Genomic DNA, 144,179 nt, shown 5'->3' with positions numbered 1-144,179 from the left:
AAAACAGGAACGGAAGCTGTTAATAGTATGCGATTTGGAAAGCTCACGTAGCGCCAAAATGAAAGAGAAACTTAGATGGTGATGTGAGAAACAGGAGGGCTGTGGCTCCCAGCAACAAACCCAGCTCCGAGCAGCCAGCGAGCTCTCAATAAAAAAACGCGAATCGCCAGCAGGATGAAAGGACAAGCTGAGACTTTGCAAAGAATACTCCGTGACTGGGAGGGAGAGAGGAAGGAGGATAGGGTTAGAGGACTCCCGAGGACGCCAAATCGGCAGTTCAGGCTCTAGAGGGATGACCCAGCCTTAGGGCACGCCCCTCTTTTCTCAACCAGGCCTGCCCAACCCTTTCCCGGGTTTCAGTTCTGGTTCCTCCGCCCACTCCTTCCCCGCCCCGCGCCTCTAGAAGGAAACTGGTAAAACACGGAGAACTGGGTCTCACTTCAGGAGCCGTTCTGGGCATGCGTCAATCCCTGCCCCTGCGCAAGCGCAATAACTTCCGCTGTAACTGGTACAGCCCATTTTCACTTTGCGGGAGCGTTTGCTCCCGACAACTAAAGCTGCCCTAATTGACCACTTTCCCAGTTGGCCCCCGCCTTCTAGTTACGGTGGGGTGTGTGTGTGTAGAGGAGCTAGGGAGGGGGAAGTTTCGCGACATCGCCTTTGGCTGTCTCCGGCGGCGCCATCTTTGTGTCTGGCGAGCGACGGCGCCCGACGGAGTCCTGAAGCCGGCGGTTCGCTTGCCAAGCTCCAGCCGAGACCGGATCCAGGAAATACGAGGCGGGCCTCGGTGGGAGGGACGCACTGAGGGAGGAGGGAGAAAAGGAAAGGGGGCGGCGGCGGCGGCGGCAGCGGCGGCGGTGGCGGTGGCGGCGGCGGCGGCGGCGGCTCCTCCTCCTCCTCCTCCTCTCACCGGATCCGGTCCCCGTGCGGCGCGCACCCGAGGGGGGTCGGGCGGGGAAGCGGCGCCGGCCCGGACCCCCCCGCGGGAGCAAGCGGCGGGAGAGAAGGTGAGGCAGCGGCAGCGGCAGACCGGGAGCAGCGGCTGCCCGGTGAGTGTCTTTGAGGAGGGCCCGGCACCTGCCCGATTCTGGGCGTCGGGGGTGGCGCCGGGGTCGTCTCGGTGACCCAGAGCCAGGGCGGTGGGCGTGCGCGCTACTGCGGGGGTCCTGGGGGCTCGGCTCGGCCTGGGGTTGCGGCGGACACTAGGAACTGCGGGACTGCTGGAGGTCTGCGCAGGGCCTGGCGCGCCCGCCCCAGACGCCCCGGGAGGCCGAGTAGAGAGGGAGTGGCCGGGGGCCTCGGTTGGCCCTCTCCCCTAGAACGGGGGGGATGATGTCCTTCCTCGCCGCACCCTGGACATTGCGGAGAGTGAATCTCGGTGGAGGGCTTCAAGCCCCCAGCAAGGCGTTTGGGGATGAGGGCTAATCAGCATCAAGGTTCGGTCTGTTAATGGTGTTGAGATATGCGGGGGAAGGTTAGTAGTAATAGTAATTGTTCTATAAGGGGTTTGTAAATTGGGGGCAGGTGTGGAGTAAGGCGAAAACATTGTTTCCGTTCTTTAACAAAGATCACACAAGCAGTCATCTGAGGTCCAGTGACAGATTAGAGTTATTCCCAGTTGGAGTTGTGTAGTTTAGTACTGTGTGCCAGCTCGTTAAAGTGCATAAAAACAGGATTTGGGGGGATGAGAGAGGGGTACAAGGTGGGTTATATATAAAGTAGGGTGCATATAAAGTCAAAGTAAGGACAAAAGCATTTTTGTCCTTAGTGAAACGTAATTTATTTAAATTGCTTAAGGACACTTGTCACCTTTGGTCCAGACAGGGCATGTCAATTCCATGTGTTCTTAAGTGACATTTGTCAATCTGACAATAATTTCGGCATCTGATGTGTTTATTTTTGGTTTGTAAAAGAAAAAAAATGTGTGGGAAAGAAGACCAATTTGACAAACGTAGCTTCTTTTGCTCACTTTTTCATTTTGGAAGAGTGAAGGGATTTTTTTTCCTTTTCCTTGTAAATGTTTTCCAGTCGTATATCAGAACATTTGTAAGAAGGAAGAAATATTTCGATCAAAAGAAAAGGTTTTCGAGGTGAGAGTTTGGTTTTTTACCGTGTTTTAAAGGGCATCATCACTCATAGTAAATTTTGTGATGGTGTCAAGAGTGCGAGCAAATGCACATACATACTTTAAAGCCTTGTGTCCTATGAAGTTTTTCAACCTAACCTACCCCTCTCTTCATTCGCTTGTGACTGGTTTAATCAAAGGAAAGACTTTAGTGAAGATAAATATTAAATATATGAGTTTCATCTTTAAATTGAACAGAACCTGTGTTCTTTCACTCTGAATTTTATTCCATGTGTGGATTTGACACTGTCTTCTCAATTATATAGATTTTTCATTAGCAAATTCTGTACAGTTTGTGTTGGAGCGAAGGGAGCTAGCATTGAGTATGTTCAGTCACTGTTTTTGGTGGGTTATGTATGTTTGCATTTAATCCTCATAGTCCTTTAATTTAATCCCCATAATCCTTGTGCGGGTAATTTTATTCCTGCTGTACAGATAACCACACTAACCTCCTGTATTCTTAAGTAATTTTCCTGAGGAGTTTATATAGCTGGTATATTGCAGAGTTAGAACCCAAACTCATTTGTGTCTGATTTTAGGATATGTGCTTTTTCTACTATATTCTGCATAAGTGTGCATACTGATAAAAATTTCAGAAAATGAAAATCTTTGTTACAAAGAAACCTTTCAGTTCTTTTGGTAATCTTGAAAGAACGGTCGAAGATAATCTTAAGGTTTTTCTTTTCTTTCTCATGTGTTCATTTTCTAGCTAGAGGTAACATTTTAACAGAAGTCTGCTGATTAGTAAGGATTCTTAGCAGCCTGTAGTGACCTATGTGAAATTCAGATGTTTTCAGTAACTGCCTCCAGTTTCAGCATGCCCAGGGTAATTCAGAGATTAAATATTTTGTTTATTTTGGTCCTGAATAGTTTTCAAATTATATTACTAAAATAAAATAGCAGCTATTTCTGAGGGTCTGAATTTGCTTTATCATAGCTTGGAGGTATACACACATACCCACCCACCTACTCACCCACCCCCCACTTTCTCCAACAAGTGGAGTACTTGATAACAGATGCGGTTTTTCTTCTCTTTAATTTAGTACAGAGGTTTATGGATCCACTTTATTGTATGCAGAAAATACGGCAGCTATTCCGGGATCCAGCATAATCTGTGGGGCTTGGAGTAAAAGATCTTCCAGGTTCCCAGGCAGTGTGGGATATGTCAGTGAAAACAGCAGGAAAATCTTGCCAGAGCATGGCTGATATACACTGTTGTCCCTTAATGGTCTCTGCTCTTGCGTCTTTGATGTGTTGTTGAGCTTGCCTCCTGTCCATTATCTCTGCTGAGGAGAGAGTTGCACTGGAAGAGTAGTAGCTTAAATAATAGGGGAAAAAATGGATGCTAAGTGTCTGGCACTCATCCTCTAGCTGGATATTTGGTTAGGTTTACCTGTTGAATTAATTATCCCTGGCTGTGAGTTGTGGAAACGTTATTAGGGAATTTGGGATTTACTGCGCCATCTTTTAAGATGTAAATTGTTTGCGGGGGGGGGGGCCCTCGGTTAAGTAGCCATGTCTTATGGAAACCTGGGCCTTAGGGGCTGGAGGTAAAAGATGTCCCGTACTCCTCAGATGCATTTGTGTGTGTGTATGAGTTTGGAACTTTGCTTGAAATACTAACTTGGAGACCTGACAGGCAGTGTTTGGTCTCAGTGAGCAAGTTTTTCATTATAGTTATACTTCCAAGAAAGAGTTAAATATCGTTCCTTGTTTGTGAAGGTAATAACTCATGATATTTGGGCTATTGGGGTGAAAAAAATTGACAGATGATAATGTAACTGAGTGCTCACTCTGTAAATAAAAAAAGCCTTTCTGAAATGATTTATATTGCCACTGTATAAAGAAAAGGCAGCGGGAAATTATCTCACATGTATTTAGATGTATGTTTTCATATCTTCCACGTAATAAACCTCAATATATTGCCATGGCCACAAATACTCATTTGTTTAAAAGTGAAATGGACCTGAGGAAATACTGGTAACTGTCAAGATGAATTAATCCTAAATTAACTAACTTAAGAACAGTTATTATAGTTTAAATTGTTGGCAGTTCTATTAACTTATTTGTCTGGCCCTCCACCGTCCCACTTCCTGCTTCAAATTTCCTTAGGTTCCTTCCTCCCTTTCTCCCACGGGTTGTTCCTGCTCGTACCTGGAGCCCTTACTTCCCTTAGTTCGAATCGACTCCGAAGTCTTTAGCAGAGTGGATGCTGACTGGGAGGGGAGACAATACTCCTCTTAAGTCCGTTCCCATTCTCCTGTTCTCCGAGACCCTGTGCTCTAGGGGATCAAGAAACATCTGAACAAGACCGCTTCACCCACTTCTCTCTGTATTGAAAAGGAGAATGAGAGTAGCCAGAGGGAGAGAGACTGTATTAAGATCCTTGCCACGGTTTCTTTTTCTTTTCTCCCCTCTCCTAAGCATTCAGGAGGAAAGTTTGTAAAATCTATCTGCTCCAGGAGCAGGCCCTGCTCCCTTGTCCTTTTCTGCAGCCCACCCTGACCCCTACACTTTTCCGCAGCTCCTTTCAGCTGCCATCCCGCCTTTCATCCTTCTCTCCCAAGTAGGTCTTGCCTGCCTTATCCCAGGATCTTCTCCTGCTGCTGCTCTGCCTTTTTGTCCTAACTCTGAAGCCTCGTGCAGTACCAAATGCCTTCTTTCCTGCCGTTTCTCCTGCTCGGCCTCAGTCGTGGAATCCTAGGCCTGTGGCCCTAGGGGAGGGAACAGTTCTACTCCAGGGCTGAGTGGGGCAGGGGTACTTGGATTTATTCTAGGTTGATTGCTAGATGAGTTTTCCCATAGAAACATTGCCCATGCAGGTTTGGAATTTGTTATACTTCTGTAACCTTATGGGTGTTTTAGCTTTTGTGGACTCCTTTGGAAGCCTGCCACATAGACCTTTGTTTGCTGGGAAGGCAAGTTCTGAGCTTCAAATAGATGATTTAAAAAAAAAATCAGCCTGTGCTCCAGAAGTTGTTGGGAGTTGCATGCTTTTTGTTAATTACTCAGTGAGATGGTATGGAGCACACCTTTTAGCTGTCCAAAATTAGATATGTTATGTGGATCAGGTGGCTCTTTTGGGAGATAAACTGATAGCCTTTTTAGATTGTCAGGGAAGAATTTCTGAATTTAGGCACATGTTTTGAAATGTAGTTCTTCCGTCTGTCTCAGGTTAATATTTGTCCTTAAAGCACTTGTTACAGTGTTGTGGAAAGAACAGAGTTTTATTTTGTCATAAAAAGAATATCTTGTTCCCACTATTTCTTGTTACTGTTTTGAAACTTTTCAAGGGTATTTGAACTCTAGCAGTTACTTTATCCTAGTTTATTTAATGGTAAACAGCGACAATGTGTTTATGTTGAAGATTTTGAAAAAGTTTTATTAGTCTGTTGTTGAAGCTACATGCCTTTACTACTGTTAGTAGTGTTCAAACATGTTAAGTGAGGGATTTCAAGCAAAATACATTTAAAATTTATTCTCTGTAAATGTGCTCAGTCTTTACTTGGTGGAAAGATAGATTCTTAATAAAAGGCAAGAGGTCTCTCTCTCTTTTTTTTTTTTTGTCTCCAAATCACTCTTGTTTCAAAAGTAGAGTAAGCACCCTTTATTTATTTTAAGAGTTTGCCAAATTATTTAATAATACACAGAGTGCAGTGGTTAAAAATATTTCTCAGGGTAAAATGCTTAAATGTTCAAATCTTACATTTGACACTAGCTCTGTGATCTTGGGCAAGTTGCTTAATCACTGACCTGTTTCCTCATTTTTGAAATTGGGGTAGTGTTAATACTTAACACACAGGATTTTTGTTAGGATTAAGTGAGCCAGAAGATGTATAGTATATTTTTAGAACATAACTAGTAAATACTCAAGAAGAGTTAGTTTTTTAAATTTTATTATCTTGTCATCATTATTGTTGCTTCTGCTATTACTACATTCTCAGATGACACCCCTTCTGTTCTGGGTGTGTGTGTGTGTGTGAGAGAGAGAGAGAGAGAGAGAGACTGTCAGAGAAAGATAACATTTGTTTATTTCATAGTAATTTTTCATGTAAAGCTTATGGGGGGCCAGGGAGAGCAGTGTATTAACTGATGGATACATCCAAAATGGGTTGTAGTGCAGGAAATATATAAAATATTAAGATAATTTTTTTTCAGTAACACCATTCCTATTATAAGAAACTGTGCCACTTTGATATATGAGCAAAACTGGATTATGTGAGTAATTGCAGTGTCTTTTATTTAAATTTGTTTAGTTATCTTGGCGTCTATGAGGCCGAATTCTGTGTAGAGGGAGCCTTAATTTTTAAGGTCCATTTGTAAGACTTTCTTTTTTTTTTTTGAAGATTTTATTTATTTATTTGAGAGAGAGGATGAGAGAGAGAGAGCAGAAGAAGGGGGAGGGTCAGAGGGAGAAGCAGACTCCCCAGTGAGCAGGGAGCCCAATGAGGGACTCGATCCTGGGGTTTCAGGATCACGACCTGAGCTGAAGTCAGTTTTCAACCAACTGAGCCACCCAGGGGCCCTGTAAGACTTTCCTTTTGAAATTCACCACCATTTTCCCATAGAAATAATGTCACATATGGCCTTCAGATTCCCAGGCCAGTCCCACGTAACTGAATTTGAAGACTGATAGTGCTATATAAACTAACATGTATGTATAACAGTGTCTCAACAAGAATATGCACTGAGTGCCTCAGGTACTGCAAGATTATGAACACAGTCTTGACGATGGAATGGGGAGGCACATTCCTTCACAATCCTAGTAAGGACTCCCAGGTCTTGGGCAGAGAGCTTGTTCTCTAAGTGGATGCTGAGAACAGGATGAGTAGTGAGACCTGGTCTCTAGAAAGCAGACGTTTTTTCCTGGTGTGGCTCCTCAAAAGGCTGTTTAGTATGGTGGTTGTCCTCAGATCTCCGTTCCATCACTTACAGAACTTCTCATCTGTAAAATGCAGATATTAGTACTGTACTGCCTACCTTATAGGTTCTTGGGAGGGTTGAACGTGTTAATATATGTAAAGCACTTAAAACAGCAGCAAGCCCGTAGTTGAGTACGTAAGTAACATTATACACATATTTATTATTAAGTGTTACCATTAGGACAGCTAGAATACCCCCCTCTCCCTGGGGCTCATTCAATTAAGCCCTACAGCCCGGCAACAGGCTCCATGCTCCACGGGAAGTCTGGTTGCCCCTCTCCCTCTGCTTCTCATGACTGTTCATGTGCGCTCGCTCGCTCGCTCTCTTTCTCTCTCTCCCCCTCCCCCCCCAAATCAATAAAATCTTAAAAAAATGAGAGAGTCCTCTGATAGAATGATGTGGGGATGCAATGAAGAGTAAAGCATTTTTATATTGTAAAAATGTTTCACAGGATTAAATGGGTTGTTTTATGTACTGTATACTTTTGATGGAGTTAGCTTCAGAATGACAAGTCATTTTTCCTTTTAAAAGTGTTAAAGTTGGGGCACCTGGGTGGCTCAGTCTGTTAAGCGTCTGCCTTCAGCTCAAGTCATGATCACAGGGTCCTGGGACCGAGTCCCACGTGGGGCTCCTGAGCTGCCTCTGCCTCTGCCCCTCCTCCCCACTCATGCTTTCTCTCTCTCCTATAAATAAAACCTTAAAAAAGAAATAAAAATGTTAAAGTAACATAGAAAGCATACTTTCTTCATATTAGATGTAGAAGCTAACTGGAATGATTGGAGAAATTAATTTTTTTGAACCTACTGATTTAATAAGAAATTAATATTATGTTAGTACTATGATTTTATTGTCATTAATTGAGTTTTGTTTTTTTTTTTTACTATGTACTGATTTCAGGTTGTGATCATGATTTTTTTTTGGTCTTTTTCGGGGTTACCATATGCTATAGGTGCCATCGTCATTGTAAATTACCACACAGGCTTTAAGTTTGTTGTCAGAGTCATCATTTAGTGTAAACACAACGTGATCTGTTAGGTTGCTCATCATGAACTATACTTTTAGAAAGTCTTTATCTTTTCTGCTCCAGAAATAGCTTTTGGCTATTAGTCATGGTTGGCAAAGAAATTAATTTTGACTTGGTAACACTTGGATGAAAATGTTTCAATTGAATATAGCAAGTACTGAGAGTCACTGCCAGTAGACAGATTCTCTTGCTGGGTGGGAATCCTCTAGAACTTAAAGAAAATTGGAAAAGTGATGAATTTGACTAAATAATTTTGTTTCTATTTATGGAGAGCTGCTTATGACCTTGGACAAATCTGCCAATTCAGAAGACCTTGGATTCTTTACAAAATTAGGAGATTTGACTAGATATGTGAATCTATTAGTTCACTTCTTAGATTTGAAAGACCTTGTTATTTAATAAAAACATAAGATCAAGTGGCTTGTGTTAGAGTTTTATGAATCAATACAAGTCATTAGATCTAGATATAAATCAGTTTACCTTTTGGGGTTTGAATAGTTTCAGACCAATTTTATTGTAAGTTTGAGAGTTTCTAGTTGGTTTGGCACCTCTATGAATTTTTTCTTTTTTTTTTTTGTAGTTAGCATGTCGTCTAATACCTGCTTTTTAAGTTTTAGTTAGTTACTTGATTTCTGTGATTTAACCTGAACCAATCAAACTTTTTTTGCTCTCCTATTCCCTAACAAATTTTGAAAAATAATTACTCCTTCATACTTAAAAAAGAATTTATTAAAATTTTATTAAATATGCAGAAAGCATACGTCAGTAGTAAACAGCTCAGTGAATTTTCACAACTGAACACACTTTTGTGCCAGCACCCAGATCAAGAAAGTGAACATTACCGGCCACTTAGAAGCCCCTTTTTGTGCCTTTCTGATCATTTACTACCCTACCCATCCCCCCCATTTCCTTTTTTTTTTTTTTAAATAACTGCAAGTTTGTACCTCTTCATCTCCTTCACCATTTTCCTGACATTTAGCATCACATGGTTTTTCTACTTTTGTGTTTATGTAAATGGGATCCTCCTGTAGTCTTGGGTGACATTCTGAATATGAGATTTATTTATATATTGTATGTAATTGTAGGCTGTTTCTTCTCATTAGGGTATATTCCTTTGTGTGGCTATATCACTATTATTCTGTTATTGGTGGATATGTAGGTAGGTCTCAGTTTTTGGAGAATGTGTTTGTAACCTTGGAGTAGGCAAAGATTTCTTAAACAAGACTTTTCAATAAGTATTTCTTGAGGAGTTCCCACTGGAGAAAGAAGAGAGAAATGGACATCTGAAACATTTTTTTAAATGTTAATAAATAGTAAAATCATACTTTAAATCTCAGGGAATGTGTCACTATTTACAACTAAATTTTCTAGGTGACTGAAGTTTGTGTTTTTTAACTATTTTGGGCTGAATTCTTTCAAGAATGTGTCTTGTACTTCGTTGACTGTTTTGCTGATTTGTAGAAGTTCTTTATTATGTGCTAGAAATGAGCCCTTGCTGGTTTCATGAGCATGTTTTTTCATTTTTGGTGTGTCTTTTGATAAATCAAAATTCTTTAAAGTCTAATTTAGAAATAGTTTCCTTTGTATTTAAATTAGATACCAGGTTCAGTTTAAAAATATCTTTCCCTATCTTAAGGTCTTGAAGATATTCTCATTCATCTTCCAGAAGCTATATTACTTTGGCTTTGTACCTGAAATTGATTATTGTGCATTGTGTGAGAAAGGGGACAATATCGTTGTTTTCTTTTTTTAAAGATTTTATTTATTTATTTGACAGAGAAAGAGAGATCACAAGTAGGCAAAGAGAGAGGGGGAAGCAGGCTCCCCACTGAGCAGAGAGCCCAATGCGGGACTCGATCCCAGGGCCCTAAGATCATGACCTGAGCTGAAGGCAGAGGCTTAACCCACTGAGCCACCCTGGTGCCCCAATATCATTGTTTTCTACATGGCTAATTAATTGTCCCAGCACAGTGATTTTCCTACTTTTGTTGGAAATCAAATATCCATACGTTTGTGGTTCTGTTTCACAGCTGTCTATCCTGTACCATTGCTCACTGTACTGATACCACACTGGGTTCTTCACTAAAACTTTTTTCTAAGTCTTGATGATCATTAGAACAAGTTCTTCCACGTGCTTGTGTTTTCTGAGCATCTTGGGTATTCTTGGCCCTTTGCACATATATAATGTGTTTTAATATCATCATGTCACTTTCCACACATCACATGTATGCACACAAAAAAATCTGTTGTATTTGGAAATTGGATTTCTGTGAAATCTGTAGAGCAATTTAGAATTGACATCTTTATCTTTTTATTTTCTAATTCATGATCATGATCGGCTCTGTTTATTTAGGCCCTCTTTAATTTCTCTCAGTAATGTTTGTAATTTTCTTCAGAGAGATCTGTAAGATTTTTATTCCTATGCAAGTTGGTGCAGCCACTTTGGAGAACAGTGTGGAGATTCCTTAAGAAATTAAAAATAGAGCTTCCCTGTGACCCTGCAATTGCACTACTGGGTATTTACCCCAAAGATACAGATGTAGTGAAAAGAAGGGCCATCTGTACCCCAATGTTCATCACAGCAATGGCCACGGTCGCCAAACTGTGGAAAGAACCAAGATGCCCTTCAACGGACAAATGGATAAGGAAGATGTGGTCCATATACGCAATGGAGTATTATGCCTCCATCAGAAGGGATGAATACCCAACTTTTGTAGCAACATGGATGGGACTGGAAGAGATTATGCTGAGGGAAATAAGTCAAGCAGAGAAAGTCAATTATCATATGGTTTCACTTATTTGTGGAGCATTACAAATAACACAGAGGACATGGGGAGATGGAGAGGAGAAAGAAGGGAGTTGAGGGAAATTGGAGGGGGAGATGAACCGTGAGAGACTATGGACTCTGAAAAACAATATGAGGGTTTTGAAGGGGTGGGGGGGTGATAGGTTGGGGGAGCCAGGTGGTGGGTATTATGGAGGGCTTGTATTGCATGGAGCACTGGGTGTGGTGCATAAACAATGAATTCTGTTACGCTGAAAAGAAATTTTAAAAAAAGATTTTTATTCCTAGATATTTGATATTTTTTGATATAGTAGTTTTTAAAGATATCGTTTTGTTGCTTATCAAAATACAGTTGACTTTTATATCAACCTTATATGTAACAATTGTGCTAAACGCTTATTACTTTTACTAATTTATCTTCAGGTGTTTTGTTTCTTCCTTTCAAATTGCTCTACTTTTGTTTCTTAGTGCTGACTAGTACTAAGATTATATTATTGAATAGAAGTGGAAATACAGGGTACCATTGTCTTGTTCCTTTTTGCAAATGGGAAACTTTCAATATTTCTTCATTAAATATGTATTTGCTTTAATTTTTTCCCAGTTACCTTCAAATAAAGGAACTTTATTCTGTTCTTAGTTTGCTAAGGGCTTATCTCATGAGTGATACTGGATTTTTATCAAATATTTATTGTTAAAAAGGAATTATGATTTTGCTCCTTAAATCAGATTATATCTATTGATTTCCTAATGATAAATCAACTTTCCATGGAATAAACCCAGTTAGTTACAGTTAGCATCACATTTTCCTGAGGAATTTTGGGTCTTTGTTCTTGAGTGAAATTGGCATCTAATTTTGTTTCCTTGTACTGCCCTTGTCAGGTTTTGGTGGTCTTGTAAAATGAGTTAAGGAATATACCTGCTCTTTCTATTCTCTGGAAGAGAGTGTGTTAAGATTGGTTTTATTTCTTTCTTAAAGGTATGACAGAATTGAGCCCTGAAGCCATTTAGACCTAGAGTTTTCTTTGCAGGAAAGCTTTTATTTTTTTATTTTTAAAAAATATTTTATTTATTTATTTGACAGAGATCACAAGTAGGCAGAGAGGCAGGCGGGGGGTGGGGGGGGGAAGCAGGCTCCCGGGTGAGCAGAGAGCCCAATGTGGGGCTCAATCCCAGGACCCTGAGACCATGACCTGAGCTGAAGGCAGAGGCTTAACCCACTGAGCCACCCAGTTGCCCCAGGCAAGAAAGGTTTTAATTACAGATTCAAGTTTTAAAGTAAGAGTAGTAGTATACTTCAGGTTTGTTTCTTTTTTTATTTTTTATTTTTTTTTTTAAATTTTTTTTAAGATTTTATTTATTTATTTGACAGACAGAGATTACAAGTAGGCAGAGAGGCAGGCAGAGAGAGAGGAGGAAGCAGGCTCCCTGCTGAGCAGAGAGCCCGATGTGGGGCTCGATCCCAGGACTCTGAGATCATGACCTGAGCCGAAGGCAGAGGTTTTAACCCACTGAGCCACCCAGGCGCCCCAGGCAAGAAAGGTTTTAATTACAGATTCAAGTTTTAAAGTAAGAGTAGTAGTATACTTCAGGTTTGTTTCTTTTTTTAAATTGAAGTACAAACATGTAACATATAACATTGTATCAGCCCTACAACACAGTGATTCCATATTTGTATGTATTGCAAGATGATGACCACAATAGGTCTAGCTAACATCTTTCACCATACATAGTTACTACCCCAGTTTTTTTTCTTTTGATGAAGACTTTTAAGATTTACTGTCTTAGAAGCTTTCAAGTGTGCAATACTCTATTATTAACTATAGTCACCATGATGTACATTACATCCCCAGGACTTACTTTATAATTGGAAGTTTATCCTTTTTGACCTCCTTCATCCATTTTGCCCACCATTACTTGCTGCCTCTGGCAGCCACTAATCTAGTCTGTTCTCTGTATCTGTGAGCTTTTTTTTTGGGGGGGGGGGAGATTCTACGTATAAATGAGATCATACAGTATTTGTCTTTTTTATTATAAATAATGCTGCAGTGAATATGGGAGTTAGTGTTTTGGGGGTTGTTTTGGGTAAATACCCAGAAGTGGAATTGCTGGATCATATGGTAGTTCTGTTTTTAATCTGTTGAGAAACTTCCATACTGTTTTCCATGGAGGTGGCTCCATTTGCATTCCTACCAACAGTGGACAAGGGTTCCTTTTTCTCTACATCCTCACCAGCACTTGTTATTTTTTGTTTCTTGGTATTAACCATTCTGACAGGTGTGAGATAATAGCTCATTGTGGGGTGTTTTTTTTTTCACTTTTTTAAAAAAGTAAGCTCTATACCCAGTGTGCGGCTCAAATTCACAACCCTGACATTGAGAGTTGCATGCTCTACCAACTGAGCCAACCTGGAGCCTCTTGTTATACGTTTTTTTTTTTTTTTAAGATTTTATTTATTTGAGGGGTGCCTGGGTGGCTCATTCATTAAGCATCTGCCTTCGGCTCAGGCCATGATCCCAGGGTCCTGGAATTAAGCCCCATATCAGGCTCCCTGTTTAGCGGGGATCCTGCTTCCCCCTCTGCCTGCCACTCTCCCTGCTTGTGTTCCCTCTCTCGCTATCTCTCTCTGTCATAAATTTAAAAAATCTTTAAAAAAAGATTTATTTATTTGACAGAGTGCCTGTGTTAGTGCACATGCAGGGGGAGAGGCAGAGCGAGAGGGAGAAGCAGGCTCCCTGCTCTGATGTGGGGCTGGATCCCAGGACCGGGATCATGACCTGAGCCACACAGGTGCCTCCTTCTTGTGCTTTTGATTTGTATTTCCCTGATCATTAATGATGTTGAGCATCTTTTCATGCAGCTGTAGGCCTTCTGCATGCCTTGCTTAGAAAAGTGCCTATTCAGAACTTCTGCCCATTTATAAATTGGGTTGTTTGGGTTTGTGGGTTTTTGTTTGTTTGTTTGTTTGTTTTGGTTTGGTTTTTTTTTTTTTTTTTTTGCTATTGAGTTGTATGAGTTCTTTATATATTTTGATATTAACTACTTACCAGAGAGATGATTTGCAGATATTTTCTCCCATTCAGTAGGTTGCCTTTTCAAGTTTGTTGATGATTTCCTTTCCTGTGAAGAGCCTTTAGTTTGATGTAGTCCCACTTTGTTTGTTTTGCTTTTGTTGCCTTTGGTTTTGGAGTCAGATCGAGAAAAATCTTCACCAAGACCAATGTCAAGCTTATTATAGCCTGTGTTCTCTTATAGTTGTATGGTTTCATGTCTTAAATATTCAAGTGTTTAATCCATTTTGACTTAATTTTTGGGTATGGGGTAAGATCATGATCCAGTTTCATTCTTTTCCAAGTAGCTCTTCAGTTTTCCTGACAGACTTTATTGAAGAGACTCTACTCTCCTCACTGTATGTTTTTGGCTTCTTTGTCTTAAATTGATTGACTGTATATGCTTGCATGTATTTCTGGGCTGTCTGTCCTGTTCTCTTGGTCTATGTGTTTGTTTCTATGCCAATACCATACTCTTTTAATGGCTATGGATAGCTTTGTAAGATAGCTTGAAATCAGCGAGTATGATGCCTTCATCCCTGTTCTTTTTTCTTTTTTTTTTTTTTAAAGATTTTTATTTATTTATTTGACAGAGAGAGATCACAGGTAGGCAGAGAGGCAGGCAGAGAGAGAGGAAGGGCGGGGGGGAGGGGAGAAGCAGGCTCCCTGCTGAGCAGAGAGCCCGATGCGGGACTCGATCCCAGGACCCTGAGATCATGACCTGAGCCGAAGGCAGCGGCTTAACCCACTGAGCCACCCAGGCGCCCCCTGTTCTTTTTTCTTAAGATTGCTTTGGCCATTTTTTAGGGTCTTTTGGAGGTCAATCCTACACATTTTAGTATTGTTTATGTGAAATACCAAACCATCACTGGTATTTTGGTAGGGATTGTATTGACTCTGTGGATTGCTTTGGGTGGTTATGAATATTTTAACAGTATTAGTTCTTCCAATCCATGAGCATGGTATTTCTTACCATTTATTTATGTCTTCAATTTCTTTCATCACTGTCTTAATCCCATTACGTAATATCATGTCATTTGCAGATGGTAAGAGTTTTACTTTTCCCTTACCAATTTGAATGCCTACTTCTTTTTCTTGCCTAATTGGTCTGCTGAGATTTCCAGTACTATGTTGAATCAAAGTGGTGAGATTGTGGGCATCCTTGTGTTTGTTCCTGATCTTAGAGGAAACGCTTTCAGCTTTTTACTGTTGGAGTGTGCTGTTATGTGAGAGCTTGTTATAGATGGCCTTTATTATATTGAGTTATGTTGCCTCTATACCTAACTTTGTTCAGATGTTTTATCATAAAAAGATAACTGATTTTTTTTTGCATCTATTGAGATCATATGATTTTTATCCTTTATTTTGTTAATGTGGTCTGTAACATTGATTTGCATGCTTGTATCTCTGGAATAAATCTCGCTCGATTCTGGTGTATGATTCTTTTAATGTATTGTTGAACTTGGTTTGTTACTATTTTTTTGAGGATTTTGCATCTATGTTCATCAGTGATACTGGCCTATAATTTTCTTTGATTGTGGTGCCCTTGTTTAGTTTTGGTATCAGAGTAATGCTGGTCTTGTAAAATGAGTTTGTAAGTGTTCCCTTCTCTTCCATTTTTTTGGGAAGAATTTGAGAATGATTGATAATCTTGTTTGAATGTTTAATAGAATTCACTAGTGTCACTGCCTGTCCTGGTGTTTTGCTCATTGGAAGGTATTTGATTATTGATGCAATCTCCTTACTAGTAATAATTCTTTTTTTTTTTTTTAAGATCCTATTTATTTCTTTGGGGCGCCTGGGTGGCTCAGTGGGTTAAAGCCTCTGCCTTTGGCTCAGGTCATGATCCCAGGGTCCTGGGATTGAGCCCCACATCCGGCTCTCTGCTCAGCAGGGAGCCTGCTTCCTCCTCTCTCTCTCTGCCTGCCTCTCTGCCTGCTTGTGATCTCTCTCTGGCAAATAAATAAAATATTTAAAAAAAAAGATTTTATTTATTTCTTTGTTCAAGAGGGAGAGAGTGCACGTGCATGCACAAGCAGGGGAAGCTGCAAGCAGAGGGAGAAGCGGGCTCCCTATTGAGCAAGGAGGCAGATGTAGGACTTGATCCCAGGACCCTGGGATCATGACTGGAGCCAAAGGCAGCCACTTAACCAGCTGAGCCACCAGGTGTTACACTAGTGATTGTTCTATTCACGTACTCTATTCTGCAATAATTTAGTCTTGAAAGGTTATATGTTTCTAGGAATTAATTCATTTCTTCCAGGTTTTTCAGTTTACATATAATTGTTTATTGTGATCTCTTATGATCCTTTGTATTATTTATTTATTTGACAGACAGAGATCACAAGTAGGCAGAGAGGCAGGCAGAGAGAGAGGCGGAAGCAGGCTCCCCCGCCAAGCAGAGAGCTGCATGTGGGCTTGATCCCAGGACGCTGGGATCATGACCTGAGCTGAAGGCAGAGGCTTTAATCCACTGAGCCACCCAGTCACCCCCCCCCACACTGATCCTTTGTATTTATGTGGGATCTCTTGCATCCTCTTTGATTCTGTTTTTATGTATTTGAGCCCTCTTTTTTTCTTGTTGTCTAGCTAAAAGTTCTCAATTTTGTTATCTTTTCAGATAACTAGCTCTTCATTTTATTGATCTTTTCTGTTGTCTTTTTCATCTTTATTTCATTTATTTCTATTCCGTTCTTTGTCATTTCCTTCAGTTTACAAACTAGGCTTCCTCCCCTATCCCAGTTCCTTGGGGTGTAATGTTAAGTCGTTTGAGATCTTTCTTGTCTTTTTATATAGGCATTTGTTGCTTTGAACTTTTCTGTTAGAACTGCTTTTTCTGAATTGCATAAATCTTGGCATATTTACATTTTCATTTGACTCAAGGTATTTCTTTTATTTCTTTTTAAAATTTTTTAAAAATTTTTAAAGATTTTATTTATTTGACAGAGAGAGAGATCACAAGTAGGCAAAGAGGTAGGCAGAGAGAGAGGGGGAAGCAAGCTCCCTGCTGAGCAGAGAGCCTGATGCAGGGATTGATCCTAGGACCCTGAGATCATGACCTGAGCTGAAGGCAGAGGCTTAACCCACTGAGCCACCCAGGCACCCCTCAAGGTATTTCTTTAAAGTTTTTATTTAAGGGGTGCCTGGGTGGCTCAGTTAAGTGTCTGCCTTTGGCTCAGGTCATGATCCCAGGGTCCTGGGATCGAGCTCTGTGTCAGGTTGCAATCAAGTCCCCTGTCAGGCTCCCTGCTCAGTGGGGAGGCTGCTTCTCGTTCTCCTGCTCTCCCTGCTTGTGTTCCCTCTCACATTGTCTCTCTCTCTCTGTCAAATAAATAAATAAATAAAATCTTTAAAAAATAGTTTTTATTTAAATTCCAGTTAATTAACTTACAATGTAATAGTAGTTTCAGGTGTACAGTACAGTGATGCAGCACTTGCATCCATCACTTGGTGCTCATCATAGGTGCACTTCTCAATCCCCTTCACCTGTTTCACCCCCCACCCCTCCCCTCTGGTAACCATCAGTTTGTTCTTTGTAGTTAAGATTCTGTTTCTTGGTTTGCCTCTCTTTTTTTCCCTTTGCTCATTTGTTTTGTTTCTTAAATTCCACTTGAATGAAATTATATCATTTATCTTTCTCTGACTTTTTTTGCTTAACATAATATTCTCTAGGTTCATTCACATCATTGCAAATGGCAGTATTTCATTCTTTTTTATGGCTGAGTAGTATTTCATTATATATTCCAGGAACCTCTATACTGGTTTCCAGAGTGGCTGTACCAGTTTGCATTCCCACCAATGGTGTAAGACTGTTCCCCCCCTCTTTTTATTAAAGATTTTATTTATCTGACAGAGAGAGACACAGCAAGAGAGGGAACACAAGCAGGGGGAATGGGAGAGGGAGAAGCAGACTCCCTGCTGAGCAGGGAGCCCGACTCAGAGCTCGATCCCAGGACCCTGGGATCATGACCAAAGCTGAAGGCAGACGCTCAACGACTGAGCCACTCAGGCATCTTGACAGTTTCCCTTTTTTTTTTTTTAACAGCCTCACCAGCACCTGCTGTTTTCCTGTGTTGATTTCAGCCATTCTGACAGGTGTGCAATGATCGCTCATTGCAGTTTTGAATTGCATTTCCCTGATGATGAGTGATGTAGAGCATCTTTTCATGTGTCTGTTGGCTGTCTGGACGTCTTCTTCGGAGAACTGTCTATTCATGTCTTCTGCCCGTTTTTTAACTGGATTATTCAATTTTGGGGGGTTGACTTTGATAAGTTCTTTATATATTTTGGATACTAACTTCATCAGATGTTATTTGCAAAATCTTCTCCCATTCCATAGGTCACCTTTTTGTTTTATTGTTTCCTTCACTGTGCACAAGCTTTTTATTTATTTATTTTTATTTATTTATTACTGGTATTTTGGGATTACTTCCAAGCTTTTATTTTGATGTAGTCCCAGTAGTTTATTTTTGCTTTTATTTCTCTTGCCTCTGGTGACATAACTAGAAAGAAGTTGCTATAGCTGATGTCAAAGAAGTTACTGCCTGTGTTCTCTTCTAGGATTTTTATGGTTTCAAGTGTTACATTGAGGTCTTTCATCCATTTTGAGTTTATCTGTGTGTATGGTGTAAGAAAGTTATCCACTTTCCTTCTTTTGTATGTCGCCATCCAGTTTTCCCAAGACCATTTGTTGAAGAGACTGTCTTTCCCATTCGATATTCTTTCTTGATTTGTTGAAGGTTAATTGACCATATAATTGGGAGTTCATCTCTGGGTTTTCCATTCTGTGGCATGGATCTATGGGTCTGTTTTTGTGTCAGTACCATACTGTTTTGATTACTGTACCTTTGTAATATAACTTGAAGTCTGGAATTGTGATGTCTCCAACCTTGCTTTTCTTTTTCAAGATTGTTTTGGCTATTGGAGGTCCTTCGTGGTTCTATACAAATTTTAGGATTGTTCTAGTCTGTGGAAAAAAACCCTGTTGGTATTTTGGTAGGGATTGCATGAAATGTGTAGATTCCTGTCTTAATGTACTTCTTGATTTCTCTTTTTGATTTCTTTGTTGACCCATTTGATGTTTGGTAGCATCTTGCTTAATCTCCACATATTTGTGAATTTTCTGTTTTTCTTCTTTTAATTGATTTCAGTTTCATATGGGAGAAGATGCTAAATATGTGTCTTTATTTTTTCTCATGACCATTTGGTAAAGCATATATTTGTAAAACTTTGTTTCGTCTGAAGTTTCAAATGTATTGGCATTACAGTTACACTTTTTTGTCATTTAATGTGTACAGATTTCTTAGTGATAGTCCTCCCTTCTGTTCCTTTTTTAAATAGCTGTGAGTGTACAACTTAATTTTTTTTTAATTTGACAGAAAGAGAGAGAGAGCACAAGCAGGAGGAACAAGGCTCCGGCTGAGCAGAGAGCCCAACAAGGGGCTCCATCCCAGGACCCTGGGATCATGATGTGAGCTGAAGGCAGATGCTTAGCTGACTGAGCCACCCAGGTGCCACTCAATTTAGTGGTTTTTAATACATTCATAGAGTTGTCCACCATCATCATAATCGATTTTAGAACATTTTCATCACCCCAGAAAGAAATCCTGCTCCCATTAGCAGTCACTCCCCATTTTTCTCCCAAACTCTCTTCCCTCTTCATCAGCCTTAGGTAATCACAAGTCCTTTTTCCCCTTACAGAGTTGTTTATTCTGCAATTTTCATATAAATGGAATCATATGATATTTGGTCTTTTGTGAATGGCTTCTTTCACTTTTCATAATGTTAAGGTTTACTTGTAGTGTAACATTTATCAGTTTTATATTTTATTGCCAGAAAATACTACATTTTATGGATATATCATTTTGTTTATTCATTTATCAATTGACGGACATTTGGGTGATTTTTATTTTCTGGCTACCGTGGATAAAGCTACCTTAATCATTCATGTACAAGTTTTCATGCGGATGTCTATTTTTATTTCTCTTGGGCCTTTTTCATTTGTTACTGGATATATGTATCCCCCCCACCTTTTAAAAATAATTTCCGTGGCATTTGGGTGGCTCAGTTGGTTAAGCATCTGCTTTCAGCTCAGGTCATGATCTTTGGGTCTGGGATTAAGGCCTGTGCTCAGCAGGGGGTCTGCTTCTCCATCTGTCCCTCCCCCACATTCATGCTTCTGCGCTCTCTCTCTCTCTCTCTTTCAAAATAAATAAAATAAAATAATTTCTGTGGAGGTTTAGCAATTTGAGTAATTTTTAAAAAACAGTAACAACAACAAAACACCCATTTGGGGTGTTTTTCTGTCTTGTTATTATATGCTTTTATGTTCATTATTTCCTTTTACTTATTTAGAATTTACTTTGCTTTACTTTTTTTTTTTTTAAGATTTTATTTATTTATTTGACACAGAAAGAGATCACAAGTAGGCAGAGAGGCAGGCAGAGAGAGGAGGAAGCAGGCTCCCTGCTGAGCAGAGAGCCGGATGTGGAGCTTGATCCCAGAACCCTGGGATCATGACCTGAGCCGAAGGCAGAGGCTTTAACCCATTGAGCCACCCAGGCGCCCTACTTTGCTTTTCTTATTCTAACTTCTTAATAGGGGTAGTTAGGTATAAATTTGCAACCTTCTATCCTTCCTAACACATGGATTTAAAACTGTCATTTCAAGGGAGACAAACTGTAGGAGACTCTGGACTCCTGGAAACAGAGTGTTACAGAAAGGGGGTTTAGGGGGATGGGGTAACCGGGTGATGGGTATTAAGGAGCGCACGTGTTGTGGTGAGCACTGGGTGTTATATGCAACTAATGAATTTGTTGAACACTATCTCAAAAACTAATGATGTACTATATGGTGGCTAACTGAACATAATAAAAAAAACTTAAAACAAAAAATTATCATTTCACTTTCAAGTATTTACAAGAATCCCATAATTTTGGGGGGTAATATTTTCATTATTTCATATCATTTTCTGATTTCCATTGTTATGTCTTCTTTGATCTGTGGGTTTTTTAATAAAATTGTATTTCTTAAGTTCTAGTAATAAGAGAATTTTCTAAGTATGTGTATTTTGTAATTGGTTTCTGCCTTTATCACATTTTTCTTAAAGAACTTCCTTTGAGTGACTTTAAGATTCTTTAGATTTACTTTATGGTCAACCTGTGGTCATTTTCTGTAATGAAAGTGCTTGGCAAGTGTATGTTCTGTAGGTCTTGGATTCAGTGTTCTGTGTGTGCCCATTGATGAAGTTTGTTAACTGTGTTGTATCAGTATTATTACAGATTTTTCATCATCTTACTCTTTTAACTACCGAGAGAGATCTTTTTTTATATAAAGATTTTATTTATTTGTTAAAGACAAAGAGTACAAGCTGGGGGAGTGGCAGAGGGAGAGGGAGAAGCAGGCTCCCTACCCAGCAGAGAGCCCAAGGTGGGGCTTGATCCTAGGACCCTGGGATTCTTACCTGAGCTATAGGTAGATGCTTAACCAGCTGAGCCACCCAGGGACTGGGAGAGCAATTTTTAAAACTGCCACTGTGATACTGACCTGTGTCTGTTTCTCCTAGTAATTGTATCCACTTTACCTATGTATATAATTTGAGGCCATGTTACTAGTTGCATACAAATTTAGTTAGTTATATTGTTGTGGTGAATTAAACGTTTTATTGTTTTTGAAGTGACTCTTTTAAGTCTGGTGATGATTTTTCTTTGATGTCTGTTTTGTCTGAAACTAATTTAGGTATTGCATCTTTACTTTGGTTAATGTTTGCATGATTTTTTTTTATCCTTTTAATTGTTTTTTTTTAAAGAGATTTTATTTATCCATTTGACAGAGAAAGAGAGAGAGAGACAGTGAGCATGTGCACAAGCAGGGGGAGTGGCAGATGGAGAGGGAGAAGCAGGCTTCTTGCTGAGCAGGGAGCCGGATGCTGTGCTTGATCCCAGGACCCTGGGATCATGACCCGAGCCAAAGGCAGACTCTTAACCAACTGAGCCACCCAGGTGCCCCTACTTTTAATCTTTTTGTATTATGTTTTGGATGGGTCTCTTGAAAGCAACATCTATTTGTAGGGTTTTATTTTTTATTTTTTAATTTTTAAAGACTTTATTTATTTATGTGACAGAGAGGGATCACAAGTAGTCAGAGAGGCAGGCAGAGAGAGAGGGGGAAGCAGTCTCCCCTCTGAGCAGAGAGCCCGATGCGGGGCTCGATCCCAGGACCCTGAGATCATGACCCAAGCCAAAGGCAGAGGCTTAACCCACTGAGCCACCCAGGAGCCCCTCTAGGTTTTTTTTTTTTTTTAAATCCAATCTGATAATCTTTAATTTTTTGGAGAACATTTAATTGATTCACATTTAATATGATTACTGGTATTTTGGGATTACTTCCAGCATCACATTTCTGTTTCACCTGTTAGGTATTTTCTTTGTCTCTTCCTTTAGTTTGATTATCTTTTATATCACTTTTTCCATTATTGGTTCAGATATCACCTATTCACTTTAATTCTTTTTGTGATTACCCAGGGCTTACAGCATGTATATTTCACTTATTAAAGTTTAGTGTTAAGTGATACTTTTACTTTCCTCTTGGTTGAAGCAAGAATATTAAAACTCCTTAGTTCCATTTAACCACCTCCTGACATACATGCTTTTGTCCTGTAATTTCACTTTCTGTATATATTTTTTAATAAAAGGTATACATATTTAATATATATAACTTAGTTCAGAGATAAGTTTCTGCGTGTATCTTAAATTCCACAAGACAATATTTTATACAGTGTTTTGTTAGGTTTTAAACTGCTTACTTAAACTTTCATGGTTTTCATTCTTTTCTGTATCTCTGACCGTCCAATTTGGATCAGTTTTCTTTTGCTTTATGATTTTTTTGGGTTTGCTGGAAGTGAATTCTGTTTTTACTTGTCTGAAAATATATTTCATTTCCGTTCTCGATGGATACTTTCTCTGCGGTGAAATACTAGGTTGGCAGTTGTTTTTCTTTCTGCTCCTCAGAGATTGTTTTAGCTTCCATGTTTGTTGTTACAAATTAAGCTATCTGAAGTGTTGCTTCTTTGAAAGTAATCTCCTCCCCCCTCATGCATTTAAGTTTTTCTTTGTTGATTGTGAGCTTGGAATTCATTGAGAATTTTTTAGAAGGTCTTATTTATTTATTTGAGAGAGAGAGAGAGAAAAAGAGAGAGAGAGAGAGAGAGAGGAAGTGCAGGAGCAGGTGGAGGTACAGAGGGGGAGGGAGAAGCAGACTCCCTGCCTAACAGGGAGCCTGACATGGGGCTTGATCCAGAACCCCAGGATCATGATCTGAGCGGAACCCAGATGCTTACCTGACTGAAGCCCCCGGTGTTCCCATTGAGAATCTTTAGTTTGTGGTCTGACATCATCTATCATTTTTGGAAAATTTCAGCTATTCATGTATTGCTTTTGCCCCATACTGTTTTTTCTCCTGGGATTCCAATTAACTACATTGTATGGTAGACCTTCTACTATACTCTAAGCTTTTTTTCTTCCTAATCTGTCTTTTGATTTACTATCCCACCGGCTGTTAAACCTGTTTATTGAATTCTTAATTTTGGTTTTGCATTTTTCAGTATCACAATTACTTTTTCTTTCTTTTAAAAATCTTCTATGTCAATTTTTACGGTATTTTAGTTCATTGCTGGGTTCAAGTTGTAATTTAAAAATCTCTATTTGGTAATACCAATATTTGGAGTTCCTCTGAGTCACTTTTTGTTGTTTTGTTTGCTATTTCTATGGCATTTGATCTTTATCTCTTGTCTCCTCAAGTGTCTAGTTCTCAACTGTATGCTGGGCACTGGATTTGAAAGATCATTTTAGAAATTATTTGAGACCAAGGATGTCTTCCAGAAAGGATTTATTTTTGTGGCATCTGGTTTGTTTGTTTTTGGGGAGAGAGAGAGAGAAGGAGCAGAGGGAGAGAATCATAAGTAGGCTCTACACGTGCAGAGCCCCACAGAGGGCTGGATCTTAAAACCCTGAGATCATGACCTGAGCCAAAATCAAGAGTTAGATGCTTAACCACTTGAGCCACCCAGTTGCCCCATATTTTTGTGACATCTGCTTGAGAGAATCCAGGATTACTTAGTCTCATCTCAACTTTTAAGACTTTTTCTCGGCCAACCAGTTGACTCAGGGCCAAATTCCATTCGGTGTATGGACTGATTCCTTTCTTGTTCACCCTTATGATATGGTATTGCTCTTCAGTTTCCTGACCTGAAGGTGGGAGAAGAGGATTTTCCTTCTGTCCTTCTCAGCCTGTCAGGCTGTCAGATACAGTTTAACCTCAGTTTCCTCTGAGTTGTTGGGTAACTTCTTAGAATCTTCTGATCCTTTAATCAATCCAAAAGCACTATCCTGTTGGTTCAATCTTTTACAAAACTCATTCCTTTTTTTTTTAAGATTTTATGTATTTATTTGGGTGTGAGAGAAAGAGAACACATGAGAGGCAGGGAGAGGCAGTGGGAGAGGGAGAAGCAGACTCTCCGCTGAGGAGGGAGCCAGACGTGGGGCTCAATCCCAGGACCCTGGGATCATGACCTGGGCCAAACGCGGATGCCTAACTGACTGAGCTACCCAGGTGCCCCTGTAAGAGTCATTTCTTATATTTTGTGCAGTTCTGTTTACATGTCTTCAGCAGGAAGATTGGTTTAAATCACGTAATATGCCATAACCAAGAGAGGAGGTCCTTCTGTTGGCTCTTTATGGCAGAATATGATTTTGTTGTTTCTCTAAGAGTTCAGACTCAGCCCCTAGTTCTCTTTTAAGTTTTGTTTTATATAATTGTACTCACTTGGATAATTTTGTACATTTGTATTAAAAGGTTATGTTCTGTGTGTATATGTGTATAAATTATAAAGAAATTTTTACCAGAATACTCAGTGTTTTAAGTCTCTTCAATGTTGGGCAGTTTCTAGACCTTGACAACGGACACATTTGTTGTATTTAAGTTTCAGCTAAAAATAGTGTCTGGAATGAGTCTCAGAACGTGAATCCTTCTTAATTGCTCTTGAAAATGGGATGTGCAGTATCAACTATTTTTTTTTTTTTATGTCGTGGAAAAGAATGCTTTCCTAGCTACACTTTTACCATCATTACATCTTTCTTTTTTTTTTTTTAATTATTTTTTTTTTTAAGATTTTATTTATTTGACAGATAGAGATCACAAGTAGGCAGAAAGGCAGGCAGAGAGAGAGAGAGGAGGAAGCAGGCTCCCTGCCGAGCAGAGAGCCCGACATGGGGCTCGATCCCAGGACCCTGAGATCATGACCTGAGCCAAAGGCAGAGGCTTTAACCCACTGAGCCACCCAGGCGCCCCTCATTACATCTTTCTTAGTTTATCTCTTTGTAGTTATGATATATATCTGTCCTTTTGAAAATAGAAAGAAAGATGCCATTCTGCAGAGATGCCTTTTTGCTGTCCTGTGAGAGATCTCAAACAGCCTCATAAATTAATATAGTTATGCAAGTGTGGACCATTTTCCTTCTTTGTGTAGTTTTCATAATAGCCTGGTGAGGTGGTGATAGTTATGTGTATTACACAAAGGGTTAGGAAACAGGGCCTAAGAGAAATTAAGTGACTTGTCTGTTGCCTTATACCTGGTTAAGGGCGTATGTCCTTTGTCTGTGACCACTAGGGCATTTTTTTTCATCTCTTGTGACCCGTTAAAACTTGCCTATAGATACTCACTGATTGTCCAGTTTTGTCATTAATGCTTTTTTCTTTCTGTAAACTAAATGGTAGAATGACTAAATAATTCATGTCCTAAGGATTGAGACAATTGGGAGATTATGCCTTCATATCCGAGCCTCACTGACTCCCCCACCCCTGCCCCACCCCCTGCCATTTCTAGAACATGGTTCCACTAGCTCTGGAATTTGCCAACTCTTCTGCCCTGTTGGAAAGCTTGCTTTTGTTACTCGTCTTTTCTCATCCCCACGTGTATAGTCAGTCTTTTTCCTCTCTTTAGACATGCTTCTGTTTTTCCACTTCTGAGAGATACCTTTCTTTTTTTCTAACACATTTGCCATCCTTATTATTCTTTTTTTAAATAAAGATTTTATTTATTTGACAGAGAGAGATCACAAGTAGGCAGAGTGGCAGGCAGAGAGAGAGGAGGAAGCAGGCTCCCCGCTGAGCAGAGAGCCCCGATATGGGGCTCGATCCCAGGACCCTGGGACCATGACCTGAGCCGAAGGCAGAGGCTTTAACCCACTGAGCCATCCAGGCGCCCCGTCATCCTTATTATTCTTATGGTTAAAATCAAACTCTGTAACTCCCTTACTGGTTATCTTCTGTAAGGCTTTTTTTCTTGCTTCTCTAATCACTCTTGATTAAGATCCTAGTAAAAATCTTGTTTGCTCTGATCATATGAACCTTAGGGAGAACAAAAAGCTGTTCTCCCTTGGACCTTTTTTTTTTTTTTTTTTTTTTTTTTTTTTAAATTTTTTTTTTTTTTTTTTTTTTTTTTTAAAGATTTTATTTATTTATTTGACAGACAGAGATCACAAGTAGGCAGAGAGGAAGGCAGAGAGAGAGGAGGAAGCAGGCTCCCTGCTGAGCAGAGAGCCCGATGTAGGACTCGATCCCAGGACCCTGGGATCATGACCTGAGCTGAAGGCAGAGGCTTTAACCTGCTGAGCCACCCAGGCGCCCTTCCCTTGGACCTTTTTTGCAGCAATAGTGTCACTGCTTTACCAGAAGTATGGTGCTTCTGCATGGTGCTCACATCTCACTTTCAATGCTCTTGTTAGGGTAACCTTGAACAGTTATCTTTTATTAGGTCTGTGAATGTCAAATGTTCTTGTTTACTTGGAGTATATTCAGTTACATAGTGTTCATTTACTACATGTTTAAGGGTATGAGGATGTGGCCTCATTCAGTATTACTCCATTTTCTTTCAAGAACTATTTTTTTAGATCCCGGTCTAAGGATTCTTTACTTGAAAGTTCATTTATTAGTTTTGCCTCCTGTCCCACTGACAAATCTGTCATGCATTGAAATATTGATAGATCTGGGTGGCTCAGTTGGTTAGGCATTTGACTCTTGATTTCGGCTCAGGTCATCGTCTCAGGGTCCTGAGATTGAGTACCCGTGTGAGGCTCTGCACTCTCTGGGGAGTCTCCTCTTCTCCCTCACCCCCTGCCCCTCTATCCCTGTTCATTCACGTGAGCTCTCGGGAGCTCTCTCTCAGATCTTTAAAAACAAAACTAAAATTTTGATAGAACTGTGACTGGTGCCATCATCTTTTGGATATCCTCATCAGAACTTTTGCATTTTTCCCCTTCCTTTTTTTAAAAAATCTTGTATCTGTTTTGTTGTCTGCTTTATTTTTCTTCTGTTAACTTGCTTTACCTGAACCCATCTCTCCTTTCTCTGAACTCTGTTATTAGTGTATGGAGTATGTTCTTTTTCACCAGCTCAGGTGGAAGCTTTAAAACCAGGAACGGGCTTTCCAGTGTTGCTTTACCACTTACTGCAGAGCCTGCATATAGTAACTTTTCAATAAATACTTAAATTAATATGTGCAGTATAATCAGTTATAAATGATAATGTGATCATTATAATTAATAATATGGTTACTAACATTAGTATTAAATTGATAGTTAAAATAAATAGTGTTGGCTTTTTTAAAAAATTTTATTTATTTATTTGACAGATAGAAATCACAAGTAGGCAGAGAGACAGGCAGAGAGAGGAGGAAGCAGACTCCCCGCGGAGCAGAGAGCCTGATGCGGGGCTTGATCCCAGGACCCTGAGATCATGACCTGAGCTGAAGGCAGAGGCTTTAACCCGCTGAGCCACCCAGGCGCCCCAAATAGTGTTGGCTTTTTAAGGATTTTATCTTTGGACTGTGGACTGTCTTAAGAACTCTTGCAGTAGTTTTATATCTGTGGCTTTTTCCATTGTCTTTGTAAAAAGTAATGAAAGTGGTCTTTTAAATGTTAATTTGAATTAATTGTTGTTTTCTCCTTAGACTCTGCAGTGACTCTAGTTGATTGCTTTTATTTTAACCCTTTTTGTGAACATTTTGAAATGTACACAAAATTTAGTGAACCTCTGTGCTGTGGTCGTCAACATTTCACCATACTTGTTTCCTCATCCCCCACCCCACTATTTTGCTGAGGATTTATAGCATATCTAAGACATTATTTTATTCCTAAATAATATGTCTCTAAAGCAGCACATTATCTTGCATTACTGCAATTTATGATCATATACAACACACCTGATAATGATTTCTTTTTTTAAAAAGATTTTATTTATTTATTTGACAGACAGAGATCACAAGTAGGCAGAGAAAGAGGAGGAAGCAGGCTCCCTGCTGAGCAGAGAGCCTGATGGTGGGGCTCAATCCCAGGACCCTGGGATCATGACCTGAGCAGAAGGCAGAGGCTTTAACCCACTGAACCACCCAGGCGCCCCTGATAATGATTTCTTAATAGCTTATATGATATGTAGTCCATGTTCAAGTTTCCCGGTTCTTTAAAAAACTTTTCTATGTAGTTTGTTTGATTTGTTGCAGGTTCAGGTGATAACATCCTGATCCCCTCATGGAACCCCACGTTTTACCTCATTCTTTTATCATCCATTGGTTACCAGTGCATGGATTAGTTATTTAATTAAGTTAGGAAATTGAGGGGTGCCTGGCTGGCTGAGTTGGTAGAGCATGTGACTCTTGATCTTGGGGTTATGTGTTCAAGACCCACATTGGGGGTAGAGTTTACTAAATAAAGAAATACATAAATAAATAAATAAAACAAAGTAGTGATTTTTCTAATTTGGTCACTTCTGCCGTTATTAGCTGTACTCTTTCTCTGTAGAAGATTTTTCCTCATTTTAATAGGGCTACTTGGTTAACCTGAAATATCTAATCAGTTCTTGAGCTGTTATCGCCTCTTGGGGAACTAAACTAAACTAAACTAAAACTAAACTAAAGACTGCTTTCTTCTTTTTAAAATTGCTATATAAGTAGTGTACAATGTTATATTAGTTTCAGGTGTACAATACACTGATTCAACAATTCTGTGTATTACTCCGTGCTCACCATAAGTGTAGTCACCATGTGTCACCAAACAACATAATTACAATATAACTGACTATATTCCCTATGTTACTTTTCATTTCAGTGACTTATTTTATAACTAGAAGTTTGCACATCTTACTCCCTTTTGTTTCATCCATTCCCCACCCACCTCCCGTATGGCAACCATCAGCTTGTTCTCTGCATTTAAGAGTCTGTTTTACTGTGTTTTGCTTTTTAGATTCTACATGTAAGTGAAATCATATGGTATTTGTCTTTCTCTGACTTACTTCACTTAGCACAGTACCTTCTAGGTCCCCATCTATGTTGTCTCAAATGGCAAGATACAGGTTTTTATGGTTGAGTAATACTCCATTACATGCACACACATACATACATGCTACATCTTCAGTGGTTTGTTTATCTATGGATGGGCACTTGGGTTGTTTCCATATCTTGGCTATTGTAAATAATGCTGCAGTAAACATAAGGGTGCAGATATCAAATTAATGTTTTCATTTTCTTTGGGTAAATACCCAGTAGTGGAATTACTGTATTATATAATATTTCTATTTTTAATTTTTTGGGGAACCTCCATACTGTTTTCCACAGTGGCTATACTCATATTTCTACCAACAATGAGTGAAGATTCCCTTTTCTCTACATCCTTTCCAGCACTTGGTATTTCTTGTCTTTTTGATAATAGCTGTTCTGACAGGTTTAAGGTGGTATCTCATTGTGATTGGCATTTCCCTAATGACTGAACATCTTTTTTTTTTAAAAGATTTTATTTATTTATTTGACAGAGAGAGAGACAGAGAGAGCACAAGTAGGCAGAGCAGCAGCAGGCAGAGAGAGGGGGGGAAGCAGGCTCCCTGCTGAGCGGGGAGTCCGATGCGGGGCTTGACCCCAGGACCCTGAGACCATGACCCGGGCCAAAGGCAGAGGCTTAACCAACTGAGCCACCCAGGTGCCCTGAACATCTTTTTATGTGTCGTCCATTCGTATGTCTTCTTTGGAAAAATGTCCATTCAGGTCTTCTCATTTTTTAATTCAGATTACTTGAGGGGTTTTTTTGGCCTTGAGTTGCTAGATGTTCTTTTTATATTTTGGATATTAGCCCCTTATCAGTTAATATATTTGCAAGTATCTTTTTCCATTCTGTAGGTTGCCTTTTCATTTTGTTGATGCTTTTCTTTGTTGTGTAAAAGCCTTTTATTTTGGTGTAGTTCCAATAGTTTAATTTTGCTTTTGTTTCCCTTGCCTGGGGGACATATCTAGAAAAATGTTGCTAAGCCTGATGTCACCGAAATTGCTAGCTATGTTTTCTTCAAGGAGTTTTGTATTTTCAGGTTTTAGATTTATGTCTTCAATCCATTTTGAGTTTATTTTTGTGTATGGTGTAAGTAAGTGGTCCATTTTAGTTGTTTAGCATGTAGCTTGTTTGGTTTTCCCAGCATCATTTATTAAAGAGACTCCTTTCCCCTTTGTATACTCTTACCTCCTTTGTCATAGATTAATTGACTAAGTGTGGGTTTATTTCTGTGCCTTCTATTTTGTTTCTTTGATCTATGTGTCTGTTTTTGTGCCAGTAGCATAGTGTTAATTATTACAGCTTTATAGTATGTCCTGATATCTGGGATTGTAGTACCTCCAGGTTTGTTCTTTCTCAAGATTGCTTTGGCTTGTCAAAGTGTTTTGTGGTTCCATATAGATTTTAGTATTATTTGTTCTAGTTCTGTGAAAAACGCTCTTGGTGTTTCAATAGGGATTACAGTGAATGTATAGATTTCTTTGGGTATTATGGATATTTAAAAATATTAATTATTCTAATCCATGAGCATGAAGTATCCTTCCATTTGTGTCTCTTCAGTTTCTTTCATTGGTGTTTTATAGTTTTCAGAATACAGGTCTTTCACATTCTTGGTTAAGTTTATTTGTAGGAATTTTTATCCTCTTTGGTGATATTGTAAATGGAATTGTTTTAATTTCTGTTCCTACTATTTCATTATTAATGTGTAGAAATGCAACATATTTCTGTATATAATTTTATATCCTGCAACTTACTGAGTTCATTGATCAGTTCTAATAATTTTTTGGTGGAGGCTTTAGGGTTTTTTCTATATAGTATCACATCAACTGCAAATAGGTTTACTTATTCTCTACAACTTTCTGCCCTTTTTTTTTTTCTTTTTCTTGTCTGATTACTCTGACTAGGACTTCCAGATCTATGTTGAGCAAAAGCGATGAGTGTGGACATCCTTGTCTTCTTCCTGATCTTAGAGGAAAAGTTCTCACTTTTTCATCATTGAGTATGCTGTTAGCTGTGGGTTTTTATATGTGGGTTTTATTGTGTTATGGTATGTTCTCTCTCATCCTACTTCGTTGGGAGTTGTTATCGTGAGTGGTTGTGGTACTGTCAAGTGCTTTTTCTGCAACTGTTGAGATTATCATAAGGTTTTTTATCCTTTCTCTTGATTATTTGATGTCTCATTGATTTGTGAGTATTGTACCACCTTTGCATCCCTGGAATAAATCCTACTTGATCACAGTGAATGATTCTTTTAATGTAATAATGAATTGGTGTGCTCATATTTTGTTGAAGATTTTTCATTTCTTTTCATCAGGGATATTTCTCTGTAATTTTCTTTTATTCTAATATCTTTGTCTGGTTTTGGTATCAGTGTAGTGCTGGTCTCATAGAATGATTAGGGAATTTTTCCTTCCTATTTTTTGGAATTCTTTGTTCAGGATAGGTATTAACTCTTTAAATAATTGGTAGAATTCACCTGTGAAGCTATGTGGACCTAGACTTTTGCTTTTTGTAAGTTTCTTGATTACTGATTCAGTTTTATCTATTATAGTAATCATTCTGTTCGAATATTCTATTTCTTCTTGATTCAGTTTTAGAAAATTGTATGTTTCTAGGAATTTAGCCATCTCTTCTGGGTTGTCCGTTTTCATGCTGCATAGTTTTTGGTAGTAGTCTCTCTCTCTCTTTTTTTTTAAGATTTTATTTATTTATTTGACAGAGAGAAATCACAAGTAGGCAGAGAGGCAGGCAGAGAGAGAGAGGAAGCAGGCTCCCCGCTGAGCAGAGAGCCCGATGTGAGGCTCGATCTCAGGAACTTGGGATCATGATCTGGGCTGAAGGCAGAGGTTTTAACCCACTGAGTCACCCAGGCGCCATTTGGTAGTAGTCTGTTACAGTCTTTGTGTTTTTGTGGTGTCAGTTTGTTACTTCTCTTTCATTTCTGATTTATTTGAGCTCTCTTTTTTTCTTGATGAATCTGGCTAATGATTTATCAATTTTATCTTTTTTAAGAACCAGCTCCTCATTTTATTGATCATTTTTTTATTGTATTTGTAGTCTCTATGTCATTTCTTTTTCCTGTAGTCTTTACTATTTCCTTCTTTCTACTAGTTTTGGGCCTTGTTTTTTCTGGCTTCCTTAGGAGTAAGGTTAGATAGTTTATCTGACATTTTTCTCATTTCTTGAGGAAGGCCTGTATTGCTATAAATTTCCCTCGTAGAAGTGTTTTTGCTGCATCCCAAAGATTTTGGATCAGCATATTTTCATTTTCATATGTCTCTATGTATTTTTTGATTTCCCATTTGATTTCTTGGTTGACCCATTTTTTTAGTACCATGTTGTTTTAGCCTATATGTATTTGTGTTTTTCCGGAATTTTTTCTTGTAATTGATTTGTAGTTTCATATTGTTTTGGTTGGAAAAGATGGTTGATGTGTTTTCAGTTTTCATTGAGACTTGTTTTGTGGCCTTACATGATCTATTCTGGAGAATGTTCCATGTGCACTTGAAGAGAATGTGTATTCTGTTTTGGGATGGAATGTTCTGTGTATATCTGTTAGGTCCATCTGGTCTAATGTGCTGCCTAAAGCCATTCTTTCCTTTTCATTTTCTGTCTGAATGATCTATCTGTTGATGTAAGTGGGGTGTTAAAGTTCACTACTATTATTACTTTCTGTTTCTCCCTTTCTGTCTGTTAGTAATTGCTTTACGAATTTTGGTTCTTCTATGCTGGGTGCATAGATATGTACAACTTTTATATCCTCTTACTGCATTGTTTCCTTTATAATTATGTAGGGCTTTTCTTTGTTTCTTGCTACAGTTTTCATTTTATTTTATTTTATTTTATTTATTTATTTTTTTAATAAACATATATTTATTTTTTCCCCAGGGGTACAGGTCTGTGAATCTCCAGGTTTACACACTTCACAGCACTCACCATAGCACATACCCTCCTCAATGTCCATAACCCCACCCCTCCTCTCCCAACTCCCCTCCCCCCAGCAACCCTCAGTTTGTTTTGTGAGATTAAGAGTCACTTATGGTTTGTCTCCCTCCCAATCCCAACTTGTTTCATTTACTCTACAGTTTTCATTTTAAAGTCTATTTTGTCTGCTACAGGTATTGCTACCCTGGCTCTTGTACATAGTAAGTTTTTGTTTGTTTGTATTGTTTTGTTTTGTTTTGTTTTTAAATAGGCTCCACACCCAGTGTGGAGCACAACACAGGGCCTGAAACCATGGCCTGAGATCAAGACCTGAGCTGAAATGAGAAGGTCAGAGCCTTAACTGACTGAGCCACTCAAGTCCCCCATACCCTGGCTTTTTTTGTTTGTTTTCTCACTTGATTTGTATGATAAATGCTTTTCCATCCCTTCACTTTCAGTCCACATGTGTCTTTAGTTCTGAAGTGAGTGTCTTGTAGACTGCATATAGGTGGATCCTGTTTTTTTAATTCATTGACCTGGTATCTGTTTTTTTTTTTAATTAAGTAGGCCCCACACCTAACATGAGGTTTGAACTCATGACCCTGAGATCAGGAGTTGCATGCTGTGCAGACTGAGCCATCCAGGTGCCCCTTAGCTTGTATCTTTTTATTGGCCCTTTAGTCCATTTGCATTTAAAGTAATTATTGATAGGTATGTACTTATTTCTGCTTTCTTCTTTATGTATATTTATATATATTCACTGGCATTTATGATCAGGTATTTTTCTTTTTTTGTATTTTTGAGTGATAGGTGATTGACTTTGTGAGTTGGGTTATGGGGAGGGCTTCCCAGTCTTTAGTGAGCAGTTGTAATTCTTTCTTTTTCTTTTTTTAATTTTCTTTTTTAATTTTTTTTTAAGATTTTATTTACCTGACAAAGATCACAAGTAGGCAGAGAGGCAGGCAGAGATAGAGGGGGAAGCAGGCTCCCCACTGAACAGAGAGCCCGATGCGGGGCTCGATCCCAGAACCCTGAGACCTGAGCTGAAGGCAGAGACTTAACCCACTGAGCCACCCAGGGGGCACCTCTTTTTTTTTTTAAGATTTTATTTATTTATTTGACAGGGATAGCAAGTAGGCAGAGAGGCAGGCAGAGAGAGAGAGAAGGAGAAGCAGGCTCCCTGCCGAGCAGAGAACCAGATGTGGGGCTCGATCCCAGGACCCTGAGATCATGACCTGAGCTGAAGGCAGAGGCCCAGCCCACTGAGTCACCCCGGCACCCTGAGCAGTTGTAATTCTATTGAGAAGGTATATCAGGTGACAAAGAACCATATACCCTCTTTGCTGTTGGGCTTTGCCGTAAGGGTGTGGTGCTCTTTTGGGGTGTGGAAATCTAAAAAATCCCTTTACCAGAGAATAACTTAGACATGGTATGGAGTCATTTAAATTTTAAGACCTCTATGGTTCTTAAGGAACCTGAAACCCATTAAATTTTAATGGCTAGTATAAATGGGAAGCTACCGGGACCCCTGATGGTTTGCCAGGGCTGCAATTAAAGTTCTTCTTGCTAGCTTTCTGGGAAGACAAAACCTCAGAAAATCTTTGCCCTAACCCTAACCCTCTGCTGTTGATAGATCTCCCTTAGGTACTAAAAGCGACTTAGTGGGAAGGGGAGCAAGGTGACTGATTTACTCAGGTGAACTTCCTGTTAGTGTTGATGGAACATCAACCTTATTTACTGAAATTTCAGGTAGTAAAGGTGTACAAACAAATGCTTTCTGTTTCATGACCTTGTATTTATTTGCTGTATAACTTGCTTATGCTCTTTTCTTTAAACCTTTCATAGTTGAAATCTTACCTGTTTGGTCTTTCATTTTTTTTTTTTTTTTAGGATAGTGTCTGCAGCCTTTTCTCAAGTTTTTCACCGTGAACTGTTGTGTGTCAAACTGGACAAGTTATCTTAGTTGAAGCTTCATCATTTTGAAAAATTGTGGAGGTAAGGAGTGTATATCTATATATATATATATATGTCTTTATTTCTGTAGTTATTAGAGCAAAAACCTTTTTTTGAAATCTAATCTGTATTGCTCTTAGCATCGTTGTTTATCTTACCCCTCACTCCCATCCTTTTTGTTCATTGAAGAGCAAGGATGAAAAAATAAAAGATGTCTAGGTAACCTCAGGTGTCCAGGCCCTAATTCAGGACCTTGAGGAGGTGTATGTACATTTCATCCTTTTTTTTTTTTTTATTAGAAACCTCACCAGCCGACGGAAAGGGTAACTTAGAATTTGATTTTGAATTAAAGGGGCAAATCCCACCCAGGTTCCAGACACCCAGTGATTGTGGCTGGAGCTGGGAAAGCTTTGAAGCCCTGCCCTCAGGAGTAACTGAGTGTGGTGTGTGTGTATGCTGACCTTCCAATTCTTTAGTTTTTATTGTAATTTTTCTTAGAGGTCCATGTTCAGTAACTGAGTTATATAGATGATAAATCTAGTATTAAAACAAATATGGGTATAATTTTTTAAATGGTATTGTAGTATCCTTTTTGCTTTGAGCCATTGATAGATCTGTTTTAAGACTGTATAATAATATCACCTTTGATTTCTATCTAGTTTGTTTTTCCACCTTACACAAACTTCCCACCCTTTTTTTAAAAAAAGGTTTTATTTATTTATTTATTTGACAGACGGAGATCACAAGTAGGCAGAGAGGCAGGCAGAGAGAGAGAGGAGGAAGCAGGCTCCCTGCTGAGCAGAGAGCCTGATTCAGGACTCGATCCCAGGACCCTGGGATCATGACCTGAGCCAAGGCAGAGGCTTTAACCCACTCAGCCACCCAGGTGCCCCACATTCCCACTCTTTTAAAACATCTGTTTCCTGGGACACCTGGGTGGCTCAGTCACTAAGCGTCTGCCTTCTGTGCAGGTCATGATCCCAGAGTTCTGGGATCGAGCCCTATATCGGGCTCCCTGCTGGGTGAGAAGCCTGCTTCTCCCTCTTCTACTCCCCCTGCTTGTGTTCCCTCTCTCACTGTCTTCCTCTGTCAAATAAATAATTAACACCTTTAAAAAATGAATAAAACATCTGTTTCCTAGTATAATAACATGTGGGTGTGTGTTGTGAATTGAACACTAGACAAGATTTATGAGGCCTGTTTTATAAACTTAGCTTTTTTAGCAAATTTTAAAATCCCTGCGGCCTTTAGTTACCTCCTTGTGTAAAACAAGGGGATTGTACTGAGTTGGATTCAGAGTTTCTCAACCTTGGCACTATTGATATTTGGGACCAGATAATTCTTTATTGTCCGGGCCTGTCCTGTGCCTGTAGCATGTTGAGCAGTGTCTTTGGCCTCTGTCTACCAAATGCCAGTAGCATCCCTCTCCAGTATGACGACTAAAATTGTCTCCAAACATTTCCAAATGTGCCTTTTTGGGCAAAATCATCCCCATTTGGGAGCCACTTGGTTACATGATGTGTAGAGTTCCTTCTAATGTTCTATTTCTGTTGTTCTTATTTCAAAGAACCCTATTCTTTGCAACCTAGCTTAAATGTCATCTCTTCAATGAAGCTTTCATTCATACTCTTTTTCCTTGTCTTACTTTAATTGTTTCTGTATCTGACAGCTTATTATAGGACTTAATCCCACTCTACTATAACTGCCAGTGTGTTTCTTTGAGGGGGCATGGGTCTTGTCTACGTCTAAGCTGTGTGCTCAGATTTTGTTGAATGAACAATGGGTTTGGGAGGATTGTCAGATTTGTCATTGTTAAATAAATGATTATAAGTGGGACTTTGTTCATCTTTCATACCTTTCAAGTAGGAAATACCCATGGTTTGTGATCTTGAATTTCTGGGTTTAGGACACTGATTACTTAAAAAAAAACTTGTTAGAAGGTAGGAACCTATGGTAATATGTGAGGGAGCCACACAAAACACATTGAGGATGCATTTGAGAAAGATACAGTCACAGAAAAATTCATAACATAAAGAGTTTTTTAGGCTTTTATGTCCAGATGTTCCTCAACTCCATTTGGTTAATTAGAAAGCTACCCATCTATTAAGAAGAAAGTAAAATGGAAAGGTAGTAAATATTCTTTATTACGTAACCTATAATACCTCATTCTAAGTCAGTATTTCTTATAACAACCCACAGTAAAAAAAAACAAAATAAAACAAACCCCAAAAAACACATTTAAATCATGATTTAATACATATCTATACCTCAAATAAATTTTTTGAGTAACTGTTTATCATTACTACGTATAAAGCACTCTGATGCTTTCTAGGATACTTCTTTTCTTTTTCTAAAATGTTTGTCATCACCCAATAAATTTATTATACAATTCACTAATAGGCCACAACTTAACATTTGAAAAACACTGTTCTAAGTAATCTCTTTAATAAAATGTAGAGATGATCTGCCTTTAGCATGTGTTACCCATCAATTGTCATGTCTTTCTTTTTAAATAATGCCATTTAAGAATTGAGCTAATAAAGGCCTTGGAGTGGGGAGGGACAGCAGGCCAAGAGAGCGGCACCCGGGTCCTGTGCTGAACGTGAGCCTGCCGGACGGGAGGCAGCCCAACCACAGCCTCGACCTTAGACCTACCAGCATGGCTGGCTGGACCATGTGGACAGAGACCCAGAGCTGGGATAAGGATGACATCAAGAAAGTGATGGCAAGCATCAGGAATGTCTGGAGATGGGAGAAGTCCTGAGAGACTGTGGGCGACATTTCCCTTCATATCTTCAAGTGGGTGCTAGTAGTGGACTCCAAGGAGGAAGAGTGACAGAGGGCAGGTGGGGGTGAAGAGGAATCCTAAGGCCTAGGGTGGCAAGGTGGGGGCACCATTCCCCAGGGGCGGGGTTGCCCTTTCATCCTGTTGGATTTCTGTGAGAACCATAATCAGTTTCCATTTGGAAGGCTCCCTGCAAAAGGGCACTGATCCCAGCCCTGGGGGCATCTGCCAGCCCAGCTGCCCTTTGTCACCTCCCGGACTATCAGAAGGGGTCCCAGAGGGTGCTCGGCCCCCATGGCTGGTCTAAAGAGAGCCATCCCGGGAGCATTACTGCAGGCAGCACTGACAAACCCCAGTGCTGACCAAGGAGGATTCTGTTTCAGAACTGCTGGAGGCTGAGGCCTTTGGAGTTAACCCTACCTTTGAGCTAGTGCCGTCTGTCCCCAAGGCAGCCCAGGGCAACACAGAGCACTCAGGGTACCCTCTCCCCCTATTCAAGCACCACTGCCCAAATGCCCCTGACCCCTGAGAAGCCGGCCTGCCTGTCCCATCACCTGAGGAGCTCTTCTGGCCTTTTACAAATAAAGACCCTTTTGTTGGGGGGAAGAAAAAAACGACCTTGAAACACCTTGATTTCCAATTAATGTAAAATCCTGTATGTTGTCATTTTTACTAAGTATTTAGTGTGCACAAGGTACTGTTGGTTTTTGTTCTCAAGATTTACAATGATAATACCTAGAGGACAATAAAAAGTTAAAAAACATTATTTCAGGTGCTCATAGTGGTAATATACAACTTTTTGGACATTTAGGAGGGGGAAAAAGCTGTGGTGATTTAGGTCACTGGAAGAAAGTTGACATGAATGTGGGGTGGATTTTGCATTGTCATATCAGAGATTTGAAAAAGCTATTACATATGGTAGAAAACAGCATTCGTGTAGGTGCCCAGGACTTTTGCTCATTTTTGGGGTAATGTTAAAGATAAAATAATTAAGAAATTAAAAAATTTGGTAAAAATATGGTAAAGTGTGTGTGTGTGTGTGTGTGTGTGTGTGTACACACAGTATAAAGTGTATATGAATATATACAGCATAAACAGGGTGTGTTAACTCTCCTGTGGTTATAAAATGAGGTTCAGTCAGGAGACTTGTATCTCTCTGGTCCCTCTGATCTAAGACATTATTTGCCCCCAAATGATAAAGTTAACATTGTAGTATAGGATTACTGGGATGAAGATATGGCAACCCCCCCCACTTTATCCACAGGGAATTACGTTTGAAGACACCCAGTGGATCCCCTAAACTGCAGATAGTACCAAACCCTATATATACTATGGTTTTTTTTTCCCAAAAGATTTTATATATTTATTTGACAGAGACAGTGATAGAGGGAACACAAGCAGTGGGGAGCTGGAGAGGGAGAAGCAGGCTTCCCACTGAGCAGGGAGCTAGCTCTACAGGAGGCTTGATCCCACCACGGCTGGGATCATGACCTGAGCTGAAGGCAGCCACTTAATGACTGAGCCACCCAGCTGCCCCTACTGTGTTTTTTTTTTTTCTGTATGTATATAGATACCTGTGGTAAAGTTTGTATATTAGGGACAGAAAAAGATTAATAATAATAAAATAGAACATTTATGACCGTATACCATAATGAAATTATGTGAATGTGGTGTCTCTCTTAAAATAGATTTTTTTTTTGTACTCACCCTTCTTATGAGATGATAAAATGCCTACGTGATGCACAGTGAGATGAATGGCATACGCACTGTGACGTAGTGTTAGGCCAGTCTTGACCTTCTGCTGATTCGTTGGCAGGTGGGTCATCTGCTGCTGGACTGCAGTTGAGCATGGGCAACTGAAGTTGTAGGAGGCAAAACGACATGTAAGAGGTGACTCATGTAGTTTCTGAGTCATGGTAAGAGAATGCTCATTTGTCAAAATAAGCCAGTAAGGGCACTGGTCCTTATATAAATTGCTCTTAATGGAACAGAAAGGGGTTATATTATAGTCAGCATTTTAAAAAAAGGCATTTATTCTTTTGGCCATGCAGTTTAAAGTTTTGTACATGCTTGTGGGGCCTGCACTTCATCCTTTCTTCTATAAATAGCTGAGGCCTCGGGATGTTATGTCACAACCACGTGTGCTGCAAAAGCCTTAAGAAAACAAATGATTATGTATTTTCCTCTTTGGACTGCCTTTGCCGTATCCCATAGGCTTTGGACCGATGTATTTTCGTTCTCATTGGTTTTTCATTGGTTTCCATGAATTGTTGTTCTTTGGTTTCGTGGTTGACCCAAACATTCTTGGGCAGGATGGTCTTTAGCTTCCAAGTGTATGAATTTCTTCCAGACTTTTTCTTGTGGTTGAGTTCCAGTTTCAAAGCATTGTGGTCTGAGAATATGCAGGGAATAATCTTAACCTTTTGTTACCTGTTGAGCCCTGATTTTGTGACCCAAATGCCCATGGAGAAAGTTCCATGTGCGCTCGAGAACAGTGAGTATTCTGGTTTTTAGGGTGGAATGTTCTGTGTATATCTATGAGGTCCATCTGGTCCAGTGTGTCATTCAAAGCCCTTGTTTCTTTGTTGGTCTTCTGCTTAGATGATCTGTCTATTGCTGAGAGTGAAGTCTATAGATACAATGGAATCTTACTCAGCCATCAGAAAGGATGAATATACCCAGGTTTTGTATCAACACGGACAGGACTAGAGGAGATTATGCTGAGTGAAATAAGTCAAGCAGAGAAAGTCAATTATATGGTTTCACTTATTTGTGGAACATAAGGAATAGCATGGAGGACATTAGGAGAAGGAAGGGAAAAAGGAAGAGGGGGAAATTGGAGGGGGAGACAAACCATGAGAGACTATGGACTCTGGGAAACAAACTGAGGGTTTCAGAGGGGAGGGAGTACGGGGATGGGTTAGCCTGGTGGTGGGTATTAAGGAGGGCACGGATTGCATGGAGCACTGGGTGTTAAACACAGCAAGTGAATCATGGAACACTGCATCAAAAACTAATGATGTACTATGGTGAATAACATAACAGTAATACAAAAAAATAAATTTCCTGAATGAATGACGATCTAATCTGGCTCAGAAAAAAAAAAAGTTGCTTAAAAGTAAAATCTGCTTATTATACTTAAAAAAAAAACCAGTGGGTTATTTTTTAGTTTTTCTTTGCTGCTGCTCTCTCCTTGGGATAATGTAGAATTTAATTACTGTAGAAAATATTTGTGACCTAAAAGAAAGGAAGATGATTCAGCTTGTGATGCTACTTGGGAAAGAGCCACCTGCCCTAAAAGTGTGGTCTAGCATTCTGTGTGCTATTACTTAAAAGCACCAGAAGTCTGAGTTTTTGTCAGGTTTCCATACTGAGTTAGGAAAACTCAGCAAAAAGATAAAAAAAAAGATAATTAACTCCTCATTTTGTCACATTTCTAGACTACTGAAAAGAAGGTGCTTTTAGAGCCGAAGATGTGAATAAGACTCCTGTGCTGGAGATTCTAGATCATCTTGAGGTAATTTTTTTTTAATTAGATCAATTGTTTTGTACAGTTTTAATTTTATAGAAAAATTGAGAGGATGATACAGAGTTCCCATATGCCCAGCACTCAATTTTTTTTATTATTAATAGATGACCTTGATATGGTATATTTGTTACAGTTAATTAACCAATATTGAAACACTGTTATTAACTAAAGTCCATAGTTCACTCACTTTTCCTTACTTTTTAACTAATGTACTTTTTCTCTTTCAGGATCCCACTGGGATAATGTTTAGTTGTCATGTCTTCTTAGGCTCCTCTTGCTGTGACAATTTCTTGGATTTTCATTTGTTTGATGACACTGTCGGCTGTGAGGAGAACTGATCAGGTATTTTGTAGAATGTCCCTCAACTGGGATTTGTCCCATGTTTTTTCACTGTTAGACTTGTGTTCTGCGTTTTGTGGAGGAAGACCACAGAGGTAAAGTGCCATTCCTATAGTCTTGTCACGAGTATGTACTGTCAACATGATTTATCACTGTTAATGTTGGTTTGGTCACCTGGCTGAGGTTTATGTCCACTTTCTCCCTTCTCCACTCAAATGTTAGTTTTTAAAAAATTTTCTTTTGTAGTGTGTTGTTTTGGAATAAAGGCATTGTATACTTGCCACTTAAGTAGTGGGAAGTTATACTCCATCTCCTTTAGGGTGTTCTACCTAAATTATTGGGAATTCTTCTGAATGGAAGATTGTCTCTTCTCCCCCATTTGCTTATTTATGTAGTCATTTCTTTTTATTATTATGGGCTCATGGATAATTATTTTATACTTTAGGTCATAATCCATTACTGCTTTATTGTGTTCCTTAAATTTTTCTAGCCTTGGCCATTGATGAGCTCTTTTGGTTAGCCTGTGTGTTACTTTAACATGCCCCCATTGTTGTGGGGTGGGGTTCCTTTTGAGCACTTCCTTACTTTTGAGCATTGTAAGATACTCCAGACTTGTCCTGTGTATCCCCTGTTTTAGTTCTAGAATCAGCCATTTCTTCTCCACAAAGCCCTGGTTCCTTTCATTAGAGAATGCTAATGATATTAGAAATCAAGATCCGAGTGCTAGGTAGGGTCATTGCTACTTTGGGGTGGTGGTGTTTCTAGGCTCTGTTAGCTGAAATCCCAGGTATACACTATTTGAGTATTTATGCATGTTTATAAATGTTTCTCTGTATCTATTTTTATATACCTATATCAATATTAAGCTAAACATGAGTTTTTACTGATGTCTCCAATGTAATCCATTAAGGCATGGATCATTCTAGCCTCCTCCGCTTGCTTATCTGTAACCTCTCCCAATAATGAAAAACCTGGCTGTCACCGTTCACCATCCATGTACTTAATTGTTCACTCCTACTTCCATGGGAAACACTTTATCAACTAGAGTACAGTGCTTATGTATATTTCCTTTTGCCTTTACTTTAGTCTTACAGATGCCATTCATTTCCAAAATTATGTAGGTCAACAACTCCCCCCTTCCACCAACCCTCTGGGATGACATTGTTTCATACGTTTGTAATACAGTTAGATTATATTGTATGGTGTCTATTCCTTCCTGGGATCCCCTGACCTACTAAATGGCCTTAAATTTGCATACTTTAAGGTTCACTCTTGGGGCGCTGGGGTGGCTCAGTTGGTTAAGCATCTGACTCTTGATTTCGGTTCAGGTCATGATCTCAGGGTGGTGAAATTGAGCCCTGCATCAGACTCTGGGCTGGGTGGGGAGCCTTCTTAAGAGTCTCTCTCTCCCTCTCCCTTGCTCCTCCCTTCCTCAAAAAGAAAAAGGGTTCACTCTTTGTGTTAAAAGTTCTATGGGTTTTGACAAGTACATGATGTCATGTATTTACTATTAGAGTATTATACAGAATAATATCACCACCCTTAAAATTGCCGATGCTCCATCTGTGAACCTGCCCCACAAACCCCTGGCAACCACTTATCTTTTTATTGTCTCTCTAATTTTGCTTTTTCCAGAATGTTCTTGAGATATTTTTAAAGTCACTTTATAAAGGAAACCTTTGATTTTTCTAACCTAGATACTATTTTTTCCTGCCACCAACTCAGTATTCCTAAATGAACAAAATATTTCTAATAAGAATCAATGCTTTCCCATTTTTTTCTTCATATGCCACTCTGTAAGGTTGTTTTACTTTATTTTTTAATATCCTACTTCTTTGGAGCATCTGGGTGGTTCATTCAATGGAGGATGTGGCTCCTGATCTTGGGGTCATGAGTTTGAGCCCCCTGTTGGGCGTAGAGCTGAATTAAAAACTAATAATTGGGCCACTTGGGTGGCTCAGTTGGTTGGGCATCCTGCTCTTGGTTTCGGCTCAGGTTGTGATCTCCTAGTTCATAGGATCGAGCCCCAGGTCAGGCCCACTGGGCTAGGAGTCTGCTTCAGGATTCTCTCTGTCTGCCCCTCCCCCTGCTGGCTTGAGCTCCCACCCTCCCCCCTTTCTTTCTCTCTAATAAATAATTTTTTAAAAAATAAGTAAAAAAAACGAATAATAATATCCTGCTTTTTTTGTTACCATACTCAGGATGGGAGACGATCCCAAGTACCTTTATTTTTATTTTTTGTTGGGGGAGGTCAGTGGGGGGCGACAGGAGTGGCACATATGATGGGTTCTGTAGAGGTGGCAGTATGCAAGCAGATACTCACTTGGGAGTGGGAGAATGGGTGCTCATTTTTTTAAAATTTCTTTAAAAAGATTTTATGTATTTATTTATTTGACAGGCAGAGATCACAAGTAGGCAGAGAGGCAGGCAGAGAGTGAGAGAGAGAGAGAGGAGGAAGCAGGCTCCCTGCTGAGCAGAGAGCCCAATACGGGGCTCCATCCCAGGACCCTGGGATCATGACCTGAGCCGAAGGCAGAGGCCTCAACCCGCTGAGCCACCCAGGCACCCCTTAAATTTAAACTGAATATGGGGGTACCTGGGTGGGTCAGTCTGCCTTAGGCTCAGGTTGTGATCCTGGAGTCCTGGGTTCGAACCCCTCATTGGGCTCTCTGCTCAGCAGGGAGCCTGCTTCTCTCTCTGCCCCTTCCCCCTGCTCATGGTCTTTCTCTCTTTTTCTCTGAAATAAATGAATAAAATCTTTTTTTTTTTAAAGATTTTATTTATTTGACAGAGAGAGACACAGTGAGAGAGGGAATACAAGCAGAGGGAGAAGGAGAAGGGAGAAGGGAGAGGGAGAAGCAGGCTTCCTGCTGAGCAGGGAGCCAGATGCGGGGCTCCATCCCAGGACACTGGGATCATGATCTGAGCCGAAGGCATACACTTAATGACTGAGCCACGCAGGCATCCCAAATGAATAAAATCTTAAAAAAAAATAAAGTGAATATGCTTCTATTTGTTTCTGGGGGACTATAATTAACATGAAAATGCTTTTTTGAGTCTTTTTAGAAAGTTTTTTAAAAAAATTTTTATTTTTATTTATTTGACAGAGAGAGAGAGAGAGAGATCACAAGTAGGCAGAGAGGCAGGCAGAGAGAGAGGAGGAAGCAGGCTCCCTGCTGAGCAGAGAGCCCCATGTGGGGCTTGATCCCAGGACCCTGAGATCATGACCTGAGCCAAAGGCAGAGGCTTAACCCACTGAGCCACCCAGGCGCCCCGCTTTTTGAGTCTTTTAATATAAGTATTATATTGATCTGTAGTATATCTCTAAAATCCTGTGGGATGATTATCTTAGAAATCATTTGGAAGGCTCATTTAGGGGAAATAACAAGTATTGAATTCTTATCCCTTCCTTGTTATTTAGTTGCACCTTTACATATATGCATGGAAAGTCTTGAAATTAGAACCCTTACCTGTACCACTAATAAAAGGTCATTTGTTATGCTCCACTACTGCCCACTTCTTATTGTTGTTTACCTCAAAGAATTTACTATCCAGTACAAAAACCCCTTCTGTTTTATAATCAGGTTTTGATTGAAACTGTCTTTAAGAGTTTTGACATCATCAGAGCCTTACCATGTAGCCAGATAAGTTTGTTTCCTAGATTTGCTGCTTGTTGACTGTGTGACTACAGGCAAATTATTTACCCTCTCTGAGCCTCACATTTCCTCATTGGTAAAATGTGGATGATATTATTGCCTCTTCTGTGGGATAAGGGGGATTAAATGAGATAAAGCACTTAGCCTGGTGTCTGGTACATACATATGGCTCAGTAAATATCATTGAAAACCAAAACTGCCAAAGCAACAAGAAAATGGGTGAAAATTCCAAAGGTTTATATGAGTATACATGTTTCTGTTCAACAGTTATTGGCTGGGCCAGATTAATCAGAAAAATGAATGATTCCTTTACTTAAAAGTCCTCTCAAGACAAGTCTTACTTTTCTTCAAACTTCAGCAGTTTTCACCTCACCAAACTTAAGGTGCTAGCCATGGCTGTCAGCCTGAGATGCTCTTGACTTTCTAGGGGCCTCCTGGGGGTGCCTTTGGTGTTTTACAGAAGGGGCCAGGATGCTAACCGCCTTGTGATACATGGGCCAAGCATGCATGATGAAGAATTATTGTACGCCAAATTACTGTATCCGTAGCCTGTTGTGGAGACACACTAGACCCGACTTAAAGCACTGGCTTTAAACCTTTGATGGAACATAGTGCAGGTGGCGCAGACCCCTCGGTAGGCCAGTGAGTGAAGTGACCTCAGGCTTCTGTGTCTGGGATGCCCTAGGAAGTGTGGAAAGTAGGCAAGCTGGAAAGTATGTGACCCTTTGAAAGGGTGCAGCTGTGCCTCCGCTATAACCAGTCGCCTGCTGTTGCTCTAGCTTCTGATTTTTTTCAGAGAAAAGTTGGGTATCCAGATTGTTATGTAAAATTTCTCTATTTTAAAGTGTGGCTCAGGGCACCTGGCTGGCTCAGTCAGTGGAACATGCGACTCTTGATCTCCAGGTTGTGTGATTTCGAGCCTCACTTTGGGTATAGACATGACTTAAAGAAGTAAAGAATCTTCCAAAAAAAATAATGTGGCTCAGCTTTTTTCTTTAACATTATTGAGGTCAAAGCAAAAAGATCAGGGGGCTGGATTTGTCCTACAGACCATTGGTTTGTAATCTCTGCTATAATTATTTTAGGAAGTGAGCTAAAATGTGATAGAAGGGAACACTCAGGCACATAACTGCACTACCCTGCATATATTTGCTGATTTCTGAGAATGCTGTGGAAATAAAGCACCGGGTGTGAGCTCATTTTCTAGAGTGTGGAGAATGGCATCATCACAGCAGAGCTTTGGGGGAAATTTGTCTGTTTGGGAGGAGGAATTCTATTGGGAGAAATCCTAGTAGCTGCTTTTTGAGCCCACTGCACCTCGTGGTGCTGGCTCTCCTGAGTGGGAGTGAGGGCAGCTGCACCACCAGAAGAAGCCTCAGAGTGATTCCACTGCTAAGCGTAGCGTCTGGGCCCCCTGACTCTCCATCCTGCCCTCAGAGATTGGAAGTTGCCCACAAAGCTGACAAACAACAAAGTTCCACCCTGTAGAATGTCTTGGTTTATGTGGCTTTAGAACCCTACACAGCTCCACAGTCCACAGCTGTGGCCATCTGTGCTTTAGTGGGGGTGTTTCAAGGGTGTCCCAGGAGTTAGGCCACAGCCTCACCTAGCCAGTATAGTTCAGATACTGCTTGAGTTCTCTGGTTGGTTTCACATCGTCACTCATCACTTTAAAATTGTCTAAAAAGAAGCAGCCTGTTAAAATGTGAAGAAACAAAGTCTGTATCTCTTTTGCATAGTTGTTGCATACATTGATAATATCTGGGCAAGACTAGATGGTGTGTTTTGATGTGTATCATATCAAAATCTATAATGTAGGCTACTATAGGACAGTGTTTCATTTTGGTTGTATTCAGTGGGATTGAATGCAGAAATGTACTGTAATACATTATTTTAAAATGTTGTTTTTTAGGGAAACAGGCTCATCTTACTGGCTAGAATAGTTTGTAAACTCTCTGTTGTTTTAACCTCTCATCAGAAAGGAAATTGTTTTTTTTTAAGGAAGAATTTTAACATTCTTTTAATCAGCAGGAAATTATTGAGAGTGTTATAGGTTGTGAAATACTTAGTAGTTATCCATGTCAGTTCGTGCTTATGTGAATGACCATTTGTATAGGGCAGAGTGCTAACCACTGTTCAGATTACGGACATAATCCCTTAAAGAGAAATTTTCATATTTGCTGTAACAAGTAGGCCTACTATTAATCATCTATCTAGGGATGCCTAGGTGACTCAGTCGGTTAAGCGTTTGCCTTCGGCTCATGATCCCAAGATCCTGGGATTGAGCCCTGCATTGGGCTCCTTGGTCACTTGGTCATTGGGGAGACTGCTTCTCCCTCTCACTCTGACTCCTGCTCCCCCTGCTTATGCTGTATCTCTCTGTCAAATAAATAAATAAAATAAAGTAAAAAATTCATCTTTTCAGATGGTTGCCATTTTTGTGGGTATGTAAATTATTGGCTTTGATTATAAAGATGCTTTTTAATATTTTTTTCCAAAGACAAGTATTTATAACCCTTAAGAAAAGGACATTTTTTCCCTTCTAGTTCTGCCTTGTTTGTATCCTAAAACAGCTTGTTTATACAAGGATTCTTTGCTCCCCTCTCAGCCCTTCACTTCCCACCCCCGTAACCCCATTTTTGGATGATAAAGTGATGGGGGTTTCTTGTCCTTTTTCCCCAAAGAAAGGCGCTCATCCTCACCTTCTGGCAATGTCCTTGTTACCTACCAGTGACGTAGTGGAAAGAGCACAGCCTTTGGAGAAGGCAGACTTGGATTTGAGTCATGATTCTGCCCTATGCCCATTCTTTAGGTTGTTTTCTTACCTGTAAACTAGAGATCATCACAGCTACCTTTGAGGACACAGTTGTTCAGTAAATGGTATATGATAGCAGTAATGGTGAAATTAATGGTAACTTTGGTGTTGGTGGCACCTGAGGTTTTAAAGGTAGACAGAGCTGGCAGAGAGCTAGCAGCTTCCAAGACCTCAGAACTGGACAGAACCCAAGCTCTTGCTTGACACCTAATCCATCTTTGTTTTTGTTTACCCTTGTTGCCTTTTCTTTTTTTGTAAAAAGGCAATTATCTTTATATTTTAAAGACTTGAAATTAGGATTGAGAAATGAATAAAATAGTTCTTTGGAGCCATTAGGGAAGCTTGAGTTAAGCTTTTGGGTGCTTCAGAAGCTCTTTGTGGATAACAGTTAAGTAGCTATCAAGTGTTCTGAATGTGGTTAGCCCCTCAAGTGTGAAGTATCATTTCCTGGTGGGAAAGTTGTCATCATTTCTGTAAATACAAGCAGATTTGATGACTAAGGTCATTTTTACCATTAAATTCAGTGAATTACATTTTTCTTTTCTATTTTACCTAACAAATATTCATTTAATATCTAGTCTGTGCCAGGCCCTGTGCCTAATCAATTGAATACCCTCAAAGGAGATATTGAATTATAGAATCTAAGAGTTGTAGGGCTTAGCCTTTTAATTGAATGAAAGTCCTAAAGCCTTAGAGCTGTGCTGTCCAGTAAGGCAGCCACTGCTAACTGTAGGTGGCTGCCGACTACTTGAAATGTGGCTAGTCTGAATTGTCATGTGCTGTTAGTATAAAATGCACAATGGATTTCAAAGGTCTAGTTGGAGAGAAATACGTAAAATAGCTCATCATTTTTATATTGATCATATATTTTAAAAATACTATTTTTGATCAGATTAAATAAAATGTATTAAAATTTCACCTTTGCTTTTTCCTTCATGTGGCTACTAGGACATTTAAAAGAACTTGCAGTATATTTTTATTGGTGCTGTCTTTGACCTTCAGTGACTTGGCAGTGTTACTCATCTAGTTAGGACTCCTGTGGCTGTGCAAATTATAGATCATCTTCCTATGAAAATGGCAGATAATGTTTGTTTTGATGAAAATGGTGGGTAATTCAAACATATTTAAAGATTTTATTTATTTGAGAGAGAGCACGTGCAGGCTAGAGGGAGAGGGAGAGAGAATCCAAAGCAGACTACTCACTGAGCACAGACGCAGGTCCTGATCTCACAACCATGAAATATGCCTGAGCCGAAACCCAGAATCAGCTGCTTAACTGACTGAGCTACCCAGGCACCAAACAGGATTGAATTGACCCTAAAGACTAAAGTTAACACTAAGGACTTTGAAATAAGGTACATTTTAAATTAAGCCTGGATTGTTAATCTGGTAGACTATTTTAGCTTTTCAGATTTGGGATATTTTAAGAATGGAAAACTGTAAAAACATACTCACAGATTGAGTAGCTTAAATCAGTTTTCTCTTTTTCCTAAGCATTCACAAATTGTTTTACATAGGTGATCCCTGATCCCCCAATATTTTACTGGGGGTGTGTTTAGGAGGTAGGGAACAAGTTTTGTGTATATATTTTATCTTATTAGGTAGATTGGTTTGGTATAGTGAAAGTCACTTCATTATTTAACAGACATTTGAGCAAGTGTGGGCTAAGGCTCTGGAAACGCAGGGGTGAACAAAGCATAGCCTCTGAATAGAACTACAACCTTTTTGTTTTTGTTTTGTTTTGTTTTGACTTTTTATTTGGAAATAATTCCAGAAGTACAGAAGTTGTGAGAGTAAAAATTATACAAAGAGCACATCCTTTATCCATATTCACCTATTAACATTTTCCTCCATTGGCTTTATTTGTTCCCTCTCTCTGTGCATGTATGTGTGTGTGTGTGTTTGTGTACATGCACACATGTACACATACATACTATGTATTTTTTTCCTGAATCTTTTGAGATTAAGTTGGCATATGCTTTACCCCTAAATATTTCATTGCCTAATTTCCTAAAACTAAGTGTAACCTCACATAAAACTAGCACAGTTATCAACTCAGTAAATTTAGTAAATCCAGTAAATTAAACATAATGGAATATTTTTCATAATCTACCATCTGTCTCTCATTTTTGTTAATTGATCATTCTTTTATAACATTTTCCCCACTTAGTATAGGACCCAGTCTAGGGTCAGTTATTAGACTAGTTGTTATATATTTTGTCTCTTTTAATCTGTGATATTTTTCTTGCCTTTTTCTTTTATAACATTGACATTTTTAAGATGACATGCTCACCTTGTCTCCACCCCTCTTTTTTTTTTTTTTTTAAATAGAGCATTTATTGTTTGGCTTTGTTTCTTTCCTCATAAGTTTCAGGTTCTGCATTCCTTTTTTTTAAGATTTTATTTATTTGAGAGAGAGAACACAAGCAGGGGGAGTAGAAGGCAGAGGGAGAGGGAGAGGGAGAAGCAGGCTTCCTGCCGACTGAGGAGCCTGACACGGGACTCAATCCCAGGACCCTCGGATCATGACCTGAGCTGAAGCCAGATGCTTGACCATCTGAGCCATGCAGGTGTCCCTCAGGTTCTGCATTCCTAACAGGAATACTGTAAAGTAATATGTTTTCTCAGGGTGACCTGTCTGGAGGTGTATGTTGTCCATCTTTCCCTCATTGATGTTAATTTTCATTAGCTAGTCGTGATATCGTTTGATTTATCTACTGTGTAACCCCCCCCCTTGCAACTAATAAGCTGTTCATTGGGGGTATACTTGAAGACCATTTACACATACTACTCTTCATCCAGATCTACTCCTAGATTTAGCATCCTTGATGATTTTTTTCTTGAAGCAGTCTGTACTGTGATGTCTGCAAAATGATGTTTTTTTAAGGCTTTAGCACTCCTTGAATGTTTACCGGTTGGATTCTACCATATATAAAAGTCCTCCCTTCTCCATTTATGTATGTATTTAATACTGATAGCAGCTCGTGGGTTCCTGTTTTCTATAAGCCTGTAATTCATTACTGTCCTTAATTATTTTGATACTCAAATTGTCACAGATTTGGCCAGTGGGAACCGCTTTAAGCTCCCAGGTCCTTAGCACAAGCTCCCATCATTTTTGAGTACTTCCCTTACTCAGTGGTGTAACAGCATGTTCTGGGTAGAGCAACAGTTCATATGAGACCTTTAGGTACCCTAGGGGCTTCATTGTCATGTGTTTGGTGCACCTGTGAGGATAAGCACAACCTGCAGTTACAGCATATGGAGGGTCCTCTAGCATGGTGTGGGTACAGGAAATGCTTGGTGGCCAGGATTCGGGGAATGGTGTTGCCAGTGGAAGCCTCCAGAGAGGAAGTGCCATCAGTACCGGTGTGTACAGGACCAGTGTGGCTTTGAGAAGCAGTGGGAGGAAGGAAGAAAAGCATCTCAGGCAGATGGATGATCATGGTATCATGCCCTAGGAGGAGGTAACACAGGACAGCCATGCACAGGATTACACCTGGCTCTGTTCTGTTGGGGTGCAGAGTGGAGGCGACATGATCAGATCTGCATCTTAGAGCACTAATACTCTGGCTGTGATGTTGGAGGAAGGGAAGACCAGAGGTGAGAGAGCAGCAGGAAGTTGGAGCCTTAATGTTGATGACAGTATTAAAAAATGCCCTTAATAGTAACTAATGCTTTCTGACTTAGTAACGGTTGACATTTAAATTTTACTACAGCCCTACTATTATTTCCATTTTGTAGGTGAAATTTCAAAGGTGTGAGGATTGAGTATATTTCTTAGACACTAACAGATGGCAAAAATGGGGTGGAAACCATGATCACTTCCTTTCACCCTCTAGTTGGTTGTGCAAGAATGGGAAGTCAGGGATCACACCCTAGTTTCTAGTATTGTTACTGAGTGAATAGTGGTGACATTCATGGAGAGAACAGAGAGCATTTGGGTGAGGATTTCCTCTTTGAACATATTGACAATTATCTTTGGGCATATCCAGATGGTGCTCTGTAGTAGGCAGGTGGCTGTATGTGTCTGGAGTCTTGCAGAGAGCATGATGTTCAAGATACCGATTTGGGAATCCTCAGCCTTTAAATGTTACTGAATGCCTAGTAGTGGATATAATCACTGGTTAAAAGGATGCAGAATGAAAAAAGGGAGGAAATTAGGACAAAAACCAGACAGATGTTAATGGGATAAAAGAGGTGGGAAGAAACCAGGATAGTATGTTGTCAAAGAGGCTAAAAAAAGAAGTATCAGTCAATGTTGTCAGAGGCTGCAGAGATCAAGGGGACATAGGGACCAGAAAATAAATGATCTAGATTTAGCATCAGAGAGATAAGTATTTCAGTGGAGCAGTGATAAGAGCCAGATTAAAGCAGACTAAGGAATGAATTGTAGGGAGAAGAGTACAGGGTGGACAGAAAGCCCCCATGTGTGCCAAGCATATTCCCCCACATTTCAGTTTTCCTTCATGTTCATTAGACAGCTTTCGTGTCGTGGCTGGAGGTCATTAAAGCAGTCACTAATGGCTCTTTTTATCTGTGGTTAGGCAGAATCTCATAGATATGGGCTTTGTGGCCACTTGGTAGACAGAAAGAGTGTCCATAACCCTTGACAATCTTAGCTTGGAAGGAAGAGGAGAGCAAGCCAGACACCCAGTGAAAGCCAGCAGTTTGTGTGCAAAGTGAAATGCCCTGCCTATAATCAACATCGAGTTTGAGATTACATGGTGATTGTTTTTTGAGTATCTACTTAATTATAAACCAGCAAAAGTAATACTGAATTCAGTATTTTCCTTAAACATTTTTATTTCTTCATTTGTTTTTCAAAGATCCTTTCAGTTTTTTAAATTTAATTTTTTAAATAATTTTTTTAAAATTTTATTTTTTCATTGTTCCAAGATTCATTGTTTATGTACCACACCCAGTGTTCCATGCAATATGTGCCCTCCATAATACCCACCACCAGGCTCACCTAACCCCCCACCGCCCTCCCCTCCAAAAGCCTCAGATTGTTTTTCAGAGTCCACAGTCTCTCATCCTTTGTCTCCCCCTCCGATTTACCACAATTCACTTTTCCTTTCCTTCTCCTAATGTCCTCCATGTTATTCCTTATGCCCCACAAGTAAGTAAAACCATATGATAATTGATTTTCTCTGCTTGACTTATTTCACTCAGCATAATCTCCTCCAGTCCAGTCCATGTTGCTACAAAAGTTGGGTATTCATCCTTTCTGATGGAGGCATAATATTCCATTGTGTGTATGCATTATATCTTCTTTATCCATTCGTCTCTTGAAGGGCATCTTAGCTCCTTCCACAGTTTGGCGATTGTAGCCATTGCTGCTATGAACATTGGGGTACAGATGGCCCTTCTTTTCTTAATTTTTTAAATCCAAGAATAGTGGACTTACAATGTCAGTTAGAGGTACACAACAGACAACAGAGTGATTCAACAATTCTATATGTCAGGAATGCTCACTACAATAAATGTAGCTACTATTTGCATGATAGATCATTATTACAGTATATTATTGACTGTTTTTCCTATGCTGTACTTTTTATCCCCATGACCTGTTTATTTTATAACTGCATGTTGGTACCTCTTAATCCTCTTCATGTTTTTCGCCCATCCCTCCTTCCTGCTGGCAGTCACTAGTTTGTTCTCTGTGTTTATGAGTCTGTTTCTGTTTTCTTGCTTGCTTGTTCATTTTGTTTGTTTTTTTTTTTAGATTCTACTTGTAAGTGGAATCATATAGTATAGGTCTTTCTATGATTGGCATTTCACTTAGCATAATACCCTGTAGGTTAGTGTTGTTGTGAATGACAAGATGTTATTATTTTTTGTGGCTGAGTAATACTCCATTGTGTATATATACTGCATGTTTTTTACCATTCAGCTGTCAGTGGACACTTGGGATATTTCTGTAACTTGGCAATTGTAAGTAATGCTGCAGTAAAAGTGGGGGTGCATGTATCTTTTCAAATTAGAGTTTTCATTTTCTTCAGGTAAATACCCTGCAGTAGAATCACTGGATTGTATGGTAGTTCTATTTTTAATATTTTGGGGGAACCTCCATACTGTTTAACATAGTGGCTGCCCTACTTTACATTCTCATCATTAGTGAACAAGGTTTTTTTTTCCTTCCACATCCTCATAACACTTATATTTGTCTTTTTGATATTAAACATTTTGACAAGAGTGAAATGCTAATTCATTGTGATTTTGATTTTCATTCTCAGGCTGAGTGATGTTGAGTGACTTCTCATGTGTCTGTTGGTCATCTGCATGTCTTTGCAAAATATGCCCATTCAGGTTTTCTGCCCATGTTTTAATTGGAATGTTTGGTGTTTTGTTTTGTTTTTGGTGGTGTATGCATTCTTTATATATTTTCTCCCCTTCAATAGCGAGTGTCTTCTCCCCTTCAGTAGGTTGTCTTCTAGGTTTGTTGATGGTTTCTTTTGCCGTGTAAAAGCTTTTTAGTTTGACGTACTCCCCATAGTTTTTCTTCTGTTTCCCTAAAGGGAAATCAAGAAAAATGTTGCTAAGGCTGATGTCCAAGACATGACTGCCTATGTTTTCTTTTAGGGTTTTTATGCTTTCAGGTCTCACATTTAGGTCTTTAATCTATTTTGAATTTATTTTCGTGTATAAGAAAGCAGTACAGTTTCATTTTTTTGACATGTAGCTCTCTGGATTTTTTTTTTTTTTTTAGCACCGTTTATTGAGGAGACTGTTTTTTCCCCATTGTATATACTTGCTTCCTTTATTGTAGATTAACTGACCGTGTAAGCCTGGGTTTTTTGTGAGAGGGAATCTGTGTTCTGTTTCATTTATCTCAAGTGTCTATTTTTATACATTACTATACTATTTTGATTACTGTATCTTTGTAATATAGCTTGAAATTTAGCATTGTGATATTTCCAGCTTTGTTCTTCTTTTCTGTAGAGTGCTTTGGCTGTTTGAGGTCTTTTGTGGTTTTGTACAAATTTTGGTATTATTTCTAGTTCTGTGAAAAATGTTGTGGATGTTTTGATAGGGCTTGCACTGAATCTGTAGACTACTTTGGGTAGTATGGACATTTTAACAATAATCATTATACCACTCCATGAGCCTGATGTATCTTTCCATTTTTTTGTGTCATCTTCAGTTTCTTTCATTAGTGTCTTATAGTTTTTCAGAGTACAGGTCTTTAATCTCCTTGATTAAGATTATGTTACATATTTTATTCTGTTTTGATGCACTTGTAAATGGGATTCTCTCACTTTGTCGTTAGTGTATAGAAAGGCAGCAGACTTCTATATATTTTGTATCCTGTAACTTTACTGAATTCATTTATTCTAACAGTTTCTTGGTGGCGTCTTTGGGGTTTTTTTCTATATAGTGTCTTGTCACCTGTGAATAGTGACCATTTTATTTCTGCCTCACCACTTGGATGCCTTTTATTTCAAGAGTCTGATTGCTGTGACTAGGACTTCCAGTACCTTGTTGAATAAAACCCGTGAGAGAGGACATCCTTGTCTTGTTCCTGACCTTAGGGGAAAAACTCAACTTAATCTCCATGGAGTATACTGTTTTTCATCTAGGGCCTATATTATGTTGAGTTATCTTTCATCTGAACCCACTTTGTTGAGTGTTTTTATCATGGATGCATGTTGGATTTCATCACATTTTTTTTCTCCATCTATTGAAATGGTCATATACTTTTTATACTTTTGTTAATGTGGTACATCACGTTCATTGATTCTTAGATATTGAACCATCCTCACATCCCTGGAATAAATCCCACTTGATTGCGGTGAATGACTTTGTCAGTGTATAGAATTTGGTTTGCTCATATTTTGTTGATGATTTTTGCCTTTTTGGTTTATCAGGGATATTACGCCGTCATTTTTTATTTTTTTAATTTTTCAAATTATTTATTTATATATTTTTAAAATATTTTCTTTTGTGGGGGACACCTGGGTGGCTCAGTCTGTTAAGCGTCTGCCTTCGGCTCAGGCCATGGTCCCAGGGTCCCGGGATCGAGGCTCACGTTGAGCTCCCTACTCGGCAGGGAGCCTGCTTCTCCTTCCTCTTCTGCCTGCTGTTCCCCCTGTGCTTGTGCTCTCTATCTTCCTGTCAAGTAAATAAATAAAAGTCTTTAAAAAAAAGATTTAATTTTTTTATTTGACAGAGACAGCGACAGAGGGAACACAAGCGGTGGGGAGTGGGAGAGGTTGAAGCAGGCTTCCCACTGAGCAGGGAGCCTGACATGGGGCTCCATCCCAGGACCCCGGGATCATGACCTGAGCCAAAGGCAGACGCTTAATGACTTAATGACTAAGCCAGCCCAATGCCCTACTCTGTCATTTTTAAAATGAGATTTATTTATTTGATAGAGATCACAAGTAAGCAGAGAGGCAGGCAGAGAGAGGGGGGAAGCAGGCTCCCGGCAGAGCAGAGAGCCCGATGTGGGGCTCAATGCCAGGACCCTGGGATCATGACCTGAGCCAAAGGCAGAGACCTAACACACTGAGCCACCCAGGTGCCCCAAAGCCTGTGTATCTTGATGGATTTTCTGTGTCAGTGATCTATCCATTGATGTAAGTAGAATGTTAAAGTGTCTTAGAATTATTATATTATTCTGTTTCTCCCCTTTTGTTTATTAACATTTCTTTTATGTATTTAGGTTCCCTAATGTTGGATATGTATTTATAACTGTAAAATTCTCTTGTTGGAGTGATCCTTTTATTATTACATAATGTTCTTCTTTGTCTTTTGTTTCAGTCTTTGTTTTATTTTATTATGATCTTTTAAAATACTTTATCTATTTTAAAGAGAGAGAAAGAGCCCAAGAGAGAGCAGAGAGCGCAAGCAGGGAGGTGAGGAGAGGGGCAGAGGGAGGGGCAGAAGTGAACTCCCTGCTGAGCAGGGAGCCCAATGTGGGGCTCTATCCCAGGATCCCATGATCATGACCTGAGCCGAAAGCAGACGCTTAACTGACTGAGCGACCCAGATGCCTCACAGTCTTTGTTTTAAAGTTTATTTTGTCTCATATTGCTAACCAAGCTTTTTTTGGGGGGGAGGGGGCTTTCATTTGCATGGAATATTTTTCTAGCTCTTCAATTTCAGTCTGTATGTGTCTTTTTGTCTGAAGTCTCTCATAGGCAGCATGTAGATGGGTCTTTTTTTTTTAATGCATCATTCAGTCAACCTGTGGCTTTTGATCAAAATATTTAGGTCATTCACACTTAAGGTAATTATTGATATATATGTACTTATTGTCATTTGTTAATTTTTTCTGATAGCTTTTGTAGTTGTCTGTTTCTTTATTCTCTTGCTCTTCCCTCATGATTGGTGACTTTTAGTTTTATGCTTGGATTCCTTTCTTTTTTATTTTTTGGTGTTTCTCTTAGAGGTTTTTGAGTTGTAGTTACCTTGAGGTTCATATAAAACATCCTAAGTATATAGCAGTTTATATTAAGTTGATGATTGTTAAAGTTCTATCACATTCTAAAGAATTGCATTTTTACTTTCGCATCCGTCTTTTATATGTTTTACATCTTTTTATTTTGTGACTCTCTTAATTTTTTAGATACAAATGATTTTTACTATTGTGGCCTTTTAGCCTTCATACTCACAGTGTAAGTGATTGATGTACCATGTGTGCCTTTCCCCTAGAAATTTTTTCCTTTCATCGTTTTCTTACCTCTCGTCATGGCTTTTTCTTTTCCACTTAAAGAAGTCCCTTTAGCATTTCTTATAAGGCTGGTTCATTGGTGATGAACTCCTTTAACTTGTTTTCTGGGTAACTCTGTCTTTCCTTTGATTTTATGTGATAACCTTGTAGCGCGGAGGATTGTTGGTTGTTGGTTTTGTCCTTTCAGCACTTTGAGTACATCTTGCCACTTTCTTTTGGCCTGCAAAGTTTCTGCTGAAAAATCAGCTGATATCCTCATGGGTTTTTTTGTTGTGGATAACTGTTTGGTTTCCTCTTGCTGCTTGTAAGATCTTCTCATTATCTTTAATCTTTGACATTTTAATTATTACGTGTTTTAGTTTGGGCCTTTTTTGGGTTCATCTTATTTGGGGCTCTCTGCTTCTTGAACCTGGGTGTCTCTTTCATTCCCTAAGTTAGAGAAGTTTTCAGCTATTATTTCTTTCTATTATTTCTTCCCCTTTCTCTCTTAGCTCCTTCTGAGATCCATACCCTGGGAATGTTAATTTGAGTGATGTTGTCACAGAGGTCCCTTAACCATCTTCATTTTTTAAAAATTCCTTTTTCTTTTGGTGTTTAGCTTGAATGTTTTTTTCTTCCCTGTTTTCTGGAGTGCTCTTCTGTTCTTCTGCATCCTTTAATCTCCTGCTGAGTACTTCAGGTATATTTTTTATTTCAGTTATTTTAGTCTTTACCTCAGATTTAAATTTTTTTTTTTGATTTTTTTTTAAATTTATTTATTTATTTATTTGACAGAGACAGAGAGGGAACACAAGCAGGAGGAGTGGGAGAAGGAGAACAGACTTCCCACTGAGCAGGGAGCCCAACATAGGGCTCGATCCCTGGGATCATAACCTGAGCTGAAGGGAGATGCTTAATGACTGAGCCACCCAGGTGCCCCATATTTTTTTTTTTTTCAAAAAACATTGTGTTTTTGTTGAAGTTCTTAGTGAATTCATCTCTTCTCTCAAGTCTGGCAAGCAACTTTATGATCATTACTTTGAAATATTTGTCAGGTAGATGACTTATGTCATTTTGGTTTAGTTATTTTCTTGAAATTTTGTCTTACAAGCATATTCCTCTATCCCTTTTTAAAATTTGGTGTTTTGTGTTTATTTCTATGAATGAGGTGAAAGAGCTGCCTCTCCCAGTCTTAGAAGAGTGGCCTTGTGTAGGCACATCCCCTATGTAGACTGTGTGTTCCTCACACGTTTGGGTAGCTGGCTGTGTGGGGCTGTAATCCGTGGGTCTCCAGGTCCTGGGGCACTCCGCACTGCGTCTGCCCTAATGGAAAACTAAGGCACAACCTGGCGTGGATGTAGGTGTCTCAGGGGGCTTTGCCCTGTACCTCCTTTGTGATACTACTGGAGCCATATTGGATATAGGTGAGGTGTGCCCTGGTGTGCGCCATCCTGGGGCCGCCCTGCTTGGATGGCTGGAGCTGGTATGTGCTTTGAGCCCAGAACTAGCCGAAGTGGCGGGCTGCTAGGACACCAGTCTTTGCTCCTGTCTCGTGGGAGGGGGAAAGTCAACTGTGGCAGTCACTAGCACCTCTGACCCCAGGGAGAGTTCCTGTAGTTACTCCACTGTTTGGTGGATATTCTGGGGTTAATAAATGGTTTTCCTTCACTTATAGTCTAGTTACCCTTTATTTATTTATTTTTAGGAAAAGACTTTTTATTTATTTGACAGAGAGAGGAAGCACGAGCAGGGGGAGTGGGAGAGGGAGAAGCAGGCAGGTTCCCTCTAGAGCAGGGAACCTGATGTGGAACTCCATCCCAGGAACCCTGGGATCATGGCCTGACCTGAAAGCAGACGCCCAACGATTGAGCCATCCAGGCACCTCTCTGGTTACCCTTTACACTGCAGCTTATTTTCTGTGCCCTGGGCAGGTGAATCTGCACATGCATCTGTCAGTGATACCTTCCATTATTGCAGTTTGTGGCATCAAGGTGGGGTTGCCCTTGTTACCATGCGTCTCTTTGTCTTGCTGTTCTGATTGAGGTCCCTCTAGCCTTGTATTGTGCAGAAGGTGTTCCGTCAGCCCCCGTTCTTCAGGGGGAATTGATCTATATATAGGCATAAATTTGGTGTGTCCATGGGACGAGATAAGTTCAGGGTCTTCCTATACTGCCTTCTTAGACCCATCTGAACATTTTTTATTTTTGAAAAACTGATTGTAGTTCTCTACATTGCCTCCAAGTAATGGCATGATTTAAAGTTTCAGGGCTTATTTGCAAGATAAAGAAGATTTGCTGTGGAATGGTCCTTCCTTATGTGTGTGCTTTAGACCATGTAGCTTAAAATTGTGGTTTCCATGCCTCTTAAGATGATGCAGGTGTTTACTTTGCATACTTAAAAATATTTGACCATCTAGTGAGTGAACACAGCAGAAATTATGGGATTGTATGGTATACACTACGTTTTTCCCCTTTAAAAAAATGGGAAATATATGTAGTTGAACCCTTGAGCAACATAGGTTGAAACTGTATGGGTCTACTTACATGCAGATTTTTTAAAAATATTTTTTTATTTATTTGACAGAGATCACAAGTAGGCAGAGAGGGAGGCACAGAGAGAGAGGGGGAAGCAGGCTCCCCACTGAGCAGAGAGCCCGATGGGGGACCCGATCCCAGAACCCTGAGATCATGACCTGAGCCAGAGGCAGAGGAGGCTTAACCCACTGAGCCACCCAGGTGCCGCTTATATGCAGATTTTTTAAAATAAATACAGTCAGTGCTATAAATGTTTTTTTCTTCCTTTGATTTTCTTAATATTTTTCTCTAGTTTTTACTCTATTGTAAGTGTACAGTATATAATATGTCATTTCCACTACAAAATGCATATTGATTAATATGTTATTAATGATTAATATGATTAATATGACTTTTTATGTTATCAGTAAGATCAGCAGTCGGCTATTAGTAGTTAAGTTTTTGGGGGAGTCAAAAGTTAAATACAGGGGCACCTGGGTGGCTCAGTGGGTTAAGCCTCTGCCTTTGGCTCAGGTCATGATCCCAGGGTCCTGGGATCGAGCCCTGCATCGGCCTCTCTGCTCGGGAGGGATCCTGCTTCCCCCTCTCTCTCTGCCTGCCTCTTTGCCTACTTGTGATGTCTGTCTGTTAAATAAATAAACAAAGTATAAAAAAAAGTTAAATACGGATTTTTGAATGCCCTGGGGTTGGTGCCCATAACCCCTGTGTCATTCAGAGGTCAGCTGTATTAAAACGTATATCAGTTCATTGATTCTTGATGTTGCCAGTTAATTTATGAATTATTATTTCACTAGTTGCCTTTTTATATATGGGTGCTCAGCTTGAGTAGTGCCAGTGAGATTGGATGTTAATTTTCTCCACTCAAACTGTACCCTTAAATCCTGCCATTGTAGCACCTCTGCCAGTAGCTTTAGAAATAAGTGAAAGCCCAGCTGTTTAGGTCTGGCTGATGATGGGCCAGCAGCAGTATCTTTTTAGTTAATTTTTTCTTCCAAGATTTTATTTAAATTCAAGTTAGTTAACATGTAGTGTAGTATTGGTTTCAGGAGTAGAATTTAGTGATCCATCCCTTACATACAACACCAGTGCTCATCACAAGTGCCTTCCTTAAATACCCATTACTCATTTAGCCCATCCCCCTACCCACCTCCCCTCCCACAAAGCATCATCTTTAAAAACAAAGGAGTCTACATTTCCATTTGTGTTTGCTAAGTTATTTCCTTTAGACTTTGGGTTTCCTTTACTCATACTTCAAATCCAAATCTTTTTGTCTCAAAGTACAAGTAGAATGTAAAACAGACAGGACAGGTAATGCTTTGTGGTGTTATCATCAAGTCCTTGTTTTCTTATTACTGTAGACGTCAAAATGATTTCTCTGCTCTGGGGAGTGATGTGATAGCCCTTGGGAAAACCTGAGTGATTATACACAAGTAGCATTTCTCAAGGCTAGTGAGATAAGGTTGCCAAAATAGTAATACTCTGTAGTTTTAATCTAGCTGGTGCTTTATTTTTTTTTAAGCATTAAACTGAAACTGAAGTTTTGGGGATGTCTTTTGGCTTTTTTTGTTTCTAAACCAGTGATTGGCTATATTATATCAGAAAAGTCTGGCTAAATTGAGTTTGTCAATCTTATGAATCACTATTTTAACATAGTGACCATTGCTATTTGAATGAAGTGAAATATGTAATTAAATTTAACCATATTTTATTGAAGTATTGTTGACACACAATGTTACAAGAGTTTTAGGTGGACAACACAGTGATTAACTTTGATTTCTCTTAATAGAAAATGAATGCGGTGTTGGAAGATCACTACTATCGGAAGGCTGGTTAGCATCAATTTCCTAAGAGATACTTGACCACTATTTGTTCTGGCATGGCGCAGAGCACTCCACAGCTTGACATGCAGGTTCTTCATGACCTCCGACAGCGTTTCCCGGAGATTCCAGAGGGTGTTGTGTCTCAGTGCATGTTACAGGTAGATTACCCAGCAATGATAGTGATATTAAGCTACAGTTCTCCTTAAGTTTTCTTGTCTTTGTGGAGGGCAGTGGGAGGTATTTAGAGTAGGAATTCTCAGCCTTGGTGCTATTGACATTTTGGGCTGGGTTATCTTTGTTGTGGGGCCCTGCCGTGTACATTGTAGGCTGTTTAGCAGCATTCCTGGTCTCTACCACTAGATGCCAATAGCACTCTTGCAGTTGTGACAACCAAAAATGTTTCCACACATTACTAAATGTCTTATGGGAGGCAAAACCTACCCTACTGAGAACCACTGATTTAGAGGGGAAAAAAAGGCCTGTAGCAAAACAAAAACTGATTATGTTCAGATTCCACGTTTTATAGTTTTGGAGTTGGTTGATCAGTCCCCAAATTCTTAGATTTGAATTTTGAATCTCAGATTTATCATTATAACTTTTTGGCTGTACTTTTGAGCCAGTTTTTTAAAGTCTATAGAGTCCATTCCCTTTCTTACTGTTTTTCTAGTTAATAAAATGCTTACTAACAGGTAATTTTAAGTGTAAGGCCACTTTGTCTAGTTTAATCATATTTCTTTGATTTTGTTGTCTTATATTGAAATGTATCTTTAATATTGGATAGAATGTATTTTCCCATTCAAGGGACAAGAGAGAAACCGGCCTAATGCTCCCCTTGTTGAATTTTGCATCATCCTTCACAGGATCTCCATGTGTTTTGGGTTACAGCATTTCCCTGTTTGCTTCACTTTTGGTACAGTACTTTTGTCCACTGGACTTCCTCACACGTTGTCGGTTCGAATTCTGCCTTACTGCATCATATGCAGACTCTACCTTACTGCAGTGTGAGTGGCTCAGCTTATCACCTAAGCCTATATACTGCGGAGTTTAATTGCAAATAGAGACTCACAGAACAATTGTGGTAAAAGAGGTGCTTCCTAGCTCTTCTACTACGTTTAGGCCTTTGGGGTTACGGTTTTTGTATTACAGCTTGCTTTTGTTTTTTCCAACACACATTCCCACTGTGAATTTCCATTCTTTACTTTAGCCACATTTTGGTCTCTGGTAGAGCAAAGGTGCTTCCCAATGGAGTAAAACCAAGCATGAGTGAGGCTTTCAGTTAAAACCATTTCCTAGCAATCACCTTCCTTACCTGTCCTCACCACCTATCTCCCAACTCTTTGTTTTTTCAAATTTAATTTATCCTTTTATCACCTGTATTTTTTCATGGCTTAGTGTCTTTATCACACTAAACTGAAGGAATGAACTTCACTGAAGGAATGAACTTTAAATTCAGCTTAATGAACATTTATTGCTAATTGACATTGACTCAGGTCTTCCTCTTCCTTGTTCCTTTGGAATTAATAAGAGTCTGTTGGCACAGAGACTTACCTTTGAGTGGCACTGAAAAGTTTTGCTGTTTGCATTTAAAGACTCAGTAGTTGATATACAAGTTTTAAAGCCTCTCTCTCTGAGCTATCATCTCTCAGTTTAGGGTCACTTTTTAGGAGTATGATGCTTTTTTGCCTAGGTCTTTTCAAGAGTTTATATATGGTTTTTGTTTGTTTGTTTTAATTCTGACCTCTTACGGCACCTGGCTGGCTGGCTCAGTCCATAGAGCATCTAGCTCTTGATCTCAGTGTCATAAGTTCAATCCCCACATTGGACATGAAGCCTACTTTAAAAAAAAAAAAAGGAAAAGAAAGAAAAAATAATTCTCATCTCTTTATCCAACTAAGTAATTTTTATTTATTTGTATTTACTATTTGATAAATTTTGTATCCATTTTTTTTCTTTTGAAGGCATTCTGTAGGTTAAAGATCACATTTGAATCTGTTTTGGTGGTATTTAAAAATGATATTGTAAAGAAACCTTTTTAAAATTTTTTCTTCATAGGAAAACTTACTTACCTTGTCACTGTAGACATGCATTTGAATAGGCTGACAAATCAACTTTGTATCATTGTGAATTTGGGTCCTTTTGTGAGGATACTGTTCAGGCTCCCTAATTCACTATAGAAAACATGAAATTTCAGCAGCATTACTACAGTTGTCAAATAGTGAAGTATCCACGACTGGTTTAGGTTTCATATAAATGGGCTAATTTTTTTTAAAATTTTGTTTATTTATTTGACAGAGAGAGAGAGAGATCACAAGTAGGCAGAGTGGCAGGCAGAGAGAGAGGGGGAAGCAGGCTCAATCCCAAGATCCTGGGATCATGACCTGAGGCGAAGGCAGAGGCTTTAACCCACTGAGCAACCCAGGCGCTCCTAAAATGGGCTAATTTTTGTTCTCCTTTTAGTCCATTTGCAGACATACTTTGTTATCACTTTTCATATTCTTTTCTTTCAGATACCTGTCAGTGACATTTTCTAGTAGGCAATCAGTTTGAATCCTTTGGATCCAAATTTGCTTAATACTGAGCTTCTCATCTCTTGAGCACAGTGATTTTCAAACAGGATTTTTAAAAAGGCCATACTCTCGAGTTTTAATAATTTTCTTCTTTTTTAAAAAATAATTTTCTTCTTAAATTTCCACAATTACTTTTCTCTATGGCTCAGAATTTTAGTATCACAGCTATATATAAGGAAACAGATACAAGTTATGTATGGACTTTTGATGAAGCCAGTTCTTTAAATTTCTAAGAATTCATTTTGCAGAGGTTTGTTTAACTAAATCTTTGTTTACTTCATGAAGCTTTAATATAGTTATTTACTTTTGGCCTAACATCCTCTCCCTTGAAATTAGAGAGTTAGGAGACTGAGAATCTAGAACTGGCTCTCCTGTTAACTAGTTAAGTGCTTGTTCTCAAGCCATGTATCTCTTTCCTCATCTGTAAATGAGTTGATTTGGAATAGATGAACCCTAAAAGTTTCTGGCTCTAAAATTACAGCATTGTATGTTCTGTTTTAGGTTAACCTTATTTGCTTCTCAGCAGAAGTAAAAGTGTTTCCTTTCATTTTTGTATAAAATGTGCTTTTTCCTAAAATCAGTATGCAGTAGTAGGTATGTATGTGCATATTGTATATTTATGAACTACAGAGAAAGTCATAGAAATTGAGAAATTTTATTATTCCAAAGGCAATGGATAATAGTGTTTTAGGCTAATAAAATAGTTGAGAATTCTGTATTTTAATGGAAAACTACCTTATATTTTCAAATTAAAAAAAGACGAACCTCCTTCATTAGTTACATTATTGTCAGAATGTCCTAAATGTCACTTTGGTAATACCATCTTTGAGTGTGTGTATAGTGACTCAAAAAATTCATATCCTACAATGATTGTGAAAGTTGACCAAGCTACTTTTCAGTGGGTAGAAAATGTTGTGTCTGTGGGAGTGTGAATGAATTTCATTGAGGCAGTCGAGACTTGGTTTTCTGTTAAATAGCCTTAACTTTGGCAGTTCTGGAACCGTAGTTCAAAAATGTGTGCTTGTTTTTACTGATTTCTTTGGTTAGCTTCATCTTTATTAAGGATCGTTGAAGTTATATAGGGATAAATTTGGTGAAAAGAAAAGGCTGCTTTAGAATTTTTATTGTTTTGACTCTAGGAATTTTATTATAATTTTTCCCCTTTTGTGGTTCCAGTACCTTTCGAAAACTAAAGCATGACTATTTTCATGTTTTCTGGCTTTAAACTGGTGTGTTCTGAGCAGTTATGGTGAATCCAAGATTGGCCCAACATGTTAATTTGTTGAGAAACATCAGACCTAAAGTGAGTCCTGGATTTGGACTCAGACAACGTGGAGTTGAGTCACTGTGTTCATTAGTGGGTGCTTTCCATTTCTGTAGCAGTAGCGGGAGTACTAGTCATAGGAACTAAATGTCTGTGAAACAGTATGAATTGTTTGGGAGCTGTTTGTGCTTAAAATGCCATTCTCTACTTATTTTATGACAGTCGTATTTGCATAACCTGCAATGCTTGACTTCTTTTAGGATTTGTTCATTTTGTCATTGTTAATGTTACCACTTTTCTCCCGTAGAACAACAACAATCTTGAAGCCTGTTGCCGAGCCCTCTCCCAGGAGAGTAGCAAATACTTATATATGGAATACCACAGTCCAGATGACAACAGGATGAATAGAAATCGCCTTTTGCATATTAATCTGGGTATCCATTCTCCGAGCAGCTACCACCCAGGAGATGGGGCACAACTTAATGGGGGTCGAACACTGGTACATAGCTCAAGTGATGGACATATTGATCCACAGCATGCAGCGAGTAAACAGCTGATATGTTTAGTTCAGGAACCACACTCCGCTCCAGCTGTTGTGGCTGCTACTCCGAACTACAATCCATTTTTTATGAATGAACAGAACAGAAGTGCAGCTACTCCTCCCTCACAACCACCTCAGCAGCCATCTTCCATGCCCGCAGGAATGAATCCATCTGCTATGCAAGGGCCTTCACCGCCGCCACCTCCTTCGTACATGCACATACCTCGGTATAGTACAAATCCGATTACTGTTACAGTGTCCCAGAACCTCCCTTCTGGACAGACTGTACCAAGAGCTTTACAAATTCTTCCACAAATTCCAAGCAATCTCTATGGGTCTCCTGGTTCTATTTATATTAGACAGACATCTCAGAGTTCATCAGGAAGACAAACTCCTCAGACTACACCATGGCAGTCCTCACCACAGGGCCCAGTGCCTCATTATAGCCAACGTCCTTTACCTGTTTATCCACATCAACAGAACTATCAACCTTCTCAGTATTCTCCCAAACAACAGCAGATTCCTCAACCTGCTTACCATTCGCCACCTCCTTCTCAGTGTCCTTCACCCTTCAGCTCTCCACAGCATCAGGTGCAGCCTTCCCAGTTGGGCCACCCAAGTTCCCACGTCTTTATGCCCCCTAGTCCTTCAACTACTCCACCACATCCGTATCAACAAGGACCTCCCAGCTATCAGAAGCAGGGAAGCCATTCAGTAGCTTATCTCCCATACACAACATCTAGCTTACCTAAAGGATCCATGAAGAAGATAGAAATTACAGTAGAACCCTCTCAAAGACCTGGGACAGCAATGAACAGGAGTCCTTCACCTATCAGTAATCAACCATCTCCACGGAATCAGCACTCACTGTACACAGCCACCACACCACCTTCAAGTTCTCCTTCAAGAGGAATATCCAGTCAACCAAAACCTCCATTTAATGTTAATCCTGTGTATATTACGTATACACAGCCAACTGGACCTTCCTGTGCTCCGTCACCATCTCCTCGAGTAATACCAAACCCAACTACAGTTTTTAAAATTACTGTAGGTCGAGCGACGACTGAAAATCTTTTAAATTTAGTGGACCAAGAAGAACGTTCTGCAGCCCCAGAACCTATTCAGCCCATTTCAGTGGTACCAGGCTCTGGGGGAGAAAAGGGAAGCCATAAATACCAGAGGAGTTCTAGTTCTGGATCAGATGACTATGCCTATACACAAGGTAATTTTAGCCCTTTTATGAAATTTAATCTTTGTGGTGAGGTGGCTTTTTCAAAATAAATTTATATTAGCTGTTTAGTTTCTAGAATTGCTGTTCTTCTTCTCTTCGATCTCCCGTTGGATTTGTAGGTGTTTGCAATCTTTAGATAAGCTATCTAGCTGATCTCCCGCTACCTGAAGTAGTCTCAGCCTGCTACTTCTCCGCCATCTTGACTCCCTTCGCTGTTTAGTTTTAATGAAATGGTTAGTATTTATTAAATAGTTCACAGTAGTATTGCTACCAAGAATAGGCTGAGACAAAAATAGTGTCAGTGCTTCAGAGTTCTCTATAGGCTTTGTTTTAAAATTTGAAAATAGTGATCTAATAAGGCTGTTTTTAGGAAGAACATTCATTGGGACAAAAACATAGACAAGTGAAAGTGATACTGTCAAAAAACAAACTACAGAATTGGAGATTCATAATGGGTGGGCTAATGTTTATCAAGGTTAAGAAATTTGAATCTTTTCTAACGAGACTGGCCTAGAGGGTGTAATATTTATAAGTGATAATATTTATAAGTGGGATTGGTGATGAAGACTAATGTTGGATTAGTTAATAGTGGACCTAATTAAAGGGAGGACAGAATTTTTAAAAAGTCTATCCAGATTTCAAGGTATCTGAGAATTTAATATTCTTTCATTGTGTAAGAGGAGTAGTAATTATGATTATAGTTCGATATGTCTGGTATTGAACCTGTTTAAGAACCACACAGGTATAGTTAAAAAGACAATCTTAGGGAAATGAAGGTCAACAGAGCAAGACAGACATATGGTTGGTGTCATTTTGGCAGGAGTTCCAAGAGCCAAATTAAAGCCAAATAGCATTTGCAAGACACAAGAGTAAATGCCAACTCAGAATGGAGGACAGCGTTTCTTTTGAGTATTTTATGCACTAGCAGTGCATATAGAAATTTTCCAGTCACTTGTTCAATGTTACCCTCTGCAATGACTCTATCTGTAACACTATAGCCTTGCTGTTACATCAGCGAGCAAGGATGGAGAGGTTAGCAAAGCAGTTGAAACTTGAGAAAGAGGAGCTAGAGCGGTTGAAGGCTGAAGTGAACGGGATGGAGCATGACCTGATGCAGAGACGGCTCCGAAGGGTCAGCTGCACCACTGCAATCCCCACGGTAAGTCCTCTGTTGGCCTGTGTGGCCAGGAAGATGGGCGTGATGGCTGTCTGGGGCATGTGTTCTTCTTTGATGTTCTGTTCCTGACAGGGTCTTCCATTTTTTCAACAATGGATGAGAGACTTTTGCCTTCAGTTGTTCTCTTCAGAATAATTTGGTGCCTTTATTTCTTCTCACATGTGTGAATTCCATAGGTTCATCAGTATTTTCAAATGACTGACTTTCTAACAAAGGTATGGTGTCTCATTTACTATGAATTGCTCTCTGTCAAAATAGAGTAGTACACCCTCCCCAAGCATTTTATATTTTTTTCTCATCTGTTCATTTTATTCTTTTAAGTATATACTATACATATAAATTCCAAAGATTTAAAAGTTATTTTCTTAAGTACGTTGATTCAAATGCATTAGAACAGTGTCAGTATGAATCTGGGAAAGTGTGCACCATAGAGCATTATAAGGCAGAGCAATTTTGTTAAGTGTAAGTAAGGTAGGAACTAAGATAACCATACTGACAGCGGTCCTAATAGTAACTGCCCTAATGAAAAGATTTGGATAATATATTCTTAACATTTTAAGTACGGTTTATGAGTTCTAAAAAATGTTAAACTATTCAGAACGTTTTGAAACCAGTCTCCTAGAATCTTGTGACGGAAGTACAAGCTTTCTGTGATCTGACATTCATTCGTGCAGCAACTTGTTGAGTTCATGCATGTGGTCTGTATGTATGCACCAAGCTAGGTGCTTGGTACATATGTGCTAGCAAGAGAAATAGACCCGTGGGCAGATACTTAGAATTCGGTGTGGTAGGTGCTGGTAATGCTCACGGGTAATGAGAGGACTCATACGTCAACTGGTTTCTGTATGTACTCAGTGCACTTCTGCTGGAGTGCCCTTCTGAAGCTCTTCATGGCTAAGTCCTGTGTATGCTTCAGGGCTTCACCTTACTCTTTACTTTGTCCTTGGAGCCATTCCTTATTTTCCTGATCTCTTTCAGCGGAGAGTAATTTCTCAGCATTTACAGGTTTGGAGAAGAGCAGCATGTCTGCAGCTCTGCCTTCATAGATAGGTTTTTAATGGAAGGTCATGGCTTCAAAGGCAACCTGTGAACTCCTGAAGTCATGTGCAGTCTGGAAGCATGTCTCCAGTTTCTGGAGCTTCTGATTTTTGTTAAGGTTAATAGAATGGAGGGGAAGAGGGTGAGGACCCACTGGTCTATACAGTATAGTATTGCTGTAGAGGGAGAGAGGAAAGGGGAGGGCATTTTAGAAGGGAAAACAAAAGAGAGGGAAGGAACATAGAGGTAACAAAAGTGTGAAGTTAAGACAGAGACAGACTTTCAGGAGGCAGCAAATACAGGTCTTACACTTAAGCTGAGATTTCTGGTGTCCTAACAGGTAAATGTGCATCTGTCAATTGTGGTTTAGACCTTGAGGGTGAGGTGTTTGAACTTCATTCTGTTGGTAATGGGGAACCAGTGGAATTTTTCAGAAGGAAATTATTGATATTGATTATTGATAAAGAGGCATATTTAGTAATTTAATGAAATTTTTTCTAATACTGACGAAATTCCTAAGTATAGTCAGTAGTAGAATCAAGAAGGAGGGAGGGTTTTACTTAAAGCACTTAGAAAACTATAAAGCTCTCTTTAACTGAAAGGTAATAAATTTCTTAGTGTTTTCTCCACTTGAAATCTTAATTGAATTCTCTGATTGGGGGAGGTATTGAAGAACATAACCCACAGAGGAATCTCTCCTGGTGGTTGGGCACTTTGGAGTCTTTTAGGTACTAATGGAGCATGAGCAGATTTTGTTAACATAAAAGTCATTTCCCTAACATAACTAAATAAGTTTTGTTTAGTAACCTCTCGCTGTGTGGTAATTCCTGCTGAAATGAACCCTATTGGTTTATGTTGCTGTTTTGGAAAGTAGAGGACTGTCAAAGGTAACATAGGTTAGTGCTTCAAAAAAATCCAGATTTTAGATGAGCATTTTTATTGATGAGTTACTTAAAAAAAGAAAAAGAGTAGAATGAACCCCCTGTGTAGCCATCACCCAGCTTCAGAAATTGGTAGCCCATATTGCTGACAATATTTAAGAGATGAGAAATTTGTGTGATTGCCTTGTGTTTCTGCTGCCAGGCCTAGAGTAAAGTGAAGGACTATTAGCAGTGCATGGCTGAGGGACAATTCTACATGGAGGTTCAGACAGTGCCTCTCTATTAAGTGTGAATTTGACTCCTCCTCCTGCTACTCATATATCCTTGGAGAAGTAACTTTCTCTGCTTGTTTTCTTACCTGTAATATCTTCAAGTGCCCATCTCATGGGATTAAATAATATTATACATAATCAATTTATGTAATCCCCAACAAATAGTAAGTATTCTTACCAGTGTTGGTTGGACAACACTGGAAAATCCTATTTAAGATACACACACATACACACCCCTGAACCATTTTGCAAAATTTTGATTTAACTCCAGGAATATGCATAACGTATGTATATTATGTAGGAAATTAATCCAGAAGTAAAGCATTTTGTCAGAATTCCCTTTTGTTGAAAGAGGCTCATTTGAGTCACCATGACATCCTTGTAAAGACTGCCCATATAAGGGGCACCTGGGTGGCTCAGTCAGTTAAGCAGCTGAATTTTCCTTTCTGCTCAAGTCTTTATCTCAGGGTCATGGAATCAAGCTCCACATTGGGCTCCACGCTTACTGAGGAGTGTGCTGGAGATTATCTTTCTTCTTCTTCCTTGTCCCCTTCCCCCAGTCTCTCTCACTTGTGCTCTCTAAAATAAATAAATCTTTTTTTAAAGATTTTATTTATTTATTTGACAGAGAGAGAGAGAGAAATCACAAGTAGGCAGAGAGGCAGGCAGAGAGAGTGTGAGATGCAGGCTCCCCGCTGAGCAGAGAGCCTGAGGCTCTCTGCTCAGGACCCTGGGATCATGACCTGAGCTAAAGGCAGAGGCTTAACCCACTGAGCCACCCAGGTGCCCCCCAAAATAAATAAATCTTAAAAAAAGAAGTGCTCACATAGGCTCTGGAGGCAGAATAGTTCTGGCAATCACTGACTATATCTAAGTTATCTGCATTCGATTTTCCCTATCTATAAAAGGGATTTTCCCTATCTATAAAAATTAACAGAATTCTGTTAAATATATTTTAATATTGTTGTCAAGATAAGATAAAAACAATATATGTAAAGTGCCTGGCATGGAGTTAGGTGCTCAGTAAAATGGCTGTCTTTATCTTTGTCCCACTCACGTGTAGGATTATGTGATAGAGAATGGACTATTTTTTTTGCTACTAAGCACATATTTCTACCTTCAGGTTTTAACATTTCTTTATCAAGCAGTGTATTAAGAAATGTGCATGCCTCAGGAAGCTGAAATGCACATTTGTTGCCAGCTGTAGAAGCTCAGAGCACCAGTGCAGTAATCTAAGGAGGGCAGAAGTGGAAGATCGCCCTAATCTGCCGTTTGCAAAGCACTGTTAAGTGCTGTCGAAGAGGTTATCTCATAAAGAGATCTTTATGTGAAAGGATAAATGTGTGTCTGTGAACCAATACGTGTTTGTGTGAGAGAGAGAAAAGATCATGTAAATTGACATTAAGTCAGAAATGTTGGCCAGTTTAAGGATATTAAGTACTTTCAGTGTTTTGAGATAGAAATGTTAGCTTTTTGCTGATAGGGTTCAAAGATGAGACAGTTTCATGGTGGAGAGGGAAATTTAAGTTACACCTTGAAAGATAAATAAGGTTGGATTAAGGCGAGAGATGCCATTTACCCCCTCAGTCAAGTTTTTCCTGTCATTTGTCTTGTTCTAAATGGGTTTCTGGAATAACTGATGTTTGTTAGTCTCAGATGCATAATTAGGGCCAAGCCACTGATCAACAGTGATCTTCGACTGGGTCTCTGTGATACAACTTCTTCAAGTGCTCAGTTGACTTAAGGTAGTTTTGCCACCTTTTGGAAAAAGCTTAAGAGTTTTTCACTTTGAAATGTCAGCTCTTTTACAAACAGCTCTAAGTTACAGCCAATCTTGAAACCCCTCCTCCCTGAAAAGACAGTGTATTTTTTGGCGAATGGTACTGACTTTTCAGATTTTTTTTAACCTTGGTTTAATCAGAAACTATGAAAAAGGACGTTAAGAATCTTAAAGGTATACCATTCTTTTAGTGAATTGGAGTGGTTCTCTTGTCTTTGGAAATGACTTTGTTGAGTAGATCTCTTGTTATAAGCAAATGTGCTGAAGCCTCTAGACTATATATAAAGTGTATTACAGTACTTCCATACTTAGTTATGGAGCTTCACTCTTTATGACCACTGTGGCCAAACCTCCCCCCTCCATACATAGGAAGAAGCAACTCCTTTAGGTCCTGAATTTTTCCGTTATGATTCTACAAAGAATGAGTTCCTTTACATATTCCTAGGAAGACAATAGCCGTCTTTGAAACCCCTGGACAAGTGCTTTATTTTTAGTATAAATGCTCAGGTATATTTTAAACCCTTTTAATGTTGCCTGGTAGACAAGGTGTAAGCATTTTACTTGGTAATTTCCCATACTTTTGCAGATAGGGAAAAAGAAAGCAATCCCTAATAAATAGTTATAAATGACTTTTGTGTTCTCATAGCATTCTAAGCAATTGTAGCTCTTACTGTATTCTATCACATATTTTAAATGTTTCATACTTAGTAATGCAAGGGGCAGTCCCATTTATTCTGATCACATGTCCTAACAGCATAAGAGCTTGCATTATTGTGAATTAAGAACCTTTTTACTCCTTTCTCTTTGCTCTTATACTAACATAGTTTGTAGAAAAATAAAGGTTTTTAATGGAAGAGGATTTTATTCTGTCACAGCAGATATTTATCTTTTACTTCATGTAGTTGAAAGCACATTAGTAACTAACTGAGTTAATATCTGGGCTGTGCTGAAAGCTTCAGTATCCCTGCCTCTGGAATTCAGACTCGAATTTTGTTTGTTACTGTGTGTGTGTGTGTGTGTGTGTGTGTAAAAATAGTAAATCTAGAAGGTCCGGGGATGTAAAGACTTCCAAAAAACTTTATTTAACTGAAGAAGAGTGCATTCTGTACATTTCAATGTCTCATGTGTGCCCCTCAAAGGCCGAAGAATAGGAAACAAATATGGAGGAAGTCAAGAAGGAGGAAACAAATATGGAGGAAGAATGGGATCCATTTGTTTGTGAAATTTTCATGTAATAGATTGTTTGATGTAAATCCTGGTTTTACCAGTCATTGTGTTTTATAACCTTGGGAAAATTATATGCACTGTGGGTGCATCAGCTTCCTCATGTATAAATTAGCAATGATATTAGTACTTGCCTGAAAGATATTTTGAGGAAGGAATGAGACCTCTGGTAAACACAGTGCCTGATACTTAGTATTGTTGTTTTTTCAAGCCTGGACAGCACTAAAATCATGGTCATTGCTTGTTTTACAGATTGATTCTCATAGTTTCCCTTACCATGAAAGCATAGAAGTAAATTATTTTTAGTGCTCTGTGATTAAAATGGTATTTTGTATGATAAAACATAGTCTAGTACTGTAGTTTTGTGTTTATGTGGCCATACCGATGTCCCCATTTTACCTGACTGTTCCTTTAAATGTTTAGGACTTCTTAACATGCCCTCTTATGGACTAAGGCCATATTGTTGGTAATGACCAATCAGAACTATTAATATGAATAGCAGTTCTTAAATGTTGGGCTTGATAATGACTTTCCCACAATTGCTATTTTGGGTCCTTTCTTACTAGCCTGAGGAAATGACAAGATTGAGAAGCATGAACAGACAACTCCAGATAAATGTTGACTGTACACTGAAAGAAGTTGACCTCCTTCAATCTAGAGGTATAGACTTGATTATTTGGTAAACCATAAGTAATAGTGTGTTTTAAGCTGCTAAATAGCCATCATTTTTGGTTTTACAGATTTAAGAGATAGTTTTTATCCATTATAATTCTACTCAAGAGATCCTTCCACCCCATGGTCATAGATTTGGGGGATCAAAAACAGTTTTACTTTGGCAATTCCGTCATTAAATTCTTGTCATTTAGACTGCTCTAAGTGGTTACTCCGCATTTTTCTTGTTCTAGTCATTTACTGTGAATATTTTGTATTGATGAGTCTTAATTATAAAACTTCCTAGAGTGATGTTATGGTAATCATCAGAAGTATCTGTTAAAATAGGGAATCACATATCAGAATACCAGATTTCTCACTTTTAAAGTAAATTCCATATGCCATTTTTATATATCTATCACATGAAAACATCCAGCTGTATCTCAGACTTTTTGGAGTATTTTTTGGCTTTTTTGTGTTTTTGTTTTGTTTTGTTTTGGCTCTCTTATAGACTTGTACTACAGTAGAAGCTCTCTTAGCTTTCACTTACCAAGCTCAGTAGGTTAGAGATGTTCTTTATTTCCCTCTGTACAGTACTCCGACGCTGTCCTCAGCTGCTGCACACTGCTGACTAGGGACCCCGTACTGGCATGTTCAAGTACTGTCACTCCTAGGGGTTGAATGGTCCGCTCAGTGAGAGTTTGTTGTACCTGTTCCCTAACTTGCACATGCCAGTTACTCTGCTTCTGTAATTTAATATTTATTAATCTGACAAGAATGCAGGAGGAGCTGTTCTTTCTACAAAAAAAAACCCCAAAGGCCAATTACTTTAAAAACAACAACAAAAAGGCACAGTTGGGGGGTGGTCTGAGCAAAGGGTTCAGGGGATAAATCACAAAAATCTAAGAGGATTCTGTTTTCTTACTCAAAACAATACAAAATTGTAGAACTTTAGGGTTCAGAAAACTAGCTTGCTGGTTCTTTTTGTAGCTGTAGTCAAGTGTAGTCACGCCCATTTGTTCACATATTGTCTGGGGCTGCTTTTGTGCTTCACCAGCACCATTGGGGGCTTGCAGCAGATTGAATTACAGGTCCACACGCCGTGAAATGCTGATTTTCTGCAACTTTACATAAGAAAAAGTTTCCCACTTCCTCTGTAACTCATCATGGATGTTTATGTAAGAAAGACAGTGTAGAACGTCAGTGGACACGTAGTGAAAAAAAAAAGTCTTCGTCCAGCTTTGGAGTTGACAAGTAATTTTTCTTAAAAGGTCTGTTTCAATCAGCCTCTCTATTACCACCACTTATTGTTTTCAATTATGGCAGCTAAGGGAGCTTCTGCTCTATTTTGAGAGTATATAATAAATCTCGACTAAAAATGGCAATGGGCTAACTTTAATAGTAGAAGCCTGGGACCCTAAAAGATACCCAACAATCTGAAAGAAGCAAATTTGAATATGAAAATTGAGCAGCCTGGGCATTTCACAAAGTAGTCCCTTCACAGACTCGTAGCTTGAAGCAGTGGAGCTCTGCGCTATATCCAGGTGATACAGATTATTGTTAGTGTATTGGGAGACTGCATCAGTTTTTGCTTGCGTGCTTTTTAAAGCACAACACACAAACAACCAGTTAGAGTATTTATAGTAGCCTTAGGAGATCTAGAAATTAAAACATCAGCTGTAACTTAAGTAATCGAAAAAATACATATGCAACATCTTAGAGTATTGTGGCTTTCATTATCTTCCAAATGGTTAAAAGCATTTGTAATAGGACCTGGACAGGAATCACTATTAAAGTTTTATAAGCAAAGAGCTGTGTTTTTGGTCTCCATTGGGCAACAAAGAGCTCTTTTTGGTGCTTAAGTATTTCTAAATCTCCTTTCATAAGGGGTCCAAATATGTCCATTTTATACTGAATTCTACTCTTCCACACTCTGGAAAAATTTTATACTGAATGCCAATGTGAATTTGAAGTGAGAGAGTGGATCTAGATGCAGATCATTATTTGGATTGCTGAAATGCAGGTTTATTGTTGGTTTTGGTGAGGGAAACTTTGGGGGGAATAATGTCTAGAAATCAAAACATCTAATATATTTGAACTGTTAGTAAGCATGCGTAGTTACAATGCTTAATTGGAATTGTGCAGAACAAGCCAGTTACAGTGATGGGTTCACAGAAGTGAAGGTAGGACCTAAAGTTGCCACTGTATCAGAATCCACCTTGGAGCCGTCATGGCAGGAGTTTGGACTGAAATCGGCACAAGGCCAGGGAGTGAACTTTTTAAGAGAGTTGAAAATTTTGTGGCAAGATAAAACTCTCAGGGATCATTGTATTTATTATTCTGAAATTGGCACCTTATCATCTTTGTTAAATCTGTAGACCACATTCAGTATTCTCCATTTCTTGAAATCTCTGAGCTGCTGCTATTATGACTTCATTCGTCTTTGTAAATTTGTATGTTTTACTTCTTCCACTGTTAAATTCATAATGCATAACTTTTTAAGGTAAATTATGAATGAGATGAAGGAAACACTAGAAAATAGTTTAGCCTTTCTTTAATTTCTCTTACTCATTTACCTACCTAAGTGTGCCCCATACATAATCCTGCTGAAAGAGACTAGCTTTGCAGTTAGAAAAATATTCCTTCAAGTGATAGTTTATAGACCAACACTGATGTGGTAGTTTGCTTGCAGTCTTTTCTGACAGTGATCAAGAAAACCATTTTTAGTGGGAAGGTGATAGGAGTTTTAAAACCCTAGAACACAGTTTCCCATTTTAGCTATTTTATTTCTATACATTTTTAAACAAAAAAGTCAAATAGGAGAAAGCTTTAAATGCATGGTGATTTTATTTTCTTTATAGGAAACTTTGATCCAAAAGCCATGAATAATTTTTATGACAACATAGAACCTGGCCCAGTTGTACCACCCAAGCCATCTAAAAAAGGTGAGTAGGGAAATGCCATAAACATCATAGAAATAAATATTAGAATTCTTTGAGAGTTCACCTCTTTAGCTGAAGAAATTTCTATTAGAGATGCTAACTTGTTCAGCATAAAAAAATTAACCATATTGATACTACTGTGCCCATACTTTAAAAAGCACCAGAATTAGTAATTCCTGGAGTTACTGTCATAGGTAATTAAATGGGATATACAATTTAATCTTTTAAAAAGAACTTAAAGAATATATTATATAGCAAACATTAGAATTTCTTACTTCTATAATAACTGTAATCCTAAAAGATAATTCTTATAAAATCATGAGAACATTAAAGGTCTTATGTTAGAATGTTAAATTGTATCTGTAGTAGATCTGAGACTAGCAGGTTGCAGAAGAATCCTTGTGTGCCCAACAAGTGAACATAATAACTATATAGGGACTAGGTGTTTTTTCATGAAGGTCAAAATAAATCCCCTGTAACCAAGATTTGGAGGAATCACTTTTGGATCTGTTCTCTTTTACATTTATGTATCAGTGTTTAATTGGCATTTCAGTATCTTAAAAAATTAACTTGAATTAAGTTTACATCTTGAGTCATTGGATTTAGGTAAATTTTTTCTGTCCCATTCTTACTTAAGGCTCATGTTCTTTTGTATAGTTCTCAAGACTGAGCTGAAGTATGCATTTCATATCTTAATCCATTTTGCTTTAAGCAATTTAAGGGTGAAACAAGTTAAAATCTTGTCAGAGTTTCTACTTCTTAGGTAAGATATAAATTCCGTCACCTAAATTTTAGTTGAACAGTTTCCTGTGTATTTTAAGTATTTAATTTATAGGTTGCAGTGCAGTCATACTACCACCATAGATGTTTAATCAGATCTGTGTTTAAAATAGTGTGATTCCTAAAAATACAAGAAAGAATCTTAGTGGATGACTTCCAAGTATTAGATTTGGCACTATGGCAACATTATATGCCGTTTCAAGCTGAAAGTCACAGAGTTATGTATCATTGACCACTTTAACCATTTGGATTAATAATACATGGGGCTTGGGGCACCTGGGTGGCTCAGTGGGTTAAGCCTCTGCCTTCTGCTCAGGTCATGATTTCAGGGTCCTGGGCTCGAGCCCCGCATTGGGCTCTGTGCTCAGCAGGGAGCCTGCTTCCCCCTCTCTCTCTGCCTGCCTCTGTGCCTGCTTGTGATCTCTCTCTGTCAAATAAAAAAAAATAATACATGGGGTTTTAAACTTGATGTTGCCTGAATGTCTACTAAAGAAGTATTTCCTATTACTAACCCAACAGATAATTGATTCAAGGGCTGTTATAAAAGAATCACCCTGTTTAGGGGAGTATGTTGAAAAGTTGTTAATCTGGGGATAGACGACCCAGTTGATGAGCAGACAGTGTGTCCACCATGAGCCATCTCATTAGCATAAACTCTCAGGTATGGTCCAAAGGGCCCACTGTAAATAAGAGACAACTCCAGTCATTTGGGAAATTTTCAAGATTTTAGTGGTTATCTCCTAGGAATTAGGGATTAAAACTCGACCTGCTTTAGGCAAGGTCAGATTCTTCACTTACACAGAATTTATGCAGTGGGTACAAAGAAATTTGTAAATATGCAAGACCTGAAGATTAATATAATCAGTGACCTAAAATTCTGCCTTAAGCTAGGAAAGAACAACAAAGTCTAAGAGATGTAAAGATAAGTAAAACTTAAGAGTTTATTGATTGTGTTTATCTAGAAAGAACACAAATTCATAAATTATCAAAATCGGAACCAAAAGATGGGTTACCTGTTAAAATAATAAGAAAATGTGGTGAACATCTTTATGTAAACTCAGCACTTTATGTGAAATGGACTCATCTACTCAAAACTGAAAACGAGATGATATAGGACCTAATAATAGTCATATATCTGTTTAAGAAATTGAATCCATTATCTCAAAAATTGTCCCACAAAGGAAACTCCAAACCCAGATGACTGCATTGGTGGGTGTATATTATAACACATTTAAGGAAGAGATCCTACCAATCTTACACACAGTCTTTGAGAAAATAGGGGAGGAACTAAACTCTTCCCCACCCCTTTTTTTGGTCTTATGGAATCAGTAGAGTCCTGATTTCTTTTTTTTTAAGATTTTATTTATTTATTTGACAGAAATCACAAGTAGGCAGAGAGATGGGCACAGAGAGAAGAAGGGAAGCAGGCTCCCTGCTGAGCAGAGAGCCTGATGTGGGGCTCCATCCCAGGACCCTGGGATCATGAATTGAGCCAAAGGCAGAGGGTTTAACCCACTGAGCCACCCAGGTGCCCCAAGAGTCCTGATTTCAAAACCTGATAAGGATTACCTACTCACCCTGTCCCCCAAAAGAAAATAGAATTGCAGATCAATAATCCTGCACTTAAAGCAAAAAAAAAAAAATCCTTAATATTCATGGTAAATAGGATAATATATCATGACCATGTTTGTTTTAGCTCAGGAATGCACTATCAATCAAGGAGAAAAAGCTCATGATCATTTTACTAGATGCAAGGAAAGCATCTGACTAAAGTCAGCAGCCACTCCAACTAACATGGTTATTTGCAAAGATAACCCAAGGATACTAAACAAGAACTTAACAAGGTCTTGGGATGGAAGGTTGGTATACAAGAACTATATTTTTATATACTAGCAAACAATTGAAGAACGAAATTAAAAAGAGAATTACAAAACTATCAAAAAAACATGTTCTACTTACGAATAAATCTGATCAGCTGTATATGCTGAAAACTATAAAATGTTGCCAAAATAAATTAGAGTAATACACCGTGTTTGCGGTTAAATCAGAATTGGGAAACTTACTTTCCCCCTGATTTGTACATAGGGTATCCAGAATCATCTGTAAAAAGAATGAAGTTGCAACCTTAGGACTTACTATAAAGCTGTAGCCATCACAGTGTGTTTTTGGCATGGGGATAAAAAGTAGATAGAGAAACGACTGTAGCTTTATAAATAGCCCAGATACAGACCCTCACTTACACTGCCAAATTCTTGACAAAACCGCTAAAGTAACCAATGGAGAAAGTCATTGTAGCAATCAGCGCTGGAAGAACTAGATAACCATATGGAAAAATTACCAGTTTTGATTCTTACCTCCTACTATACACAAAAATCTGAGGTAGGTCATACTGAAGTGTGAATCTAAATTACAGAACTTCCAGAGCAAAATATAAAATATCCTTGCAACTTGGGTTTAGCTTGGAATTTTTGGGACCCAGAACAGTTGGTACCTTAGCCTTCATTAAAATTTAGCTCTTCTGCTCATCAAGAGGCACTATTAAGAAAGTGTAAAGGAAAGCCAGGGGCTGGGAAAAAATATTTGAAAACATATATGGTCAAAACAAAACAAAATAAAAACTGGTCTTTAGAATGTGTAAAGAACTATTGTAACACAGGAATAAAAGGACAGTCTAATAAAAGGACAGTCCAGTTTTTAAAAGGTTGAAACATTTGAGTCGACACTTGACAAAGAAATATATATGTAAATGGCCAATAAGCACATGAAAACACTCAACTTGAATAGACATTAAGAAAATGCAAATTAAAATCCTGAGATTCCTGAATAGCGATGGCTTGAAACATTAATGAGGACATAGAACAGTGGAATTCTTACACATTTCTGGTAAAAGTTTAAGATGGTGTGACCATTTCTTACAAAACCAAATATTCATTCACTTGCCCTGTAGCTCATCAGTTCTCCTTCTAAAAATTTATTCAAAAGATTTTAAAGCCTATGTCCACAAAATGACTTGTGTTAGAAGATTCATAGCATTTTTATTCAAAATAACCAAAAATTTGGGAACATACCAAGGGGCCATCAACAGATGAATGGATAAGCAAACTGATACACTGAGCGATGCAAATCAGCATTTTTAAACTCAACATGGGCCAACCTCAAGGACATAATGCTCAAAGAAAAACACCAAAGAATGTGTTCTATATGATTGTTTACATGCATTTCATAAGCTGTATTTCTGTCAAAAAAAAAAAAAACAAGACAGCTGTTATCTCTGGGAGTAGAGGTTGGGGATTAACTGGAAAGGGGCATGGGAGGATTTTATAGGCTAATGATAATGTCTGGATCAGGATTTGGATTATTCAGGTATACGTGCATTTGTCAGAACTCCATATGGCAACACATGGTTTGTGTATTTCATTGTATAAGTTTTACCTTGAAAACTCACAAAGTAGTAAAAGGAAAATTTTTTTAGGTAATGGAATAGATCAGCTGCCAGGAGCCCATATAATCCGTGTTGTAGCAGTGGTGAGAGCAGTGTGGCAGACAGTCACTCTGCCTGCTTTCTTTGAGACCAGCACCACGTGTTTGAGGTAGAGAGCTGGTGTTCAGCTCAGCTAGGAATAGTACAGGGTTTGTTTGCATCATTAGGATGCTGTAATGTCAAGCTTCATTGGGCTCTCTACAGATAGTTTTATACAAAAAAAAAAAAAAACCAGCACTTTGAATTCAAACAAATTTTGCTAAAGCTGATAATTGGTTAGTCCTTCAGAGTTAGCTGTAATTAAATTCCAGTTGCAATCAACTTTTAAATTATAGAGCAAATGCTCAGTGTGTAGAAGGATTATGTACATAGACGCTTGATGCTACAAAGTTGAGACATGACTCCTGCCCCAAGCGGCTTATCTTCTACATAAACAGTTTTGAGTAGAGTAGAGAACTAACATCTTAAGTATAAATGAATCTCTACCATAGCAATGTAATTGAGCCTTCATTCTATATACTGTTGGTGAGAGTATAAAATAGTATTATTTATGAATAGAACTTAATGCTACAATTCCTTAAGAAGGCTTTTCATTACATTTCTAAAAGCTATTTGATTTTCTCTATGAAGTCAAATTTGTTTTCTTCTAAGCATTTGCAGATTTTTAAACTAAATTGGCCTCTTAAAAAAAGTTAATGTATTTTAATGTAGATTTTCTTGCAGTATCACTTAAGATAAAGTATAAATAACAGGTAGGATTGATTTATTGGTTAGAATAAATGTCTTGGAGTTATTACAGACGTATACTGCAAATCCAAGTGGAATGTGGATGTTTGTCTGAAGTATGGTAATGAAAAGGGGAGAGTAAGAAAAAGAAACAGAAGGAAAAAGAGGGAGACCCAGAAACCTTTTTGGACTGAACTTCGTATTGAAGCAATGCAGTGTGCATGTTAGTTCCTTGGCTGACCCAGCAAGGCCTCCCCAAGCTGTCATTGGTAACACAATGGTGAGAGCATTGACCTTGGTGTCCAACAACTTGGTGTCTGGGTTGTTTTGGCTTCCAGACCTTGTTCAGATCTAGTCTGTGCACCAGAAAGGTGATCAGTCCAGTAGTTGGTGTGTTTTACAGAGCTGTTCTAAGAGTCTGTGAGAGTAAGTATGTGACACTATGAAAGTGCTTTACAAATTTAAGAAATAGAACTTGACACTATTCTTTGGAGCCTAAGGAGACCATTTACTCTGCTTTTGTTTACTCTGATAATGGTGTGTTTACGTACCTAGGTACCAAGCTTAGAATTCTGGAACAGTGATTTCCAAAGGCGGATTGTATTAGAGGATTGCTTATATGGGCTCAGAACTAATCAGAAAATAGAAGATCTTTCTTTGGTTCTGAAGAGCAAATGATACCAAGTCTTAATACAAAGAAAGGACTTCTTACTAACCATGTATAAATTAATAGAAATAAATTCATTATTTTGAGTTCTGATTTTTTTTCAGTTACTGCTAATCCTACTCTTTAATTATGATGTACTATAGTTTTATATTATTTAATGTATTCTTTGGCTAGCCTTATACATCGTGTACTTTCAACTCATGGTTTTCTCATAACTGTTGCTTACTAAGGCAGTTGCTGAAGTATCATCTTCCACATTTTGCCCTTACATTGACATTTAATTACCGTCACTGAGTTTGCACTAGGAAGGGGGGAAACTGGTGAAATTAGGCATTGCGTCCAAGTAATAGTAGAGAATGGAAGAAGTTCAAGAGCACTGTTCTGTATAGGTTGTAAAGGTGATATTAAATATGGCACTTACCTTCACAGGAGAACTAAAGATAATATGAAGCAATAGAAAGGACAAACACGCAACCGTCCACGTGCCATGGGAGAGCCTTGGGAGCCTGTCCACTCTTCTCATGGATGGCTTTAATCCCTTTTCTCCTGGCTTTGCTTCTTTTCATGCAGATTCGTCAGACCCTTGCACAATTGAGAGGAAAGCCCGAAGAATTAGCGTGACCTCCAAAGTACAGGCAGACGTCCATGACACCCAGGCAGCAGCTGCTGAGGGTTTGTACTTGTGTGTCCGGATTTTGTGCACAAAGTCCAAAGACACGTGTTCGCCCATGTAGTTAACCACAAGTAAAGTCCATCTCCCCCCCCTTTATAAAAAAATTACTCTCTCCAAGCACCTGGATGGCTCAGTTGGTGGAGCTTGTTATTCTTCACCTTGGGATTTTGAGTTCAAGGCTCACGTTGGGTGTAGAGATTACTTAAAAAAAAATTATTCTCTCTGCTGAGTTTCTAAGGCTGTGCTGCCCAACAGAAATAAAATACAAGGCAAATACTTAAAATATTTAATCTAGTATATGCCAAGTATTATTTCAATATGAAGTCAATATAAACTAGCAAGATATTTTACATTCTTGATTTCATACAATATCTTTGAAATCTGGTGTACATTTTACACTTAGAGCACATCTTAGTTCACAGTGGTCACATTTCAGTTGGCCGGCAGTTACCATATCGGACAGATTGCTCTAATAATAGCGTCTAGAAAGCAAGGCCAAGTAATTAAGGAAATAACTTGAAAATTCTGGCTTTTATAACTTCTCACTGCAATTTTCTAATGCTTCTTGAATTTTACCCTGGGATTCCGTTGAAATAAGCATTCTAAAAATACTGTCTGTGTTTGGGTTTATACAAGTATGGCTATGTAATATAAACAATATTGGTGAAACTGTTGATTTGTGATATTTTTGAGGATGGTTATTTTTATGGAAATCTGGCCTATTAACCCATTTAAAAGTAGTATTTTTTTAAAGTTTATTATTATTATTATTTTTAGGAATCTCTACACCCAATGTGGGGCTTTAACTAATGACCCCGAGATCAAGAGCGGCATGCTTTTCTGACTGAGCCTGCCAAGCACCCCTAAAAATAATTAGTCTTAAAGGAAAAACATACTGATTTCACTTTTCATTTGTGTATACATATGCATATTAATTTTTCTGTGAGACCTGAAATATTTTTCTTTTGAAACAGTCCATAAAAAGACAAGATTTTACAAATGTAAATCAAATGAAAACGGACATCTAAAATGTCTTTTGGGTTTTAAATACTTCTATTTAAACAGTATTTCCTGTGATGAAATGAGCAGCGTCCTACCCACAATAATTCTAAATTAGGTGCCTTTAAAATTCTTTTGATAAGTTTCTTGAGAGTGACTTGATTCCAAATTAAATCATTACGGTACTGAAGGGAAAAATATGCCACCGCCAAACATGCCTCTTTTCCAAAAGGATTACTCTGAGAAACTTCAAAGGCAGGAGAAGCTCTGACAACAGAGTAGAAGTTACCCTTTTGTAAGGAACATCTACAGTGATAAAGGCAATCTCCACCTAGATATGTCTGCCTGCCCCTACCAGAGAGCCTAGTGACTAAATCAAAAGAGAAGTGGATCAGTGGAGAAGGTAACCTAGGCAACAGTCAGGTAACCTTCCCTGATTGGCTTCCCCTGCCCTCCCCCCAACACCTTTCTTTTGTCTTTAGCTGTAGATGGTATTTTAAGTTAGGTTTTCTAGGTCTCTGCCCTGTCTGTGTGAGGTACATATGTTAATGAACTTGGTTTCTTTTCTTGTTAGTCTGTCTTTTATTACAGGAGGGTCTCAGGCAAGAACTCAAAGGATAGAAGGGAAATTGTTTTTACTTTGTGTACAGTATTAGACTATGAAGAGGAGCCCCAAGTATCCTGTATTAGTTATGCTAAAAGAGGTTGTGCAGTTATTTATAGACTTTAGAAAATAACATTTTAGGCTAGGTTTGGAGTTATACTTCATGAAGTAAAAAGTTGCCTGCTCTGGGAAAGTATAAAAGTGAGTTTTCAGAGCCTGTTTATTAAAAGCCAACAGCAATATGGTTTAAGTGTTTACCTTTTTGGAGAACAAAACGCCCTGAAAACCAAAGAGTACCGTATGAGAGAGGACCTTTTCTGGAAATGGCGTGCAGAACATTTTTCCTCTAACAGAAAGCTATAGCAATTAAATGTGCTTTTTTTCTTCCATATTGTACAAAAAAGAAAACTATCAAGTCTCTGTGTTTTGGAGTCATGAGCCAAAAGATACAAGGTGGGTGATAATGGCCACTCAGATGGCCAGTGGAGGCCATATAAACAAACCCATTCTCCTTTTTATAGTTCTAGGAATAGGTTGATAGACCCAGTGGTTTTCTATTTTGTTGTAAAGCTAACATCTCCTTCCTTTTTCAGCCTGAGTCTTACTGGTTTTTTTAAGATTTTATTTATTTATTTGACAGAGAGAGATCACAAGTAGGCAGAACAGAAGGCAGAGAGAGAGCCCTGCTGAGCAGAGAGCCCCATGTGGGGCTTGTTCCCAGGACCCTGAGATCATGACCTGAGCTGAAGGCCGAGGCTTAACCCACTGAGCCACTCAGGCGCCCCCGGCCTGAGTCTTACTATTGCCTGTTTTAAGGTTAGAGGTCTAAAGCTCAGTTCTCTCTACCTCTTGGAGAATGTTCACACCAACCATTTGTCATGAAATACAAATTGCTAACCACAAGTGAGCTCATTAATTTCCAGTGGAAGATAGACTTAACCCCAAATGGTAACTGATTAAATCCTTCCATCTTAGTTCCTTCTGTGACCTGCTTACATAGGTTGCCTACCTTAGATCTTAATCTCATTTACAGTTCACAGTGATGATTTCCACTGGTTTAACAGGTAGATTTTCCCAGCCTCTGGCCATGATCTGGATTCCAGGGGGGAATTCTACCCAGATATCTTTCACCTCATAGTCACTGCTGCCACCTTCAGTAGGGGCTAATCCACAAAAGCAGGATTTACAGATTAACTCCTGAAGCAAAGAGCCTTTTTTGAGCTCAAGGCTGAGAGATGAGGATCTAGGAGGAATCTAAGTTTCAAGTATTTTTTAAAATTTTATTTATGTGATGAAGAGAGTACATGAGCAGAGGAGGAGGGAGAAGCAGACCCCCCGCTGAGCAGGGACCCTGATGTGGGGCTCAATCCTGGTACCCTGGGATCATGACCCAACCAAAGGTAGACACTTAACCGACTGAGCCACCCAGGCTTCCCAAGTTTCAGGTATTTTTAAAGAAAGTCCTGAGGACATTAGGAGAAGGGAAAAATGAAGGGAGAGAAATCCTAGTGGGAGACCAACCATGAGAGGCTATGGACTCCAGGAAACAAATGGAGGGTTTTAGAAGGGAGGGGGTGGGGAGTGGATGAGCCTGGTGATGGGTATTAAGGAGGGCACGGATTGCATGGAGCACTGGGTGTTATATGTAAACAATGAATCATGGAACTCTACATCAAAAACTAATGATGAGAACTGTATGGTGGCTAATGTAACACACACACACACACACACACACACACAAAGTACTTAGGACCAGGGTTACTGGGTGGCTCAAACGGTTAAGTGCCTGCTCTGGCTCAGGTCATGATCCCAGGGTCCTGGGATCTTGCAGGGCTCAGGCGCCATGCTTCTCCTTCTCCTGCCCCCACTGGCTCATGAGCACTTTTTCTAGTAAATAAAATCTTTAAAAAAAAAAAAGTCTTGAGGACCCACCTAAGGTTGTGAGCATTTTATATTGCCAGATAATAGACTTTTTAAAAAACTACCTGAAGAACCTTGTAATGCCAAAAAGATAGGAGAAATTTGAGAATAAAAAAGAGTCTTTCAGGGGTGCCTGGGTGGTTCAGTGGGTTAAGCCTCTGCCTTCAGCTCAGGTCATGGTCCCAGGGGCCTGGGATCGAGCCCCACATCAGGCTCTCTGCTCAGCAGGAAGCCTGCTTCCTCCTCTCTCTCTGCCTGCCTCTCTGCCTACTTGTGATCTCTGTCAAATCCATAAATAAAATCTTAAAAAAAAAGAGTCAAATGGAATGAATTTGGCTTTTACGAAAAACTGTAAAGTCTCTCTCTTTTAACCATTCTGAGCAACTTTGTTAGGAACCATCTCTGTCGTGAACCCTTATTATTAACTAACATATGCATACTGTAAAGCTGCAGGTCTCCCAGAAGGAGGCAGACATCCCAGAACATGTTGAATACAGTATGGCCACTACTACAAGGGGCTGTGAAGTGGGGGCGCTGAAGTGAGGGGGGAAAGGGAAGGGGCAGAATTTCACATGCTGGGGGATAGTTCTCTGTCCATTTGACTATAGTACAGCATAACCACTATCTATGGATACTGAATGAGGAATGGTAGTCGATCCTGGACTTCAGTTTATCTTCTTAAACCAAGTACAATTTGTATCATAAACTTCCTGTTCTAGTAGCTATGGACATTCATTGGCTTTTATCTTAGGTCAAGTAGGAAACTACCTTTTTTTTTCTTTCTTTTCTTTCTTTTTTTTTTTTTGTAATTTTTCAGTTTGGATTATACTTGGAAGAATTCAATCTCTTTTTTCTCTTGATCCTAACTTCCCTCAGAGCATCTGACTGGCTCCAAACAGAGTCCTCGGACACAGCCCCGTGATGAAGACTATGAGGGGGCCCCGTGGAATTGTGATAGCTGCACCTTCCTAAACCACCCTGCGCTGAACCGCTGTGAGCAGTGCGAGATGCCACGGTACACTTGAACGCCCAAGAGTCTGCATCGGCCTGAGAGAGAAACTGGGAGTACCCACTAGAAGAAAAGGAGCCTTGGGAGTGTGTGCATCTGCCCGGCCTTTTCATTTCCGATTCCACTGGGGGAGGAGCAGCGCCCCTGTAGGGCTCGTGCTCAGTCAAGAAAAACGGGAAGTTCTCTTTGTTTTGGGTTTTCATTTTTTCCTTTCTTAACTCATTGCAGAGTGAGATAGAAAGGGATACTTGAAACTGGGAACTGGGAAAGGATTCACTCCTGAAAGAATGTACACAGAGAAGTCAAGAGCTCTTCTGTGGAATCCCAATTGTTAAAGTTACTGCTGAGTGGCCCTTACTTTATAAACTAGAACTTTAAATCATGGTGTGACATGTTACAGTTTATGCAGACAAACTGTGAATTCTCAGAGCAGACTTAACCCGGTCACAGCTCTCTGGAAAACCAAGGTTCCCCAAGCTTCTTCCCGTTGTTTCCTACTGAAGAGGAGGACAGGAGAAAGCACTCAGAATATGACTTGGGGGGGTGGCGCAAAGTAATAAGAGTATGTGTAATTGCTGCTTTTTCAGAGGTAATTTCAAACACACAAACACAAGTGGCTTAAAATGTGATTTGTAGCAGTCAAGAATGAGGCATATCGTGCCTTTCATTCAAAAGTACAATCAGATGAGAAGATCCCTTTTACTTGTACAATAATTCATCAAGCTAAATCAACACTGGTAACTAAGACCTAATTATGCCACATAGTAGATACAATTTTTAAGTTACTGCATGCTTTTATTGGGCCACTGGCCTTAAAAATAACAAGTCCTTACCAGTACGATTTTATGAATTTTATGAATGACCTTCTTGTAAAACTGCGCTTTGCCAATAGCACAGTGAATGTATGCCAAATGTAAATCCATTCCAAAATCCATTCGGAAATCTTGAGCTCATCTGTGGTTCTGTAAGAAATATTTGCAGTCCATAGGACCTTTTTTATCCTCCTTCCAATTTTGTGATGAATTCACGATGTTTACAGCACAGTGTTTTGTGCCAGAATCCTTACTTAGCTGAAAAAAAAAATCAACATTAGCTGTTCAGTATGGATTGATTTGCACATGTCAGTAAGCCAGTGTGAGGGAAATTACAGTTGGCCAAGATCATAAAGTTGTACACTGCATTACCTGGGAGGAAGAGAAGGCTAGTCGAGAAACGGGATTTTAAGAGAAGGGTGAATACAAAGGACTTTAAGAACTGTTTCAATTTAACATATTGTATTCCGAGATAATACTGAGTTTGTTCAAGTAGTTCAGATGATACTAAAGCACTCCTTGTTTATGAAACCCCAGCTTTAAGGTATGAATAACTGAAGAGATATAAAGTCATGTGACTCACTAGGGTGCACCACTGGAAAATTATTAATAGGTCATTTAATTAAGGTCTCTATCACTGTTGAATTTCCTTCCTAGCTCAGAATTGGATTTTGGAATCTTCCTGTTATCTTGGTGAATATAAAATAAATACAGCAATAAAACTAGTAACGTTTGTAATCCTAAAGGATTTTACCAGAGTTTTTGAGGAATATCCATTCTCCCATACTGTGTGCCCCGCTACTCTCATACTCACACTCTCTGTCTCTTTGTCTCTCTCTCTCTCTCTCTCTCTCTCTCACACACACACACACACACACACACACATACACACGCTCTTGAAGCTATCACTGTATTCTACTTTAGAAGTGCTATCTGGCAGACCTGGAAAAACAAGCTGCACTTAATAGTATAATGAAACCAAAGGCTTAATAACCCATCATCATTTTCCATCAAAATCATCTAATTTCACACTTGACCTACAGCTTTGAAAATGTTCTTTTCCTATGTGGAAACCCCCACCCCCCCCAAATCCACTTGTCTCACAAAAATATGCATGGCTATGTTATGACACTGATAAAACATCTCTCATAAAACTGTGGCAAAACTGTGAAAATAATGGTGAGAAAACAGATGGGCTTAAAAGAATTGACCTGAAAACTGCATTCTTTAAAGGTTTCTGTGACACTGGTATCTGTCCGTCTCCAGTAGCCATCTCTCAGTCCTGCTATTCTGTAATACGCCAATGCCTTTGCCTTTGTGTGGTTTTCGTATCTCTTTAGGGACGATCAACCCCCCCCCCACGGTATTAGATAACAGTTTTGGGGAAAAATATATATACTGCTTGGTGTTCTAGCTAAAGGTTTACCAGTATTCTTAGATCTGCTGAAGGGGCAGCAGTTAACTTGGGACATGTCCGTTGAGAATGAAAGTAGCATGTATGCAAACAGTCGGATGCTTTATTAAAACCCTGTAGGTGACTTTACAACTACTGCATGAACACACATCCCGGTTAATAAGCTGTTGTCACGCAATAGATGCATGGTTCCAGTCCTTTGGTGATCTATCTAGTAAATCATTCTTTTCACCTGCCAGGAAAAAGAATCAACCAGTCTCTCAGGTGTAGAGGGTGGGGTAGGAGACATCAGAGCTGGGTTTTAAAGTCGTTTCGTCTGTGTTCATTTCTGGTTGTGCACAAGTTTCATATGCCAACACAGGCTATATTCAGTTTTTCAAGTACGCAAAATTGTCTTACGCTGACAAATGTGGTCAGTTTAACCATGTCCCCTGTATATACTTCTTGCCCGTGACCGCTTTAAACAAGAATTCAGTCCACTTCTAGGTGTCTTTTCAAAAGGATCTCCTGGTCAGATGGACATGCACACGCAGTTGCGTCGGAGTGGGAGGAGAGAAGGTGCCTGTCTGCTGCCCTACTTTGGCTCTCGGGGTCCGTTGGTGCACTCGTTTTTCTAGTGAAAAGTATGGTTTCTTATAACACACCTAGTTTGATATACCTGGTAACACATAGGCCTGATGATACATGTTACACTATTTCATGGTTTTGTAAACTGGGTTTTTAGAAAGCACGTTTGCTGTTTTGTTAAAAGTACATTGCCCCTTAACTTTTGGAGTAGGTCTGAGGAGTTTAAAGTGGGAATGGAAGAGCCAGAAACTTTCTCAGCATTGTCAGATATAATGACCTTGTATGCGAGAGCAAAGAGGCAGGGGGCTTTAAAGAAACTAAAGAACTGCATTGTAGAAAAGGTAGTTTTAGAGAAGATAACGGATGGTGGGGAAAGTGTTGCTAATTTGTTTATTTCCCTGAACGAAATGGGAAGTGTGATGAGCAGTCTAATTTTTAAGGAGCTGGTCTCGATTTTAGTACTTTTTAATTATTAAAAAAATTATTGTTTCCGTAAATTTTGTCATTGTTTTGTCCTGGTTACCAAGGGTTTGTATCCAGCTTTCTGTGGCAACTCCGTTTTCTATAGTATTTTACAAGGTAACTGTAATGTCTTTGACAGTATAAACAAAAAGCAAGGATATAAGGCATAGAAAATTTGTCCTTTGAAAATATCAGTGATGTATCCTGGAATGTGAAGATGTCCCTTCATAGTTAAATTTGATTTATATTTCTATTGTAACCACTGTTCAGACTTGGAATGAATCCACGTTACAGTGTGTGTCTGTATATCGACTGAGCAAGAAAAATGACCATTGAAATGTTACTATATAAAATCAGAATAAATTGGGCACTGTCTGTTGCACCACTACTGTATCTTTTCAAAAGAATTAACAGTATTTTCTTACTGTAAAAGTTAATTCTGATGGTGTTTTCACATTCACTAGACCTGCATTTTTTTCTTTATTATTTGCATCCCCAAATATTTAATACAAGTAGATTTTGCATGGCTTGGGCATTCAGAGATTAATAGGATGGTGACCCAATATTAGTTTCTAAAGCCATGAAAAGTTGCTTTGAGACTGAACAATTCTGAATTCTTATTTATAATGACACCCGATGTCCATGTTTCCCTACTGTAAAAGAATTGATCAGTTTCTTCATTAAAACAGCAAGACCTTATTAAATCTTGTAAATACCATGTTTCTTCTAGATTTCTGTGTATGCTGTGAATCATTATTTTGAGGTGAAATTGTACAAAGGCATCTTAAAAGACTATGCATGCATCGTACTTCCAAACAGTACATACTCGGAAAGTCGAAGATTCCTGCAAAATAAATTAATAAACTAAAAACAAACACTACATTCTGCATCTTTTCTGTGTAGTTAGAAATGATTTATTGTATCAAACTAGTCCAACACCTAGTTTTCTAGACTGAAATATGCTGTCTCAAAAACAAATCTTCCATATTTCTGTTCCTCTGTTAGATCACGTTGTAATTTTAGATTTGGGATATTAAGTGTCCATTAACTTTAAAGCCTGGGCAGAAGGGTAGATAAGCAAATTTTATGAAAATGGTGGACTAGGTTAGGAACCTAAATGAGTACTTTTCTTCTCAGTTTTTTCATCATTTGTAGCTACAGTTGACCCTTGAACAATATGGGTTTGAACTGCACAGGTCCACTTATGTGTGGACTGTGCTAAAAACAATACAGGACTACAAATGTGTTTCATCTTATCCTTTTCTCCATACTTCCTTTTCTCTAGCAGGCTTTATTATAGCAATATAGTCTATGATACATAGGACATACAACATACGCGGTGAATGACTATGGTCTCCGTAAGGTTTCCAGTCCACATTAGACTATTACGTTTTGGGGACCCAGAAGTTCCACACGGCAGATTTACACCTGTGCAGGGCACCAGTGCCCTTGACCCTCCTCTTGCTAGAGTCATAGTCCACCTTCCAACATTTGCACAGCAATCAGCACAGATGAATTCTAGTAGGTAGCCTTTTCAGTGAGTAAGCATATTTGGAGTCAAAACAATTTCTACTACTTTTTTTATTATATGAAAATTAATGCACACACCCAAATACAGAAGAATTGTAGAATGACCCTTCATTTGCTCATTATCCAGCTTCCAAAATTATCCCTATGTAAGCAATTGCATTTCATCTACGTTATGATCCCCCCCATTATTTTTGTTTTTTAAAAGATTTTATTTATTTGACAAAGAGACACATGGAGAGAGGGAACACAAGCAGGGGGAGCAGGAGAGGGAGAAGCAGGCCTCCCGCCAAGCAGGGAACTTGATGTGGGGCTCAATCCCAGGACCCTGGGATCATGATCTGAGCCAAAGGCAGGTGCTTAACGACTGAGCCACCCAGGCTTACCTCCCCGTGATTATTTTCAAATGAAACAAATCCCAGGCATCAAAGCAATCATCTATCAACTTTTTTTAAAAAAGATATTATTTATTTGACAGATCACAATTAGGCAGAGAGGCAGGCAGAGTGGGGGTGGGAAGCAGGCTCCCCGATGAGCAGAGAGCCCAATGCGGGGCTTGATCCCAGGAACCTGAGATCATGACCTGAGCTGAAGGCAGAGGCTTAACCCACTGAGCCACCCAGGCACCCTATCAACTTCTTTTTTTTTTTAACCTAAGTGCCAAATGTTCTTATTGCACCTTACGAAATACTATCCTATATCCTGTGTTAAATTTTCCAAGTAGCCTCTTTTTTTTTTTTTTTAATAACAAGAGTTCTCAATTCTGATCTGAGTAGAATACTTGTTGTCCCTTATATCTTGAAACTGCACAAGTGTTTTCTCTATATACCTTAAATCAAACTTTCCCTCATTACTCTTTGGTTACCTCTCCACCACGTCTTACAGTAAGTAAAGTAATGCATAGAAAATCCAAGACAACTTTAAAAAACAGTAGGTGGACTATTTTTCTTACTCCCCTGCTCCCTTTCTTATTTCCCACATTCTAGGTTGTCCCTTTCCAATAATGGATTTTGAAATAGAAGAAGACATCAAATCTGTTAACACAATACTGATTATGGTGCTCATTTTTTTTTAAACAAAGCTAACTTTAGCTCTTTTTTTTCTTTTTTCAAAGACCCCATTTATTTGCTTGACAGAGATCACAAGTAGGCAGAGAGGCAGGCAGAGAGGCAGGCCCCCCGCTGAGCAGAGAGCCCGATGCGGGGCCCGATCCCAGGACCCTGAGACCATGACCTGAGCCGAAGGCAGAGGCCCCAACCCACTGAGCCACCCAGGCGCCCCAATGGTACTCATTTTTGTAGTTAAGAGGCATCTGTGAGAACTACATGATCTCCCTGTAATCCCACAATCTTTGTCATAATTTCTCTCTAGGTTTTGAGTAGCTCAGTTTCCCACAGAAGTCTGGCTCACTTTTGGGTGCGGGGTGTTTGTCTCCCACCTGCATTCCTCCAAAGACTTTTTACTTAAATTTGGTCTCTTGAGCTTTTCCTAGTATGCTGCCTGGGCCATGTTGTGTGATAGGGGTTTCAAAGGTTTTAATGAGATATAGAGTATGTGGGTGATGTTATGGTTCACCAGTTCCAGGTTCTCCTCTCAGGCAGACCACCTCACTTTTCCTGCCTCTTGGAATTTGATGGATATGTTTCTGGCCGCCCTTTCTTGACATTTTGGTGGTTAAGAAATACAGAGTGTGGGGGAAATCAGGTGCTTTTCACACAGCCTGGCTTCCTCAAGTTTTGCGTTGTAGTTTGGAAACAAAGTGCTCATTCTTCTATATTACTTTGCTTGGTTTTGACTTATTTGTACCTTGATTCTCTTGGGGACCCAGGTGGTTTTCAGGAAGTACTATTGCAGTGGTCAAGAACCACTAACTTTTATAGCCTTTTTAAAATCCCATCCTCCAATTTTGATTTCTTTTAAATCACAAAGAATAGTCTGCCCGGGGTAGGTTAGGTTTAATTCAAACAAAGATCTTTGGGTTATGCATAACTGAAATCACTTGCATTCCCTATACACTGTGGCAAGGAATCTAACGGTCAGGTGTGGCAGGGGAACTCCTATTTTAAGACTATGATTTGAGTTTCTCTTCCCAAGTTCTAAAGTAACTAATGGAAACATCTTTAATGGTTGGAGAACAGGAAATGATGTTCCGGGGGTCAGAAATGACCATTACAGATGGGGACATACTGAAGGCAGTAGCAACCAGGATCAGCCAGGCCACAATTGCAGTCACCAATGAAGCTCATCAAGGAAAACCTGCACAGCACATCTATGGGACTCCCCACAAAAGGCTTTGAAGCCCCCCAAGTTCAGGGCAGCAGACAAATGCAAGGGTACGTGTGCTGGACAGGAAGCACTGATACAGAAGCTTTTGTTTTTGTCTCACTGCCACCATGGGTTTCATTACATAAGCAAGGCATTTAAGGGAGTAGTTTGGCCACTAGATAAGGAGTGTGATGCACCAAGTAACTTCCGGCTACCACAACGAACCTAGAGGAAAAATTTGAATCGCCTAGCTGAGGATTCCAGGGAACAATTTTCAACTGTCCAGGAAATACCTAAAGCAGTACCCATGGGTGCTTGCTTACCAAGTGGCTAAAAACCAAGGCTTCACAGTACATGCAACTTGCTTGTCTTTCCTACGCTCTGTCATCAAGGATTTTTTTTCATTGAAGAAAATCCACAGAAAAAAGTACAAAGATGGGGTGCCTGGGTGGCTCAGTGGGTTAAAGCCTCTGCCTTCGGCTCAGGTCATGATCCCAGGATCCTGGGATCGAGCCCCGCATCAGGCTCTCTGCTCCGCGGAGGGCCTGCTTCCTCCCCTCTCTCTGCCTGCCTCCCTGCCTGCTTGTGATCTCTCTCTCTGTCAAATGAATAAATTTAAAAAAAATCTTAAAAAAATAAAAATAAAATAAAATAAAAAGTACAAAGATTTAGCTTTCTTTTTCATTAAGGATTACAAGATCTGAGCACTGGGATCCAAATCATCTTTTTAAAGACTCCTTAAAAATCAGTACACTCATGGAAAGATTTAGCATTCTTTTTTTTTTAAAGATTTTATTTATTTATTTGACAGACAGAGATCACAAATTGGCAGAGAGGCAGGCAGAGAGAAAGGAGGAAGCAGGCTCCCCACTGAGCAGAGAGCCCGATGTGGGGCTCGATCCCAGGACCCTGAGATCATGACCTGAGCTGAAGGCAGAGGATTTAACCCACTGAGCCACCCCGGCACCCCAAGATTTAGCATTCTTAAAGAAGGACCTCATCCTACAGAACCAGTGCAGAAAACTTTATTTCTAATTTTAATTCCAAACAAAATTTATAGCAATGGGCTATCTTTCAGAAAGGATCAATCAGATCAAAACCAGTTTCCTTCCAATGAAAACTGTTTTTTACAAAATCCTAAAATGCAAATATAGGTAAACTTAAGAAACCTGAATCAACAGAAAATTATTCAAGAATTCAGATGAAAGATGAAGAACTAACACAACAAACATGAAATCTAGATCAAGGAGAAGCAATAATTAAAAATACGATTAGAAATGACACAGCAGGGGCACCTGGGTGGCTCAGTGGGTTAAAGCCTCTGCCTTTGGCTCAGGTCATGGTCTCAGGGTCCTGGAATTGAGTCCCGCATCGGGTTCTCTGTTCGGCGGAGAGCCTGCTTCCCCCTCTCTCTCTGCCTGCCTCTCTGCCTACTTGTGATCTCTGTCTGTCAAATAAATAAATAAAATATTAAAAAAAAAAGAAATGACACAGCAAATGGGAGAGAAGCAACAAATAGAACATGGTGGGAGGGTTAAAAAAAATAGTACCTACAAAGAAAAACAAAAGTGACACCAGAATTCTCCTGCATTTATGTTAAACTTGAACAGAATTCTGAGTGTGAAATGTAAAAACAGACAAATAGTATTAGAATCAGCTTACTGAAACCTCCGTGTAATAAAATTATATATCTCACATGACCTAAATCTTCTTTCAAAAGTTTACCAAACATTTACAAAAATAAAAAAACCGGAAAACTGCAATTTTTAATGCAATTATACAGGCCACATTTTTCTGACTGTGAAACATTAAATCTAAAAACAAATCAAGCCACCAGAAAGAAAACGAAAAATCTCTTCTAAATAACTTTTGATCAAAAACTGGAATTAAGAATAAAATCAGATTTAGTTCAGGCAAATCCTTAACAAGGGGCATTGGCAAAGATGTTGTTATCGGACACGAAAAATGCTTTCAATTCCCAGAAAACGAAGCAGAGTAAGACAGTACTCTGTGTTTAAAAGAGTTTAAAAGAATGTATCTGGGCACCTGGGTGGCTCAAGAGGTTAAAGCCTCTGCCTTCTGCTCAGGTCATGATCCCAGGGTCCTAGGATGGAGCCCCGCATCGGGCTCTCTGCTCAGCAGGGGAGCCTGCTTCCCCCTCTCTCTCTGCCTGCCTCTGCCTACTTGGGATCTCTGTCAAATAAGTAAATAAAATCTTTTTTAAAAAATAAATAAAAGAATGTATCTGTTGAAAAATTTCTACATGAAATAAACTGTCTACACCTGTAAGAGAACAAGTTGCACAAAGAAATGACACTTCAGACCTCTATGAAATACATTGCCAGCACAGGACGTCTTTGTGCCAACTCAGACAGTGAAAGAGAAATGTGGAAAATCACAGCTCAGCTATTCGCTGAAAGAACATGCTGTATGTAATATACAGCCAGTGTCAAGAATCCTGGTGAGGTAGAGAGCTGCAGGGAAGAGCTGGATCAGAGTTCGAGGTTCCCCGGCTGTCCAGAAGCAGAGCATTCCTTTTCAAAGCTTGTGTAAGCTGAAAGGGCGTAAAGGAAAGGAACAGGCACCATTCATTTACAGGATACATTTTTTGAGCACTCCTGGACCCCCAAAATAACCTCTTTTAGGGTTTGTCTGACACCTTAGGACACATGTGGCTAAGAGATACGTGCACACACACAAGTCAGGACGAAGCACAGATGCTCACACATCTTGATGCCGAGACGCTCAGTGCAGTTCCCAGAGGGGGCCGCTGGGTGGGGCCACTCTCACCGCTTAAAGGATTGGATGCTGCTGAACACCTTTTGTTCTCTGCCTTTTTTTGGTAAAAAATAGTCCTCTTCAGGTTTCTTTTGGTTATCAAAAACACGTATGAATGTAGATCTTTTGTAAAAGCCGATTGGTGTATCACAAAGTTTTGAAAGGTCAGATACCCGTATTCCAAGGCCAGGCTGTATAACTCCTATGGAAAAGTGTTTATACAAGCCCAGCGCTGGAGAAGGTCTGCGAGGATACATACAGGAGTCAAACCCTACAGCTGTCACGTGAGTGGAAAGCTGTTCACCCACGCAACCCGCTGAGAACTCAGGTACTGAGCCCTACAAGTGAGAAGCCATACCAAAATGCATTATGTGATAAAGTCTGTGCAAAAATGCTGCTTATTCATCCATAATCACAAGCGTTCTGGTGGGAAAACCACTATCAATATGAGGTATGTGAATTACAATTTACAACTTCTGGCAATCTCAAAATTCATGCAAGGACACACAGCAGAGAGAAGCCAGCACACTGAACTATCCTGGTCATAGGAACATTGGAGGAAAGTCTTATTGGGTCATATCCATGAACACGCATTTGCAGTCTCCTTCCTGTCACACACACTTAAGAAAACATACAGAAGAAAACCATGACTGGGTGGTTATCTGTAGAAGAACTTCAACTCAACAGAAACTGTTGATCTCCTCAATAAGAAAGCCTGGACGAAGGGGGAAGATGCCAGAGTAGGAGAATCCTAAGCTCATCTCATCCCATGGACACAGTGAAGCGAACAGATATGTCCATGCCCCCAACTCTGAAAATGGCCTGAAGACTGGCAGACTGTCTCAAGAAAACTGGAAGGCAGAGAGATGCAGCTGGGAACCAAATCCCAGGTAAGACTAACCACAGACAGGAGAAACGCTGCAAGCCCACAGAAACAGGAAGATGAGATCCCACACTGGGCACCCCTTGCACTGGGGACCCACACTGGGAAGACAAGTCTGCTTGCTTTGAAAACCTGTTGGGTTTAATTTGGGGAGCTTTGAACACCAGTGGGCTCCCTCCTAGGAGAACAGGAAGACAAATAGGAAATGGAGACCCTGCCCTTCAAGAGTCTGAATAAATAACTCCACCCAAGACACAGCATATATGCTGTGGGCTGAAACTGTCTCGGGGTACTTGTGAAGGTTTAGTGACTCATCTTAGAATATGTGATAGAGGGGCAGGGATCTTCAGATGTCCCCAGGGAGAAAAAAGCTGGTGGACACCAATTCTCCTCCACTTCCCCGGCCTAGAGAGCTCTCCCATCTGTCTTTCTAGCAACACATGCCTTGCCCCAGGATTCCCCTGCAGACTCACTCCATCCAACCCACCTGCCAGAGTGATTGTTCCCACCGCCCAGAGCAGCTCCTGCCTTGCTGCACCCCACAGGCAGTGTCACTCCAAAGTGACTCCTGCCCTGGGGGGACGTGGGGATAACCCTACACCTAAGTCTCAGCAACATTGTCTCTTAGCTGGTTGCACAGGAAGCAAACCCTGATCTTGGGTGCACCTGCAGTTACGGCCCAGAGGCTAGTTACAGGCATCTTGGTTGACTGTCAGTCCTGGCCACCAACGAGCTCACAGTGGCCTCAGACCTCTCAATAGTTCAGGGATCAAACCATGCCCTGTGTACCCACAGCAGGCAAAGGAGCTCATTGCAGCTGGCTCAGCTAAAGATAACCCATGGCTTGGCTCCAACACTAGTGTTGATGTAGCCCACAGAGTGAATACCCCTTGGAGCACCTAAATCTGGTGACCGAGAGGGAGGGGGTGGCAGGACTGTGCTACAGGGTGCCACAGGACTTCCACTACATGAGGCCACTACTTTCAAGAAACCAACACAGAAACTAAGACAAAATAGAGAGAGGAATCTCTACAAAATAAAAGAACAAGACAAAATCAGAGTGGAACACCTAAATGGAATGGAGATAATCGATATGCTCAATAAAGTTCAGAGTTATGGTCATCAAGATACTCAGTGGACTTGAGAAAAGGGTAGGAGACTTCAGTGAGAACTTCAACTAGGAGATAGAAAGTATAAAAAAGACCCAGAGATGAAGAATTCAATAAATGAAATAAAAAATACACTGAAAAGAATTAATAGCAAATTAGAGGATGCAGAAAAAGAGATCAGCAATCTGGAAGACCAAGTAATGGAAATCAACCAAGCTAAAGAGCAAATGGGAAAAGAAGAATAAAAAATGGCAATAGGTTAAATGAACTCAGCAACATCAAGCATATAACATTTGTATTATAGAGGTCCCAGAAAGAGGAGAGAGAAGAGGACAGAAAACTTATTTGAAGAAAAAATAGCCGAAAAGTTTACTAATCTCTGGGGAAGGAAAAGCACAACCAGATCAAAGAGGCAGGGAGAGCCCTCAACAACATCAATCCAAGGAGATTCACACCAAGACACATAATAATTAAAGTGGCAAAAAATAATGATAAAGATAGAACTTTACAAGTAGAAAGAGAAAATGAAAATTCAGTTACATACAGGGGAAATCCCATAAGGCTATAAGCTGATATTTCAGCAAAAACTTTGCAGGCCAGAAGGGAGTCACAGGATATATTCAAAGTGTTGAAAGGAAAATACCTATAACCAAGAATACTTTTCCCAGCAAGGTTATCACTCCCAATTGAAAGAGAGATAAAAAATTTCCCAGACCAAAAAAAAAAAAAAAAAAAAAGAGTTGAAGGAGTTTATCTCCACTAGTCCAGCCTTACAAGAAATATTAAAGGAAATTCTTTAAGTGGAACGAAGAGTCCATAACAAGAAGAGAATTGTGAAAGGAAAGAATTTCACAGATAAAAGCAAAGATACAGTAAAAGTAGTAGATTAATCACTTATAAAACTAATGTGGAGGATAAACTACCAAAATAGCAAAATCAGTGTTAACTACAAAACCTGGTCAAGGAATACACAAAAGAAAAAGATATAAAATATGATACCATCTACATAAAATGAGGAGAGGGGTCTAAAAATGTAGTGTTTTTAGAACATGTTCAAATGTGACTGTCAACTTAATACAGGGTATTATACATATAAGATATTATATGACCCTAGTGGTAACCACAATCAAACTCCTGCAATACATACAAAAGAAGAGAAATGAATCTAAACATAGCAATACAGAGAGCTATCAAACTACAAGGGAAGAGAGCAAGAGGAAAAAAAAAACTAGCAGAAAAGAACTATAAAAACAACCAGAAATGGGCACCTGGCTGGCTCAGTTAGTACAGCATATGACTCTGGATCTTGGGGTCATGAGTTCAAGCCCAACACTGGGTGTGGAGCTCACACACACACACACACACACCCCTCAGAAAAATAATTAACAAAATGGCAATAAGGAAAACCTATCAATAATTATTTTTTAAGTCTACATTTATTTTTTTGAGACACAAAGAGAGCAAGTGAGTTGGTGGAGGGGAGGCAGAGTAAGAGGGAGAGAGAGAATCTCAAGCAGACACAACTCCTGACACAGGGCTCAATCTCATGACCATGAAATCATGACCTGAGCTGAAACCAAGAGCTGGGTGCTTAACTGAGCCACCCAGGCACCCCAACAATTACTTTAAATGTAAATGGACTAAATACTCCAATAAAAAAACCGAACATATAAAAAGAATTCATATACATATTGGTTACAAGAGGTTACAAGAGACTTACCACATACCTAAGGACACATAGACTGAAAGTGCAAGGTTAGAAAAATGTGTACCATACAAATGGAAGTGAAAAAAATAGTAAGGGTAAAAATACTTCAGATATTAAAAAGGGGGGTACTTTAAAACAAGGACTAGGCATGACTGGGTGTCTCAGTCACTTAAGCAGTGAACTCTTGCTTTCAGCTCAGGTCATGATTTCGGGGTTGTGAGATCAAGGCCTTGTTGGGCTCCATGTTCAGTGGGGAGTCTGCTTCAGGATCCTCTCTCTCCCTCTGCTCCTACCCTCACTTATGCTCTCTCTAAAATGAATTATCTTTTGTTTTATAAAAGATTATATTTATTTATTTGATAGAGTGAGAGAGAGTATAAGTGGAGACAGTACAAGTAGAGGGAGCAACAGGCAGAGGGAGAGGGAGCTGAACAGGGAGCCTGACATAGGGCTCCATCCCAGGACCCCAGGATCATAACCTGAGCCAAAAACAGATCCTTAACCAACTGAGCCATCCAGGCACCCCTAAAATAAATAATCGTTTTCAAAAATAAAACAAAGACTAGAACAGAAAAAAATAAGGGCATTATGTAATGGTAGAAATATTAATCCATATGCCCAACACAGGACCACCTATATACATAAAGCAACTTTTAATAGACTAAAAGGAGGAAGTGAAATTTATCGAGTAACACTAGGGGACTTTAATACGCCACTTACATCAATGGATAGATCATCCCAACAGAACTTCAAGTCAGTACCTTTGAATGACACATTAAACCAGATGGATCGAACAGATACAGATATTCCATCCCCAAACACCAGAATACACATTTTTTTTTCAAGAGCACACAGAATATTCTTCAATGTGGATCATGTTAGGACACAAAACAAAACTCAGAAACCTGCAATTATATCAAGCATCTTTTGTAACCACACCAGTCTTAAACTAGTAATCAATTATAGAACAATCAATTTCTACAGTATGAAACTAGAAATCCAATCTGGAGAAAATGGAAACACATGCAAGCTGAACAATAGGCTGCTCAACCACAAGTGGGCAAAATATGAAATCAAAAAGAAAATTTAAAAAAAATACATGAAGACAAATGATAATGAAAACACAACTGTCCAGTGGGGAGGAGTCAAGATGGCGGAGGAGTAGGCTGAGATGACATCAGGTAGCAGGAGTTCAGCTAGATAGTTATCAAACCATTCCGGACACCTACAAACTCAACAAGAGATCAAAGAGAAGAAGAGCAGCAATTCTAGAAACAGAAAATCAACCACTTTCGGAGAGGTAGGACGTGTGGAGAAGTGAATCTGAAGTGACTGGAAGATAGACTGTGGGGGGAGGGGCCGGCTCCCAGCAAGCAGTGGAGCAACAGAGCACAATATTTGAACTTTTAAAGGTCTGCTCCATGGATGCATGGGTGGCTCAGTGGGTTGAAGCCTCTGCCTTCAGCTTGGGTCATGATCCTGTGATCTGGGATTGGGCCCAGCATTGGGCTCTCTGCTCAGTGGGGAGCCTGCCTTCTCCTCTCTCTCTGCCTGCCTCTATGCCTACTTGTGTTCTCTGTCTGTCAAATAAGTGGATGGAATCTTTAGAAAAAAAAAAAGTCTGATCCACTGAGGGGCTCACTCCAGAGGCTAAGCGGAGGTGGAGCCCTTGCGGGGACAGTATGGTCTCAGGTCCCGCAGGGTCACAGAAGGATTGGGGGTATCTGAGTGTCGCAGAGCTCGCAGGTATCAGAGTGGGGAAGCCAGCTACAGAGACGGAGCTGAGGAGTGAGCCCTCAGCTTGGGGTTTCCTTAAACTGTGATCCACAGTACAGATCCTGCTCTTTGAGCAGGGCCCCACAAGTGGCAGATCCGGGGAGGCCTACCTTCCTCCTCTGGAGGCAGGAATCTGCTTGGTTTGGAGACTCCAAGTTGTGCCAGAGACAGAAAAGCTCGGTCACAGGCCAGGTGAGCTCAGAGCATGGCCGGAGGCCAGGGAGATGGGAGTGATTGAGTGCTTTTCTCTGAGCACACACTGAGGAGGGGGGCCCTGATCTCTCAGTTCCTCTGGGCCAGAGATTGGGAGGTCACCATTTTCATTCATGTCCTCCAGAACTTTATGGAAAACATTCAGGGAACAAAAGCTCCCAAGAGCAGATCCGAGCAGATTACTTAGCTTGGCCCCTGGCAAGGGCAGCGCAATTCCACCTTGGGCAAAGACATTTGAGAATCACTATAACAGGCCCCTCCCCCAGACGATCAGCAAGAACATCCAGCCAAGACCAAACTCACTGATCAAGAACAGTGGAATTCCAGAGGAGGGGAAAGCAAAGCATGGAAATCATGGTTTTCTCCCCATGATTCTTTAGTCTTGCAAACTTACTTAAATTCTTTTAATTTTATTTTTCTCTTATTCTGATTTTTTTTAACTTTCCTCTTTCCTCTTTTAACATATTTAAACTAGTTTATCTTAACAATACCTTTCTGAAAAAATACTTTTAAACTTTCATTATTATACTTATATTTTATCTTTCATTGTATCTAACTTTATTTTTTATATACATATAGGGTTTTTTCTTCTAAAAAAATTTTGGGATACAATTTCTTCTAATACATCAAAGTATACTCTAAATCTAGCACAGCGCTTTGTTCTAGTCTCCATCCTAAGCAAATTCTCTCCACTTTCTTTTTCTTTCTTTTTCTACCAACTTACCAATTCCTTTTTTAGAGTATTTTTAAAATTTTCATCTTTACAGTCATATTTCATCCCTTCTTCGTGTTTACCCTTATTGTTGTGTGTGTGTGTATATATATATATATATATATATATATGTTTTTCTTTCTTTAAAATTTTGGGAAGTAGTTTCCTCTAAGAGACCAAAATACTCCCAAAATCAAGTGGGTGGCTATGTTCTATTCACCAGTCTGATATATATATATATATATATATATATATATATATATATATATATTTGTTTAATTTTTTTAAATTAAAAAACAATTTTTTTCTACCCCCTTTCTTCCCCCCTGATTTGGGGTCTCTTCTGATTTGGTTAGCACACAGTTTTCTGGGGTCTTTGCCACCCTTTTAGTATTTTATTCTCTCCTTCATATATTCTTATCTGGATAAAATGACAAGGCGGAAAAACTCACCACAAAAAAAAGAACAAGAGGCAGTACTGAAGGCTAGGGACCTAATCAATATGGACATTGGTAATATGTCATATCTAGAGTTCAGAATCATGATTCTCAAGGTGCTAGCTGGGCTTGAAAAATTCATGGAAGATATTAGAGAAACCCTATCTGGGGAAATAAAAGCCCTTTCTGGGGGAATAAAAGAATGAAAATCTAACTGAGCTGAAATCAAAAAAGCTATCAATGAGGTACAATAAAAAATGGAGACTCTTACTGCTCAGATAAATGAGGCAGAAGAGAGAAATAATGATATAGAAGACCAAATGATAGAGAATAAAGAAGCTGAGCAAAAGAGAGACAAACAACTACTAGACCACAAGGGGAGAATTCAAGAGATAAGTGATACCAAAAGATGAAACAACATTAGAATAATTGGGATTCCAAAAGAAGAAGAAAGAGAGAGGGCAGCAGAAGGTATATTGCAGCGAATTATTGTAGAGAATTTCCCTAATATGGCAAAGGGAACAAGCATCAAAATCCAGGAGGCAGAGACCCCCCCCACACACAAAATCAATACAAATAGGTCCACACCGTTATCTAATTGTAAAGCTTACAAGTCTTAATGAAAAAGAGAAAATCCTGAGAGCAGCTTGGGACAAGAAGTCTACAACATACAATGGTAAAAATATTAGATTGGCAGAACACTGATCCAGAGACCTGGCAGGCCAGAAAGAACTGGCATGATATATTCAGAGCACTAAATGAGAAAAACACGCAGCCAAGAATACTCTATCCAGCTAGGCTCTCATTGAAAATAGAAGGAGAGATAAAAAGCTTCCAGGACAAACAAAAACTAAAAGAATTTGCAAACACCAAACTACCCCTACCGGAAATATTGTAAAGGATCCTCTAAGCAAAGAGAGAGCCTAAAATTAGTAGACCAGAAAGGAACAGAGACAATATACAATAACAATCACCTTACAGGCAATACAATAGCACTAAATTCATAGCTTTCAAAAGTTACCCTGAGGGGCACCTGGGTGGCTCAGTGGTTAAAGCCTCTGCCTTCGGCTCAGGTCATGATCCCAGGGTCCTGGGATCAAGCCCCGCATCCGGCTCTCTTCGGGGAGTCTGCTTCCTCCTCTCTCTCTGCCTGCCTCTCTGCCTGCTTGTGATCTCTGTCAAATAAATAAATAAAACCTTTAAAAAAAAAGTTACCCTGAAAGTAAATGGCTAAATGCCCCAATCAAAAGACACACGGTATCAGAATGGATAAAAAAAAAAAAAAACCATCAATATGCTGCATACAAGAAACTCATTTTAGACCCAAAGACACATCTGGATTTAAAGTGAGGGGGTGGAAAACAATTTACCATGCTAATGGACATCAGAAGAAAGCTGGGGTGGCAATCTTTATATCAGATCAATTAGATTTTAAGCCAAAGACTATAATAAGAGATGAGGAAGGACACTATATCATACCTAAAGGGTCTGTCCAACAAGAAGATCTAACAATTTTAAATATCTATGCCCCTCACATGGGAGCGGCCAACTATATAAACCAATTAATAACAAAATCAAAGAAACACATTGACAATGATACAATAATAATAGGGGACTTTAACACCCCCCTCACTGAAATGGACAGATCATCCAAGCAAAAAAATCAACAAGGAAATCAAGGCCTTGAATGATACACTGGACCAGATGGACATCACAGATACATTCAGAACATTCCATCCCAAAGCAACAGAATACACATTCTTCTCTAGTGCACATGGAACATTCTCCAGAATAGATCACATCCTGGATCACAACTCAGGTCTCAGCTGGTACCAAAAGCTTGGGATCATACCCTGCATATTTTCAGACCACAATGCTCTGAAGCTAGAACTCAATCACAAGAGGAAATTTGGAAAGAACCCAAATACACGGAGACTAAACAGCATCCTTCGAAAGAATGAATGGGTCAACCAGGAAATTAAAGAAGAATTGAAAAAATTCATGGAAACAAATGATATTGAAAACACAACAGTTCAAAATCTGTGGGACACAACAAAGGCAGTCCTGAGAGGAAATTATATAGCGGTACAAGCCTTTCTCAAGAAACAAGAAAGGTCTCAAGTACACAACCTAACCCTACACCTAAAGGAGCTGGAGAAAGAACAGCAAAGAAAGCCTAAACCCAGGAGGAGAAGGGAAGTCATAAAGATCGGAGCAGAAATCAATGATATAGAAACCAAAAGAACAGTAGAACAAATCAATGAAATTAGGAGCTGGTTCTTTGAAGGAATTAATAAGATTGATAAGCCACTGGCCAGACTAATCAAAAAGAAAAGAGAAAGGACCCAAATAAATAAAATCATGAATGAAAGCAGAGAGATCATAACCAACACCAAAGAAATACAAACAATTATAAGAACATATTATGAGCAACTATACGCCAGCAAATTGGACAATCTGGAAGAAATGGATGCATTCCCAGACACGTATAAATTACCAAAACTGAACCAGGAAGAAATAGAAAACCTGAAGACACCCATAACCAGTAAGGAGATTGAAGCAGACATTAAAAATCTCCCAACAAACAAGAGCCCAGGGCCAGACGGCTTCCCAGGGGAATTCTACCAAACATTTAAAGAAGAATTAGTTCCTATTCTTCTGAAACTGCTCCAAAAAATAGAAATGGAAGGAAAACTTCCAAACTCATTTTATGAGGCCAGCTTTACCTTGATCCCAAAGCCAGACAAAGACCCCATCAAAAAAGAGAATTACAGACCAATATCCTTGATGAACACAGTTGTGAAAATTCTCACCAAAATACTAGCCAGTAGGATCCAACAGTACATTAAAAGGATTATTCGCCACAGCCAAGTGGGATTTATTGCAGGGCTGCAAGGTTGGTTCAACATCTGCAAATCAATCAATGTGATACAATACATAAATAAAAGAAAAGACAAGAACCATATGATACTTTCAATAGATGCTGAAAATGCATTTGACAAAGTACAACATCCCTTCTTGATCAAAACTCCTCAAAGTTTAGGGATAGAGGGAACATAACTCAATATCATCAAAGCCATCTATGAAAAACCTATCACGAATATAATTCTCAATGGGGAAAACTGAGAGTTTGTCTGCTAAGCTCAGGAACACGGCAGGGATGTCCATTATCGCCACTGCTATTCAACATAGTACTAGAAGTCCTAGCCTCAGCAATCAGACAACAAAAAGAAATTAAAGGCATCTGAATTAGCAAAGAAGAAGTCAATCATTCTTTGCAGATGATATGATACTTTATGTGGAAAACCCAAAAGACTCCACTCTAAAACTGCTAGAACTTTTACAGGAATTCAGTAAGGTATCAGGATATAAAATCAATGCACAGAAATCAGTTACATTTCTATACACCTGCAGCAAGACAGAAGAAAGAGAAATTAAAGAGTTGATCCCATTTACAATTGCACCCAAAACCATAAGATACCTAGGAATAAACCTCACCAACAAGGTAAGGAATCAGTTCTCAGAAAACTATAAAGTACTCATGAAAGAAATTGAGGAAGATACAAAGAAATGGAAAAATGTTCCATGCTCATGGATTGGAAGAACAAATATTGTGAAAATGTCTATGCTACCTAAAGCAATCTACATTTTTAATGCAATCCCTATCAAAAGCCCATCCATTTTTATTTCAAAGAAATGGAGCAAATAATCCGAAAATTTATATGGAACCAGAAAAGACCTTGAATAGCCAGAAGAATGTTGAAAAAGAATGCCAAAATTGGTGGCATCACAATTCCAGACTTCAAGCTCTATTGCAAAGCTGTCATCATCAAGACAGTATGGTACTGGCAAAAAACAGACACACAGATCAATGGAACAGAATAGAGAATCCAGAAATGGACCCTCAAATCTATGGTCAACTAATCTTTGACAAGGCAGGAAAGAATGTCCAGTGGAAAAAAGATAGTGTCTTCAACAAATGGTGTTGGGAAAATTGGATAGCCACATGCAGAAAAATGAAACTGGACCATTTCCTTACACCACACACGAAAATAGACTCAAAATGGATGAAAGACCTCAATGTGAGAAAGGAATCCATCCAAATCCTTGAGGAGAACACAGGCAGCAATCTCTTAGACCTCTGCTGCAGCAACTTCTTCCTAGAAACATCACCAAAGGCAAGGAAAGCAAGGGCAAAAATGATCTACTGGGAGTTCATCAAGATCAAAAGCTTTTGCACAGCAAAGGAAACAGTTAACAAAACCAAAAGACAACTGACAGAATGGGAGAAGATATTTGCAAATGACATAACAGATAAAGGGCTAGTACTCAAAATCTACAAAGAACTTACCAAACTCAACACCCAAAGAACAAATAATCCAGTCAAGAAATGGGCAGAGGACATGAACAGACATTTCTGCAAAGAAGACATGCAGTTGGCCAACAGATACATGAAAAAGTGCTGTATATCACTAGGCATCAGGGAAATACAAATCAAAACTACAATGAGATACACCTCACACCAGTCAGAATGGCTAAAAATTATAAGTCAGGAAAAGACAGATGCTGGTGAGGATGCAGAGAAAGGGGAACCCTCCTACACTTCTGGTGGGAATGCAAGCTGGTGCAGCCACTCTGGAAAACAGCATGGAGGATCCTCAAAAAGTTGAAAATAGAGCTAACCTATGACTCAGCAATCACACTACTGGGTATTTGCCCTAAAGATAAAAATGTAATGATCTGAACGGGCACGTGCACCCAAATGTTTATAGCAGCAATGTCCACAATAGCCGAACTATGGAAAGAACCTAGATGTCCATCGACAGATAAATGGATAAAGAAGAAGTGATATATATATATATATATATATATATATATATATATATACACACACACAATGGAATACTATGCAGCCATCAAAAGAAAAGAAATCTTGCCATTTGCAATGATGTGTATGGAACTAGAGAGTATTATGCTAGGTGAAATAAGTCAATCAGAGAAAGACAATTGTCATATGATCTCCCTGAGATGAGCAATTTGAGAGTCAATGTGGGGGGTATGGGGGAGGGGAAGGAAAAAATGAAACAAGATGGGTTCGGGAGGGAGAAAAACCTTAAGAGATTCTTAATCTCACAAAACAAACTGAGGGTTGGTGGGGGGAGGGGGTACGGACAGGGTGGTTGAGTTATGGCCACTGGGGAGGATATGTGCTATGGTGAGTGCTGTGAAGTGTGTAAGCCTGACGATTCACAGATCTGTACCCCTGGGGCAAATAATACATTATATGTTAATAAAAAATAAAAGAAAATTATAAAAAAAGAAATATGGCTGCTTCTTTTTTATTTAAATAAATATCTATTTATTTAAATAAATTTATTTAAATAAATAAATTTAAATAAAGAAAATTTGATTTAAATATTTATTTAAATTTATTTATTATATAGCTTTGGCCTTAAGGGAATCTGATTAGAGGCAAGAACAAGACTGCTGGTAAGCAAATAATAGAATTTTAAGGAAAATAATGGCTTCCATATTTTTTGTTTTGTTTTGTTTTGCATTGCTTTATTTTTATTTTTATTTTTTAATCTTTTTAATTTTATTTATTTATTTTTGTAACATCTTTATTTTATTTTTTTCAGTGTTCCAAGATTCATTGTTTATGCACCACACCCAGTACTCCATGCAATATGTGCACTCCTTAATACCCAATACCATTGGTCTTGTACTGAGAGAGCAGATTTTCAGCTAATAATATCTCTGCTGTCATCCTAGTAATGCATGAGATGAGCTACATCTCTCTGGTTATCCTTGGATGCTTGGCTCCTAAAAATATATTAAAGTCATCAACAATAAAGGCAAGAACAAATGGGAGAAATAACACTCTATCAACACAATCAGTACAGTGGGGACTGCAAACTGGAACAGAGAAGAGCATTCCTCCTATTTGCAAAGCCTTCTCCTTCTTTGTCTGATTGGCTCCATCTCCTGCATATTAACCACACCTGGAATCCCAGTGAACACTCTGCAAAGAGTTCAGCAGAAATCATTGATTACAATGCCATTGCTGTGTGAGCTACAATTTTTTTTCCTGCCTAAATGCCTAGAAAATCTTAGCTATGTGTGGATCCTTTACACTGATTTTTATTTTGTTAGTTTCCTCTGAGCAATTAAAGTCTTGGGAAACATTTCTTCATAGGACAATGGAATGGGGACACAATTAGTTGATTTCCCCATTTCTCGGAATTAAAATACACCCTAAAGCATTTCAATAAGAAATTATAACACTAAATGTCCAAAAAGGAACCAACAATAGTAACAATGAAGCAAAGAGTTGCTAGCATATATTTATCTCTTCTGAAGCCTGCAATGACAGTAAGTAGCATAATGATACATGAGAACAATCTGGAAATGTTCCGAGTACTCCAACAATGTGCAGTACTCACTTCTTGCCTACACAAGTACATCATTCTAGCGATGCTTCTCTCTTCCTTCTGCATATTTTATTTTTCCTACTCTACTAGTTTATTACCATCAGCAAATGCTTCCATTTGAAAGCCATTTCTGACTTGACCTTTGCTTCAAGTCTCTGCCCATTCCTCTGTTGTTCATCTCATTGACGGTGTTATCTATAGTTTCTGCCTATAATGCCTCCTCTCTTTCTCATTAGCCCTCTTTAATCAGATTTTTGCCGCATGATAACACTATAACTTTTTTGTCAGTGTAACCAGTCAGCCTCCATGTTACTTAATCCAATATCAGGGGCTCCTGGGTAGCTCAGTTGGTTAAGCGTCTGCCTTTCACTCAGGTGATGATCCCAGGGTCCTTGGATGGAGCCCTGAGTTAGGCTCCCTGCTAAGCAGGGAGTCTGCTTCTCCGTTTTCCTCTCCCTCTTCCCTGGCTTGTGAGCTCACTCTCTCTCTCTCTCTCACGCGTGCACATGGAATAAATAAATAAATACAAATCTAAAAAAAAATCCAATATCAAATCTCAGCCATAATCTTATTATGGAATTTAGGGAATATTCAGAAGCTGGTTCTGAGAGTCAAGAGACAATTGCTCTTCAGCCACTGTGCATGTTGTTCCCTGATCTTTAACCTTCGTGAAAGCTAATGAACTTGGTGCTTTGTGGAGGCTATTGTGCTTTATGAGTTTGATTATCAATCAGAGCCCAAGGCCACTGCTGCAATTTAATCACTGTAGATCTTACAGGCTGGCATCTTGAAAAGGAAGGATTGACTTTCAGACCTACAACTCAGTATGGCAAGGGTACTTCATGGTCAGGCAAGGTCAAGGGAAGAAAGAGATCAGGTTTCAATGCCAGGACAGTTGCTGACCCACTCTTTGTATGAAGCAGCAAAACTTCTGTGGTAGAGATTTGTTTGTTTGCTTGCTTATTATTTATGAGTGAAAAGTTTTGACTCCTGTTGAGATGGCAAAATAAATTCATAAGGAAAGGGCAATTGAGAGGAGACCGAGAAAGACTATAACTAGGTTAGTACTTAATTGATTTTTAGTGTAAGTGGAATTGCTGAAAACTTAAGAAAAGAGTCATTCATAGTAGGTAAAACAGACAATTGAAAAAGTGGTTATTGTGCAAGGAAAGTTCTGTTGGGAATTTGAGATATACTGTAATCAGTTATGATTTTATTCAGATATGGTCATTAGTCACTAGCCATACTCCCAGGTACATGACACAGGAGAGAGGCCACCACGGAAGCCTGTCAATATAGTTCAAAGGAGTGTGACACTTTGTTTGAAAATATTAACAAGTCCCTGATAAATCTTCTTTCTTTCAGATTTGTTAGTTAAATGATCGAGAGACTTACAATTTCATGGTAGACATAATTGAACAGAATGGACTATTCTGGCTGAGTCCCAGCAGAATTCAACATACATAAAATTCTCCAGAATTTAGATGTAATTGAGTTGACCAATTTGGAACGAATGAAGTCATGAATTGAGCAAGTTTATGCTGAAAATTTTACCACTTGACTGTCTTGCCTTCTTTAAATAATGAAATATCCCCTGAAGCCCTTAAAATGTTACATGTACAAGCAAGGTCAGATTGATTTTATGACTACAAGCAATCACCCAGCCACAATAATGTGCCTCTGGTTCATTCAACCATATACCTTGTGATACAGGCAGTTCCTTCTGCCTGTGCCACCTTATTTCAACCTCATGTTCAGGGAGAGATAAACCACATAGGAAACAACCTCTTGCTACCATATCTGCCATGCATTGCTTTAGTAATGAGAAGCCATTCCAAAGAACAAAGAAGGCTAACAGAAACATAAAAATGATAATGAGAGAAATGGGAAAAAAATGGTTTAGGTGAGTCAGCTGTTCAGGTGGTGGATAAAGAACAGGATGGAAATCAGAATGAAATTGGCACTGTTGTTCTTAAATACTGTTGATACAGAATCTCCAGATGACAATGGTAATGAATCCCAGCTCAGGTGGCTGCCTCTCTTCAAAGGCACCATAAATCCTTCCCCATTTAACCTGAGTTGGAGAAAAAGAAGTCCCATGATGCTAAAGAAGAATGGAGTGGGGGCACCCTGATGGCTCAATGGGTTAAGCATGTGACTCTTGATTTTGGCTCTGGTCATGACCTCAGAATCTTGGGAGGGGAGCCTGAGTCAGTCTCCGTACTCGGCTTGGAGTCTGTTTGAGATTCTCTCTCCCCCTTTCCCCCTGCTACTCTCCCTACTTGTGTTCTCTCTCTCACTTTCTAAAATAAATATATAAAATCTTAAAAAAAAAAGAATAGGGAGAAAAATGGAAACAGTGTGATACGTTTATGTAGGCTTTCAATTGCCAGCCTGTGGCTGGATGTCAAGAAATGCTCTTCTTTGCTACCTCTAATGGTCATGTCAAAAAGAAACTTTCTTATTAAACAGTTTTATTGAGATATAATTTGCTTACTATATAACTTGCTCAAACCTCTCTTTGCAGTTAATATTAAGCAGTACTGAAAGTCAAGATTTATGTCTTAATTCTATTTTGTATTATATAATCAAATGTCTCCCCCATTCACCTTTCATTTGGTTAATAAATATTTTTACATTCTTTTGATTTTAAAATTTTGAAAATATTTTGCCTTAAATATATTTATTATATTCTGTATATGAGAGGTTTCCTCTTTCATTACATTCTAATAGTCTCTTCTTTTAAATAGATGATTTTAATATGCTTATATTTTATATTTTTCTATGAAAATTTCTTTCATAGTGATTTTTTTAATTTAAACTATAAATATCTCTTCCCAATTCCAAATTCTTAAGTTATTTTCCCATCCTTTGAACAGTAAATTAACATGTTTTACCTACTAACAGAAAACCACACACAGAGGTGCCTGGGTGGTTCAGTTGATTAAGCGTCTGTCTTCTGCTCAGGTCATGATCCCAGGGTCCTGGGATGAAACCCTGCATTGGACTCCCTGCTCAGCGGAGAGACTACTTCTCCCTTTCCCACTCCCCCTGCTTGTGTTCCTTCTCTGACTGTCTCTGTCTCTCTCTGTCCAATAAATAAAATCTAAAAAAAAAAAAAAACCACACACACACACATATTCTTTTTATGGTTGTCTAGAATTTTAGTTCCACTGAAAATATGAAGTTATTATGTAGTAAATATGCACCATTGGCCAATAGTTCCTGTTTTCTTTCTTTTGTTTTCTTTTTTGTACTTTACCACTATCTTTAAGACAACAAAGATTGTTTTATGTTTGCATCTGTTGCATTTCAGTATTCAGTTTTAATAAAACAAGTAAAACATCTTATAAATTAACAAATTGAATAGCTTTCCTTTTCAGTGTGTATGTTGAGGACAACTTTTCCATCAAATTTTTGGAAATTACAGAATTTATTAGTAGGCAATCCTGAACTACATGATGCTATTGGTACTGATTATACTGTGTCTGTTTTGAGGGTTTTTTTCCCCCCTCAGGTTTGGAGGCTCCTATTGAGATATTCTCAAGGGCAGAGATTTTTTCCTCAGCTGTGTCCAGTCTACTAACAAGCCCATCAATGGTGTTCTTCACTTCTATCACAGTGTTTTCTATCTCTAACATTTCTTTGGGGTTCTTAGGATTTCCATTTCTCTGCTCACATGGCCCATGTATCCTTGCATGCTATCTGCTCCATCCATTATAACCCTTAGAATATTAATTACAGTTGTTTTAAATTTCTGGTCTGATAATTCCAGTAGCCTTACCATGTCTGTTTCTGGTGCTTGCTCTGTCTCTTCAAATTGTGTTCTTTGCCCTTTTGTTATGCTTTGTTTTTTCCTGGTAGCCAGACATGATGTACTGGGCAAATCGACCAGCTATAAATAGACTTTTGCAGGGCCTGGGTGGCTCAGTGGGTCAAGGGGTTTCCTTCAGCTCAGGTCATGATGCCAGGGTCCTGGGATTGAGCCCCACATGGGGCTCCCTGTTCTGTGGAGAGCCTGCTTCTCCTTCTCTCTCTGCTTGCTGCTCTGCCTGCTTGTATTCTCTCTTTGTGTGTCAAATAAATAAATAAAATCTTTTAAAAAAATAAATAGACCTTTGGTGTTGCAGTATGAGGTATGAGGAGAGGGGAATTATTCTATAGTCCTATGATTAAGCCTCTTGGTATTTTAGTGAGTCTTTTAGTTAATGTATGTCTCTTCTGCACTATGAACTTCATAAGCATTTCTCAGTTTTGTTTTGTTTGCTTTTTTCCCTTTCCTTTAGGTGGTACAGGATGACTAGAATGGTCTATGCTTGGCTATTTCCCTTCTTTCCCATGGAAAATTAGACTGGCTGGACTTGGTTATTTTTCTTTCAGCAGGTGAGCTGGATCTTCTAACACCCCAGCAGGTTAGTTTTCCTTGAGGGCAGGCTTTAAGGGGAAATCAGTTTGCTCTGGTTAGTTCTTTTTCTTATTGAAAAATTTGTTAGCTTTCTATCAGTTTTTATTACTGTGAAAAATTTCAAACATTCACTAAAGTAGAAGGAATAGTATAATAACTTCCAAAAACCATGAGCATTTCATCCTCAATAATTATGTACACTGACCAACTTCAAATATTTCCCGGCCCCTGACAGAAACACATGTGGGGTAAGTTTTCTCCATTATTTATTGAGGAAACCTGGTCAAGCTCCTGAAGGTAAATCTGGTGGCGGCCATTTTATGACTCTTCTTCCCAGGAGTATTTAACTCTTGAGTTGCTTGTGTCGAGCCTCTAGGAACTCAGCAACTGCACTTTGGGTTTTCCTACCCTAGTTCTCCTTGTGGTGGTTTCTGCTGGAGTCTCTACTGCGGTAAGTCGTAACTCCTGTGTCTTCCTGTGTTTGTCTCTCCAGTGTTGGGGGCAGTTGATTTGCTTGCCTGTGTCCTCTTCTCTTAGAGAGCCGTGAAGAGTTACTGATTTTTCAGTTTGTTTAGTGTTTTTGTTTAACTTAGCGGGAATTTCCAAGTTTTTTATATGTGGAGCTGGGACTGGAAATGAGGGTTTTTTTTTTTAATTAATAGATTATATTTTGACTAGTTCTGGGTTCTAGAAAAATGAAGCAGAAACTACAAATTTGGTGTATATCCTCTTCCTCCACATATAGTTTCCTATGTTAGCAATTTCCTGCATTAGTGTGATCCCTTTGTTAAAATTGAATCTTTACTGATATGCTATCATTTCTTAAGGTACATAGTTTATGTTAGAGTTCACTCTTTATGTTGTATACTATGGAAGTTTTGATAAATGTATAGGATAATCTATATATTTCATTACAATGTGCTATAGAACATTTTCTACCCTATAATTTCCTGTGCTTTATCTACTTATCTTTCACTCTTAGCCCTAATCCCCAGCAACCACTTATCTTTTTACTATCTCCATATATTTGTCTTTTAAGAATGTCATTTAGTTGGAATGATATTGTATATAGTCTTTTTGGACAGGCTTCTCCATAATAAACATTTAATGTTTCTCCTTGTTTTTTTAAAACTTGATGGTTTGTTTCTTTTTATTGCTGAATAATTTTCTATTGTTAGGATGTACCAATTTATCTGTTCACCTAATGTTTGACATTTTGGTTGTTTCCCATATTTTATAATTATGCATGAAGTGATAGAACCTTTATGTGCAGCTTTTTGTGTGAACATAAGTTTTCAACTCATTTGAGTAAATATTTAGAATAGTAACTAATGGATATTGTGATAAGATTGTGATGAACTTTGTAAAAAAAAAAAAAAAAAACAAAAACTTCCAAACTGTATTCTACATGTAAGCTGTTAGACCATTTTCTCTCATGCAAGCAATGAATGAGAGTTTCTGTGGCTCCACATTCTCATTGGTATTTTGGTTTTCTCAGTGTCTTGGGTTTTAATCATTCTAGATGCACAATGGTATCTTGTTGTTTTAATTTGCAATTCCCTAATGCCCTAAGATGTTGAACAGCTTCTCATGTGCTTTCATTTGCCCTTTATTTTTCTTCTCAACTGAGCACCTTTTATGTACTTTTTTTTCTTACTATGTTAGCAAGGACTTCCAGTACAATGCTTAGTAAGGGTAACAAAAGGAGATCACCTTGCCTTGTTGATGAACTTAGGAAGAAATTATCTGATTTCTCACCACTAAATAGGATATTAGTTTTAATTTAAATCAACTTGATTACTTTCCCCTCTATTTCTAGTTGGAAGTTTTTTGTTTTTTTAATTGTTTTGCATTTTTCAAATAATGCTTCCGTATCGATACAATTTTTCATGTCTAACATGTTGTGATGGATGATAATAATTTTAAAATGTTGATGCAGCTTTATATACCTGGAATCCCTCCCACTCGTTCATGGTGTATAATTGTTTTCAGACAGGGTTGGATTTTATTTACTAATGTTTTGTTGTAGGCTTTTATATCTGTTTTCACGAAACATCTTGGTTTGTAGTTTTTTTTTTTTCATGTTGCCATCCAGTGTTGTTATTGGAGTAATACTGACCTCACAGGATGACTTAGGAAGGGTTTGATAGCTATTTTTTGGGTAGATTGTAGAGAATTGGTATCAGTATTATTGAAATGTTTGTCAGAATTCACTAGTGAAGCCACCTGATACAGGTAATTTCATTTAGGAAGGTTGTTAATCACTGAATTTGTTTTAATAGAGATCTATTCAGATTCTACATGTTCTTGTGTGAGTTTCTTTATATTTTGACTTTGAGGGAATGTTCTATTTCATCAAGTTATCAAATTTGTGGGCATGGAGTTGTTAATAATATTCATTTACTAACGTTGCAATGTTCATGGGATCAGTAGTGATGGTCACTTCCAACTTCTGATATTTGTAATTTGTGTCTTCTCTTGTAATTTTTTAAAATTTGGTAACCTGACTAGAGGCTTATAAATTTTATTGTTAAAGAAAACTGAAAAAATAGTGGTCCACAGTTTGTTTTGGCGAAGTGAAAATTGTTAACCTGGTTAAAGCAGGAGGTAGAAAATACACCTTGTGAAGCTGCTTTGGGAGAACAAGTTTGAGACAGAATGTTAATACTGCAGGGGATATATTACTAATTTCATCTTATTAATGACTATAAGAAGTTGAATTCAAAAAGGAGTCTAACTGTTGGCAATCAGGGACTCACTGAAAGAAAACATTTTCTAAAACAATCAGCATGGAAATTTGTGACTGTTTATAAAATCATAAGAGATTAGTTTGAGAAGGACAGTGAATAACATTTTGCTACTTACAGTGCTCTCTTGGGCAAAGAGAACACAAAAGAAAGCATGTTTATAAAATTCACTCATAATATACATGCATTAATTTAGTTCTTAGGGAATATTTTCATATGGGCATCCCATTTCAAATTTCCTATAAATTGGTCAAATTAACAGAGCCTAGAAAAATTGAACCAACTTTCTGAGCTACAACCATCCAGCAGAGTTCACATGAGTTAAAAATAAATGTTATTTTTGTAATTCATGGAGAATTTGCTTGATTTCTGCAGCAGAAAAGAAGTTGTGTAATACAGGATGAGGGACAAAGAACCATTAAAACTGTTACTTCTCTACAGAAAATATAACCTTCCCAATATTTTATGTATACTGTGCATTTTTTGTCATTAAAAAGTGCTATCACACTGGGCACATCTGATCTTCATAATGTAAGTTAGACCAAATTTCTAGACTCAGAATTATAGTAATTTTCTAGCTCCGAGGAAAGATGAAGAAAAACCTAGGACTTTGGATAATACAGCTAGTATTTTTTATTACACTGACTTATTTTGAAATTTATTATGCATTAACTATGTAATTTTACCTGGTTTATACTTCTATTAGTCACTTAAATAGCAATACAAGAAATTAAAACATTCTTCAAAGAAATACTGTTATTAACTTCTTCATTAGTTTGAGAAGACAATAAATCCAGAAACCAGACTATGTGTGATCATAAAAAGCATGTGGATCACCTTGAATTTTAGAAAATATCACTGCATCTGGCTTCCTGATTTGTATCGTGACATTTAAGATACAAAGGAAATACTAATGTTTCCTTCTGCTCTGCATCACACATTCTGACGATTGATTTTATTTTCATTTGTTTTCACCTCCAAGATTTACATATCCTCTGATATCCTTATATAGATTAAAATCTTTTAGAGGACAAAAACCTTTTTTTTTTTTTTTTAGTTTTTTTTTTCAGTGTTTCAAGATTCATTGTTTATGCACCACACCCATTCACCATGACTTTAAGAACAAATGGTAGATGTGTAAAATTTTTGATTAAGTGACCAAATAAATATAACTTTAACTTTTCTTACCAAAATTTGTGTTTAATTTTGTTAATATGGTACTAGTATATGCAGGGGCTAAACTTAAATTGTATTGATTTCTATGCATGAGGATTTTTCTTCCAATTAAGGAATACTAAATGAATAGCCCTTCTTGTGTTCTATATTGACTTTTTTGGAGATTACCTATTACTATAATATGTATGTATCTATCAGACAAAAATAAAAACACAGTTCTAACCTCAGAGTTCTTACATTATAGAATGATTTTAGTAAAAAGGTGGGTATGTGGATGGTTGGTATTATTAATAAAAACTTTTAAAGGAAATTTATAAAATTCATTCGTTCTCCAAGAGGGAAATAATTTCACTCTGTTTTATATTAATGAAATTTAATTCCATGCTTATCCAAAAAGTTCAAACCTGTCAGTGAAAAAAATGTCTTCAGCCTAATTAATGTCAAAATTTGGAAATGTACAGTCTATGCTTTGAATACTGATATTTCTGGTTAAGACTAACAAAAGTAAGACTTGGTAGAATTTAAGAGGCAACATATTACCTTTTAGTTTCAAAAAATATTGATCCATACTTGAAACTTTTATATAAATCTTCAGTGCTACACCATTGCTACTTAAATCCATTTACAAGTTACTATACCATTGCTCCATTCTAAGAGAAGGTAATTTGTCCCTATTCCCTATAATCCAAAATGTAATAGTTCACTTGAAGATTGTTGAGTAACCCCTGAGGATTTACTCAATGCAATCTCAAAATAGTCATGTTTTCAACAGCAGAAGGAGACCTCTATATAGATATTCAAGTCAATTTTTTTCCAAATTTTTCTTCATGAATAACGGATTTATGTGTATATAAATAGTTGTCGTGCGAAAGGTTAACATTATGTTTTCACTACTAAAATATTCCATTGTGCTGAACAAATTGTTTTTGTTTTGTTTTTGTTTTCTGTAATTGGGTACTACAGTGTTTTTCAGAGTTTTTTTTCTTTAAACACTATCATGTCCAAATCCTTCCCATGCATTGGCTTTTCTAGTTGGTCCATGTTCTTACCTTTGATCCTAAGAGTCCTGTTCTGCTCTCTCTAGAATTTAGGGATGTCTGCTTTATCCTTAAAATCCAATTTAATTAAATTCAAAACTCCTATATTGAGTTAGAAACTGTGTTCAGCTCTGAGGCCAAGTAGAAGAACAGTCCCCTATGAGTTTTCCTTGGGAGTGGACAAAAGAATATGAAACGAGTCATGGAAACAAATAATTATTATAAGTTAGAGATGTAACAGAGTTTGGAAAATATTTGTTTTATGTGACTAAAAGATGACAGTGCTACTACTCAACATAAGAAAGTTTTCATGTTTATGCGCTACCAATAACCATCTGATTGTCTTATATAAAGCCATAATCTATAAATCTGTATAATATCCCCAAACTTAATTTCGTTATGAGTTACATTGTTTCCTTATTTTCTCCAAATATTGCAGTTTGAAATATATCATTTAATTTCTTAAGCAATTTCTAAGAGTACAACATACTTTAATAAATGGATCAACAACTATTTTTATGGTCCTCTTTGAAGCCAAGACTGTGAAATCCCCTCTCTTCCGTGACTCTGAAAGTTCTGAGAAAGCATTACAGATGAATTAGAAACCCCACATATGTACCATAGTTTCCTGATAGTAGAGACATCACACTGAAAATAGAGATCAGCTGCTGCATTTAATTTTGAAAACCTCAGATAATATTGATTTTGACAAGAGTTGGAGATACGTGTGTGTGTGTGTGTGTGTGTGTGTGTATTTATCTATATATATGGAAAACATGAGAATGAGAGCCTTAAATGATTATTCCTTATGTGGCTTATTGTGGTGGTTGTTTGGTTTTTGTAATATCTTATTTTCAAAATACCACTCTGGTTCTTATTTTCTTAGCTATTCAAATATTATTTTCTGGTATAATTTGACTTGAGGACTATTGACTTACTGAACTAGCTATATGATCTTGGATACACTGTTTAATTTCCATGGTAAGACTGAAACATGTTGACTTGTTCCTGATCATGCATAAGGTGGTCTGTATTTCAGCATTAATTGTGGTATCAGCCATAGCTTTTGGTTTCAATTTTGTTTTTGAGATTTAATTTTTGAGGTTGAGAAAATTTACTAGTATTCTTAATTTACTGAGCAATTTTATCATGAATGTATATTGCATTTTCTCAAGTGCATTTGCCATTTGCATTTAGCATATAATATTTCTCCTTTAAATTTAATGGAATAAATTAAATATGTAGAAGAGGTTTTTTAATGTTGACAACTTTGACTTTGGGATTATTTTGTTCAACTAGCTTCTTTAAGATTTTTTTTTTAAGTAATCTCAACAGCCATTATGGGGTTTGAACTCACAAGTGTCTCATGCTCCACCCACTGAACCGGCTAGGCGTTCCTCAACTAATGTGTAAGTTTATGTCCTAGAGTGGACTCCTTTTTCCTTTTTCTTTATTGCATTTAATGTTATAAATCTAAACACTGATTAGCTTATGAGACAACTTTTAATAAGTTGTGTTTTAATCAATTATTTTTGAGTTTATTTTTAGACCCATGATCTATTAGAAATAGATTGTATAATCTTCAAGCATGTGGAAATTTTCTAGATTTATACTACTTAGTGATTTAGAATTGAATACTGCTGTGGTACAGAACAAATTCTGTACAAATTCTAACAAAATGTGACCTGTTTTATGGCTCAGCATATGGCTTTTATCACTGAGTGTTTCCAGTACATTTGAGAGAAATGTGTATTTACCAATATTTGGTGTAATGTTTTAAAATATCAATTAAGTCAAAATGGTACAGCTCTTCCAATTTGCTGTATCTTTACTGACTTTCTTTGCCTAATTAAAGACTGGAGGAAGTCTATTAATGAGGCCAGCTACTAATTTATGAAGAGGTTTTTAGTTTTTATTTTTTTTATATTGTTGTATTTACCATATATTTATTGTTCCAGGCATTGCTATCTATTCAGAATTAGTTTTTTTTTAATATTTTATTTATTTATTTAACAGAGATCCCAAGTAGGCAGAGAGGCAGGCAGAGAGAGTGGGAAGAAGCAGGCTCCCTGTTGAGCAGAGAGCCTGATGTGGGGCCAGATCCCAGGACCCTGAGATCATGACCTGAGCCGAAGGCAGAGACTTAACCCACTGAGCCACCCAGGTGCCCCCAGAATTAGTTTTCTATATGGCATCGTTTCTCTTCAGTCTAAAATTCTTTTAACAGACTTTATTTAGCAGGTCTGCTGGAGATAAATTCTTCCACATTTGTCTAAAATGTATGCATTCATTGATCTTTATCTTCTATTTACAGTTCTCTTGAAAGCTCCCCAAAATAAATTTAATGCCTAATATGAGTTTTTTTTTATCATAGCATTTCCATTCAGTGCTTTTGAAAATTTCTGTCTCTTTATTGAAAAGCATTATTTATTCCCTCATGTTGCTTGCTTCTTATTTAACATGTTAATCATAATTACCTTAATCCATTTCTGATAATTCCAACATCTGGACATTTCTGGGACTGATAGCATTATTATGATAGTAATGTTTTCACATTTCTTAATACTTCATTAAATGTGAGATACTTTATAAAAAACTGATAAAAATTGTTTCCCATAAAAATGAAACTGTTTCGTCTGCCGAGTTACTCATCTGGGACTGAAGGATAGAGTGCCTGATGTATAGTGTAAGTTTCAGCCACCTGTTAACTTTCTCCTGTTCCTCTACATACATCCTTACTCTACCAGCCCCCTTGCTGTCCCTTGACAAGTGACCCTTACTTCTCCTGCTTCAAATCCAGGGACAGACAGTCATTTTCCATGTTTAAATTTCAGCTGTTTTCCTCTTAACAGCATTTAAGGAGGTTTCTTCCTTCTCTCACATCTCTGTTAAAGGTTAAATCCACCATGGATCTCATCTAGCAGGGGACTTGTTACTTTTTTGTGTTCACAGCTCTATCTTCTAATAGCATAAAATAACTATGATCTTGAGTATTATCTGTCTTGAAATAATTACTGAGTCTTAAGTGGCACTCTTTAGTGATTCTTTACTAGCCTGGTACTATTTTTAAATGGCACTTGGAAATCTGGTCTTAATTTGTTGTACTTGAAACTACTGTGAAAATCAGTGTATTAGTACTTGTGCTAAAATACCCACCGTGGGTATTTTAGTCACCCCTAACTCTGTCCCCCAAATTACAGTTTCCTTGAGCAAACTGTTGGAAATGGAAGAAGAAAAAGGAAAGGACCATGTAACATGTATACTGAGAAATACAGGTTTTTCTTTTTTTTTTAATTAATTAATTTTATTTATTTTATAAACATATATTTTTTCCCCAGGGGTACAGGTCTGTAAATTGCCAGGTTTACACACTTCACAGCACTCACCATAGCACATACCCTACCCAATGTCCATAACTCCACCCCCTCTCCCAACCCCCCTCCCCCCAGCAACCCTCAGTTTGTTTTGTGAGATTAAGAGTCACCTATAGTTTATCTCCCTCTCAATCCCATCTTGCTTCATTTGCTCTTTTCCTACCCCCTTAACCCCCCATGTTGCATCTCCTCTCCCTCATATCAGGGAGATCATATGATAGTTGTCTTTCTCCGATTGACTTATTTCGCTAAGCATGATACCCTCTAGTTCCATCCATGTCGTCGCAAATGGCAAGATTTCATTTCTTTTGATGGCTGCATAGTATTCCATTGTGTATATATACCACATCTTCTTTATCCATTCATCTCTTGATGGACATCTAGGTTCTTTCCATAGTTTGGCTATTGTAGACATTGCTGCTATAAACATTCGGGTGCACGTGCCCCTTCGGATCACTACGTTTGTATCTTTAGGGTAAATACCCAGCAGTGCAATTGCTGGGTCATAGGGTAGTTCTATTTTCAACATTTTGAGGAACCTCCATGCTGTTTTCCAGAGTGGTTGCACCAGCTTGCATTCCCACCAACAGTGTAGGAGGGTTCCCCTTTCTCCGCATCCTCGCCAGCATCTGTCATTTCCTGACTTGTTCATTTTAGCCATTCTGACTGGTGTGAGGTGGTATCTCATTGTGGTTTTGATTTGTATTTCCCTGATGCCGAGTGATATGGAGCACTTTTTCATGTGTCTGTTGGCCATCTGGATGTCTTCTTTGCAGAAATGTCTGTTCATGTCTTCTGCCCATTTCTTGATTGGATTATTTGTTCTTTGGGTGTTGAGTTTGCTAAGTTCTTTATAGATTCTGGACACTAGCCCTTTATCTGATATGTCGTTTGCAAATATCTTCTCCCATTCTGTCAGTTGTCTTTTGGTTTTGTTAACTGTTTCCTTTGCTGTGCAAAAGCTTTTGATCTTGATAAAATCCCAATAGTTCATTTTTGCCCTTGCTTCCCTTGCCTTTGGCGATGTTCCTAGGAAGATGTTGCTGTGGCTGAGGTCAAAGAGGTTGCTGCCTGTGTTCTCCTCAAGGATTTTGATGGATTCCTTTCTCACAATGAGGTCCTTCATCCATTTTGAGTCTATTTTCGTGTGTGGTGTAAGGAGATGATCCAATTTCATTTTTCTGCATGTGGCTATCCAATTTTCCCAACACCATTTATTGAAGAGGCTGTCTTTTTTCCATTGGACATTCTTTCCTGCTTTGTCGAAGATGAGTTGACCATAGAGTTGAGGGTCTATTTCTGGACTCTCTATTCTGTTCCATTGATCTATGTGTCTGTTTTTGTGCCAGTACCATGCTGTCTTGATGATGACAGCTTTTTAATAAAGCTTGAAGTCCGGAATTGTGATGCCACCTACTTTGGCTTTCTTTTTCAATATTCCTTTGGCTATTCGTGGTCTTTTCTGGTTCCATATAAATTTTAGGATTATTTGTTCCATTTCTTTGAAAAAAATGGATGGGGTCTCTATGCCTGCCTCTCTGCCTACTTATGATCTCTGTCAAATAAATAAAATCTTTTAAAAAATCAAGTGATAAAAGAAAAGGAGAGAGAGAGAGAGCGAGAGAAAGACCAAGAGACAGACTCTTAATGACAGAGAAAAATGGATGATTATGAGTGGAGATGGGTGAGATAGGTGATGAGGATTAAGGAGGGCACTTGTCATGATGAGCACAGGGTATCTTACAGAAGTGTTGAATCGCTATATTGTACACCTGCAAGTAATATTACACTATATGTTAACTAGCTAGAATTTAAACAAAAACTTAAATTCATTTTTATGTTATTTAAGTTCATAATAGAACACAAATTCATTAAATTCAAGCAAAAATTCATAAGGAAAGAACAGAGATGAGAGGAAAAGAATGTAAGATAAAAAGGAAGTGACTGTGTCTGTTAGCCATTTGTATGTCTTCTTTGGAGAAGTGGCTACTAGACATATGAAAAAATGTTCATCATCATTAGCCACCATGGAGATTCAAATCAAAGCCACCTTGAGATACCACCTTACACCAGTTAGAATGGCCAAAATTAACAAGAAAGTAAGCAACGTGTGTTGGAGAGGATGTGGAGAAAGGGGAGCCCTCTTACACTGTTTGTGGGAATGCAAGTTGGTGCAGCCACTTTGGAAAACAGTGTGGAGATTCCTTAAGAAATTAAAAATAGAGCTTCCCTATGACCCTGCAATTGCACTACTGGGTATTTACCCCAAAGATACAGATATAATGAAAAGAAGGGCCATCTGTACCCCAATGTTCATAGCAGCAATGGACATGGTCGCCAAACTGTGAAAAGAGCCAAGATGCCCTTCAACGGATGAATGGATAAAGAAGATGTGGTCCATATATACTATGGAGTATTATGCCTCCATCAGAAAAGTTGAATACTCAACTTTTGTATCAACATGGACAGGACTGGAAGAGATTATGCGAGTGAAATAAGTCAAGCAGAGAGAGTCAATTATTATATGATTTTGCTTACTTGTGGAGCATAAGGAATAACATTGAGGACATTGGGAGAAGGAGAACAGAAGGGAGTTGGGGGAAATCGGAGGGGGAGACAAACCACGAGAGACTGTTGACTCTGAGAAACAAACTGAGGGTTGGGGGGGTGGTGGAGGGTTGGGTGAGCTGGTGGTGGGTATTAAAGAGGGCATGTATTGTGTGGAGCACCGGGTGTGGTACTAAACAATGAATCTTGGAACACTGAAAAAATAAAGTTTAAATAAAAAGAAGTGAGTGAATAAAAAAAATGTAAATTATTTAGTAATAAAATGATCTATTAATGTAGTTATTATAAATGGGGCAGAAATTGAGCTTTAAAAAGTCAAAAAGACAATAACCATTAAAAATAATGAGGAAGAAAAACATGGATGTCAAGATGGTAATATTTCCAGAATAAGAGTTTTTTTCAATGATAGATGATAGAACAACTGGAACAGACAAATGGTATACTGTGTAGAGGTTACTTAAAAAATAAAATCATAATTTTGAGATTGAATATAAGGTTTTAAGACAGTTTTTGATTTTTTTTTTTGTGTAGTAATAATCTTTCTGTATTTTAGAACATTTTTAACAACCAAAAAAGGAAAACACTTCTATAATCACAGTACGGCTATACTCAGTGTGAATTTTTGATCTATATCTTCCTAGACTTTTATCATGAATGTTTATGTATATTTAGAATGATAGTATATCTACCCTAAAATGCATATTTAATATGATTTGAATATATTTCTCAATCCTTCTTAGCACAATATTTCGAGATTCTCAAAGCCCAAGCTGGGTTGAAAGAGGGGATGTTTAGCTCCAAAATGTAGTAGAGTCAAAGTATTTGAGGAGCTAAACAAAAATCATTGAATGGGCTGACTTACCTTCCTCTGATCTTGGGCATGCTTGAAAATGAAATCTGTTGTTTCACTAATATCAAATCTTAGTTCAATAGTAGGTAGTAACTTAAAACTTTTCTCTGTCAGCAAAGAATGATTTGGGCCATTTCCTGAGTATATGCATCATCTAAAATTCTGTTTTTTTTTTTTTTTAAAGTGTAGCGGGGCACACAGTATTTTATCTAAATTAATGAAATAATGTGTGTACTAGAGAAGTGACCTTCACTTGTTTTTTTCCAGAAAGTATTACTCAGAGCAATTCTATTAAATATTTTCTACCCATCTATGTAGCGTTATATTTTTGGTAGAAATATTCCTAGAAAACTGCATTTCAGTCTATTTGACCCAAAGATAGTGACACTCAATAATTTCAAATAAACCTAACAATTGTAATTTTTTATCTGCATGTTGCAATGTTTAGACTTTTACTTTTAAACACAAATCTGGGTGAACTCAAGATCAGTTGGTTAAGCAACTGTCTTCCACTCAAGTCATGATCTCGAGGTCCTGGGATCCAGCCCTGCATCGGGCTCCTTGCTCAGTGAGGAGTCTGCTTCTCCTTCTCCCTCTGTGTGCTTGCTTGCTTGCCCTCTGACTCTCAAATACATAAATAAATCTTTTTTTTTTTAATTTTTAAAAAAGACAAAAAAACACAAGCCAATACCTTCTGTGAAGCTGTCTCATGATCCCTAAAAATGCAAGGATGTAAATCTCAGGTTAGGAAAACATGAAAGCTAGTTCTTACATTTTTTAGTGCTGTTATTTCATGTGTGTGGAGTGTGTGTGTGTGAGATGCAAATTAAAATTATACAAAAATACCTGCTGTTACATAATATGTATGTAAAAGTATATGTACATGACATGCATGACACCTAAATATCATGGTTAACTTTACTGGGGGATAAAAAATGAGAAGACTCCTATATATAAAATACTTGTTGATGGACAGGCCACATATCTGAAATTTGAGCAGTAAAATATTTTTCACTTGGGTTAAAGTGCATTTTCCAAAACTTTGACCAAAACCAATTTACTCTGTTACTCAGGCTCCCCCGCCATAATAATATATTAATAAATAATGAAAATTACCATGGATTAATTTATATTAGTTTTATTTAGCAAGCGCTTGATGGGTGAATGGTATACTGTGTAAGAAACAGTATCTGAGGGCACCTGGGTGGCTCAGTAGGTTAAGCCTCTGCCTTCGGCTCAGGTCATGATGTCAGGTTCCTGGGATCAAGCCCCACATCAGGCTCTCTGCTTGGCAGGGAGCCTGCTCCCCCACCCCGCCTGCTTCTCTGCCTACTTGTGATCTCTCTCTGTCAAATAAAATCTTTGGGAAAAAAAAAAAAAAAGAAACAGTATCTGATTAATGTGCCAAGGTCATAGTCACAGAACAAATATTATACTGATAAGAAAAAAAGGATTGCAAAAAAGGATTGCAAAGAAGGTCTATCAGGAACTGAGGTTTATGCCCAAGCTTTGTTTTGAGAAACAGCACAAATACACTAGGGTATACCTTCTGTCCATACAACACACACATGTGCATGCATATGTTCAAACATGTGCTTATGTGTGTGTACACATACTTTTGATATTTCTTAAAATCATCTAAAATTCTATACAAATGTATAAAATGTAGGTCAGTTAAATTCAACAGGGGATATACTTTTGTATTTATCAATATATACATCTAGTCTATTAACATCTGAACTCTAAGAATTTTATGGTCACTAAATGTTAACATAAAAATAAAACCACTTTAAGAAGATGAGACTTATATACAGATGACTCTAACTTTAGTTTATCCATGAACCCTTAGGCTTCAGAGTTTTAATACTGATTTTTCAATAAGCAAATTTTTTATGGAAAAAGAATTCAATTTATTTCCTATTTTTAAAAAGTGTAAACATTTTAAAAAGGGCCTTGGGCATAAAATCTAAATGTCTTCAGTGTGATCTGTCAGGAGCTTAAAATGTCACTCTTTGCAACCTTCATCATTAATTAGTGTTTGGTGCAAAGAAAGCAGGTACCAGGAGACCCTCCTGTACCAGGCAAAATGACAGCTTCCCCAGGATGAAGCCTCAGCCTTGCATGAGGAAAGGGGTGGAGAGCAGAAAGGAATGGGGGAGGAACTCGGGGGGAGGCTGGGACCCTTATGTACTGAGATCTATGCTGGGAAACACTTTAATGTGCTAAAACACTTTAATCTGTCTTCTTAACTGCTCAACACAAGTGGCCTGAGGCCTGTTCTAGGTAAGTTAAACTGTTTGCTGTGCATAGGGCCAATCCTATCCCACAGAGGCACAAATGTAGCCTCTATGAGGAAGGAAAAGCATCCACCAATGTAGCAAGAATTGGTTACCTTTGGCGTTGGTGAACTTGTGCAGGCATAAAGAGTCCTGGTAGAAGTGAGGATCACCCACCAATGTAGCAAGAATTGGTTACCTTTGGCGTTGGTGAACTTGTGCAGGCATAAAGAGTCCTGGTAGAAGTGAGGATCACCCAGTCTCACAGCTGTCCATTTGCAGAAGTAACCTCTAACACTGCCATGCTAGTCTCCAGAATACAGAAAGTCTCTTTCTCCTGACAAAGCAGTTGGGAATTTTTCCAGTGTAAAGTCATGACCCAGACATGAAGGAAGATGCTGGGGGCGAAGAACATAGCTTTGAGGAGGGTGGTCCCTTTGAACTTACGGAATACAGAGTTGCCCAGTGCCGCCTCCTGATGGCGCATGGGAGAAGAATGAGGCACAACGACTTTGGTTGCAAGAGCAAGGGAGCTGGGGGGATGACAGTAGAAAGGACTGTCGCCCCCCCCTGCTCCATTGTCTTACAGCTGACTTGTTTGTGCCTCATTCTTCTCCTGTGTCCGTCAGAAGACGACAGCCCAGGCCAGCCTGGAAGACATAGGTGTTGGAGAACAGGAGGAAAATGATGCTGATGTTGAAGAGAATTGCGGTATCCTGGATAATGAGAAACACCAGGATGATAGGAGCCATTTGGAGTAGTTCTGCAAAGGAATTAACAGATCCTAGGACAGTAGCAGGAACTGCAGGGAGAACACCAGGCAATAGTCACTGGTCTGGAGCATCTCATTTTGTTCAATTTGGCCCCCAGGTGCACGTTCCACATTTTTGCAGAAAACAGCACCTAGATTTCTCCCTAGCAGTGAGGGAGAAGCACTAGTGCATCAGAATCAGAGCTGTTTCCCTAGCTCTAAGACAGGGGATTCAAAGACCCCCTACATTGGTTGTCACAGGGATGCTATCCTGGTTTCCAGAGACTGGTTTTAAATCCGGGAAGTAGATGGCAGTTGCAGGCTCCGCCTGAGGTGTGCTAGCTGGTGGTCCTCCTTTCTCCTGCAGTACTCTGTGGCCAGTCCAGCTGCCTTGTTTGGACCCCTGCTTACCTGGGCCCTCTCCCCTCCTTTCTTTACAGCATTGCTGTTCCCAACAGCTGCCCAAGGCCTCCTGTCCATACCGCAGGGCCTTGCTAAGGGCCAGCCCCAGGGGAGACACTTCACCTCTGCTGCAATCCTTATGTTTCCATATGATGGGCAGGTGAGGGACAGGCGGAGCTGAGGTGCTCCTTGTGGAAGAAATGCCTGCGGAGGGAATGGAGTTGGGAGTCAGCAACTTGGTGTGCTAGGAGCGGGCTGCCCTAAAACCCTGCACTTAATTTCCCAGGCCCAGCAACTGTGTGTTAGTCTCCTGTCTTCTACATTGCTAAACTCTTCCAGTTTTCTTACTCTGTGTGTGTGTGTGTGTGTGTGTGTGTGTGTGTGTGTGTGTCTGAGTTTTTAAGCACACGCACGTTTATATGTGCGTGTGTGGTAACTTACTGTTTTTCTCCCACCACTCTTAAAATGCAAGCTCCACATCTATTGGAAATTTCTTCATTTATTTTCTTTTGCTGTATCCACAGACCCTAAAAACATGCCTGGTATATAGGAAGCACATAGAAAACATATGTTGAGTGAATGAAAGATTAATTCAAATGACTTACCTATATTAGCAATCCATATCTCAAACGTATCCTGACCTACTTATGAGATATGAAATGTATGACTTAATAGAATTAAACATGTGACTAATCCAAAGACCTGTATTTGCTGGAAAGCCAGTATAATATGTGTATATTATATTGGGAAAGGATAAAATTTGACTAAACTATATTAAAAGGTACATATTTTATATCAATCTAAAATCCTAGCTGTAATACTAAAATTACAAGTGTTTTATTAACATTAGAACAGTTACATTATTGAATATGTATGTTGAGATTTTATGAAGAAAAACCTATACAAATTGGTAATCCAGTCATTTTGAGAAGTTTATTATAAATAAAATCATTCTTCTACACCTAGCTGTCCAATTTTCCCAGCACCATTTATTGAAGAGACTGTCTTTTTTTCCACTGTATATTTTTTCCTCCTTTGTCAAAGATTAGTTGACCATAAAGTTGAGGGTCCATATCTGGGCTCTCTACTCTGTTCCACTGGCCTCTGTGTCTGTTTGTGCCAGTACCATGCTGTCTTGGTGATCACAGCTTTGTAGTAAAACTTGAAATCAGGCACTGTGATGCCCTCCAGTTTTGTTTTTCTTTTTCAACATTTCTTTAACCATTCAGGGTCTCTTCTGATTCCATACAAATTTAGGGATTGTTTATTCCAGCTCTTTGAAAAATGCTGGTGGAATTTTGATCAGAATGGCATTGAAAGTATAGATTGCTCTAGGCAGTATAGACATTTTAACAATGTTTATTCTTCCAATCCATGAGCATGGAATGGTCTTCAATCTTTTTGTGTCTTCTTCAATTTCTTTCATGAGTGTTCTGTAGTTCCTCGAGTACAGATCCTTTACCTCTTTGGTTAGGTTTATTCCCAGTTATCTTATGGTTCTTGGTGCTGTAGTAAATGAAATTGATTCTCTATTTTCCCTTTCTGTATTTCCATTGTTAGTGTATAAGAACTAGTGTATAAGAACTAACATTGATTTTGAATCCTGCCATGTCACTGTATTGCTATGAGTTCTAGTAGTTTGGGGGTGGAGTCTTTTGGGTTTTCCATATAAAGTATCATGTCATTGTGGTGAGAGAGAGTTTGACTTCTTCACTGCCAATTTGGATACATTTTATTTCTCTTTGTTGTCTGATTGCTATTGCTATGACTTCTAGCACTATGTTGAACAAGAGTGGTGAGAGTGGGCATCCTTGTTGTATTCCTTATCTCAAAGGAAAAGCTGTCAGGTTTTCCCCATTGAGGATGATATTTGCTGTGGGTTTTTCATAGATTTTATGAAGTTGAGGAATGTTCCCTTTATCCCTATACTTTGAAGCATTTTAATCAGGAACAGATGCTGTATCTTTTCAAATGCTTTTTCTGCATCAATTGAGAGGACCGTGTGGTTCTTCTCTCTTCTCTTACAGATTTATTCTATCACCTTGATTGATTTGTGAATGTTGAACCATCCTTGCAACCTAGGGATGAATCCCACCTGGTCATGGTGGATAATCTTTTTAATGTACTCTTGGATCCTGTTAGCTAGGATCTTGTTGAGAATCTTGGCATCCATATTCATCAGGGATATTGATCTGAAATTCTCCTTTTTGGTGGGATCTTTGCCTGGTTTTGGGATCAGGGTAATGCTGACTTCATAAAAAGGGTCTGGAAGTTTTCCTTCTGCTTCAGTTTTTTGAAACAGCTTCAGGAGAATAGGTATTATTTCTTCTTTAAAAGTTTGATAGAATTCCCTAGGGAATCCGTCTGGCCCTGGGCTCTTGTGTTTTGGGAGATTTTTGATCACAGCTTCAATCTTGTTAGTAGATATTGGTCTATTCAGGTTGTCAATTTCTTCCTGATTCAGTTTTGGATGTTTATAGGTTTCCAGGAATGCATCTGTTTTGTCTATGTTGCTTAACTTATTGGCATATAACTGTGGTAATAATTTCTGATGGTTGTTTCTATTTCCTTGGTGTTAGTCATAAATAAAATAAAATAAATAAAATCAGACTCGCAACTTTAGGCTTAACATTTTGAAGTAAGGGTCTTTTATCATTAGGGTGTATAGAAACTTTTCATAGAAGGCACTGAGAAATAGTTCACTTACAAAATCCATATTCAAAAATAAAGATCCTTTGGACAGATGGATAATGATGTGAAAGCAGTTTAAGACCTATTTAAGGTTTTTGAAGTTTGTCCATTACTGCTGATAATAAAGTTGTAGGAAATTTCAGCCTTTGCCCAAAAGACTAAGGTCAGCATCTCACTGAAATATTTTTTTAAAAAGTAAATTTAGGTAGTGCTCTGTAATCCTTATTCCTGTGTTCAAGGATCATATGAAAGGGTGCTGATAAAGAAGAAACCTTGAACCACAAGGCTGACTAAACAAAATCACTAAGTTCTATAGCAGTCTCAAGAGAACAATCCAATGAGGTGATAGTGTTGCTGACTCTAGAAATCCTTGACATTCACAGCTGTCTCCAATTTTCTAAATATGGTTTTAGGTTTGTGGTTGGCTAACATTATTAACAGTGGAATTCTAGGTGATATGTATAGTATATTCAGAAGCACATGGGAAAAGGTTTATAAAATTCTTCCATAAAATTGTGGTATCACATTCATAAGTTACATTCATACTCAGCCTTTTTACTAGGTAATCGAAGGCATTCATCACCATCCAAGACAGCTGTAACTGTTTGCAAGATGGTAGATGTACTTGAACGTAGCTCCCTTTTTCTTCAAAGTTTAAACTCTACACAGGAAATGTTAAAAATGAGTACATTTTCGAGCAATGACCCATGCTAGCATCAAACCTATCACCTTTATCTCATTAGGGTTATTTTCTACCTAACTGTTGAGTCATGCTAATACACATCCTATAAAGTTTGAAAAGAGGAAAAAAACTAAGTTATTGAATGTATCCTCTGCAGTGCATTTATAAATGTAGCATTTGTAAAGTCTTATCAAACCCTCTACTCACATTTAATGTGCCTAATCTATACATGTAAAATTTGAAGATCAAAAATGTTAAGCTACCCGGCGATTCACAGACCTGTACCCCTAGGGATAAAAATATATGTTTATAAAAAATAAAAAAAAATGTTAAGCTACCTGATGAAAGTTGCACACCTAGTAAAGGCCAAAACCAAAACTCAAATCTACATTGTTCCACTCTCACATTGTTAACCAAAATGTTACATTGAGAGTTCTATCTTGGTGGTGTAAAATTGTTTCTTTTCGGGATGCCTGGGTGGCTCAGTTGTTTAAGCGGCTGCCTTCGGCTCAGGTCATGATCCCAGCATTCTGGGATCCAGTCCCACATCAGGCTCCTTGCTCGGCAGGGAGCCTGCTTCTCCCTCTGCCTCTGCTGCCATTCTGCCTGCCTGTGCTCTCTCTCTCTCTCTCTCTCTTTCTCTGGCAAATAAATAAAATCTTAAAAAAAATAAAATCATTTCTTTTCATCAGAATGTATAAGCTAGTAGCCTTAAAAGGAAGAGTGTTTTCCTTTTTATTGATAGTTATGTAAGTTCCAAGAATAATTGGACATGGAATATTTAAGGAGACTTTCATAATCAATAGGTGGCTTATATCAATAAAAATATCACTGGCTTCAAACAAAAAGTAAAAATTTATAGAAAATGGGGGAGATGATGACCATGCAGTTTAAGAAGATGGAAAGCATGTCGTTAGTGGAACAAGAAAACTGAATCCAGGGTCAGAAGTAAAAAAAATCCAAATTATTCATTTGTTTGAATATACACAAGATAATATACACAATTCCTTAGGAATTGTTGTTGGTATTCCAGCTGTAAGTTCCACTCATATATACACAATAATATACACAAGAACCTTAGAAATTCATGACATCCACCACCTATAAATGAAGCTGAAAATAGCTGACACAGGATTTTTTTTAAAATTCTATTTAAGATTTCAATTGTGCATAAGGAGGAGTGGAATGCAACTAAATCCATTGATGAAATAAAAATAACTTCATATGTGATTAGTAAATAGAGGAATGAGTATCACTTTCAGATGGACTGTATGTTGATAAAAGAATTTTCTCGGCATTTTAATACTTCGTGCTAACAAGTACCAATAGTTGAATGCAAGAGAAAGTGTCAACTGAAACAACAGTATGTTATACATATACGACGCAAATCTACTCCACATTTTTTTGGTCACAGGCTTTGACTTACAAGTGCTATTGGGTGGTCTTCTCTAATCTGCCCATGGTTCAGTATCTTCAGCTCTTCCTTACATCCCCTCTGTTGAGCTATCTTCACAAATTTTTTAGGTAAGATCTATTTATTACAGTGCTCCAGTATTTGATAATATCCCATGCTTACCTATACTAGTATTTTTCCTTAGGAACTGTTGTTGGTATTCCAGCTGTAAGTTCCACTCATACTGAGTACACTGTCCCTAACTCTGTTTTTTTTTCTCCCAACTGTTCCGTTTAGCACCATGTAAAAATTTTTAGTAACATATACATTATATATGAGAAATAGGTCTAAACTGCTATGGAAAGATTTTCAATATACATGTAGATTTTTAAAGAGAATACATCATAGTATACATAGCGTGGTTGCATTTTGGTATGAAGGAGGAAAAATAAAAATATATATAGATTTGCTCTTGTATCACAGAATATATTTGAAAGGTTTCCAGGTGGATAACACAATGGTAGCTACCCAAGTCTGTATCTCCCAATATTTTCTCCTAAAACAAAAAAGAAAAAGAAAAGAGAATGTCCTAAAAATCATACCTTCGGCTTTCACAAGTTAAAAACAGAGAATGCCCAAACTGTAAATTAAAAGTAGGGAAAATAGAGAAGTTGCTAGATTCTGGTGTACACTGTATATTAATCCTGTCCTGCTGCAAGTCTTTGTGTTGAAAAGAGCAGAGAGAGAGAGGAGGAGGAGAAAAGGGAAGGATGAGAGGGAGAAAGGGGGGAGGAGGAAGAGCTATGAAGAGAGAACAGAGGAGCTAGTGACAGAACTAAAGTTCATCTAAAACAACTGCCAGGAGAAGTATGATAATATCATAGTGAAAATACTTTTTAAAATAAAGCATTCAGAATTATCACAGCATGACTGTCACAGAAGAAACTTAGGTTCTTACAATATGAAGTGGCTTGTCTTTGAGACACAGAGAATCTGAGAGAAAAAAGGAAAAAGAAAGGTACCTCTTGGGGGGGGGATAACGGAATATAACCAAGATTTTAAACTAGAATCTCAAGTATCTTTTTGAAAATAAAGGAAGACCTGAATCTACAAATTGCGGGCAAACAGGAGAAAATTATCTCAGAATGATTAGGTCTCAGAAGTATCCTAGTAAAACTATTAAACCTTGAAGAGAGAGTTGAAAAAAATAATCGAGACCTTTAGCAAAAAAGATCAAATAACTTACAGGGCAAAAAGGAATTAGACTGGGGAAGCCTGGGTGGCTCAGTGGGTTAAGCCTCTGCCTTTGGCTCAGGTCACAATCTCAGGGTCCTGGGAGCAAGATCTGCATTGGGCTCTCTGCTCAGCAGGGGTCCTGCTTCCCCTTCTCCCTCTGCCTGCCTCTCTGCCTACTTGTGATTTCTCTTTTTCTCTCTGTCAAATAAAAAAATTAAATCTTAAAAAAAGGAATTAGACTGACATTCTAATTTTTGAAATTAGAAATGTTGTTTGAAAAACAACATTCAGAGCAAGATCATAATGGAGCAGGATTCACAAAATATCATTAAAAGAAAGTGTGAGCCAAGGATTTTATATCTAATTAAACATTCCTTAAATAAAAAGGTTATAGAAAAACTTTAAACATAGATGGATTTAGGGAATTCTTTACTTACTAACAAGAAAGTCTTGTTAGACCTTCTTGGGGAAATTAGAATGAGTTCCATTACAGCAAGAGATGCCTGGGGAAACTTCAACAAACAGACAGATACTGAACATTTTAATGTATGCAATTCAAATTTAATGCTGAAAAATGGAGATGAGGATGGACTGCTAATGTACAAAATCCATAGATGGTGACATAGTACAGCTTTTTTTAATGGGAGGAAAAAGGAAATAGAAGGAATTTGGATGAGATCATTGATTCTTTTTAAATCAATGTATAACATTATACTAATCCTTGACACATGTATAGGTCAAAGATAGGAAATAAAAGATCCCATTAAAAACTGACAAACCAGGTATTAAAAGTTTGAGTATGGAAACTGGGAACTGAGTGCATTCATGAGTTAGAAGTACAAAGGTAGTAACTAGAATAAAAATACAAACCTTCCAAAATACACATTTTCATTAAAATGAGATTGTAGCATATAAAGAAACATGAAATTAAAACCTAAAACTTCTAATTTATAAAATATTGTTACAGAAATAAAGCCAAAAATATTTGGCAGAAAAATAAATGGGAACAAATGTAGTTTACCTCTTAAAAATATAGACTGAATTTCCTCACAAAACAAGATGTGATTATGTTATTTTCAAGAGGCAGATAAAGATAAACTGATTTACAAAGACACATTTTTTAAGGAATGTCTAAAGTTATATTAGGCAACTAGAAACCATAAGAAAGTGGGATGGCAATGCTATTTATCAGACCAAGTATAATTTAAGTCCACAAGCTAAAACTTCATTTGACAGAGATGTTGATAAATCACAGTAACTGGGATAGATTAAAGAAAAAAAAATCCTATACAGTTATTGTAATCTAGATATTTTTCACAGGATTATAATTTAACAGTTCAGGTACCACATATATTTGAAGATTGAGCAAATTAATATATTATGATGAAAGTCAAGGCTCCATTGTCAGAGAATGTAGTTAGATGTAAAGGAAGGCGAAAGATAGAATAAACCCCAGGTTTGTTGTTTGAATGGGTAGTATCAGTAAGAACACATTACTTCCTAGGTCCATCTTCGGAGAGATCCTAGAACCAGTGACCTTCTTGATGTTGGTTTTTAAATCTATTCTCAGTTAAAAGAATCAAGGTTCCTTAAAGAAATGGTTGATTGCATGGCAAGGCGAAAGCAGGATGAGTTTGTAACATCTTGGGGTGTAAAAAAGTAGGAAGTGCTCAACAGATAGAGGAGGCATTGCAAACAGACAAAACATTACATTGGTGAGATAGGTGGTTGGTACATAAAGTTAAACTTCATTCATTCTTCTGGCTGCTTCATTCTCATTGTATTAATATACCAAAATGTTTTTATGTATCCCCTCCTGGATGGGCATCTAGGCAGTTTCCAGTCCAGATCAATTTAGAGCTGCACTGCTATGAATTTTTTTGTACATGTCTGTTAATAGACTAGTGTATACATCTATGTTGGGTATATATTTGGAAGAGGGACTAAGTTCTAGGGAAAGCATCTGTTAAGCTTTGATAGATACCACCAAACAATTTTTAAAGTGGTTATCCCTCTTTACTTTCCCATCAGCAGTGCGTGAGTTCCACTTGATCCGTATTTTCTCCAAACCCTGTAATTTTCTTCCTTCCCATGTTAACCATTCTGATTTTTTGAGAAGCCCATAAAGAGAGACCTATTATCTCAAAGAAATGATAGTCATGACAATAGACCTCATAGAAGTTATTCTGGAAGTCAGAAAGTGGTAGAAAATACATCCTCAAACAGGTCTTCCAGCTTCTGCCCTTGACTTTGTATAGGCTATCAGCAGCACAGCAACCCGAGTCCTTTGATCAAAACATTAAGTCAGATCCTGTCTCTCCTTGCCTTAAAATTATCCAATGGCTTTGCCTCTCATTCTATTTAAAAAGCCCAAATTCTGACTACAGCACAGTTAGTTCTTCATGAACTGGTCCCCTCTGACGCTTCATTCTACTCTCTCATTCAGCCCTGAAACCTACTCTTGCTCACACACCAAGCATGTGCCCACTCATGTCCTTTGCTCGGTCTGTTCCTTGACCTGGAAAATGTTCCCCCAGATGTCTACATGGCTTCCTTGTGAAATGTTTTCTCAAAATGTTTCAACAGCAACCCTCTTTTCAGTTCATAGCCTCTTTCTTGCATAATTCTACTCCTTGATATCTATCCCCATCTAAAATATGGGGTTTTTTTTCGGTCTTCATCAAACATGATACATTCATTATTTGTGAGTTTTTTAAGCCTCTGTTGTATAAGCACAGCTTAAAACAACTATTAGGTAAGAAAATCTTGAAAAATCAATAAATTGCTTTTTCTCAGTGGGTTTGCTGCCAGAACACAGGTGTTACAAAAACCAATGCTAAACCTTAAAAAAATGGGATAGGAAAAGTCTCATACCAATACTATTGTCATTGGACATGGAAATTCTGGTAAGTCTACCACACTACTGGTCCTCTGATCTACAAATGTGGTGGGATCCACAAAACAACTATTGAAAAAATTGAGAAGGAGGCTGCTAAGATGGGAAAGGGCTCCTTAAAGTATTCCTGGATCTTGGATAAACTGAAAGCTGAATGTGAATGTGGTATCGCCACTGATATTTCCCTGTGGAAACTTGAGACCAGCAAGTATTATGGGTCCTCATTGGTGCCCCAGGACACAGAGACGTTATAAAAAAATGTGATTACAGGCACATCTCAGGGTGATTGTGCTGTCTTGATTGTTGTTGCTGGTGTTGGTGAATTTGAAGCTGGTATCTCCAAGAATATGCAGACCTGTGAGCATGCCCTTCTGGCTTACACACTGTGTGTGAAACAACTAATTGTTGGTGTTACCAAAATGGATTTCACTGAGCCACCCAAGAGCCAGAAGAGGTATGATAAAATCATTAAGTAAGTCAGCATCTACATTAAGAAAATTGGCTACATTCTTGATGCAGTAGCATTTGTGCAGTTTCTGGTTGGAATGGTGATGACATGCTGGCACCCAGTGCCAGCATGCCTTGGTTCAGAGGATGGAGTCACCCGGAAGGATGGCAATGCCAGTGGAGCCATACTGTCAGAAACTCTGCATTGTACTGTACTACCAACTTGTCCAGCTGGTGAGCACTTAGATCTACTCCTTTAGGACATTTACAAAATTGTTGGTATTAGTACTATCCTTGTGGGCTGAGGGGAGACTGGTGTTCTTAAACGTGGTCACCTTTGCTCCAGTCAATGTTACAACTGAAGTAAAGTCTGTTGAAATGCACCATGAAGCTTTGAGGGAGGATCTATTTGGGGGCAATGTGGGCTTCCATGGCAAGAACATCTGCCAAAGGTGTTCCTTGTGGTGATTCAGCTGGTGACAGCAAAAATGACCCACCAAAGGAAGAAGTGGAATTCATGGCTCATTTGATTATCCCAATCTATCCCGGCCAAATCAGTGCCAGATAAGCACCTGTGCTGGATTGTCACACAGCTCACATTGCTGGCAAGTTTGCTGAGCTGGAGATTGTTCATCATTCTAGAAAAAAAGCTAAAGATGGCCCCATGTTCTTGAAATCTGGTGATGCTGCCATTGTTGATAAGATTCCTGGCAAGCCTATGTGTGTTGAGAGTTTCTCTGACTATCCTACTCTGGGCCATTTTGTTGGTGGTGACATTGAAACAGTTGCTTGTGGGTGTCATCAAACCAGTGGACAAGAAGGCAGCTGGAGCTGGCAAGGTCACAGGTCTGTCCACAAGTTCAGAAGGCTGGACGAGTGTTATCCCCAATACCTGCCACCCTAGTCTTACTCGGTGGTGGAAGAACAGTGTCAGGACCGTTTATGTCAGCTGGCCCATTAATAGTAAAAGACTGGTTAATGGGGGTGCCTGGGTGGCTCAGTGAGGCCTCTGCCTTCGGATCAGGTCATGATCCCAGGGTCCTGGATTCGAGCCCCGCATCGGGCTCTCTGCTCAGCAGGGAGCCTCCTTCCCGCCCTCCCCCCGCCTGCCTCTCTGCCTACTTGTTATCTCTGTCTGTCAAATAAATAAATAAAATCTCTAACAAAAAAAGAAAGGAAGTTTTGTGGATCATTTGCTTATTGTGTGTGTTGCGTACGTGTGTGTGTGTGTGTGTGTGTGTGTGTGTGTAGCAGTTTTAAGTTACTAGTTTTTTTTAAATCAGTACTTTTTAATGGAAACAACCTGACCAAAAATCTGTGACAGATTTTTGAGACCCATTAGAACAAAAGTGTAATGCGGGCATGGGAAGAAAAATTAATAAATTTATATAACAGAAATTTATATTGAAAGTACATTTTTAAGCTTATAGTTACTTGTTTGAAGGAAATTGGTGCTATTTTCTCTATTGCTTAAAGTATTTCTTTCGTTTAGGTTTCAGAGTTTTAATAATATATGCCTGCCTGTACTTTGTCTTTATATGTATACTACTGTGCATTCATACTCATTTTTGAAATTGTGGATTGATAAGTTTCATAAATTTTGGAAAATTTTCAGCTTGCATTTCTTAAGACCTCCATTCTCTCATCTTCTCTATTCTGGAACTGTAATTACATACTTTTTGAATCTTTCTACCATGTTGATATGTTTCTTTCAGACTTTACTATAATTTTCATCTCTGTTTTCTACCTGGCTGTTGTCTTCTTTTTTTTTTTTTTTCTTTTTTTCCTTTTTTTTTTCTGGCTGTCTTCTGATTATCGGTCTTTGAATTCCCTAATCCTTTCTTCCATTATATCTTCAACATCTACTTGTAGATACTATAGTTTTAATGTTTAAGAGTATTTGCTTTTTTTTTAAGCAAATGCTAATTCCTTGGTGAAATTATCCATCTTTTTAAAAATCTATTTTAATAAAAATAGTAATTGAAGTACATTTTTCAAATCTCCATGTTTGGATCACTTGTGGCTTTATTGGGTTATCTCTGTTCATCTTGATTTTTGTAACTTGGTCTTATTTCTTCCTAGGACAGTTGTTATTGAATGCAGCACACATGAACAATAGCAAAGGCTCAAGATGTTTTTTGGTTTCTCGACACTACATTTAATTTTCTTCCTATAGCCAAATGGAGTATAGTCAGATCATCTTACTCCAGTTCAGATTGGTCTGTCTGTTTTTTTTTTTTTTTCCTTCTGGAATTTACCTCTTTCAAAGTCCCTCATGAAAGCCTGAATTTTAAACTTAATCCCTCAATTTTGTCAGGTGTGAAACCAATTTTTGTCTTCACTGTGTATATTCTGAAAACCCTGATTAGTGCTACAGCCTCTTTGGTGTCCACTTTAACATTCTCAACATCCCCTCCAATGCAAGTAGTATTTATTTCAAGATGAGATTATGTGAGGACTTTGCCGCTCATTTAATTCTATTTCTGTGATCGTGACGCTCCTTAAATCCCAGCTGCCTTTTTTTTTGATAGATTTAAACATCTTTTAAAAAAGACACTTGTTTTAGTTTCTGCAAGAAGAGTTAGCTAATACAGCTTCTATCTTTCTACCTAAATGTGGAACTTTCTCTAGAAATATAGTTGGGATTAAAATTTGCAACTCTTTCACATGAGAGCCAGTTGTGTTGACTGAGGTTTCAGAAAAGAAAAAAAAAATACTTCTCTCATTTTCAGACCAAGACATATTAAACTCTAACACCTTCTGAGTCAGGATTTTAATTATAATATCAGAGAATCTATTGATAACTTTGAATTGTCATGATAATTTCTTGTTTTACCCTGGTGGTTAATGGAAATCTATCTATACCTACAAATGGAAACAGAGTTGGGAGAGATCTTTTTTATTGTGAAAGCCATTGAATCTTCCTAATAACGAAATGACAAATAATTCTCTGTATTAAGTGAATGAGAAGTAAGCAAGACTGGCTACATACTTTGTCTGTCATAATTTGACAGAATGTAACATGACAATTCAGTGCCCTTATTTAAAAATGAAGACTTTTAAGACACCTAAAGCAGAACATTAAGTAGATTTTAGAATAACAACTATTCTTTCCTTATTTCTAAAGTTTATAAACAGGCTAGGGTAGAAGCAACTCTAAAAATTCCCCTCATTGTAATGTTCCAAGTATTTCTGTATTGATGAGTTGTTCAGTGCCCAATATGATTTGTAAACAGTAATACATAATCTACTAGGGGAAAAATTCCATATAAGAAGAATGTATTTAAGGAGTATTTATTTAAAGGATATAGATGAGCTATGTAGAAAAACAGCTTATTCCTCTTTGATCATAGTTAGAAAAAATACAAAAACGTACATTTTATATATGAAGTATAATATGTATTTTCTTCTTGAGAGCTCCTCTGAGAGTTGCCTGTTTTATGCTTAG

General features: G+C 38.5%; 2 protein-coding genes and 1 pseudogene across 3 annotated transcripts; 2 read left to right on the top strand and 1 right to left on the bottom strand.

Annotated features, from left to right (window-relative positions):
• The first annotated feature begins 35,085 nt into the window (after nt 1-35,085).
• On the top strand, nt 35,086-90,263 carry TAB3 (TGF-beta activated kinase 1 (MAP3K7) binding protein 3). Of its 2 annotated transcripts, none has more exons than XM_032883120.1 (10): nt 35,086-35,188; nt 41,372-41,448; nt 41,688-41,802; nt 62,246-62,437; nt 66,418-67,873; nt 68,881-69,041; nt 74,821-74,914; nt 77,767-77,850; nt 84,072-84,173; nt 88,574-90,263. In XM_032883120.1, the coding sequence occupies exons 4-10, from the start codon at nt 62,336-62,338 to the stop codon at nt 88,720-88,722; spliced, it is 2,148 nt and encodes a 715-aa protein (XP_032739011.1). In that variant the 5' UTR covers nt 35,086-35,188; nt 41,372-41,448; nt 41,688-41,802; nt 62,246-62,335; the 3' UTR covers nt 88,723-90,263. The 2 variants fall into 2 exon arrangements, with proteins under 2 accessions (XP_032739011.1, XP_032739012.1); XM_032883121.1 differs by having other exon boundaries at nt 41,688-41,805.
• LOC116882609 lies at nt 35,097-38,460 on the top strand (annotated as a pseudogene).
• A 7,982-nt stretch (nt 90,264-98,245) lies between the features above and the next one.
• On the bottom strand, nt 98,246-131,077 carry LOC116882648 (transmembrane protein 138-like). The gene is given in 5 exon segments (XM_032883170.1): nt 98,246-98,307; nt 130,433-130,522; nt 130,555-130,705; nt 130,884-131,014; nt 131,017-131,077. Coding segments are annotated over 5 exon segments (495 nt in total).
• Nucleotides 131,078-144,179: the final 13,102 nt, after the last annotated feature.

The sequence above is a fragment of the Lontra canadensis genome, unplaced genomic scaffold (assembly GCF_010015895.1).
Source record: "Lontra canadensis isolate GAN:19392208 unplaced genomic scaffold, GSC_riverotter_1.0 scaffold86, whole genome shotgun sequence".
Lineage (NCBI taxonomy): Eukaryota > Metazoa > Chordata > Mammalia > Carnivora > Mustelidae > Lontra > Lontra canadensis.
This window is presented reverse-complemented; position numbering and strand designations above follow the sequence as displayed.

Coding starts and splice junctions, on each gene's coding strand:
- TAB3 (XM_032883120.1), top strand. CDS start 62,336: ATGGCGCAGAGCACTCCACAGCTTGACATGCAGGTTCTTCATGACCTC. Junction 67,874..68,880: donor TGACTATGCCTATACACAAG/GTAATTTTAGCC, acceptor GTAACACTATAG/CCTTGCTGTTACATCAGCGA. Junction 74,915..77,766: donor TGACCTCCTTCAATCTAGAG/GTATAGACTTGA, acceptor TTTTCTTTATAG/GAAACTTTGATCCAAAAGCC.